Source organism: Eulemur rufifrons, chromosome 14 (assembly GCF_041146395.1).
Source record: "Eulemur rufifrons isolate Redbay chromosome 14, OSU_ERuf_1, whole genome shotgun sequence".
Classification (NCBI taxonomy): Eukaryota; Metazoa; Chordata; class Mammalia; order Primates; family Lemuridae; genus Eulemur; species Eulemur rufifrons.
The window spans coordinates 9,744,567-9,881,185 of NC_090996.1; the positions used below are offsets into that span (position 1 = coordinate 9,744,567).

The window sequence follows — 136,619 nt, forward strand, 5'->3', positions numbered from 1 at the left end:
CGCCTGCCCCGGTCACCTGGGTCAGTGGTGGGGGTCAGTGGTGGGGTCAAGCTGAAATCCAGGTGAGTTGGACTCCAGAGCTGTTGGTCTCTACCCCCTTCCCGCCTCCTCATTCATCGTTAATCTTCCTCGGAGACTCAAATGTCCCAACCCCTAGGTCTCTGAGTGTCTTGGATTGTCCTCCCAACCCTGAGGGGTTGGCTCTGCTCCCCCCATCCTTCCCCACTGCAGGCTGCGTGTGGGCCTGAGTCCATTCTCATCCTCCCTCGCATCTGTCTCTCAGTCACCTTTTCTCCTGTCCCGCTGGTCCATTCCCAGCCCCCATGAGAGCTGAGTCAGAGACAGAGCTTCCCCTTGGCTCCCAATGCCTCCCCGGGGGCCCCTCCTTGGCTGTATCCGTCCGTCACTCCTGGTAAGTCCGCTCCCCCCACCCTCGTGGGGCGGGGAGACGGGGCAGCCCAGAGGCTGGGGGGAGGGGGTGGACTTTTGGCCGTTTCGGTTATTCCCTCCATCTCCTCGTCAACAGCCGCATGCGCTGGGCTCACTCCTGACCTGCTGGGAAGCGGAGAGACCCAGAGAGAGGGAGGGAGGCAGAACCCGGAGACAGACCTGAGCCCGAGGAAGAGGGAGGCAGAAACTGCAGCTGGACTTGCACCCTCCCCCTCCCTCCCTCCCAGCCTGCCTTGGCACCCTCCTGAGCCAAAGCCCCTTCGAGTTCCCCAGGGGCTCTAGCCTCCCGCTCTTTGGGGCACCAGCCCCTCAGGGCCCTGCGTCCCACCATGTCGGTGGCCGTGGAAACCTTTGGCTTCTTCATGGCAGCCCTGGGGCTGCTGATGCTGGGGGTGACCCTTCCAAACAGCTACTGGCGAGTGTCCACCGTGAACGGAAATGTCATCACCACCAACACCATCTTCGAGAACCTCTGGTATAGCTGTGCTACCGACTCCATGGGAGTCTCCAACTGCTGGGAGTTCCCGTCCTTGCTGGCCCTCTCTGGTATGGGGTGGGGAGAGCTTCAGGGTGCAAAGGGGGTGGGAGGTTGGAGAGACGCCAGGGGAGGCTGGGTCAAGCTCTGGGGTCTGGGCGTCTGTACCCAGGAGTGCTGGGGATGGCCCCTATCTGGCATTGGAGTGGAGACCTTGTCACACATGGCCCCCTGCCCTAGTGTGACACTATCTTATGGGCAACAGGTGCGGGCACCGGAGTCAGACTGCCGGGGGCAACTCCTGCCTCTACTGACTCTGTGCCTTGGGCAGGCGGTAAGACAAGCTTCATCTTAACCCGTCTGTAGGATTAGGATGGTAACAGTCCCCATTCACAGGTGGTCAAGAAAGTACAAAACGTTAACATGATGTTAACATACATGCACTCAACACAGTTATATAGCATTTTATTTTGGGGGTGGGCAGAGCGAGGAGGCCCCACCTCGGATTCTTGGTGGTTGATGCACTTCCAGTCTCAGTAGGGTCCCTGGGCATCTGCTGGCTGGGACGTTGGTCTCCACGTCTGCTTAGTTCTAAAGGTCCCTTGTGAAGGCCTGGCTCCAGGGGAATGGAGGTGTCTTGCAGGCCTGAGCGTCTACTACAAGGAGGAGGTGTGTGTATATGCACGTGTGTATGTTTATGCACAGTGTGTTTTTTGGGGTTCCGAGAGTGCTGGAGCCTGTAGCTTTTTGGACCCAGAGCTATCCTCTCTGGTGGCTGCAGCATCTTCCTGCTTCGTGCTCACTCCCTGGGACTAGCCCTCCCCATCATTTTCCCAGGGGAGTCTCTCTTTGGTCTGCCCCATGCCCGGAGACCAAGAGTTGGTGGCTGTGAACCATAGGCAGTACCACTCCCCACCCTCACTGGGTCCTTCGGGGCCAGCCTGCTCTCCTGGCGCCGTGCTGTAGGTACCCCATGGTGGGGAAGGAACTGAAGCCAACACTGCGTATGAGGCGGGGTTCCTTGAAATTGCCCCCTTAAATGTCAGAGATGCTGTAAGCAGGTACGGGTCCGGGTAGGTCTCTTGTGCCCCCACCAGTCCCAGAACCTCCTGAGGCAGTGATGGGGGCTGTATGTTTCATCCATCTCTCCGGGACTAACTGCAGGGCAGGTGCCCCCCAAAATCCTGTAAAGGCTGAGTACAATCTGGGCCAGAAGCCCAGAGTGCTGGGTGGCCAAAAGTGACACTGGAGGCAGCCAGCTCAGCAGTCAGGGCCAGCCCCACTTCACACACCCCTCAACCATACCGTGGTGTCAGGAGGGGACTTTGCTGTGAGCCTGTGCACCCAAGAGGGCCCCTACTTGGAACTGCTGCTCTTGGCCTGAGAGAGGATAGCGGTGTGCATGAAAGACAGAGGCTAGAGCCCCTGAGGGGCAGGGGCAGAGGGTGGCAGATTCCGGGCCTTGTGGTAGGTACTGCCACCCATGTATTTTCCTGATGTCTATAATAGCCCTGCTGTTGGGGGTGGCAGGAAGAGACCTCCTTTTACAGAAGCTGAAAAAACTTGGCAAGGTTAAACAACCTGCCCAGAGTCCCACAGGTGGTAGAGGGGGAGCTGGAATTCAGACTCCATGGCTGGTTGTGGTCCTGAGAGGACCGTCGACTTGTCATCTCCCAGCTGTGCACCCTGACCCCCAGCCACTCAGCCCACGTACTTCAGGCCCTTCAATAATCTCCCTATGACTGCCGGAACTTCCTGGGGATTCAGAGTCGGGGTGAGGGGAAGCCAGAGAGTGGCTGGGAGTAAGGATGTGTTCCCGGAGAACTTTGTCCCTCCTCCCTACCCCTCAACTTGGGGCCACTTCACCTCCTGGTACTGCCCCACCCAGGAAAGGGGTGCAAGGTCCTTGGGAGCACTTGCCAACTATCAGAGTCAGAGAAGGTAGGAGAGGCCCCGAGAGGGAGCCAGCAGCTTCCCTCAGTTTCGAGAAGGGGAAACTGAGGCACTGAAAGATTTATGAGCTAAGCCAGGAGTGGTGGCTCACACCTGCAACCCCAGCGACTCGGGAGGCTGAGGCAGGAGGATCGCTTGAGCCCAGGAGTTCAAGACCAGCCTGGGCCATATAGTGAAACCTCATCTCAGAAAAAGAAAGAAAATGAGCTAGACTGATTTGGATGAATCCTGGGCCCAGGTATCCACCTTCCAGATCAGAAACTGCCCTAGACCCTCTGCCGTAGGCACTGCTGCCCCCTACTGGTTACTCCAGGAAGAAACAGCTCTCTGTGTCCTGCACCGTGCTGGACACTAGGGTGTGAAGAAGGGGCGGGGTGCTCAGGTGCAGTGTCCATAATGCACAAGGGCACGCGACAGCTCTCAACAAGGCGGCCCTGCACTTGGATTGTCACGGCCTGGGGGCGGGGGTTGCTCCTGGCACCCAGCGTGTAGAGGTCAAGGATGCTGCTGAACATCCTACAGTGCACAGGACGGTCCCCCAGAACAAAGAATCATCTGACCCAAAGTGTCTGTAGTGCGGAGGAGAAATCCTACAACAGAGGGACAAGCAAAGTGCTCCTGGTGCGGGGGAGGAGGGCAGGGAGGAGGGGAGCTGGCAAGAGGGGCCGAGATTCATAGGGAGGGACCTGTAAGTCCTCAGCGGGGTAGGCTGGACAGAGCCCAAGGGGAAAGGAGAGGATTTGGGGACTTTTAGGGACAAGAGAGGAGCAAGAAGGTGAGGGGCTGTCAGAGTGGGAGAGGGGAGGAGGATGGAGAGACTGACACTGTGCCCCCTCCCCAGGGTACATCCAGGCCTGCAGAGCGCTCATGATCACCGCCATCCTCCTGGGCTTCCTCGGCCTCTTCCTAAGCATAATGGGGCTGCGCTGCACAAACATTGGGAACGTGGCGCCCTCCAGGAAAGCCAAGCTGGTGGCCACCGCGGGGGCCCTACACATGTTGGCTGGTAACTGGGGAAGGTGATGGGTGGGGGGCTGCACGGCGGTGGGGGTTGGAGTGGCCCGTGGCCACAGACCCCGGGTTCTTTGTCCTCATCTCCAGCCCCCCACTCCTGGCATTGCCTTCCCTTGGCATTGACACCTGCCCTTCCCTCCCTGCTCACCCCACCCTCACCATAGCCCCCAATCCCTTGACTCAAATCAGCCCATGAGCAGTGATTCTTGAGCTCCACTATGAGCCAGGTGTGGGGAGGAGTTCAAAGGTGAGAGTGAGCGTCTGCCTCCCAGAGCTTACATCCTGGCTGGGCGACCAGACTTACACACACACACACACACACACACAGCGCACAGTAACAGTGCCATGGGACTGGCCATCGCTTTGCAACTTATATTTCTGCACACATCTCCTCACAATAAGCCTTTGAAGTAGGATGGGTATTGTTTTCCAGAGGTGAAAGTTCAGGACAAGCTCCCCGCGGGTGGAGTGGTGCCAGCCCAGGGGTCTGCCTGGCTGTGGGCACTCTCTGCGCTCAGTGGCTAAGGCCTGTCACAGGCTGCGAGGGCTTGGAGGGCTTTGGGAGGCGGGAGGACAGGGCAGGTAGGGCACGCAGGGCCCCTTGGGACGCTCCTGAGGTGGCCGGGCTTTCACAGGTGGGTGGGATTTGGATGCGGCACATTCCAAGTGAGGAAATGATGTGATGGAGTGGACTAAGCAGGTATGGGACCAAGAAGGGGGCAAAGAGGCCCGAGTGGCGGGAGGGGAAGAAGGTGGGCTGGAGTTAGGGTCCTGAGTGCTGGACTGGGGAGTTTGCAGTTGACCCCAGGAAGTGGGAAGGTTTATAAACTGGGGCAGAGAGGAAGGCATTGGATGAAATTGCTGCTCTTGGACTTCATGCCCCGCGTTCTACTCCGGGCAGCCCCGGCCTTCCCCTCCCCTAAGCCCCCTCCCCCACAAACCCTGCCCTCTGGACCGCCGTCCTCCTCCCGCCTCCGCAGGTATCTGCGGGATGGTGGCCATCTCCTGGTACGCCTTCAACATCACCCGGGACTTCTTCGACCCGCTGTACGTCGGAACCAAGTGAGTGAGGGGACCCTGCTCTCGGGGCAGCGGGTGGGACTCAGCCCTGTTCCCCAGAGCCGGCGCCTCACCTCCAGCTCCCCCGCCACGCACTGGTCCCAGGTACGAGCTGGGGCCCGCCCTCTACCTGGGCTGGAGCGCCTCCCTGATCTCCATCCTGGGCGGCATCTGCCTCTGCTCCGCGCGCTGCTGCGGCCCTGACGAGGACCCCGCCGCCAGGTGAGGGAGGGGCGAGCGCGCGGGGGTGGGGCCGGGGGAAGCGGGCAGGGGGGAAGCGGGCCGGGGGAAGCGGGCAGGGGGGAAGCGGGCCGGGGGAAGCGGGGCAGGGGGAAGCGGGCCGGGGGAAGCGGGCCGGGGGGAAGCGGGCCGGGGGGAAGCGGGCAGGGGGCGAGGCCGCGCCTCCCTCTGACCCAGGCCCCTCCCGACAGAGCCCGGCTTCCCTACAAGGCGTCCGTGGCGCCCCTCGCCGCGTCGGGTGATGAAGGCGACAGCAGCTTTGGCAAATACGGCAAAAACGCCTATGTGTAGGAGCTGCGGCCTGTGAGCCCCATTTTCCTTCCCACTGCCCCAGACGAGAGGGGTCGCCGCCGGGTCTCACCCTCCCAACAACAGGCTCAGGGGAAGCCACGCCCCAGGCTCCACCCCGTGCCAGCAGGCCACGCCCATCTCTGGGCCCGCCTCTCCGACTGGAGCCACGCCCCAGCCACGCCCCCTTGCCTTGCGCTCCTGGGGCCTTCCAGGCCAAGAACCGCTCTGAGAAGTCCCTTTGGCTGGACCCCTCCTCGTCCATCTTCTGAGCCTGGGCTCTGGGATGTGAAGCGGACGGAGGTGTCCCCGAGTGTGTGTGTGTGTTATATATAAATACATGCATAAATAAATGTATATTGTGACTGTTTAGGGGTTGAAGGTGTCATGAAGTGGCCAGCTAAGCAAGGCGTGTGGGGGTGGCACCAGGGGTCAACTCAGTTCTTGGACCCCAGACTGCCACAGTCCACAACCTTTGGGTTGCCTCCTCCAGCAAAATAGAGAAAGGGCTACAAGTGATTTCAACAGTGGCACATAATTACTGGTAAGAGTCATCGAGGAGCAGATACAGGTGGCTCCAGCTCCAGGAAACTGGAAATAGCAGAGCTGGCCCCAGCCATTCAGGAATAACGAGCCTCTCCTTTTACTCTCCTCAGCTGTACAAGGCGACAGTTGGTCTAGAGCAGAGCTGCTTTACCTGGGCCCAATCGTGGGTATCAGGACTGCCAAGCCCTTTGAAATTCTGTGTCAGATGGACTGGGTCTAGTGCAAGAACGTATCTGGGAAGGGTCAACAGCTTCCAGAAAAGGCTCTGAAAGTCTGCTGGTGTGTGCATGGCTCGACGGTGTCCAGCTCAGACCTGGTCCTGAGTTGTGGGTGGGCTTGGCACCCCCTCCCCTTTTTTCCCTCATCTCATTAACTTGCTGGCATCCACCCTCTCCTGCAGAGAGAGCGCCCACATCCGCATTCTGCAAGGGCCCTCTGGCCCACCTCAGAAGCACACCCACCCCCAGTATATTTTCACCAGGCTGGGCTTCAGGCACATCAAATTCATCACTTTCCACTGAGGCTGCAGCTCCTGTCACTAGTGCTACCAGCCTCACCAACCTGTCTGCTCCCCAGGCCTCAGACACACCTTCCCATCAAGGCTTCCTACTGGGCTCCACACCCAGAAACACTGGTGCTTCCTGGGCGCTCCCTACAGAGGGTCCCATGGCGAACAAGTCCACGAAAGTTCGTATATCCTACCCCTCCACGCTCTGCTTTTCATAAAGTGTGCGTGTGTCCCATAGGCCAAGTCCAGAGTCCACGCGGAAGGGACTGCACAAGAGCCCAGGCACTGGGAATCGTGTGTCATGGGACCCTCAGTGCAACACTCTATTACTGCCAAGTCCATGTGACTCACTTTGTTAGCAGATAGGGGACTTCCCTCTCAAAGATGAAAGATGCCTTAAAAGTGTCTTATCATCCTGAAGGGCCATGAGAGTGCCCCCCGCCCCACGGTGAAGGAGGACAAAAGCCAGTTACAACTTCTGACACCTGCAGGTGCCTCCAACACAAAGTCTCCTCCGTCCCACCCCACCGCTCCTTCCTCCTTTTCTGCATGCCAGCTCTGCTCCTCTCACCCCTTCCCCTCAGGAAAACCAGCCTGAGCCAAGCTTCACAACTGAGCACTGAAGTGTGTGCCTTAATGTGGTCACTAGGTTGAGTCTTGATTTCTCCGTCCATCACAGGCAGTCACGTGGCTACAAAGGGCCATTGACACATTTGCCCTTTTTCACATTAACTGAGCTTCTTTTCTGCTAGGAGCCAGAGTGGGCACCAAGACATGGTCCCTGCCCTCAAAGAACTCACCACCGAGGAGCAAAGAGAAATGTAAACCACCGTGGGCCAGGTGCAAGTCACCTAGACAAGATGTGGGTATAAGAAGCCCTAGTACCGCCCAAGTCACAGCATCCAGGGCCGCTAAGAACAGGAGCCTCTACACCATGAATTCCCCCCTGCTTCCCAGAAACTTTTGGGTTTTCTGTGCAGCTAATAACTTCACGTACTGCAGCCCCTGATAACAAGGGCTTCCTAAGGACAACTGCTCTCTCAGGCTGGTGACACCAAGGATCAAGGCCCAACCTCTCCCATCTGGTTAGGTGCCTGAAGACAGGACAGGATGGCTCCCTGTGCGGTGCATCATCCTGCACCGTCTCCCCGGCCCTCCCACCCGCCGCCTCCCAGCCCTGGAACCAACTACACTTTCACAATATGCAGAGTAACTGGAGAAATAAAAAGCAAACACAAAGTCAATGACCAAAAGAAGATAAAGCAGCAGCCAAGAAGGGCAGAGATGTAGGGGTGAGAGGTGACAAAATCCCTCATGCTCAGGGACACAGAAGGGCAGACAGTGGAAGGGGTGAGTGGCAGGCAGGAGGAAGAGAGATGGGGAAATGAGTAAGAGAGACAGGTGACCCATCACCCTTGCCCCCAAGCACCCCACAACCAAACCGGCAGGCTCCTGGCATGAGGCCTTTTATTACAACAGCACTCAGTGGGCCCGGCCCACCTCCCACCACGGTCTGCAGATGCAAGACTGGTCTTCCCTGGTAGGTAAGACACAGTTTTGTTCAGTGAGTGGCTCCTCCCTCAGTCCAGGGGGAGCCCCCGGCTGGTGATGCCTTTCAGAACCCAGGTTACACACGGACGCCCTGCCTCTGATGCCCAGGCTCACACGGTCCACTTCAGACATCTGCAGACAGAGAAGCAGCCCAGGTTGAGGAGAGAGGCCCGGGGAGGCTGGGGGCCGCGGGAGGAGTGGGTGGAGCGGGTGAGGTCCCAAGCTCACCTGGTCTCCTGGTGGGTGCCCAGGCAGCGCACGGTGCAGTACCGGGCACCACAGCTGACGCAGGTGTACGGGGAGGGGAAGCCGCACACAGCACAGAAGGGGCGCTGGGGCCGCGACGGGGGGCCCGCACAGGCTGTCAGGTAGTTGGGGCCCTCAGCCACACTCAAGTTCTGCAGACAGGGGACAGGCTCTATGACTCCTCTGCACACCCACGCAGCAAACCCCCGCCAGGGACCAGGCTCTCCGCAGGCCCGCCCCTTCCCTGGGGGTCCTCCCAGGCTGGCTTCCATCTCACCTGCTCCTCCAGCAAGGCCTGAAAGTTTTTTCGGAAGCGAAGTTTAAAATGATCACCTCGAGTCTTCTTCTTTTTCTTTCCTAGGGGTCAAGGGCATTAGTTGCTTGACACTTGCCAAGGAAGACGACTCCTTTCTGTGGCTGGTCACTCCCAGTGCCCACATGCCCCCCTGGGCGCTGAGTCTGCCCCTCTCCTCCAGCCTCCGCCCTTCACCCCAATTCTCCAACCCCAGCCGACTGTCACCTCCATACCCCAAACCTCAGAGCTCATCTACTCCATCTTCTCCAGCCTACACACGAGAGGAACCCGAGGCACATAAATGGACCGCAGCTGCTCACAGCCACAGGACCAGTCGCCGGCAGGGCCAGAAGGGGCTCCTGGGTCCTCCACAGCCCTGACCTGGGCAGACTCTTCCCCCTTCCTTCAGCCAGCCTTGTCCCACCGGGCCCGTCCCACCCTCTGCCCTCTACCCGCCTCACCAGTGTCTGCATCGTCATCAAACTGAGGCAGCCTCTTGCCCAGCTGGGGCAGTCCTGCGTGGGGGTCGTCCTGGAAGTTGTCATTCTCCAAGGCCTCGAGCTGTCTGTTGATGCGACGCTGCCGGGCTGCCCGGTCCAGCACCCGCCGCTGCCCAGGGTCCTGGGAGCGGACTAGATGGGGCGGGGCAAGCAGAGTTATGGGGGGCACGGAAAAGAGAGAAGCTGGCAGCCTCGGCATTAGGCGGTGTGTGAAAGATGCCCCGGGGCTGGGGAGCTACAGTTCTCTGATCTCGTCCCGGTCACCAAGCCCACGGCCCCCCAGGTCTTCTCCCAGGAGGGCAGCCCTCTGCCTTCGCTTCCTTCCCAGCAGGCCGAGACCATTTCACTCTCTCATGCCTGCTGTCTAGCCCTTCAGCCCAGCCCTTCCTCCCAATCCCAGACCCAGTCGGTGAGACCCCCCACCCCCGGAGATATCTCGCTGCTGGCAGAAGCAGGAATCACACAACTGTGTGGACTGTGGAGGCCACTATGCGCTCAGGGCTTCCAGGCACTACTGGGACCTTAATGCATGTGGCCCTACTGCTCAGCAATCTCACTGCCTACCCCAAAGGAGTCTGGGTCCATCCAGATGTAAGCACGCCCATCCATGAGCCCACCAGCAACCAGGATTCCAAGTGGAAGCACCCCCTGCCCTAAGCCCCACCACTAAACCCAGCCCTCCATCCAGCTCGAGTTCCTCTCCTCCCTCCGGCACCCTCCCTTCCACAGAAAAGCCTGCTGCACTCTCACGGGTCTTCCCACCCTCACGGCTACTCTCCTTTGAGAGTGGCCGCGTGATGTGTCCTCACCTCCCATCCGCTCCTCCACCCCATCAATCTGACTCCCACCTGACCAGCCGGTGGGGACCACCCACACTCAGGGCGCTGGTGACCTCCGAGGGCCAACTCCAGCGTGCATTTCTAGATGCCTCCTGACTCCGGCTCCCTACACCCTGTGACTGTGCTGACTCCCTTCCCCAGGTTGACAGAGCTCCTTTGTTTGCCTCCTTGACAGGACTTCTGTCCTCTTCCTCCCCCAGGTCTGGCACAGTTTTCCAGTTGGCTGCTCTCCCTGTCTCTGCAGAGGTGGCTGTCCCTCTTCTCCTGTTCAGTCCACACATTCTTTCTGGGATTTCTAATGCAAACACAGGGCTCTGACTATCACCCACGAGCAAATGACTCCAAAATGATTCTCTCGACCCACAACCCTCTCCTCAGCTCTAGAACTGGCCATGCAGCTGCTGCAGGAAACCACCCGATGGCCCCACTGATGCTGCAACTCAATATTAAAAATCTCCCCATCTAAAGTCTGCTTCTCCTCCTGCACACTCTAAGTGAACGGAACCACCTACGCAGATGTCCAGACCAGAAACCTAGGAATTACTTTAAACCTCTTTCCTCGTTACCATATTAGCTGCTCACCAGGTTCTGACACCACTACACAAAATAATCTCTTTCCTCAATAAATATTCATTTCAGTGCCCGTGAACCATAATACTAATAGCAGCAGCACCAGTAGCAAAAACTTGCCGGGCACCTACTATGAGCCAGGTATTAACTAAGAGCTTTGCATAAACTGAACCATTTAACCCTCACAACAATCCCATGAGATAGCTATCATCATTCCCAGTTAAGAAATAGTCCAGAGTTCACACTGCTTGTAAGCGGCATAGCTCAAACCCAGAACTGCCCAGCAATGAAACACATGATCTTGATCACCATACCATATACACACTGTCTTCCTACCACGTGGCAGGTTCCGGGAATGCAAGAGCTTACTGTCTAGCGTGGAACACAAACGAGTCAACAAAGAAACACAGTACACACAGTATACGCTAGGAGAGGGAAGTACAAAGTGCTACAGAACACAAGACAGAAACACCTGACTTGGCCTTAGGGCAGTCAGGGAAGACTTCCCAGAAGAAGGCAAGTCTAGGTTAAGCCCTAACTGATGAATAGCCTGGTTGGGGAAGAGAGCAGAGTGTTTCCACCTCGGTGCCAACTTGAGAGAAGGCCTGGATGGGAGACTGTGGTGACTTCAAAACACTGTTTTGTTCAGTAGGGCTGTTGTATAAAGTGGGAGAGGGGAGAAATACAAAAGAGGCAGATCATTAGGAGTCTTAAGTGCCTAAAGGAATTTGCATTTGGGGCATTTTATGACAAGAGTGATAGAGATCCAGTGAGGGGTTTTAAGAAAACAGTGACATTATTGGATTTACTGAAAGTCAATCTGGCACAGTCCCGACCTCATCTCTTTTTATCTGGACTATTTGATAACTCGAACTGGCTTCCAGCCTCTAGACTTGTGGTATACAATAAGGTAGCCACTAGTCACATGTGGTTATTTAAATTTAAATTTAGACAAATTAAGATCCAATAAGTGTGTGCTTGCTCACTCCTGTAATCCCACAATTATGGGAGGCAGAGGTGGGAGGATTGCTTAAAGCCAGGAGTTCCAGACCAACCTGGGCAACATAGCAAGACCCTGTCTCTTAAAAAAAAAGAAAATTAGGCCAGGCGCGGTGGCTCACGCCTGTAATCCTAGCACTCTGGGAGGCCGAGGTGGGCGGATCGTTTCAGCTCAGGAGTTCGAGACCAGCCTGAGCAAGAGCGAGACCCCACCTCTACTAAAAATAGAAAGAAATTATATGGACAGCTAAAATATATATATAGAAATAATTAGCCGGGCATGGTGGCGCATGCCTGTAGTCCCAGCTACTCGGGAGGCTGAGACAGGAGGATCGCTTGAGCTCAGGAGTTTGAGGTTGCTGTGAGCTAGGCTGACGCCACGGCACTCACTCTAGCCTGGGCAACAGAGTGAGACTCTGTCTCAAAAAAAAAAAAAAAAAAAAAAGAAAATTAGATAAATAAATGAAAAGCTCTCCAGCCTCCAGGTGATTCTCATCTACAACCAAGGCTGCAAACTGTAGTCCTAATTTATCTAAAGTCGGCCCAATTCCAATGTTAGTTTTCCTGCACAGGCTGCTCCTCACTCCAAGAAATTGCTGGAGTTGGAATATTCCCATCGGACAGGAAGGCTAAAATAAAAGTCTGGTCAGCCAAGCTTCTAGGACAGCAGATGATATTGCCCTTTAAAAAAATTAAAATTTAAAATTCCTCAGTTGCACTAGCCACATTTCAAGTACTCAACAGCTACACGTGGCTAATACCCCATACTGACTAAGATCATTCCCATCATCCAGAAAGTTCTGCTGGCTAGTGTTGTTCTAGTTCCTCCAATCCGTCCTCTGCACTGAAGCTGACACTGCCGTTGTAAAAGATATTGCTTAGGTCACTCCCTTGCCTTAAAAGCCTTTGATGCTCTCCGCTGCCTCACCATAAAACTCCTCGGCAGTGCATATAACGCCTTTCAAAACGTAACCTTTTCCCAGTCCTCCGGCCTTTCTTACTTCTCTGCAAGCTCCAAACTGTAAACTTGGCTTCCTAAGCGACTTGCTTTTTCCTTCTTGCCTTTGCACGTACCGTTCCTGCTGCTGGAGAGAGGAGTTCCCGTGCATGTACACCAGGCGAAGTTGTAATTCGACTTTCAAGACTCAATTAAAGCGTTTTCTTTTTCCTTCCGAGCCTTCCCGGTCCCCGCCTTCCCAGAAGCTGGCTTGGGTGCCACTCCTCCCCGCGCCCACGCACTGTGCGGCCTCCCTTTGCCACAGCGCCTATCACTCTGAAATGCAGTGTTAGGTCTGCGTGTCTGTCCCCCATCCCACCCCGCCCCCGCCCCAGAAAGCCAGTTCTCGGATAACTGGGATCTTTCTTCTCTCCATCCCTTGCATCCAGCTTGGAGCAGGCGTCAATAAAACGTGGTTTGGGGGCTGCCCCAATGCCAGAACCCGAGGGTTGGGGAAGGGATTTGAGACGAATAACTAGGTGAGGAAATTCTGGGCCTGGTTTGGACTTGGGAGGAGGACAGAGGCGAACCGCAGGGGGTTCACATACCCGAGGTTTTCTTCTCCACCATTTGCACAACACAGCTGCCGGGAAAGCCTACTGCGCACGCGTACTAAAACCTACGGCTTAGGTGGGGCATCATCACTTCCGGCGGCACGTACTTCTGCGCGTGCGCAGAACGATTCCCCACCCCTTATACTCTTTAACGTAATGTTCCCTTGGAGACAAGAAAGCTTTCCGCCATGTTTTATAGGGGCAAAACTACTTCCGGCTTCAGTGTGGTTGTGTAAATTTTGTGGGTCACTTTAAAGAGGTGGTGCCAGGGGGTCTTTCGAAAAACGTTATTTTCCTTTGGTTCTTCTGAAGATGCCATCATCACAGCGGCAGACCCTGGAGCTTCTCCCGGGGCAGAAGTGGTGGGCCGGACTGTTAAAGAAAGTGGCAGGCTTTAGTGGGCAATCCGAAAGGTCCCTGGTGGCCCTCTGCCAAAAGCTCAATCCTCTGGCTCTCCCGGGCCCCAGTCCCGCCGTAGACTCCGCAGCCTTCTGCCTCCCTGCCGCCCCCCCTCCTCCACTCGTCCCCGCTCCGCGCGCCCCCAGACCCTCGCTCTCCCGGCCTTCCGCCCGGCTATGCCGGGCAGGGCTGTGGCAAGGACCCGCCTCCGCGTCCCGCCAGACCCTCTGCGCGGGGTCACTTCCCCTCTCCGGGTTTCAGTTTCCACATGGGTCAGGTGGGCAGCGGGCCCGGTGGGCAGCGGGCCCGGCTGGCTCGGACCTAAGTCCCGGTCTCCCGCTAGCCGGCCCGAGCCCCCGCACTCCCCCGCCCTCCCCCGCCCCCGGCCGCGCGCCCGGGGACAATCCTCGCCTTGTCTGCGGCGCCAGCATCTCGAGTTTTCTGTAGCCTCCGGATACGCCTTTTTTCCAGGGCGGAGCCCCAGCCCTGCTCCTCCTCGCGGCGGGCCGCACGGCAGCCCGGGTTCCTCCTTCCCCAGAGTTGGGATCCAGACGCACAACCGAGCCCGGTGCGGACCTGTGTGCCGTCCCGGCCCGCTCCCCGCCATGGCCCCGTCGGGCCCGGGATCCCGGCTCCTGCTGCCGTTGCTGCTGCTGCTGCGGCCCCCGCCTCCTGTCGCCTCAGCCTCCGACCGGCCCCGGGGCAGCAGCCCCGTCAACCCAGGTGAGAACCCGGGGAGGGCCGGCCCGGCCGAGTGGACGCCGGCTGACGTGTCTGCCAACCTGGTCCGAGAGGGGGCCAGGGGCTCTGGGGGTGTCCAGCCTCTGCCCCGCCCAGCGCGCTCCTTGAGACTGAATCTCGCGGCCCCTCGGCCACTCCCCACCCTGAACTGGGACTTCCAGCCTCCCCGTGCGAACTGACCCCGACTTCCTTGGTGTCACTCCCACCCTGCTCTCACAGGGGTCGAAGTGACCCGGGGTGGGAAGAGTTTAAGAGGGAATGGGAAAGAAGAGAAAAGCGACGATAGTAGAGTCAGAGGGAGGTGGAGGGCCCCTGCAGAGAGCGAGACACGTGGGGCACGGAGCTGAGGGTGGGTGGGTCCCAAGTGCCAATTCCCTACTGGTGACAGAGAAGCTGCTGGTGATCACCGTGGCCACAGCTGAGACGGAGGGATACCGGCGTTTCCTGCAGTCTGCTGAGTTCTTCAACTACACTGTGCGGGTGAGGAGTGGGGAAAGCCCTCAGGCCCCTGGGAAGGGGTCCCTGCAGGAGGGGTGGGCTGAGGACTGGATGTCTGGGTCTCCACGGTGAGCCTGGTCAGGAGCTCCCCCAATCCTGGCCGGCTGAGCCCTTCCCTGGCATGGCGGGTCTCCCCCACAGACCCTGGGCCTGGGAGAGGAGTGGCGAGGGGGTGATGTGGCCCGAACCGTTGGTGGAGGGCAGAAGGTCAGGTGGCTAAGGAAGGAAATGGAGAAATATGCAGACCGGGAGGATATGGTCATCATGTTTGTGGACAGGTAAAGGGGCTGGGGCTGGTGAAAAAGGAGGGGGAACATGAGGAAGGGTAAGGATGCTGAGGTTCCTAGTGGCCTCCTGCTCATTCTCCCCTTCCATGCCTAGCTACGATGTGATTTTGGCTGGCAGCCCCTCAGAGCTGCTGAAGAAGTTTGTCCAGAGTGGCAGCCGCCTGCTCTTCTCTGCAGAGGGCTTCTGCTGGCCCGAGTGGGGGCTGGCGGAGCAGTACCCTGAGGTGGGCACGGGGAAGCGCTTCCTCAACTCTGGTGGTGAGTGGCAGAGTGCCCGAGGCAGAGGGGCCAAGAGCGGTGGGGCATGGCCGTGTTCCAGGTGCCTGAGGGCTGGAGAGGGTGTGGGGACAGGCCCGTGGGACCCTGGGGGTCTTAGGGTCTTGGGGTCAACACTTCCCCTCCCTACCAGGATTCATCGGCTTCGCCCCCACCATCCACCAGATCGTCCGCCAGTGGAAGTACAAGGATGACGACGACGATCAACTGTTCTACACGCGACTCTACCTGGACCCAGGACTGAGGGTGGGGAGGGGCAGAGGAGTGGTGGCACCCTGCAGCCATGTGGGAGTGGGGGCTGGATGGGAGAGGAGGGATCAAGGGGAGTGGGGAAAGCTGTAAAGAGAAAGAGACAGATGATGTCCTCCTGCCGCCCTTCCATTCACTGTCCCGTCTCATCCATCCCATGCAGGAGAAACTCAGCCTTAATCTGGACCATAAATCCCGGATCTTTCAGAACCTCAATGGGGCTTTAGGTGAGGAGGAAGGCCGTGGGAGGTGGGCGATGAGAGAGTACTGAACCAGGAGGGGCCCCTGGTGGGACTGGGCTGGGTACAGCTCACCTTTATGTTAATGTCATTGAACACCTGGGTGGCCGAGCAGTAGCAGCAGAAGCTTGCCCAGCTGAGGCACAGGCCGGGGCTGTGCTTGTGTGATTTCATTTAACACAGGGAAGGTCCCTGGTTATCTACCTTATACAGAGGAGGAAACTGACTCCCTGAGGCGCTGTGACTTGCCCCAGGTCACACAGGAAGTAGGTGGTGGAGCTCTCCAGGGAAGCAACCTGGTCAGAAGCTGAGGGCTCCTGCCACCACAGAGCCACAGTCCAGGATGACACAGGCGTCTCTTTATCCCCTGGAGAAATTGAGACCCCTGTATTTAGAAGAACCTGTTCTAAACTTTGGCAGTTCCCAGAGAAAGGGAGTCTAAACCCTGGCCTTTTTTCCCCAGATGAAGTAGTTTTAAAATTTGATCGGAATCGTGTGCGAATCCGGAACGTGGCCTACGACACCCTCCCCGTTGTGGTCCATGGAAACGGTCCCACTAAGGTGCTCCCAGTGGCCCCTCCCCTGCCCTTCCCCAACCACTAGACACCTGTAACCTTCTGAGAAGTTGGCCCTCCCCAGCCCCCGCAGCAGAGGAACTGGAAGAGGCTCCCCCTCCCCCTGCTGCTCTGTCCCTACCTGTCCCCTGACCCCTCACCGCTGCCCCTGGACTCCTCTGCCTCAGCCATACATGTCTCTCCCCAACAGCTCCAGCTGAACTACCTGGGAAACTATGTCCCCAATGGCTGGACTCCTCAGGGAGGCTGTGGGTTCTGCAATCGGGACCGGAGGACACTCCCGGGGGGGCAGGTGAGGGGGTGCCAGGGTGGGGCATGAGGGTACTGGAGTCGGGCTGCAGGCAGAGCACGCTGGGCAGGCGTGGGGGCAGAGCTCGTCGGACCCTCACCCCTGGTGGGGGGTTAGGGGACAGAGGGCAGGCTCAGCTCTCCTCTGAGTCCCATCATGTTGTGTCTTCCAGCCTCCCCCCCGGGTGCTTCTGGCCGTGTTTGTGGAACAACCTACCCCGTTTCTGCCCCGCTTCCTGCAGCGGCTGCTGCTCCTGGACTATCCCCCTGACCGGATCACCCTTTTCCTACACAACAACGTGAGACGCCCTCCCTTATAGACCCTCCCGGGGGACCCTTCCCCTGTCCTGATCAGAATCCCCACCCCTGGTCCCAAACTCCCTCTGGTCTCGCCCCCCAACATCCACCTGGCGCCATCTTTCTGCCATCCCCGCCGTCCCCAGGAGGTGTTCCATGAGCCCCATGTCGCAGACTCCTGGCCGCACCTCCAGGACCACTTCTCAGCTGTGAAGCTGGTGGGGCCAGAGGAGGCCCTGACCCCGGGCGAGGCCAGGGACATGGCCATGTAAGTATGTGCTGGGCGGAGAGAGGAGCAGGGAGGAGGGTGGGCTGGGGGCGCTGCCACCCGCTGCGTGGCACTTACCTCACCTGTCACCCAGCCAGCCCCTCCTGGGCCTCTGCACTCTCGCAGCCCCACGCGACTGTCCCCTCCCTTGCGACTAACAGAGGACCTGGGGGTGGGGGCTTTCCTCTCATCCTACTGCCCCTCCCCCTACCTGCTGCCCGTGTCAGCTTCTCTCTGTGGGTCTGTCACCTCCAGGGACAGTTGTCGGCAGGACCCCGAGTGTGAGTTCTACTTCAGCCTGGACGCCGACGCTGTCCTCACCAACCCACAGACCCTGCGTATCCTCATTGAGGAGAACAGGTCGCTTGTCGCCCTCAGCCAGGGCGCCCCATAGTCCCCGGGACCCCACTCCTTCCTGGGCACGGGGCTCCGTGAGGCCTGCTCCCCTCTGCCCAGCCCTCACGCCCACCCGTCCGCAGGAAGGTGATAGCACCGATGCTGTCGCGCCATGGCAAGCTCTGGTCCAACTTCTGGGGAGCGCTGAGCCCGGACGAGTACTATGCGCGCTCTGAGGACTACGTGGAGCTGGTGCAGCGGAAGCGAGTGTGAGTCCGGCCGCAGCCAACCCCCCTCACCCACCGCCGCCAACCTGGGGCCGAGGCAGCCCCCAGCCCCTTGCTGTTAAGGGCCCAGGCCACTCACCGGTAGGATGTGCCACGGCTTGGGGTGGTCATGACCAGTCATGCCCTGACGGGACGTGAGGGGCCCTGGAGGCTCAGGGACTGCGATGTCTCGAGGAAAGGACTTCCTGGGATGAACTGGGCAGAATTTGGGGGCCACCCACCTCACTGACCCTGGCGCTGGTGCCTCCAGGAGCGTGTGGAATGTGCCCTACATATCCCAGGCCTACGTGATCCGTGGGGAGACCCTGCGCAAGGAGCTGCCCCAGAGGGAGGTGTTCTCGGGCAGCGACACTGACCCGGACATGGCCTTCTGTAAGAGCCTGCGGGACAAGGTGAGTGGCTGTCAGGCCCAGGGTGCAGTGCCTGGGGGCCGGGTGCTGGGAGGCAGGGGGCAGTCCTCTGGCGTCTCCCACATCACCCCCACCCTCCCACCCCAGGGCATCTTCCTCCACCTCAGCAATCAGCAGGAATTCGGCCGGCTCCTGGCCACCTCCCGGTACGACACAGACCACCTGCACCCTGACCTCTGGCAGATCTTCGACAACCCCCTTGTGAGTGGGGCCTCACCCGGAGTGTGCGCGTTCCCCACCCCCCGCCCAACACCACCGGGGCTGGGAGTGAAGGGGACACACGTCTGACATGCTCCATCCCCCGCAGGACTGGAGGGAACAGTACATCCATGAGAACTACAGCCGGGCCCTGGAAGGGCAGGAGATTGTGGAGCAGGTGAGCCAGCTCAGGCCCCGCCTGCCCCCTGGCCAGGCCCTCTGCCCCCGCTGCCCCCCCGCCACCGCCTGGATGAGCGATTTTCACCTTGAGCTCCCCGCTCAGGCAAGAGGGCAAGAGGGAGGCAGAGCTGAGCGGTAGGGCTCCAGCCCCACCCCCGGCATTCGACAGAGGGACTCCTCTTGCGGTTGTGGGTGCAGTCACATCTTTAATGAGGGATGCGTTGATGTAAAGAAGTTTGGAAACCACGGTCCCAGCACCCAGGCCTCTGGGACCCTCCTGCCACCTGTGCTGTGCAACCCTCGGCCTGGCCCGTCCCCAGCTGCTCTCATCCCACCTTCCCTCCTCCTCCCTGCTCTGTCCATGTGCCGCCTGTCCCCTTTCCCTGTTCGGCAGTATCACCCTGGCCCTGTTCTTCCCCTGCCCCTGTCCTCAGCCATGCCCAGATGTGTACTGGTTCCCGCTACTGTCAGACCAGATGTGCGACGAGCTGGTGGAGGAAATGGAGCACTACGGCCAGTGGTCAGGAGGCCGGCACGAGGTGGGGGCTGGGCAGAGAGGGAGGGGGCCCCCCAGGAGGAGGGGGATGCGTGGTCTGGTCCAGGAGCAAGGGAGTCAGGAGAGTGGGAACAGAGAGGGGTGCCCCAAGTGGGAGAGGCCCCTGGTGGTACAGCTGCTGTCATTCATTCAAGAAATATCTATTGCGTCCGAGTGTGGTGGCTCACACCTGTAATCCTAGCACTCTGGGAGGCCGAGGTGGGCGGATTGTTTGAGCTCAGGAGTTCGAGACCAGCCTGAGCAAGAGCGAGACCCCGTCTCTATTAAAAATAGAAAGAAATTATATGGACAGCTAAAAATATATATAAAAAAAAAAAAAAATTAGCCGGGCATGGTGGCGCATGCCTGTTGTCCCAGCTACTCGGGAGGCTGAGGCAGGAAGATCACTTGAGCCCAAGAGTTAGAGGTTGCTGTGAGCGCGGCTGATGCCACGGCACTCTAGCCCGGGCAACAAAGTGAGACTCTGTCTCAAAAAAAAAAAGAAAAAACAAAAAGAAATATTTATTGAGTCACTACCGTAGACAGAGCCGTGCAGCGATGACTCGTGCCAGCTGGGCTCTGCCCTCCCGTAGGTAGCAGGGGCCACCCAGCTTCTGAGGCTGTGACGGGCAGCCCAGGTGCTATGGGAGCCACGGGGTGGCCTTGGCCCAGACTTGGGAGGACCAGGGGGCTTCACAGGAAAGGTGACATCTTAGCCAAGACTTGAAGGTCCAGTAGCAGTTAGTCAAGCTGAGAAGTGGCGGAGAAGACTGTTCCAGATGGAGGGAGCACAGGTTTTAAGGCCTGGGGGTGAGAAGGGGGAGGCCACACCCAGAGAGCGTGGGGTGGCTCAGTGCCCACCGGCCACAGGATTCCAGGCTGGCTGGAGGCTACGAGAACGTGCCCACCGTGGACATCCACATGAAGCAAGTGGGCTACGAGGACCAGTGGCTGCAGCTGCTGCGGACGTACGTGGGGCCCATGACCGAGAGCCTGTTCCCGGGCTACCACACTAAGGTGGGCCACCGCTGCCTCCTCCGCCTGCCCACCCAGTCCCAGGCGGGAAGTCTCCCCACAGAGCTTTCAGCCCCTGTAGTGTCTGGGGCTCCGTGGGATCTCCATGGCATCCGGTCCCCAGGCATGACACTGCAGAGGGTGGCCTGGGGAGGGGAGCAGCCAGGCTGAGACCCCGTTAGCAGTGAGGCCCTTCCACACAAGGGCCTCTTCCCCAGATAGGGCTGTCATCTCCCCAGAAGACCCCCTGGATCTCACGGCCATCCCTGCAGCCTCTTCTCTCGTGTCCCCCAGACTCGGGCAGTGATGAACTTTGTGGTCCGCTATCGGCCGGACGAGCAGCCCGCTCTGCGGCCACACCACGACTCGTCCACCTTCACCCTCAACGTTGCCCTCAACCACAAGGGCCTGGACTACGAGGTGCGCCTGCCCCTCCACACATGCACTTGTCCTCGAGCCCCGACATCCCCCCGGAGCCCCTGCATGCTCCCCTCAGCTGCCTCCCTGCCCGTGGCCTGGCCTTTTCCCGTTTCCCAGTTATTTGGTGGGTGTCACCTCCTGAATCCCTTCCCCTGGGTTTCCCTGTCTGCGGATACCCCGGCCCATGCCCGTCCTCCCCACTTGCCTGGCTGCCCCACCCCCTGCTACCTGCCCGCTCCCCAGGCCCCACGTCCGCCTACCCCAATTGTCCCCTTCTCCTCTTCCCAGGGAGGTGGCTGCCGCTTCCTGCGCTATGACTGCGTGGTCTCATCCCCGAGGAAGGGCTGGGGGCTCCTGCACCCTGGCCGCCTCACCCACTACCACGAGGGGCTGCCCACGACCCGGGGCACTCGCTATATCATGGTGTCCTTTGTCGACCCCTGACACTCAACCACTGCCAAACCTTCCCTGCCGTTGTGCCTTCATGGGGGGGACCTGACCCCATCCTTGGAGAGGGGGTCTGTCCATCTCCTCACTTCCTGAGTGTATGTTCTCTGTGCCTGGGACTGAATGTGTCACCTTAGCTCCCAGCACACAGCCCTCTCAGGAAACTCCTGGAGCCCCCGCCCCTCCCCTCTGCCCCCAAGGGTTCAGGCGGACAGGGCTTCTTGGGGCTCCCCGTGTGATAAATTATTAAGGTTCCTCAGTCTCCTTCCCAATAAAGGAGGATTTTTAAATCTTGAGTCCATTTGTCATCTTTCGCCTCCTACCGACTCATCTCCCCTCCTGCCACCCAGAGTAGGGGACCCTGAAATGGGGAGAGAAAAGGAAAAGGGAGGAGCAGGATATTCCCCCGCGGGAGAACCTAGAAGCTTCTTTCCCTTCCTTGCCTGAGCTGGGGAAACGGAGGAAGGCCCAGACCTTCCCAGGCCAGGCTCAGATGAAACACCACCCCCTGCCCAGCCCGAAGGCTTCTCACTGGTCCTCTCATCCCTTGATAGCATGATCTTCCCTGGGTGAAGGGTGAGGTGGCACATCCCTGGGCTGGGGTCCAGGGACAGGCTGGAGGAAGGAAGTCCCCCTGGAAACATGTTTTCTAATGGGGGGGGGGCCTGTCTGCAACCTAAGCTGCTGGTGGGGTGGGCTCAGGAACGGGGTCCCAGGACAGGCATCCCCAGGAAGCTTCCTAGATAGGGGGAGTGACAAGTGGCCTGGAGGAGGAAGGGACAGACCTCCTGAGAGCAGGTTTTGCTTCTGGCCTCTGGGGACCCAGCAAGCCCTCACCCAAGACCCCTTGAGGTGCCCTGGGGGCAGCAAGTCTTGCCACTCTGGCTTGGCCTCCCCAGCCTCACACTGAACTCTGAATTTCTCTCTCAGCTGTCCCCCCAGGCATCTCGCCATCCACTGCTAGAGTCCCCTTCTCCCTCCCTGCCGCCCAGCCTCCAGGGCAAGCCTCCTTTGGGAAGCCTGCCTTGTTGCCTGGCTGGGCTGCCTTTCCATTTGGATGGAGCATCTTTCTGGCCAGACTTAAATCCATACCCCCACCGCCTTTGTCACATGCCCTGTGGATGGCAGTCGCTGAGCAGGGACAGGAGAAAACTCCTCTTGGCAAGGTGTCCTCCCGCAGAGGCCTGAGCTGCTCCCGCAGGCTTGGACCTCGGAGGCCAGGCCCCGGTGACTGAGGGGTTTTCAAGCTTTCTCACTTGTGTGGGGAGCCCTGCCTTTTGTGGTACACCCACTCGCTGGGGCCACCTCCCGCTGTCCCAGACTTCCATTCGCCTGGCCCCTCAGGAGGCCCAGGGCCCTGACCTCCACAAAGTTCAAACACCTTCCCCCAGGCTCCTGGCCACACCCCTGGTTTGGGCCCATTGATCACAGCCCTGTGGACTCAGATTGCCATGAACCCATCCTTCCCAGCTCCCGTGGCTCCAGTGTGCAGGGCAGCAAAGGAGGTAGGAATGGGGGTGGTGCCAGGGCCAAGGGTCAGGGCCAGTGGGGTGGGCCAAAAGAGGGGGTACTTAAAAGCTGGAGGTGTCCTCTGTGTGACTGCCACACACAGTATGATGGCCTCCACCAGCCTCCACCAGGGTCTACAAGTGTCCGCTGTGCTGCAATGGGTCTTCTCCTTCTTGGGGCTTGGTGAGTCCCCAAGCCTGAGGATCCAGGTGGGCCCCAGCACCTGGCGCTCTGCTTCCCCATTACCCCAAGGGAGGAGGTGTTGGGATCTCTGGGGTCCTTGAAGGAATCTAGGAAGCAGGTGGAATGGAAGGACCCAAATGCCATGGAACTAGGGAAGTGGGGAAAGAGGGGAGGCTCGGGCTTAAGCACCCAGGTTCTCGGGCTCATTCCCCATCTTCCAGCCCAGGTGTGCCTGGCAGGCTTGCTCCTTGAATTCCTAAGCCAGGCCTGGACCCTGGTGGTCCTCTACCTGGTCTGGCTCTACCAAGACAGGGACACAGCCAGGGCTGGAGGCCACAGCTCTGCTTGGGTCCACAGCTGGGTGGTGTAGAGACATTTCTGTGACTGCTTCCCCAACTCGGTGAGGGCGCCGGGCACGGGGCACCGTTGGCTGGGTGGGGCTGGGGCTCCTCATCAATCTCACAGGTGGGCCAGGGTGCCTGCCTTCTGCTCCCCAGCTGGTTAAAACCGCAGAGCTGGATTAAACCAGAACTACCTCTTCGGCTTCCACCCTCACGGGGTCCTGTGCTTGGGGGCCTTCAGCAGCTTCTGCACAGAGGCCACAGGCTTCTCCCGCCTCTTCCCGGGTCTGCGGCCGCACCTGCTCATGCTGCCCTGTTGATTCCACCTTCCTCTCTTCCAGGACTATATCATGTCAAGCGGTGAGGAGGAGGTAGCCTCCCACCACACACTCCTGTCTGGGGGCTTCTGGGCCCAGGCTGCAACTTCCCAGTGTCCCCCCACCCCCACCCTGTCTTCTCTCCAAGACCCAGGCATCGGGTCCCCCAGCCTCTGCCCTCTCCCCAGGTTTGGTCTCCTCTGACAAGGCCAGGGCTGCCTATCTGCTGTCCAGGCCTGGGGCGACCAGGTGGCCATCCTGGCCGTGGGAGGGCCCTTGGAGGCGCTGGAGGCAAAACCCGGAGCGCTGAGCTTGCAGATCTGGAATCAGAGGGGTTTCGTGAAACTGGCGCTGGAACACGGGTGAGGCACGGGCGGGTGGCGGGGCGGGGGAGGAGCGCGGCGCCCCCTGGCCAGGAGTCAGCCAGGAGTCAGCCGCGGCTGCTCCCCGGGGGAAACTAGCTCCCCCAGCAGTTCCCGAACCCGCCGGATCGTGGTTGCCGAGGGCGCAGGAAGCGCTGCAGCCGCAGCTGAGCGTGGCGCTGCCGCGGTTCCACGGCCGTCGGGGGCTGCCGCTGCCCTTCTGCTCGCCGGTCCACACCATCGGCGAGCCCGGCCCGCCCCTCACCGTCCCCTGAACTCTGTCCCCAGCGATCGCCGCGGCGGGCGGTGGAGGCCAGAGGCCAGCCCCCGCCCCCGTTCCGCCCGCAGTGAGGGCCGCGATTGCCTTGCGGCGAAGCCCGCGGCCCAGCCGGGCCCAGGTGGACGCGCTGCACGCGCGCTACGTGGAGCGGCTCACGCGGCTGTTCGAGGAGCACAAGGCGCGCTGCGGCGTCCCAGCCAACAGGCACCTCCTGGCTAGGCTCACCGCCACCACCGTGCCCCACCCTGTCCCCTCCGTGGCTGCGGGTGGGAGAGTGAAATTAAAGGCGGGAAACCGACCAGAGGCGTTTGTGTGTTTATGCATGGCGGAGGCGCCTCGGGTGCGCTGTGAGGCCAGGGGCCACATAGCCCCGGTGGGTGGCTCCCAGGTGGCTCTGTCACTCCTGGAGGTCTGCAAACCGGTTGGGCGCACGCTAGACACATTGCAGATGCAACAGTCTCAGCTAGACTCCTGGCCCCAGCGCCTGGAACCCCGTGGAAGTGGACGGGCTGGCTAGCTGCCTTTTGTTCATTCCCTGGGCCGCCCCTTGCAACATTCCCTTCGCCCCCTCCCAGTCCCGCCCATGGCCTGCCCAGACCTATTTACTGACTGAGGAAGTTCAAGGCCAGTCTGAGAAGTAGCCTGGAGACACCTGGGGCTCCAGATCCTGATACTCACAAAGCGGACACTTACCCCCACACGCAGCATTCTGGGAGACCATCTGCCACCCTGCCAGGCCACAGGCGCTGCTCTCTCTGGCCAGAAATCTTCCCAGGCCCTTCCCCACACCCTCACCTTCCTTGTCTGTTCTCTGGAGTCCTGCTGGCAGAGGGGAGGTATTGGAATGGAAGTCTCTGCAGCCTCGCCACCTTCTGTCACCTCGAAAACCCTATGGAAGCAGTGTCTGGAAAGAATAGCTGCCTACCAATTTGTGTTAACTTTCCTCTTCATGGGTGAGAAGGGGAGAGGCGTGGGTGCCTTGGGTCTGCCAGGGGAGAAGGGTCCCAAGGGAGGATGGCTGGGCAGCTGGCCTGGATGCCTGAAGGCCAAGGGACCACCCAAGAGGGCCAGAGGGGATGGAGGGATGGTCAGTGGGGGTGGAAGGGAGGGGAGTGGCTGGGTGGAATGACTGTTTCAGAAGCAAATTCATTCTTTTCTCATCTTTCACTCAGGCCTTTTCTTTTCTCTTCTCATCATCTTTCTCCTCTTCACCTCACTCTGGTCAATCTCTCTTCTCTACCTTGTGTGGCTCTACCTGGACTGGGACACACCTAACCAAGGTGAGCTGTGGACACGGGCCCAGGTAAAGAGAAATGGCAGGTGGCAGGAGGCGGTTACCTCCAGGGATTCTCACACCCTCTGACTTTGCCCGCAGGTGGAAGGTGTTTTGACTGGATGAAGAACTTGACAATTTGGAAGCACCTAAGAGATTATTATCCTATCAAGGTGATGGGTCCTTTGACTGCCTCCGCCCTCCCCTACCTCCCGCACTGCTCTCCCCCTTCTGTGTCCTGGAACCTGAGCACATAAGCTGAGGCAGTGGCCCAGGGGTGGATGGGTCCAAGAGAGGACCGTCCTAGGACCTTGAACTCTGGAGTCTGTTGCGGAGCAGGGCAGCTCTTTTCATCTGGTGTCTTTCCTTCTGTGCCTCCCTCCGCTCATCCTGCCCGACACCCTGAAGCTGGTGAAAACAGCAGAGCTGCCCCCCGACCAGAACTACGTGGTGGGCAGTCACCCACATGGGATCATGGCCACCGGGATTTTCTGCAATTTCTCCACGGAGAGCAATGCCTTCTCCAAGCACTTCCCAGGGCTTCGGTTCCGGCTAACTGGACTAAGTACCCTCTTCTACCTTCCAGTCTACCGAGAGTACATCATGAGCTATGGTGAGCCTCCAGCTGAACGGGGCGATTGTTCCCCCCACTCACTAGGACACCCCCTCTCCACCCCCCAGTACAGGGACCTGGCCTGAACATCAGCCAGGCTCACAGCAGGCATCCGTGCGTGGCTTCACTGTCGGGCTCTGACATGGGGATTGGGTGGGGGTTTGGGAGGAACAGGATGCAGGGTTCACCTGTCCTATGCTAAGGGCGAGGGGCCAGGGGCCTGCGGAGGGGGTGCTGACTGTTTCCCACCTACTCTGGCCCACAGGAATGTGTCCCGTGAACCGCCAGAGCCTGGACTTTATCCTGTCCCAGCCCCAGCTCGGGCAGGCCGTGATCATTGTAATAGGGGGTGCCCACGAGGCCCTGTATTCGGTCCCAGGGCAGCACTGCCTCACGCTCCGGGAACGCAAGGGCTTTGTGCGCCTGGCGCTGAGGCACGGGTGAGTGGGCACGCAGGGCCTGCTGGTGGGAACCCACAGCTCTGCTGGAACTGTCGGTTCTCTGTGGGTCTACACTCTCTCTCCGTCCCTAGACATCTGGGTCCCTGTAGGGGGGACTATGTCCCCAGAGCCAAGCACTGTGTCCTACACCTAGAGGCTCACGGCAGCCCTGAGCATCTCGCTCTGAGCCAAGCACTGTGCCCCTGTTACCCGGGCTCCCTCCCACCCCGAGCGAGGCAGGGGCAGGGCCGTCGTGCCGATGGCAGGGTCCTTGGGCTCAGAAGCCCTGGATTCTCTTTCTGACCTTATTTCAGAGGCAAGACCTTGGACTTGTCTCTTTACCGGTGAAGAGGGCTAATACCAACTAGGCACCGTGTTGTAGTTATAAAAACTGAATGAGAAAGTGAGTATGTGAAGGCCCACTACACAATTGTTTCTCAAGAAATGTGAGTCCCTTCCTCTAGATCTTTCTTTGTAGCCACAGTCATGTGCTTTGAAAGGCCCTGGGACGTGGCCTCATGAGGGCTGGGGAGGGACTCGCAGCCTCGTGCGGTGCCCGCTGTGGGGACAGTCCGGCAGCCCGAGCACCCCTCTTCTCTCTCGCCACCCTTCCCAGGGCCTCCCTGCTGCCCGTGTACTCCTTCGGGGAGAATGACATCTTCAGACTCAAGGCTTTTGCCGAGGACTCCTGGCAGTATCGCTGCCAGGTCATCTTTAAGAAGCTCCTGGGCTTTTCTCCTTGCATCTTCTGGGGCCGCAGTCTCCTGTCCAGCTCCTGGGGGCTGCTGCCCTTCGCTGTGCCCATAACCACCGTGGGTGAGTGCCCACCTGCGGGGGGAGGCCGCCAGCCGCTCTGTGGACAGCGAAGACCCCTCGCTCACCTGTGTCTCCCTCTCTCTGCAGTGGGCCGCCCCATCCCTGTGCCCCGGCGCCTCCACCCCACCACGGACGAAGTTGACCACTATCACGCCATCTACTTGAAGGCTCTGGAGCAGCTGTTTGAGGAGCACAAGGAAAGCTGTGGCATCCCTGCTTCTACTCACCTCACTTTCATCTAGGCCCTGAGCCCCCGACCCAGGGTGCTGAGACCTCCACCTACTGATGTGCTCCATGCCTCCAATAAAAGCAAGTTCCGGAAGCGAGCTAGTCCAGGCCTAATCCACGCCCAGCCTCATGTGCTACAGAGCTTCTGCCTTAGATTAGGTAGAGACTCAGCTCCGCATGTGGCACGACCGTGGACAAGCCTCTCCCCTCTGCCTCTTCTCTGGCTGTAAATAAAGGCATCTGCTTAGCTGAAAGCTGTCGGGCACCAGGACAGAGTTGGGAGGGAGGATTGGTGGAGGGGCAGGCTGTGAAGAGCGAGCAGGATTCAGGGGTAAAAGAAGTTAGAGTAGAGGGCGGATTAGTGAGCAAAAGGGGGGCTCGGTCAAGGGCACATAACAGGAGGGAGGGTGGACAGGTCCTCGGTGGAGAAAAGATAGAGTCAAGGGTACAGCGCACTCTGCACGCCCTCCCCATCCTCTGTGGGTCCCTGGGGCTGAGGGAACTAATGACCAAGGACTTATTTTACCGGAGTTATAACATACTTCAAACCTGGCATTCAGCTCAGCACTGTGGACTGTTGTAAAGATTAAATGAATTAAGACTTAAGGGTTTAGAGGCTGGGCGAGGTGGCTCACACCTGTAATCCTAGCACTCTGGGAGGCTGAGGCAGAAGGATTGCTTGAGGCCAGGAGTTTGAGACCAGCCTGAGCAAGAGTGAAATCCCATGTCTGCTAAAAATAGAAAAATGAACTAGATGTGGTAGCATGCACCTGTAGTCCCAGCTACTCGGGAGGCTGAGGCAGGAGCATTACTTGAGCCCAGGAGTTTGAGATTGCAGTGAGCTATGGTGATGCCTCTGCACCTAGCCCGGGTGACAAAGCAAGACATTGTCTCAAAAAAAAAAAAAAAATATATATATATATATATATATATATTCAGTAGAAGAATTTTCCCTTGTCCTTGGATGAAAACCCGAGCAGTCCCATGACTTATCTCAGGTAATAGGTTCTCCATCAAGTTGGTGCGTAGCATGTTCAGTTCCGGTGGTGATCAACGCTGCAGTCTTTATCCGAGGACAGGAATTTTCCCCTCACTGGCAAGGGTGGGCTACCTACTTGGCCTGGGAGCGGGGGTTGGGGAAGGTAGAGTATGCAAGGGTAGGACTGACCTCTTCCCTACTCCTCCCGCACTAGCTGCTGTTACTAACACTTTGGGCTAGGAGTGTGGGGCAGAGATAGGGGAAGAGTGCCAGAAAGTTCTAGTTAAACAAGGCTGTCACAAGAACGTGGTGTTCTCTGGGACTTCAGATTGCCAAAACTGATCTCTCTTCTTCCTGGGGACATTCACAGATACCTCACGGGTTTCCCTGTAAGGCCCTTTTGGCAGCTTCTGAGCTTTCTCTGCCTCATCCTCCGGCCTTGGGCTCTGCCCATGCTCTCCACACAGGTCTTCTCCGCAGGAATCCCATTATTCTAGGCTCCGAGGGATGGAAAACCCAGCTCCAGCCATGAACCTCCTTGGCCTGGGTGCTCTTGGAGTTCAGGCCCCACCGTGGCCACTTGTCCTTCCTTCTTTCCTGCCGTGGGGGCATCCAGCCAGCCATAGTCGGCCGCTAGATTTCTCTGGTGGACACCTTCCCCAAACACTGGGGAAGCATCAAGCTCTTGTCACTGATCTCGTTGTGAGAAGACTTGCCCTTTGGGGGTGGGGCTCACAGCACTCTGAAAGCCTTTCTGCACACCCTCTCCTCCATGTACAAACTCTGATCCTTGTCATGGGTGAGAGGCTCGAGAGTCACTTCTCAGCCATTCGCCTCGAATGTGCTGCCTGTGGCCCGCTCTGGCCCCCTTTGAGGTGCAAGGCCTATTTATTGCACCTCCGTACCTCAGCTTGGTGTAAATTTCAGTGTTGGCATCGGGAATGTTTTTCTCTGGGTTCCTTCCCTAAGGGGCAGGGGCATCAACTTCAAGTGAGAACTGGCCCCCGAGGGCTGGGGGCTGTGGGGATTAGATCCTGGGGACCTTCCTCCAGGGCCCTGCCCCTCCTCTTCTCCCTGTGAGTAATGGGGCCTTGGCGTGGGACTGGGGGAGGCTGGAAGGGTTTTCATCACCCGTCAGGCCTCCGTCTGAAACCCAAGTCATGGGTGAGGCGCGTGGGGAGGGCTTGGCCCGAGGCGGGAGAGGGGTACTGGGAGCCAGGGTGTTTCCTGGAGGAACGGGCTTGGCCCAGGAGGCAGAGAAATGCTCAAATTAGGTAAAGACGGCTCCGGTCCCTGCAAAGCCAGTTGGGTAAGTTTATCAGGAAAGGGCCAGGTTTGGTGGGAGTTGAGAGAGGAAGAAAGGGAAGGAGGAGTCATCCTTGAGGTAGAAAGACCACTGGGGTGTGGGGAGAGGCCAGGGCAGGAAGCAGAAAGGTGAAGATCAGGCTCCGTCCCCAGGGCAGACTTGGTGTCCCCGTGTGGGAAGCGGGAATGAGATGTGCCAAGGAAAATGGGCTCTGTGACTGCCAAGGATTGGAAAGACTCCGGGGCAGAGGGTGTTGGGAATGACACCCCCGGAGGGCCACAGGTGTGGCTCCCCCAGGCCACCACCCACCAGGGTCCGCTTCAGCCGATGAGCACTACTTCCCTGTTGGTCATGCCAGCTTGGCATCCTTCCTGTCCACTGTGACAGGGTTGTCTGTGGCCTGTCCCCATACTGTTAGCCTTCTTCTGAGAATGCCATCTCTCCAGGAAGCCAGCCCAGGCTGGGAGGAGGCTACAGGTGTCGGGAGCCCTGCCCTGACTCCCCCACCCCCCTGAGCCTCCCCAAGCCTCCCCTGCATCCATGCTCAGATCCCAGCCCAGCCAAGGGTGACAGTCCTCTGGTCCCCATCTCCTCTTGTCATCTGTTTTCCTAGCCCTTCCTTGTCAGGCAGTTGTGTTAGATGGGACTTGGTCTACAGGGCTGGAGCCCAGGTGGAGAAGAATAAAGAGTGAGATGCCAGGTCTATGTCACACAGCTTCCACCAGTCTCCCCCAGCCCCAGGCCACAGTGTCAGCACCAGGGCATACCCTGCTGGGCTGAGATGCCAAACTGAATTGTCAGGAAGGGCTTCTGAGGGGCACAGCAGGAACCAAGTGCACATCACCCAGCCACTGGCTGGCAGCTGCTGTCATCAGGATTCCAACTTGGAACTAAATCCCTCAGGGTGGCAGTCAGCCTGTCCACTGGGCTGAGCCTGGCTCATACATCACTCCAATCTTTGCCTCTGTTAACACGTAGCGTTCCTCCTGTGGTGTCTGTGTCCGGATTTCTCTCTTTCTGGCCTCAAGTAATCTTCCCATCTCGGCTCCCAGCGTGTTGGGATTATAGCTGTCAGCCACCACACCTGGCCCAAATTTCCCTCTTCTTATAGCGCACTGGTCACACTGGATTAGGACCTGCCTTAATTCAACATAACCACATTAACTTGATAATATCTGCAAAGACTCTGCTTCCAAATAACATGACGTTCACAGGTGCTGTGGGTTAGGATGTCAACATATCTTTTGGGGCCACATAAATCAACCCATAACAAGTGTTTTTTCTAATTCACACAAAGGTACTGTTTGCATGTGTAAGGTTTTTGAATGAGCGGCGCCAGAGAAAGAAAGACAAGCAGAGTTGAAAGGGATAAGTAAAGAGGTTTTATTGGAGCGCTCCCGGGTGGGGGTGATGACTCCCAAGAGAGGGACCCGGGCGAGCTTCACAGTCCCACAGAGAGGGACCAGAGAAGTCCCCCTGCCCAGAAGTCTGAGTGGGCTTATATATGTTTTTAGGGCTGGGGGTGGGGGTTTCTTTGGCGGAAAGATTTATGGCGGGGAGAGCAAGGAATTTTCTGTTGCAGTTTTAGGGCAGGTATGGAGAAATAGGAGGGGCTGGTGGTATGGGTGGACTCCAGGGACCGTGACAGACTCCAGGAACCGAGACCCTTGTCATGGTAACCATCCAGGTGTGGTTATTCTTTTAACTCAGTTGGGCCTAGCAGGCATTGTTCTCGGCAGGTCTCGTGGGCTTTTTCTTTTTATCATTAGGGAGGGGAGGGGTGCCCACCACCAGCCTTACAGCATGTACCTGGGGGCTACACCGAGAGGTGCTTTTTGGGTAAATTAGAACAAGAATGCTCCATGTTGCCTGGTAGCAAACGTTCCCCATAGGCTCTTCTCTCCAGGGAAATGCAAGTACCAGGCGTGCAGAAAGCAGGTGGGTCACTAGAGTCTAGACTGTCCCAAAGGGTACTGAGTTTCTAGTCCCAACACTGTGTGATTTCTCCTTGCAGTCTAGAAGAATCAAATTTATAAATACATGAACTAAAGAAGCGTTTGTGAGCTCAGCCGGTCACCTCCTTGCAGGGCTTGTTCTTGCCCTGCCGTCCTCCATGTGGCCGCCAGAGGGCGGTCCCCACTCACAAGGCAAATCCGTCCCTCTCCTGCCTGAAACCTTCCCAGAGCTGGCCGGCCTCTGCCTACACGACAGGTCCAAGGTGGTGCAGCCCCACCCAGTTCAGGCAACCCAGAACTGCTTGTTCTTGCAAAGCAGGATGTTTCTCAGCCCTGAGTTTTGTTCAGGCTGTTTCCTCCTGCCTGAAGGACCCTGTCCCTCTTCATGATCTGGAAGGGAATTTTAAAGACTCAGTTCAACCTGGGTGCAGTGGTTCACACTTGCAATCCCAGCACTTTGGGAGGCCAAGAACAGAGGATCACTTGTAGCCAGGAGTTTGAGACCAGCCCGAGCAATATAGCGAGACCCCATCTCTACAAAAATGACAAAAATTAGCCAGGTGTTGTGGCACCCACCTGTAGTCCCAGCTACTTGGGAGGCTGAGGCAGAAGGATCCCTTAAGCCCAGGAGTTTGAGGTTGCTGTGAGCTAGGATCGTGCTGCTGCACTCTAGCCAGGGTGACAGAGCGAGACCCTGTCTCAAAAAAACAAAAGAAACAAAAAACAGAATGAAACAATAAGAATATCACCATTTTACAACCTGTAGTATCTGGTAAGATTCCAACAAGACAACCAGATTTGGGCCTCTGATGGAAGAACGCAACACCATCTATGAAAATCTTTCCCAAAAAGTGGAAGCTAACTCTTAGCAAGAAATTTAATGTGAACCACATGTATAATTTAAACTTTTCTAGTAACCACTTTCTTTTCTTTTCTTTTCTTTTCTTTTTTTTTTTTTTTTTTTGAGACAGAGTCTCACTCTTGCCCAGGCTAGAGTGCTATGGCATCAGCCTAGCTCACAGCAACCTCAAACTCCTGGGCTCAAGCGATCCTCCTGCCTCAGCCTTCTGAGTAGCTGGGACTACAGGCATGCGCCACCATGCCCGGCTAATTTTTCTATATATATTTTTAGCTGTTCAGATCATTTCTTTCTATTTTTAGTAGAGACAGGGTCTCGCTCTTGCTCAGGCTGGCCTCGATCTCCTGACCTCGAGTGATCCTCCCGCCTCGGCCTCCCATAGTGCTAGGATTACAGGCGTGAGCCACCGCGCCCAGCCCTAACCACTTTTTGAAAAGTAAAAGGAAACACATAGAATTAATTCTAATAATATGCTTTACTTAGCCCAATATATCTAAAATATTTCAACATGTAATAAATATCAAAATAGTAATGAGATATATTACATTCTTTTGGGGGGGGACTAAGTCTTTGAAATCCAGATCATATCTAGCATTGGCAACATATTTCAGTTTAGAGGCTAAATATTCATTGGAAATACTTGATCCATGTCTTCGTTTGTTAAGGCTGATATAACAGAATACCATGAACTGGGTAGCTTACAAACAACAAAATTTATTCCTCACACTTCTGGAATCTTGTAGGTCCAAGATCAAGCACCAGCAGAATCAGTGTCTGATAAGGGCCCCCTTCTTCATAGACAGCCATTGTCTCACTCTAACCTCATATGCAGGGGCTTTGGAGGGCTCCCTCTCAGACTTTGTTTATAAGAACACTGTGATATTATGAAATGTGCATATAAATATGCATATACATATATGTTTTCACCCACAGTTCCTGGCTTATAATTCCTATAACCCTTGTTCTTTCCTAAGTGACTAAAACAACAAACATATCTCTTGCGAATATATTTGGCCTTTTGTCCTTGGTTCCTGAAGCAGCTTCAGAACAGCTTCAGAGCAGTAAAAGTGAAAGGCGGTCTTTTGTGATAACGTTGGGTGGATTCAGGCCTCAGAAGCAGGCTTCAGAAAACAGCATCTCTCTCTCCCTGCCCTTCTCCTGCCCTCCTCTCGCCTGCTCCCTTTGCTCCCCAAGGCAGGCCATAGAAACTAAAAATATACTCTAATCTTCCCCTGCCTTTCTGTCTTGGAGCTGGCTATAAAGAAACTCTCTGACCTACTTTGTCTGATTTTAGGTCATAAGACCCCCATCTCAGAAGGTGTCCTGCCACATACCTGGGAGGAAGGATTGCTGCATCCAGAGGCCAAGAAGAATCTGAACAGACAGGCCTTGCTGGGTCTCCCCACTCGGTCCATTAATACTAGATTATACCCTTTTTGTCTAATCATATTTCGACACGGCTGCCCATGCTTCAGTCATGCCTATCCCATGATGTCTCCATAAAAGGGCCAAGAGGACTGGGTTCGGAGAGCTTCTGGTCGGCTGAACACGTGGAGGTGCCTGGAGGGTGCTGCACCCAAGGAGGGCATGGAAGCTTCGAGCCCCTTGCCATGTGCCTTGCCTTACACGTCTCTTCATCTGTATCCTTTGCAATATCCTTTGTGATAAACTGGTAAATAAATGTGTTTCCCTGAGTTCTGTGAGCCACTCTAGCAAATTAATGGAGCCCAAGCGGGGTAGTGGGACCCTGATTTACAGTTGGTTGCTGAGAAGCACAGTGTAAAACAACCTTGAGCTTGCAATTGGCATTGAAAGTGGGGGGCAGTCTTGTGGGACTGGGCCCTCAACCTGTGGGGTCTGAGGCTATCTCCAGGTAGATAGCCTCAGAATTGAACTGGGTAGGAGGACACCCGGCTGGTGTCCGAAGCAGAACTGATTGCTTGCTTGTTGTATGTGGGAAACCCCCCACGAGTTTCGTAGCAAAAGTCTTCTGTGTTCATTGTGTTGTGGTGTGACAGCAGAGGAAAAACAGTTGTTTTTTCCACAAAGGCACTAATTCCATGATAAGGGCTTTGTCCCCGTGACCTAATCACCTCCCAAAGGCCCCACCTCCCAAATACCATCACCTTGGGAGTAAAGATTTCAACATGAATTTGGGGGTGGGGGCATATGGATGCAGACCACAGCAAGACATATTTATAGTTCATAAAATTCACAGTCGCAAAAAGAGTTTCACAATTGAAAAAGTTGGTCTGCCGGGTGCAGTGGCTCACGCCTGTAATCCTAGCACTCTGGGAGGCCAAGGCGGGTGGATCATTTGAGCTCAGGAGTTCGAGACCAGCCTAAGCAAGAATGAGACCTCGTCTCTACTAAAAGTAGAAAGAAATTATATGGACAGCTAAAAATATATATATAGAAAAATTAGCCGGGCATGGTGGTGCATGCCTGTAGTCCCAGCTACTTGTGAGGCTGAGGCAGAAGGATTGCTTAAGCCCAGGAGTTTGAGGTTGCTGTGAGCTAGGCTGATGCCACGGCACTCTAGCCTGGGCAACAGAGTGAGACTCTGTCACAAAAAATAAATAAATAAATAAATAAGATGGACAACTAAAAAAAATGTAGGAAAAATTAGCCGGGCATGGTGGTGCATGCCTGTAGTCCCAGCTACTTGTGAGGCTGAGGCAGGAGGATCGCTTGAGCCCAGGTGTTTGAGGTTGCTGTGAGCTAGGCTGATGCCATGGCACTCTAGCCTGGGCAACAGAGTGAGACTCTGTCTCAAAAAAGAAAAGAAAAAAGAAAAAGTTGTTCTGAAAATTCTCAAGTTTTCCAATAACTGAATCAATTATCCATGTTTAAAATTTGAATTAATTAAAATTAACTTATGCGGCACAATCCACAATCACAAAGATATGGAATTAGGCCTGGTGCGGTGGCTCACACCTTTAATCCTAACATTTTGGGGCACTGAAGCAGGAGGATTGCTTGAGGCCAGGAGTTCCAGACCAGCCTGAGCAAGAGTGAGACCCTGTCTCTACAAAAAATAAAAAAATTAGTAGGCGTGGTGGTGCACACCTGTAGTCCCAAGGCTGAGGCAGGCAGATCACCTGAGCCCAGGAGTCTGAGGTTGCAGTGAGCTGTGATGACACAACTGCACTGTAGCCCAGGCGACAGAGTGAGATCCTGTCTCAAAAAAAAAGAAAATGGAATCGACCTAAGTCCCCTTCAACTGATGAGTGGATAAAGAAAATGTGATGTGTGTATATATATTAATATATATGTATATACACACACCATGGAATACTACTCATCACTGAGAAAGACTGAAATAATGTGTTTTGCAGCAACTTGAATGGAACTGGAGGCCATTATCCTAAGTGAAGTAACTCAGGAGCAGAAAAACAAATGCTGCATGCTCTTGCCTATAAGTGTGGGCTAAGCTGCACAAGGGCACACAGAGTGGTATAACGGACATCGGAGACTCACCCCGGGGGAGCACGGGAGGGGGTAAGTGTTGAACAGTCACCTGTGGAGTACAATGTACACTGCTCGAGTGATGGGTGCACCAAAAGCCCAGACTTCACCACTGTGTGACATATACCTATAATGGAATTCAACTTGTACCCCCTAAATCTACTAAAATAAAAAAATACAAAAAGAAGAAACATTCCCTTAGATAAAAAATCCATGTCCTCAGTTGTACCAGTCACATTTCTGGTGCTCCATAGCTACGTGTAGCTAATGGTACCACCTCAGGCAGGGTGGATAGATCCAATCACCGGGCCACAGGACAAACAGAAAAGAGAGGAGTGTGTTAAACATCAAGGAGATGTAACCAGCAAAATCCAGATGGCAGGAAAATTTGCAGGGTAAACAATCTCATGTCTTCAACAGGTAAGTTGCAAAAAGAGAGAGAGATGGAGAGGAAACCTCTAGATGAAAACAAACCTAAAATACATGCCAACTGTATCACTTACCTGTTACTGCATAACAAGTTACCCCCAAACCTAGCAGCTTAAAACAAACATTTAGTATCACACAGTTTCCGAAGGTCAAGGATTGGGAGGGGCTTAGCTGGGGATGTTGGCCTCGGTTCTGAGGTTGCATTCAAGCTGTTGACTGGGTTTGCCATTTCTCGGGGCTCAACTCGGGTTGAGGGATCCACTTCACTGGTGTGGTTGTTGGCAGGTCCCAGTTCCTCCTCGTTCTTTGTCTGATGGGTCGCTCCACGGGGCTGAGTTACTCACAATAGGGCATAGAGCCAGAGAGACAGACAGACAGACAGATAGACACAGGGAGGGATGTCTAAACAAAAGCTGCAGTCTTTTGTTTTAGAAGCAACAGAACTTCACATCTCCCTATGCTATTGGTCACACAGACCAACCCTGGTACAACGTGGGAGGGAATAGCACAAGGGTGTGAACACAGGAGGTAGGATGTTGGGCCTTCTTGGAGGCTGGCTACTCACCTCAACCCATCCCAATGTTTAGACTCATTTGGATCCCGATCGAAAGAAACAATTTCTTTAAAATGGCATTTATGAGGTATTTGAACATATGCTTGATAATATTAAGGAATTATCAATTAGTTTAGGCAGGGTAATGATATTGTGGCTATATTTTTTATAGCATTCTTTGCTTTTAGAGATACATACAGAGATATTTACCAGTGAAAATGACAGGATGTCTAAAATTTGTTTTAAAATATCAGGAGAGGTGGGAAGTAGCTTGCTGTATGGATGAAACAGTAATTAGGCAGGAGTTGATCATTGTTGAAGCTGATGATGAGTTCTTGGGGCATCCCAAGATTTAATTAAATTTTTAAAAATTTAATTAATTGATGATCTCAATGGACAGATAAAAATTGCATATATTTATTGTGTACGACTTGATGCTTGGAAATACGTGTTCTCTCTACTTTTTTGTATGTTAAATTTTCTCCACAATAAAATAGTATTTTTTGTGGCTGGCTAGATTGAACTACTTGTGGGCAGAAATGGAATCACCCAGGTCTGTGGAAGATGACACTAATGCTTGCTGAATAAATGAATAAACATTGTAGCCAGTGTTGGTTTGTGTGAACTGGAGAGAGCAACCTATTGATTTGGGGAGAGAAGATGTGAAATTTCAGGTATATTCCAGCCATATAGTCACACTTTACCTGTAGAAATACAGTGTAAAGCTGGGCTGCATATTGGTTTGGGGTCAGGATACCAGGAGTTTGATTTTACCTCTACTCAACCTGAGATAATAACGTCACTGTCCCCAACTGCAGAAATAGATTGGAGGCATTCATTCAACATGCTCATTGAGCACCTACTATGTGCGAAGAACTGAACTAAGTACATAGTTGTACTTAGTTGTACATAATTGTACTGAACTAAGTACATAGTTGTACATAGATGCATAAAGATAACTATGACATCATTCCTGTTCCAAAAGAGGTCATGGTCAAGCTCAATGGTTTTCCATCTTTCTTTCAGCTGATTCCAGAAGGTCCCATGGGTGTTCCTAGAGTTCTGACCATCCTGACTGCAGAATAAACGAGAAGCTTCAGGTATGGCTGAATTCCAATGTACAAACGGTAATGCACCCCACTTGCGAATTACTCCTCCACTTGGCCAGATAATAATTCCTACCATTAACTGAATTTCTGTGCCAGAAATGCTATGCCAGGCACTTGACATACATTATCTTATGCAATCCTCACTGGAAGTTAGGTGTTATGTCCTCTTCGCAGATACGGAAACCATGACTTCATGACCCCCCGGTGGGTGTGTGGCATCTGTGGCACCCGGCCTTCTGGGATGATCCGAATGATTCTTTTAAGTGCTGTAATTCTGAGTAAGCCTCTGAGGCAATCGCTGGCTCTGTGACTTTGGGCCAATTTTTTTAACCCTTTGATCTTTGGTCTTCTTATCTGCAGAATGAGCTGGTTGTGAAGGTTGTAACTCATGAGGCATCCAGCTCAGTTCCTGTAGAGCTTTCACATCTTTTATTTTACTGCTCTCATCCACAGATCGCCGGAGACAGCCTGGAAAGTCAACACTTGATTCATAGATTGGGGAATTGCCCAGATAGACAGGTCACTGGATGGGGACTGATAAAGGGGATGGCAGAAGACTCAGTCATCTCACAGCTGGGGAAGGAAAACAGGAGTTGGAGAGGAAATCATCAAATCCAAAAATCTGGTCACCTGGGATGCAGAGATCTTTGGGACTGTAGGGAGTGGGTGGGCAGTGGGAGAGGAAGTGGGGGGCCGGGAGGGCTTCCTAGGAGAGCGTGGTCCAAACCGAAATGACAGGGACCAGCTATACCAGTAAAGCATACCTGGCCCAGAGAGGGTACAAATAACAGACTTTCCCAAATAAAAGGCCCAAATGAACAATCCATCACCAACACGTGGGGACCCAAAGGTAAGCGTACCAGAGGGCATTCACAAAATTTAGAGCAAGGAAATGACATTATTAGTAGCACTGACACTGGCTTGGTGCTTTACCATCTGCAAAGTGCTTTCACACGGTTTGTCTCATTTGCCCTGTGAGGGGTGAGTGAGCAGTGGGATCTGAGTTTGCAGTGCTAGGACCCCGTGCCAGCTGTGGGAGCTAGCCCATCACCCTCTCACAATGACTTTCCTCATCTGTGAGTGACCAAATAATCCCACCGACCCTACAGTGTTGTCGGGATTAAGCCAAAGTGCTTTGTAAACATTCTGAGTGGTTCTGTGGTTCACAACGCCTCACCGCCAGTAGTGGGCAGAGGTGGCCCTGAAACCCAGGCCTGCCGAGCGGGGGCTCTCCACTTGGCCGGTGTCTCTCCCCCCAACCCCACGGCCACATGTCTCTCCCCCAACCGCCCCCTCCCCGTACCCTGCCCCCAGCCCCGCGGCCTTGGCTGATGTCACAGCACAGTGGCCCGCCTCCCTCCATCCTCCCAGTACGTAGGATGCTGAAACCACTTGTTCTCTCTTGCTGCGAGGGGCAGCCAAGAAGTTAAAGCCACCTTTTAACGCCTCACCGCCACTGTCCCCATCCCCTATCCTCCCGCGGAATCTTGGTGGGAGGGATGTGGGCTATCCTAGATGTCTGAGAATAAGAGATTGGAACAAGGTGGCTTGCGATTGCCCCAGTGAGCCTCCTGGAGGTGGGACTTACGCTGACATGTTGCTTCTGAGTGGCTTGGACGTGAGGAGGATGGGAACTTTGGGAAACCTCCCATTTTGATTGGCTATAGGGACTGGCAATGAGTGAGTGTTAGACCAATCAAAGAGTTTCTGGTGGCAGGAGGTGGGGCTTCTAGTGAAAGGGGCGGGACTAGCATATGATTGCGTCTCCCTTTGGCCACTAGTGACTTTTTCCTTGAAATCTTTAACTTTTTGAAGTGCTTTCCCACAATGGAACATATGCCACCTTAACTGCAGTTTTGTGAGATGCGCAGCGTGTTACCACTTTCAGATATTAGAGATGGGAAGTCCTATAAAAAAAAAAAAAAAAAAGGTTGAATGACTTGTCAGTTACTTTTTGGCCTACCCGGGCCTGGAATTCCGTGTCCTGATTCTCATCCCTTTAATCTTTGGTGTGGCTGTGTGAGCGAGAGTCCAAGAAGGTGATCCCCCATCTTATTCCATTAGCACATCCAATGGGATCAGTTTACCAGGTTACGCATGGAGTTACCATCCTGGAAAGCACAAAAATGAAATAAGATAGGTGAGCGATGAACTTGGGGGCTGGTGGGGGCGAGCATGAGAGCTGGGTCGCCCCTGGAGAGAGGAGGTCCAGCAGACCTCAGGAGACCTTAACATTCCCTGCATCTGAGAGGACTTTGCAGTTACTAAAGGGCTTTGTGCATCACTTTCCCTGCTCCTTACATCGTAGATCTGCAGGTGTTCTTATCTTACTTTATGGGTGGAGCAGGGAGCCCTGCAGGAGTTAAAAGCCTGGGCCACCAGCTTATTAGGGTCAGAGGCAGCGCTGTACCCGCTCGGGTCCCAGGTCCACGCTTCCCTCTTCCTCCCACCCACTTGGGTTAGCAGGGGGTGCAGAACCTAGTGTGTGCATGTGCTCAGGTACACGCGGTGTACTTGGAAGTCTTTCCTGCGTGCTGCCCGGCGGAGGCCTTGATACCTGCCAGCCAGGGACATAACACAGGTGATTGTAGGCTGAGGGGCCCTGGCACTCCGGAGACGAGGCTGCTCAGGGACCCCACGCAATGTTGGGAAGACTGAGACGTCTTCGCCCAGCTCCGCTCCTTTCGGCCTCTCAGCTTCTGTCTCTTGGTGTCTCTTCCAGTCGCCAGACTTCTCAGGTTTCCGATTTCCTCTGTCAGTTTCTCAGACGCAGCTCTGGGGCTCCGAGTCCCATTTCCAGACGTTCTTACTTCTCTAGCGGTAGGAATCGGAGAGAGGGGATTCCGTTGAGGGTGTGGCCCCTGGAGCAGAGGGACTTCGGGGTGGTGGGGACTCCCGGAACGAAAAGAGAGGTGCTGGGGAGGGTGGCGCGATAACTAAACCGGCAACCCCCCCCCTCCCTCCACCAAAACCCGAGACACCCCCACTCCCAGTCCCGCTCCCCAGCCGGACAAGGCGCAGCAGTCTCTTTGGCCACTCAGCTGCTCCCGCCAGCAGGGCCGCGCCGCCTGGGGCACCCCCCTGCCTGGGGCACCCCCCCACCCTCGCCGCCAGCCCCCAGCCGGACTCGAGTCCGCTCCGAATCCGTCCCGGGTTTCTCCCGCGTCGCTGGGGTCTCCGCCCCTCGGAGCCGCCGCCGGGGCCGCGCTGGAGCGACGCCGCGGGAACCGCAAGCGCTGCCCGGCCCGGAATCCGCTGGGCACCCGGGCCCGGGTAGCGAACTGGGCTGCGACGCTGGCCCCAGGCTGGCGTTCGAAGTCCGAGTCGGGACCCGATGGCGCTGCCCGGGCCCCGCGCGTCATCCTCCTTTGACACTCGGGGCTCCTAAGGGACCCCCATCTCGGCACGGCTGGCTGTCTGCGCCGGCTCCGCCTCTCAGCATCCCGGCCTGGCTCCGGCTCCCGCTCCGGCTCCGGCGAGGTAGGGGTAGGAAGCCCCGCAGGGCCCGGGGGCGAGGGGCTGGCATGCTCCTCCGCGGTGCGATGGTGGCAGCAGGAGACCGCCTCCCCCCCCCCCCCCAGCCCCCCGGTAAGAGAGCGGCTGCGCCCCCTGCTGCCCGACCCTTCGTGTCCCTTGACCTAGATAACTGAGACCGAGACTTCACCCCAGGTGTCCAGAGGCGCTTTCCTGTCATCTCTCCCCTCCACCTCTGTCGCCATTTCGCCCGCACCTGTCCCTAGGGTCCGGTGCCCAGGGGCACCCTTGCCAAGTAGACAGCTGCCTTCGGAATCTCCACCCGCCTGCTGCCTCCCAAGCCCCCACTCCAGGAATGGGGCGGAGGGAAGACCCTCACCAGGAAAGACCCTCCAGTAAAGCCCCTCTCTCCACTGTGTGGCCCTCTGGGCCACCCGCCTTCCCCGACCGCTGGGCCATCTTCCTCCCTTCCTGCCTCTGCTCCCGGGGCCTTCCAGCCCGCCCCACTTGGTCTCGTCTCCCCTGTTGCTGTTTTCGAGGTGTTCTCTTCCAGCCTCTTTTCTGACTTTCTCCTCCCCGTGACCCCTTTTCTCCCCCCACCAGGAAAAGGGGGTGTGTCATGCTGCTTTCTATTTATGGTCCCCCTGGGGAGGGGTGCGCTGTAGGATTTTTTTGGCATCTGCTGGGCCCGGAGTCACGAGGTGTCATGTCTGTGATTCGGTGTCTGTGCCTCCACCCTCTCCCCTCGCTCATCTCCTGCGGCCCCGCATCTCCCTGGCGCCTTTGTCTCCTCTCCGCCTCCGTTCCTGTCCCTTTCGCTCTCATCTTCGGGCGCTTTGTGTAGCTGCCTTCTTTGTCTCCGCCTCTCCGCGTCCCTGCTCCCTTCCCTCCCTCTCCTCCCTCTCTTCCCTCCCCCGGTTCAGAGAAGCCTCCGGCCTCAAGGGCGTCAATATTTCAGGTGTGTGGGGTGCGGTGGGAGCGGGGTGGAGGTGGCGGGCTCTCAGCATGCCCAGCTGTGCCTCTGATGACCCCCTCCCCAGAGTGATCATTCATATTTATGAGATTAAAAGAATGGCCCCAAGGATGTGGGGATATGCTGCCCCTCTTGCTGGAGCTTGGGCCATAAGATGCCTGAACTACATCTCCCACAGTGCCCTGGAGGCTCCGGCTGCCTCTACCTCTGCCTAGACACCTTATGGGAGTTATAGTTCCACGGAGCCTGGCTGGAGGGTGCTGTACTGGAGGGTGGGAAATGGCCACAGTGTGGAGCGAGGGTTGGGGGCCAGCCCACAGCTTCGGTTGGCCTGGAACCCCAATCTACTTTGTTCCCACTACTCGCCTCCCCCAAGGCTTAAGAACCTTGGAAGCTTTGTTTGTGACCCCCCAAAAGGAACAGAGTTAGAGGGAGTGCCCAGGAAGAAAAGATGGGGGATGAACTGGAAAATTCTTCCTTCTTCTCTGTGACCCTGGGAACTCCCCAATCCCCCCACACCCCTACTTCCCATCCTCCATCCACAAACAACCTTATCTGAGATGTAGAAATACTATTTGGAAATAGTCTGGCTGTCCTGAAAGCAAGGGAGAGAAACTGGAGCCTAATGGCTTGAATTGGTTCCAGTCTACAGGTTGCTCACACTTTGTCCATCCCCTTTGTGGGCAGTGGGGTGTTCCTAGTCACTACCCAACCACCAGCTTGTATTTTCCCAGGACCCATGAACAGCTGGTTCAGGTTGCCTGGAGATGCAACGGGAGCCAGGAGCTAACCTGCTCATCTCTGGGACCCTTCATCCTCAGGACCTGCTGCAAGGGGTCTGGTGCTTTGCCTGGACTGAGGGTTGGGGTCTGTGTAGGTCTGAGTGTTGACACAGGGATTGCTGAAAGTGTGGGCCCAGCAGTGGGGGTTCCCTAGCAGTCCCATCTCTGGTCCTGTGTCAGCTTAGCCTGGCTAGGACGTTTGGCTCCTATTAAGGACCCAGTAAGTCCTCTTCTTGCTCTACATACTTTGGAGATCCAGCTACACCAAAAAGAGGTCTTCCCCACTGGCCTGGGAGCCAGGAAACAACTTTTAGCCTGGCTGTGTCCAAGCTGAGTCACCTTGGGGAAGGTTTTTAACCTCTCAGAGCCTCAGTTTCCTTACTGTGAAAGGAATGGGTTGAACCTGATGGTGCTAATGGCCCCAGGAGGGGTTTTAAAATCCTCTGAGCCTGGCTTTCCCTCCCCTCTGCTGTTATATCTCACCTGGATTTAGCTGGGAGAGCCTTAGGTGTTGGAATCAGATTAGAAAGAGTCAGAAAAGAAAGAGGGAGATAGAACTCTCGTTTTGAAGCTTTGTTCGTATAGCAGGTATGCTGTATTTATGTAAGCTATGATTATGGCATGGAAGCTGAAACCATTCCCAAACCACCCCTTGGTGCCACTGCTGATCAACCTTCCTCCAAACCTAAGTCATGTTTTTGTGAAACAAAATGAAACAAACAAACAACAACAAGAAAAAACCCTTCAGCCAAGCCCAGTATGACCCTTCACAGAGTAGTTGGTCTGTGTGCCCCTGGGATGTTGGTTAATGAGGCTTAATGTAGGTTATCTGAAATGAGCATTGAAATTGACTGAAATCGAGAGGAATGGGCTGTGATTGGTTCATTTGGTTGGTCTGGCAGAGACAGATCTGGAAATAGGAGTTTTCAGGACTTGGTTAGGGGTTTTTCTCTTTGGTTTTGCTGGAGCTCCAGTGAGCCCTTTTCAAAAATTATCCTGGAGTGGAACCCAAATCTCCCTGTGGGGAAGGCAGGGAATAAACTCCAGCAAGAGGAAGAAAAGGGGGTTTGGATTGGCCTGGGAATAGCTTGACATTTTCTAATGGAGCTGTCCATCTGCTCACTCCCTTTGCTTATATTTGCATATGTATGTCAGGAAGTTGGGGGAAACTGAGGCAGCAATTTGAGGAGATTTGGGGTCTACATCTCACTCCCTTTGCCCCAGGTTGATACCCGGCAGTGGCAGGAAAGCAGGGAGTGGGGAGGGGTGTTGAATTGCCTGCTCTTCCCTGGGGAACCCCTGTAGGCAGAGTGGTGATGGTGAGAAGTGGGAGTTTTTTTCTCATGTTGTCCATGCAGAGATCTTAGAGAGATGATGGGGCCCTTGAAGGAGTTTTCCTCAATTTTTTACCACCCCAAGGGCCTTCTGTCCTTTGGGCGCTGGTTGCTGGCTGGGCATGGAGGAGGTCTGGGACTAATCCCTGGGGAGTTCACTGGGGCGCCTGAGTTTGTGACTGGTGGAGGTAGAGCAGGCAGGTTGGGATTTCTGGGAGCTGGTGGGAAGAGGGTGGAGCTAGGAGCCCTCTACTCCCAGGGTCTGTGTGAAGAGCCGAAAAGAAAGGGTGTTTGTGCAGGGAGGGGCTGTTGGCACTGCTTGTGTGTAGGGAGCCAGATGTGAGAAAAAGGGGCTCTGATCCAGCTGCTGGATTCTCTCTTTTCTGCAGGGTAATGAAGCTGGATGCAGGCTGTGGCGCAGCCACCGCGGAGGTCCCTAAGCCAGAAACGGAGGCTGCACGAGATTCAGAGCCGAGCTCCGAGACCCGGCCAGGAGAGGCAGGGGCCAAGTCCAGAGGGCTTGAGGCTGAGGCTGAGCCTCTGCGGGTCGACTTAGGGCCTGAGGTCAAGGGCGAGTCCTCAGGGGCCAAGCCCAGGTCTGAATCAGGGCCTGAGGCTGAGGCCGAGCCATTGGACTTCGTGGTGGCCACAGAACGGGAGTTTGAGGAGGTGCTGGCCATTTCGGGGGGCATCTACGGTGGCCTCGACTACCTTCCCAGCCGCTACCACAGCTGGCTCCAGGATCCCGACCGCACAGTGGTGCTGGCCAAGCGCAACGGAGGAGTGGTGAGCCGGGGGCGGGCCCAGGTGAAAAGGGGAAAGCCACGTTCGGGTGCGTGGATCTTAGGGAGCCGAGGGGGCGGGCCTCTCCCCAGGCATCGTTCGGCTGCTGAGGAAATAGAGTCTGCTTTGGGACCACAGTGTAGGCGTACAGATCCAGGGGCTAGGTCAGTGAGGGTGAGGTGGGTGACTGCGGACGCGGAGGACCTGGAGGAACTGGTGAGAGCTTCGAAGTCTGAGGATCCATTCGAGGAGTTTCTGGGGGCAAGAGCACAAAAAGAGGGGAGTAGGCAAGAGGGGGTAGGTTAGAGGTGGCAGCAGCTAGGCTAGGACCCGGACCTGGGAACTCGCACCAAGAGGGTCTGGAAGCCGGGAGCAGGGCGAGCGCAGCGTGGGGCTGGGGAGGAACTCAGAGGTAGCGCAGCGGTAGGTGCCAGGGGGCGTGGCAATGTTCTGGGGGTGGGGCCCAAGAAAGGGGCGTGGCGAGCGGTCAGGGACTGTTGCACCAGGAGCTGGAGCATCTCAAGAGATGGAAGAGGCCCCGGCGAATGACTGTTTTGCCGGCTCTGGAATCCGAGCCCCAAGTGCTGAGGAGAGTTCCCGGGGCCGCCGCAGGCCTGGCCTGGCGCCCAGGCGGTGACGACGGAGCGCTCAGCGTGTGGGAAGAGGCAAGCCCCACGAGCCGGCAGCCCTGGCAGGGGCGGAGGCGGGGAGCGGGCCTCCTAACGGCCTCGGTCCGCAGATCGCGCTGGAGTCGGTGAACGTGATCGACGCGGGGGAGACGGCGCTGGTGGAGGGGCTGCGCTTGGCGCCCTGGGAGCGCGGCAAGGGCGTGGCGGGGCTGCTGCAGCGCTTCTGCTCGCAGCTGGTCAAGCGACAGCACCCGGGGGTCAAGGTGGCACGGCTCACCCGGGACGACCAGCTGGGCCCCCGGGAGCTGAAGAAATACCGCCTAATCACCAAGCAGGTGAGAAGGTCAAGGTAGTTCGGAAGGCTAGGCCTCTCCGCCGGGGCATAGACGGGCGGCCCTCCCCATGCCCACCCGAACACGGGCTTGCTTCTCTCCTGGCTCTACGGAGTGGAGCGGCCCGTGAGCCTTGCCCTGGGTCTCCCAGTCATTATCCATACCCTTTTGCCCAGGGAAAGTCACCCCCGACTCCCAGCCTGAAACCCTCCCTCAGTCCTTATATCCCAACTTCTGTGATCCTGCCTCTCCTACGATCCTGCCTCTCTTCGGGGACCCAAGTATCCTAATCTGAGCCATTGTCTTCCCTCTCCCTCGCTTTCACTCCCTCGGAGACCCAGGGACCCACATCCCTTCCCTGGCTACTCCACGCTGATCCCACCTCTCCTTGGGAATCCAGATATTCTGAGTCCTTGTCCTTGGTGCCTCCCTTCTGCGCTCGAAACCCAGACTTTTTCATACCCCACTTGGCCCGGGCCCCTCATTGTCGGTCCTCCCGAGGGGCCAGCCCTCCCGCGCTCGCCCCGCGCTCACTCGTGCCCCCCGCAGGGCATCCTTTTGGTCCGATTCAACGCCTCCGCGCTACTGGCTGGGCTGGGCGCGCGGCTGGCAGCGCTGCGGACCTCCGGCACCTTCTCGCCACTGCCCACCGAGGCTGTGTCCGAGGCAGGCGGCGACGTGGCACGCCTCTTGCTGTCGCCCTCCGTGCAGCGCGACGTGCTTCCGGGTGGGACCATCATTCAGGACTGGCAGCCCTACCGGCCAAGTGAGAGCAACCTGCGCCTGCTGGCGTCCAAGGGCCTGGAGTGGTGCGTGGACAGCCGCGCGCGCCCGCGCGTGCTCACGCTGTGCACGCGCCCCTTCCCTATCCCGCATGGCGGCGACGGCACTTGGCGCTACCTCAACGTCGACGCCTTCGGCAGCGACGGCGCGCAGGTGCAGAGCCAGCTGCTGTGGCACCTGCAGCGCCAGGCCCCGCGCCTAGCCGGCCTCAACGTCATGTGCCAGCTCTTCCTGGCGCCCCAGCTGTGGTCACAGCTGGCTGACTTCTGCCAGGTCGGCCTGGGGCTAGAGCTGGTCAAGGGTTACACTGAACAGTACCTGCTGGAGGCCGACATCTGAGGCCTCAGAGCGGAGAGAGGCAGCACTTTACACCCGCCCTCTCGCGCTGATCCTGTCAGCCCCGCCCCTGCCATTTCGAAGCTCCGCCCCCTTGGAAGTCGGCTCAGATTCCTACCCCTACCCCTACGGGTCCCTCACCTTGCCTTTTCTCTTCACCTCTGCCATCTTGCCTCTAGTGTCCCCAAACGCCCTGACCTGAACCGCTGGATTTGGGGGAGTCCGAGCTGCTGTTATCCACCCTCTCCGCTTTCAAAGAATTGGTCTGTTCGCAGACTGCCGAGTCCTACCCTGTCATTGCCCCGGCCTGGAGTGAACCCTGCCCTTCCTGCCCCCTTGTGGGTGGAAGCGAGCAGAAGTGTGTGCACAGCCCTGGCCCCAAGCGCGGCCCCGAGATCCGTGTGTCTTTCCTTTCTCCCGCCCTTTCTAAAGCCCTCAAAGTCGGCCTTGCGCTCTTCTCACTGTCCCCTCAGCCTCCGGTGCCTCCAGATCGGTGTCCTCTCCCCGCTTCTCTCTGTACCCCTCTCCTCGTCCTCCTCCCCGGAGCTCCCTGACTCAGCTCCTCGGTGCCCATTCTCCTGCCCCTCTGTCCCCCTTCCCCGTGACCTCCTCATCGCTGGCCCAGTGTGCAATGTGGAGACAGACCCCATAAAGAAAATGTATTTATAATGCTCCCCCATTTGGCCCACTGGTTACCTTGGTGAGGCACTCTCCTGAGTCTGCCCCTCTGACTGGGGCTTCCTCCAACTTTGCATGCCCTTGCTATTTGGCAGGGCTCCTCCCCCAGGCCCCCAACTCACCGGGGGGCTCTGGCTGGAGAGTTTGGTGCAGTGGAGGGGCGGTCCCTCGGCCTGGCATGGGGGCTGTCTCCTGGTTCCAACCAGGCTGCCTTCTAGTGCGACTGGAACCCTACCTCTCAGTATTGCTGGACACCGCTCCCTTCTTCTGGATCATTTATGCTTTTTGGACTTTGAGAGTCTTCTATTTAAATGCAAGTAGTAACAGCTGCATTTGCACAGCGCTTTCTCCAACACCAGATCCCCACATCCAAGGCAGAGGGAGGAAATAGGCTCAGAAAGATCAAAGTGACTTCTAAGTCACTCACAGCAGCTGGGAATCTCCCAGGGAGAGAACCCAGGTGGCCCAAGTCCAGAGCATGCCCCAGAACCTCACTCTGTGTAATGGTGTTAGCTTGAACTTTTCGCTGGACAAGGGACAACTGCTAGGAAAATATTGACAGCCAGGGTCTGCTGGGGATGGAATCCAAGCTGTGGGCAGAGGAGGGCCCAGGTGGGCAAAGGGGACAGCTGCTGCTTGACCACTTTCCCCAGCTGTGGTTATTCTGCTGTGCTGCTCTGCCTTGGCTGCCTCCTGCGCCTGGCCATGCTGCCACCCTCCTTGTCACTGCCACCGTGGCTGTAAGGCAATAAAATGGACCTTTGCCCACCCTTTGTGTTAGTTTCACTTCTTCTCAGTGGGGAGGGGTGAGACACATTATCTTCCCCTTTTCCCCAGCAGCCTGTATTAGAGAGGATCTCTAAGCCCTGTGGCAATGGGGCTAATGACTTCCTGGGGGGGTGGTGCTGGGGAGGGCTGTTGGCCCGTTGTGCACCCCCACCCCCACCCCTGCCGAGCAAGGGAAGAAGCGGCTGCTCAGAACCGATGCGAGCAGCAGCGCGGCGCCCTGACTAGCCTCGGCCCTCGCTTTCCCCCGGACCCTGGAGTCAGCTGCCACCCACATTCTGTGGGTTCTTCTCCCAAGTTCCTCTTGGCATCCAGGACCAGCTTCCTTCAGCCCCAGGATCCAGGCATCTAACTCCCAGCTCTCGACTCACCCGCGGCCGGCCGCGCGCCTCGCTTTCCCCATTTCTGGGTGGGCAACGCGTGGTGGGGGGAGAAGGTAGAGAGAGCCTGGGCACCGCCCCCCGGGAGCCGAGCTCTGGAGCGGCGGAGACTGCGATCCCGAAAAGTAACACGCGGGGGCGCCAGGACGTGTGCGGACGCGGGCGAGGCAGCGCAAGGTGGTTTTCGTCCGTGTGAGTGTGTCCGTGGGCGTCTTTGTGTGTCTGCGTCTCTGTACATGTGTGTACGAGTCAGGGAGTGTCTGGGAGGTATGTATTCGGGACAATGTGTCTGATGTACCCCAGAATCAGGTACCCCAAGTGGCTTTTTGATGAGGACGATGCTTGATGTTACTATGTACGTGTGGATGGGGAGGCAGGTGACTTGTGTGTATTGTCGCGTGTGCACAGTGCAGCCTGTGAGTCCCTGAAACCACGTCTTGAATTTCTAAAGTCAAAGGTTTTGACTTTGGAAGGTTAAAGTCTGAGGGTTTTGACCCCTTCCCACTACCCCTAAGAGGAATGAGAACTTTCAATGCAAATCTCCATTGCCCTGGACGCATCTTCAGCATAGATCCTGACTGCTAGGCTAGGTGGGACATTGTGTTTGTGTAAGTGGGTGTGTCTCAGAATCTCAGGGTAACTCTGTATGATAGTGTGTTTGTTGTGTGTGTGACAAGTGGATTTTGGGAGGGGTTGGTTCAGGATTATGGAAGTGCACAATTTCCTTTCTCTTACTAGTTTGTGGATACCACCTTCATGATGTGTGTGTGCGTGTGTGAGAGCGCGCACGTGTGTGTGTGCGCGTGCATGCACATGTGTTTGTGTCTCAGTCTCCAGTGGCTGTCTCTCTTTGTGTCTCTCCCCATCTCTATCTCTCCCTCTCTCTCTCTGCCTTTCTTGGTGACTCATCTCTGCAGCGTTGCCCTCCCCCGGCTCTCTGGGTTTCCCCTCCCCCACTCAGGAGTGGGTGGGGGTCTGAGGGAATGAGACCCCGGACTAAATATCAGGGTGAGCACCCCTTCCCATCACTCATCATTCCAGACCCTCCAGTGTGGCCCCCAACCCTCTTCCGGATCCCTGTCCCAGGACTCCACACCCCTGGGGTGGGTAGCGGGTAGGGCAATGTGTTCTAAATGGGTCCAGTTTCAGGGGGCCTTCAGCCCCTTCCTTCAATTCAAAGTGGGGACCCCTGCCTCTCTCACAAAGTGCCCCCTTCCTGCCTGTCCCCCTATGGCTGACGCAATGAAAGGCTGCAGAGGTGAGTCACTAGTTGGGGGGAGGGGGAGGAGAAGAGGGGGACGGTGAGCTTCAGGGACCCCAAGCCTCTGCCCCTTCTTTCTCTCCCAGACCTCAGGGAAAAGACCCAGTGCTCTGCCTCCTCCCCTGGTTTTCCACACCCTCAGCTGGGATCACTACTCTGCTGGACCCCATCTTCCCCTGCTACCCTCTTGGAGAGCATGGGCGGTTCAGAAACAAAGGCAGAGAGAGATGGATTCATACAAACAACTCAGAGCAAATGCCAGGCATCCCCTCCAGGTCCCCATCTCAGCCCTGCCTCTTCCAGCTCTGTCTCTCCATTTCTCTTTCTTTCCTGCCATCTCCCTCCTCTCCCCATCCCAGGAACCTGTCCATAGTCCAGCCCTTTTCCAGAAGCCCCTAGGGGCAGCAGGGTATGAAGGGCACAGCTCATGCCCGGTGGGTAGGGGTGTGTGTGTGTGTGTGTGTGTGTGTGTGTGTGAATGAGCTGACCCAGGCAGGGAACTGGGATGGAGAGAGGTAGAAAGAGACTGTGCAGACATGAGGGGTCAAGACCCAGACTGTGGAACCCCCAAGCCTATTGCCTTTGGTGCCCCATACTTCCACCTCCCCCGACCCCAACCATAGGATGACCGAGGCTCTTGGGATGTCAATATCTGAGAAGCTCCCCTGGGCTTCTGAGCTTAAATGGAGGGAAGGAGAGATGGGGAGTTGGGGGAAAATGGAAGAATGGGGAACACTCTGAAAACAAGGGGCAGGGACCAAGAACTTGGGGGCTGCAGGTGAGTGGCTTGGACTCTGAGGCTTTACTGCACAGAGATCTAGAAATGAAGGTGAATGGGGGAAGGGCAAGAAAGATCAAAGCACAGGAAAGTCCACATAGCCACCAACGTATACCAACGTATAGGCATGGAAGGATCCAGAGAAATGCACAAAGTCACACACACACACGCACACACATGATTGTGTACCACCAAGCCAGGCACATGTTTCAGACACCAGCAGATGTCCAGAACTAGGTGCACTCAAAGACTCGCAACTGCATAGGTATACAGGCATTCAGAAGAGATCGGAACCCACACACACAGACACCTGGAAACAGGCAAAAACACAGACGCACAGATTGCAAGAGAAGATCACATATTTAAATTGGAAGCACTGCCATGCCCATCCTCTCTCAATCTGATTAAATACACAATTGGTTCCCCCCATTCCCTTTCTTTTTCTCTCCCCCTCCCCCTGCCTGATGTATCTCATTAATCTCTGTACATACAAAAACACACATACACACTCATGTACATGCACACACAGGTGCGTGCACGCGAGTACACACACACACACATACAGGCAAATACACAAAACAATTTCTCTAGGTATCTGTCTCCCCTCATCTTGCACTTGGTCTCTAATCCCCAGCAGCCTCACAGTCAGACCCCCTAGGCTCCCTCTCTCCCTCTTCCTTCTCTCTCGGATGGCTTCCCTTCCCCCTCTCCAGATGTCTGAGCCATCTCTCTCTGATTCATCCTCCTCGCGAAGGTAACGTGACCCCCTCCCCACCCCACTGCTCTCTGTAACCAGGCTGGGAAGATGAAGGGGAGATGGGGAGGGAAAGAGGAAGGAGGGGAGCCCAGAGGGGCACGGGGAGACCCTGGAGAGTTGTATGTGTGTTGGGGGGCGGGTCAGGCACTGCCTCAGGGTCTCCCGTCCCCTCTTCCCTCCTTTCTTTGGAATCTCCAGTCACCTTGGTTCTCGGTGTTTTTTTATCCTTTAGTCTGCTCCTTCTACCTGTTCCAGATTCCTTCTTTCCTTCCCCCTCCCCTGTCCCCATCTCTTCTCTCTTTCCTCTCTCTCCACTCCTCCCCACCTCTTTCCCCGCAGAGCCAGAGCCGATGGGCTTTCTTCTGGGAAAGTCGAGCCACTGATGGAAGCGAGAAACCACTGCTGGTTATAGAGGGAAAGCACGTGAGTGTGTGAGTGTGTGTGTGTGTGTGTGTGTGTGTGGAGGCGGGGTGTTAGAATGAGGGTCAGTGCTAGGAAAAGATGAGGAGGGGGGTGACGATTGTCTCTGAAAGAGTCTTTGAGCCCCTGACAGCCCTGATCCTGCTTTCCAGAGTCTCAGGGCGCGAGTGCCCTGTGTGCGCCCATGGGCACCCCTGTGTCCGCAGTTCTTGTGTGTCTGGCGTGTGTCATTGTCACTCCCCCCTTTCCCTGCCCACGCCCCCGCACCGCTCTCTGCCTGCACTGCAGCCCCCTCCAGCCTCCCTCCTTCCCCCGCTTCATTCCTGCAGTGGCTGCTCCCCGTGCCACCCTCCCTTCTCCCCTGCCCCCTCCCCATTTCCGTCCTCCCCCCTCCCCCGCCCACGGCTGGTCTCCCTTCACCGGACCCGGCTCGCTGATGGATTCTCTTTGCGCAATCTGTGCGTCATCTCCCCCCACCCCCGGAACCTCTAGCTGTCCAAGCCCCCAGCCCCAACCCCTCTGGCAGGAGATACGGTCGAAAGGTCTGGTGGCAGAGAGGGGCTATCTCTGACGTTGCACGGCCCCCCTCGCTTCGCGTTCAAACCTTCCCTTTAAGCGGTGAAGAGGGCTGGACTTGAGTCACCCCCCCCCCACCTGCGCAACCCCCTCCCCACCTGGTCTGGTCTCGCCCTCCAAACGTCCTTGGAGGGTGGGGGAAGCGGGAGGGAAAGAAATTGGAGGAGGGTGGGGAGAGGTGGGCTGAAAAGGGGCACAGCGGGGGCCCCGACATACGCGGCAGTCAGCTGGACAGAAGGACAGACACATCTTTTTCTCCAGACACGCACCGATCGTGAAAAGACACAACCTAGAAGCACACACATCCTCAATCTTTCCCCTTTCTCTTCCGACTCGGACCCTTTCCGACGGGATTGCCAAAATCGCAAGATCCACCCATCTGCCCCGGCTTGGGGCCACCACCCCGCGCCGCAGACCCGCGGACAGCGCCCGCAGGCGTGCAGATCGTTCCCTCTTCTCTCAGGTTCACGTCGTCCTTGGGCGTGTTCCCTACGGACCACGGTCTCGGGGTGGGAGCCCGGCCCACTCCTCGGCTTTCGAATCCTTATCCTGCCCGTCCCCAGCATTGATCTCCTAGTGGTGCCCAGTCAGACGCTGGGGGTGCCCCTATCCTATTCCGTTCAGCAACGCGGGCTCTCGCAGCTGCAAGTTGCTTTGTAACCCACCCTCCCGCCTTCCAGAGCCTCTGCATCCACCCTTCCATTCACTTTCCCATTCATTCATTCATCCTTTTCTCTTCGTCCCTCCTTCATTCATTCATGGCCCCCCGCCCCGCCCGCCTCAGCATTTCATTCATTCCTTCCTTCCTTCATTCATTCATTTCCCGGAGCTCGCCTAGCGCACACCCCTCCAGCCGGAGGCCCCAACGCGCAGGCGCAGGCAGGGAGAGGCAGGCACCCTCCAATCGCTGGGCATCCTCCCTCCTCCGGGCGCCCGCCCGCTTCCCCATGAATGAACATTGACGTCAATGGGGCGGGGCGCGCCCACGTGACCCTGCGCGCTGCTCTTTATAAGGCGGTGGAGGCGCGGGCGCTGTCCAGCGTGCTGAAGCCGGAGCGTGCGAGCCGCTCGGAGCTGCGCCGACCCAGCTGAGCCCAGCCCACTGGACGCCAGACTGCGACCGTCGTTCATATCCCAGCCACCGCTCCGAGGCCAGGCGGACGCGTCCCGATCTTCCCCTGTCCCACCCCGCCCCGACCCTCCTCTCTACCTCCCGCGTCGTGACACCAGCTGGTAAATACTCCGCTGTCCGTCCCTCAAACCCTCGGCAGCCGTGGGCGTGAGGGAGGGTTCTCTCTCCTCCTGGATGGGGGTGTTGAAAACACAGCGGGGAGCCCCCAGTTAGGGTCCCTGGTAAATGGGGGAGTCTCAGCTTTTCTCTTGCTGCTTAAGTCGCCCACGCACCATCCGGGAAGTCCTATGGGGAGGGAGCATAGATTTTTTTCCTTATCCTTGCTGCTTAGTACGTGGGCGATGGCAGTGAGATGGCTCAGGGAAGGGGGCGAGGAGGTACTGGGTGAGCGAGGGTTTCGGGCGTTCTTTCCCCATTTACATGACTCCAGAGATCGGCACAACATCTTCCTCCTGTGCTCCTAAACGTCCCTCTTCTGGGTAAGGTTAGGAGATCAGGGAAGCCCCGGATTTCCTGCTTAAACGTGGGGGAGGGAATGTAGAATTAGAGAGCGGGTAATTCTTACAGAAATCCTCTTTCTTTGGCCCTTTCTCTTTTTCAGTCTGCGGCAGCATCTTGGTCATGAAATCCCTCAGGTTGCCGGCTTCCACCCTCTTCTGCTTCCTTCTACTGATCAAGGGGTTAGGAGCGGCGCCCCCGGGTCGCCTTGAGGCGCAGCCTCCTCCTTTCAGCTCTGAACATAAAGAGCCGGTAGCTGGGGACGCAGTGCCCGGGCAAAAGGATGGCAGCGCCCTAGAGGTCCGAGCTGCTCGAAATTCCGAGCCGCAGGACGAGGGAGAGCTTTTCCAGGGCGTGGATCCCCGGGCGCTGGCCGCGGTGCTACTGCAGGCACTCGACCGCCCAGCCTCGCCCCCCGCGCCAGGAGGCTCCCAGCAGGGGCCAGCGGAAGAAGCAGCCGAAGCTCTGCTGACCGAGACCGTGCGCAGCCAGACCCACAGCCTCCCGGCGCCAGAGACCAAGGAGGCTGCGGCTCCGCCTCGCCCTCAGACTCAGGAGAATGGGCCCGAGGAGGGCGACCCCTCCGATGAGCTCGAGGCGCTAGCGTCCCTGCTCCAGGAACTGCGAGATTTCAGTCCAAGTAGCGCTAAGCGCCAGCAAGAGACAGCGGCAGCAGAGACGGAAACCCGCACGCACACGCTGACCCGAGTCAATCTGGAGAGCCCGGGGCCGGAGCGCGTGTGGCGCGCTTCCTGGGGAGAGTTCCAGGCACGCGTCCCAGAGCGCGCTCCCCTGCCACCCCCGGGCCCCTCGCAATTCCAGGCGCGTATGCCCGAGAGCGGGCCCCTTCCCGAAACCCACCAGTTCGGGGATGGAGTGACCTCCCCCAGAACACACCTAGGCGAGGCATTGGCACCCCTCTCCAAGGTGTACCAAGGCCTGGGTGCCCCCTTCCCCAAGGCACGCCGGCCTGAGAGCTCACTCCTGGGCGGCTCCGAGGCGGGGGAGCGCCTTCTACAGCAAGGGCTGGCGCAGGTAGAGGCCGGGCGGCGGCAGGCGGAGGCCACGCGGCAGGCCGCGGCGCAGGAAGAGCGGCTGGCCGACCTCGCCTCCGACCTGCTGCTCCAGTATTTGCTGCAGGGCGGGGCCCGGCTGCGCGGCCTGGGGGGTCGGGGGCTGCAGGAGGCGACGGAGGAGCGAGAGAGCGAAAGGGAGGAGGAGGAGGCGGAGCAGGAGAGACGCGGCGGGGAGGAGAGGGTGGGGGAAGAGGATGAGGAGGCGGCGGAGGCGGAGGCAGAAGCAGAGGAGGCGGAGAGGGCGCGGCAGAACGCGCTACTGTTCGCGGAGGAGGAGGACGGGGAAGCCGGAGCGGAGGACAAGCGCTCCCAGGAGGAGACGCCGGGCCACCAGCGGAAAGAGGATGAGGGAGCACAGGAGGGCGGGGAGGAGGAGGAGGACGACGACGAGGAGATGGACCCGCAGACGATCGATAGTCTCATCGAGCTGTCCACCAAACTCCACCTGCCCGCTGACGACGTGGTCAGCATCATCGAGGAGGTGGAGGAGAAGCGGAAGCGGAAGAAGAACGCCCCTCCCGAGCCTGCGCCGGCCCCCCGGGCCGCCCCTGCCCCCACCCACGTCCGCTCCCCGCAGCCCCCGCCCCCGGTCCCCGCCCCCGCTCGAGAAGAGCAGCCGGACTGGAACGAGGTGCTCCCGCCCTGGGATCGGGAGGAGGACGAGGTGTTTCCCCCAGGGCCCTACCACCCTTTTCCAAACTATATCCGGCCGCGGACACTGCAGCCGCCCGCGGCCTCTCGCCGCCGCCACTATCACCACGCCTTGCCACCTTCGCGCCACTATCCCGACCGGGAGGCCCAGGCGTGGCGCGCGCAGGAGGAGGCGGAGGCGGAGGAGCGCCGGCTGCAGGAGCAGGAGGAGCTGGAGAATTACATCGAGCACGTGCTGCTCCGGCGCCCGTGAACCGCCCCGGCCCCGCCCCCGCGCGCCCCCGCCGCGCGCGCCACTCCCCCCTCCGTGTCGTCCTCTCCCCTCTCGGTGTTTGCATGCGCCCTGGCCCCGCCCCTCGGCCGCCGCCCGGCCCCGCCTCCGCCCCGCCCCCGAGCTGTGTCGGGACCTGTCGGACCTCTTCCTGTGGCCCGAACTCCCAGAACTCACTCGCGGGTGACCCGGGGCCAGCCCAGGCGGGCGGGCGGTTTGTGCGAGTTCCCTCCCCTCGAGGGACGGGACGTCCCCATCCAAAACCGGAAAAAGCAGTTCCAGTTAATTGTGTGAAGCGTGTGTCTCCAGCCCTTCGGGCCTCCCAGAGGCTCTCCACCCACTCCCAAGTCGCTGTGAATTTACCCTTCTTTCCTTTCTCTGTTGTAAATACCCCTCACGGAGGAAATAGTTTTGCTAAGAAATAAAAGTGACTATTTTATTAGGACTTTGTTCTCGGTTATTCACCCGTCCCCTTGGGCCTGTGTGGTCCTTCCCAAGGGGCGGTGAGGGAAGCGCCAGCCACAACACTCATCCGGGCTCCCTACCCGCAAACCAAAGCCAGGGTTGGTTGGGGAACCACTGAAACCGTATTTCGGGGCAGAGTATGGCTCACACTCATTAGGAATCTCGGAAGTCCACGCCCAGCTTGGGGGTGGTGGTAGTTAAAGGCATTGGTCCCCAGGGCTCCACAGAGAGAGCAGAGTGGAATGTAACAAGAGTCAGTAGTCTGGGATGAGCCCAGCAGGCTTCTGGTTCAAAAGAAAATAACTTTGCACAGAAGGTGCCACAGCTCTGGGCACTTCCGAGGCTCTTCTTTCCTTGATGCCGGAGCTGCTTAGACACCTCTCCCTTAACTGCTCCCTGAATTTCCTGGTCCTAGGTGCTTCACAAGAAATGTGGGGAGCAGGGGGTGGCAGCCACAGAGAAACCCCCATTCTCCCCATTTCTTAACCCTTTTCTAATCCTAGATACCCTTGAACTTCTGGTTATCCTCCCCAAATGAAATTAAGCCAGGCAAATGAAATCTCCTACAAAGAAATCTTAAGAGAAGTAGACCCATGTCCCCAGGAGTTGTTCCTCCCTGGGCAAAGGCATTGAGCATGAAAATCTGTTTGGGGTGAGGTGGCCAGATCACATACTGGACATCTAAATTTGAATTACAGATAAACATCAGATACGTTGTTAGAATTAAATGTGTCCCAAACATTGCTTGGGACACAGTTCCCCCGCTCCCAAAGTTATTTGTTTTTTATCTGAAATTCAAATTTAGCTGAGTGTCATCTATTGTCATAGTTCCTAGTTCAGGGCAAGAGGCGAATGGGCAGTGATGCCAGCAGCCCTGCCTCCCTCCACAGAGCCCAAGGCAAGCAATGTCCAGAAATGCTTTTCCTTTTATTTCAGAAGAAAGGAAATAAAGGCAGACACACACACAACCCCCTCCCCCAGCTCCTGCCTCGCCCAGAACTGGAGTGAAGGACGGACAGGGCCAGCTCCCACCACACCCGCCCCTCCCCCAACCCTTCCTTCCCTCAAAGTGGCAAGGTTAGAAAAAAATTAACTATGTTTTCCTCCCCTGGCACTGGCGGAGGCCCCACTACAGCCAAGGAGGAGGAGTGGGCAGGGGAGGGCAAAGGCCTTCCCTCTCACTACAGGGAAGCCCCCTCCCAGGCAGAGGAGCTGCCCTGGCTGGATGGGGGAGGGTGGAGGTAGGTCACGGGCATGGGGCAGAGAAGAGCCCTGAAAACCTTTTCCCTTTAACCTGACATATTTATATATTTACAGTTAGGGAGGGGAGGACATCTGGGGGAACAATGGTTCTTCAAAGGCAGGGAATGAAAGCCAAATAGCACCCCCGTCTTGGTCACATTTTCCTGTCTCCTAGCTCCTAGAACCTTGGGTGGCAAAGGGGAAACAGGAGGTAGGGGTGGAGGGAGGGAATGTTTCAAGGGCCTGAGCCCACAGCTCACTCCAAAGGAAGGTGAGGCAGCAGAGGAGCAGCCGGGTCCCACGGAGAAAAGGGCCCTGGGCGAGACGAGAAGCAGCCACTCACGCCCTGCTCCCCACCAGCTCCCATCTCCACGCCCGGCCGGGGGGGCGACTGGACTATGCCAGACCCATCTCCTCCAGCACACTGCGTGGCGACTCATCCTCCTGAGGCAGAGACAGACAGAGGGTGACGCAGACACCAGGAGAGGCAGACAGGGTGGGCAAGACGACAGCAATCACGAGGAAGGTGGAGGGGGGAGAGCACACAGAGACACGGGGAGGGGGAGAGAAGCCAACGTGAGCCCAAGGCTGGGGTGCTGCGAGCCCTTCAGGGCAGCTCGCCAGCCCCCTGGGGCCACCCCAGAGCCAGTGAATGAATGGTGGCAGTGGGGTCCAGGCTGAGTCCATCACCACCCAGAGAACCTAAAGCCCCGAGCTTGGGGAGCTCCTCCTCTGTACCTGGGGGCAAAGGCAGTGGAGCCGGGACTGGGAGAATGGAAACCTGCTGCTGGGGGCTGGGGGTGCAGATGGTGAGGTGCTGTTTTTCAGAGTGGGGGGAGGCAGTAGGAGGTTGGCACCAGGTCCCTGAGGGAAGGTGAGCCAGACTGCAGAGATGAGTCATTAGGGCCTGAGCAGAGCACTAGTAACATGGGTGGGTGTGTGTGCCAGGGCACGGGCATGTGTGAGTGTGTGTGTGTGTGTGTGTAGAGGGGAAGCTGGACTGGTGAGGGGGCCAGCTCAGCTCTGCCTCTCTCCTACTGCAGAGAGGGCCCCCCCGCCCCCCATCTCTCCCCCTCCTCAGAGCCAGCTCAGGCCGCTCGCTCATCACTGCAGATTCCGGTGACTCATCTCCCTGCATCAAGGCTCAGCAGTGGCACAGCAGAGAGGGGGCAGGCAGTAATGGGGTGAGGGTGGGGGCGCCGGATTGCAGGGACACTGGATCCAGGTGCCCTTGACCCCAGCCCCCTAATTCCCACAGCCTTTTGTCCTGAGCAGCAGAGGCTTTTGAGTAGGTGTGTGCAAAAAAAAAAAAAAAAGGTGGGGTGGGAGAGGAAATCAGGGAAGAAAAGAATGATCTGCCATGTGCCCCTTCTCTGATTCTCTAAGCAACCCTTAATGCCAAGAGAGGCGTGGGACAAAAGAGGTTCAGTTGGGACAAGACACCTCAGGTCTTGGGAGGAGGACAGAGCTTGGAACAAGGGGAGCACGGGTGGGCTGTCTGCTCCCGTCTCCCGCTCCATGGGATCAGGGCTTGAGGACAAGCTGGAGAGTGGGGCGCCGTGGGGGCCATACGCCACAGGGAGGGGGGCCCCCCTGGCGGCGGGCAGGGTGTCCAGGGGAGGCAGGGCACCCTCTGCCAGGGTACCCTTCCTCCTCCTCACTGTCCCTGGCCCGTACCTCCTGCAGCAGGTCTGCCTGCTCGATGGCCTTCAGCACACTCTTCTTGGAGGTGTCCTGGACATCCCCCCCCATCAAAAACTCATCCAAGATGAAGTAGGCCTTCTCAAAGTTGAAGATGATGTCCAGCTCGCACACCTGGGAGGAAGGGCAGAGGCTGAGTGGAGCTTCAAGGTGCATTCCCAGCCCCCACCTTTCTCACGACCACTCCTCCCACCTTGGTCGTGGGCCCCAGGCCTTGGTACTAGGTTTGGCTTTTTCTTCTCTTCCTTTTGCCTCTTTCTCCCTGATCATGATATATTAGTTGTCCCATTCTACCCTTCTCTGTGGCTCTCCTTGCCTTTCCCCCAAAATCTGTGAAATGTTCCCTCCGAGGCTGGGCTGGCCTCTCTCCTTAGCACTGTGGGCAGGGAGGGAGGAGATGCTGGACCATGGGGTAGAAGACTTGAGTTCTAAGCAGGGCTCTGCCACTAACCAGCTAGCTATACATGTCATTGAATGTCTCTGAGCCTCGGTTTTCTTTTTTTTTTTTTTTTTGAGACAGAGTCTCGCCTTGGGTAGAGGGCAGTGGCATTATCATCATAGCTCATTGCAACCTCTAACTCCTGGGCTCAAGGGATCCTCCTGCCTCAGCCTCCTGAGTAGCTGGGACTACAGGCAAGCACTACCACACCAGGCTAATTTTTCTATTTTTAGTAGAGATGGGGTCTTGCCCTTGCTCAGGCTGGTCTTGAACTCCAGAGCTCAGGCAATCCTCCCACCTCAGCCTCCTAGAGTGCTAGGATGACACCTGTGAGCCACCGCACCTGGCTTGAGCCTCCGTTTTGATATCAATACCTACTTATAGGATGGAATGAGGAACAAACACAAGAACCTGAAACTGAAAGCACTTTGTAAATTAAATGGGATACAAATTATGGAGTTATTACTATTGCCCATCTCAGATCTGAGCTGTCTGCCAATGCCCAGGCTATACTCCAGATAAGTTCATTCAGAATCTCTGGGAATAAGACCTACGAATAGCTATTTTTAAAAACTCTCCAGAAGATTCCAGTGCAAAGCCTAAGTCAGGAACCACTAATAAAATCTGAACTTGGTCTCTGTGTGAGAAGTTCAGGCTGGGCTCTACGTGGAGATTAAGTGCCAGCTTCTGCCCCCACCCTCCCCCCAGCTCAGGGATGATTAAGGGACAAAGCTAATAGGCTTAAAGATTAAAAAGGGAGATTAATTACTGCTCTCACTGCTCCAACTTCACCTCTCCCCTGAGACTTCCAGGGCAGAGACTGGAAGGGCCTCAAAGTTTAGTAGGAAGAGGGGATTTCTGGGTATGGAAACTGGAGCGGGTGGGGAGACTTACGCTGCCAAAGTATTTGTCCAGGAGCTCCACATATCGATGGATCAACTCCAGCGTGATGAGCTCATTGTCCTGGCCCTCGATGGCGCAGCAGAAGTAGAGACTGGCATATCTGAGGAGAGGGGCACATGCGGCATAGCTGGGAGCTTGTTTCAGGACCCAGGCATTCTAGGCTCAAACCTCCAACTGGCCCTGGGGTCTGGGCATAGGTGGGGTGGCCCTAGGGTATGCAAAGAGCAGCTCACTCTACCTCTTACCGCTGTCTTACAAACAGGCAAAGACGCATGCTCTTTCCTTCTTGCCCTCTGACCTGCTCCGTTTGACTCAGCAAAAACCTGAGCCAACTACTTCACCTGCTCATAAGAGAAGGAACCGGAAAGGGTGTGTGTGTGTTGTGTGTGTGTTTTGTGTGTGTCTGTGTGTTGTGAAAAGTGGGGCAGGATTTCTGACTGGTAAATGAGACTGCATGGGACATGTGCAGTGGACAAGATAGGGCCATAGGGACAGAAGTATGTACCTGAGGCAGGTGTCAGCCTTCAGCAAAACCAAGTGGGGAACAAGAATTTCTTCGAGGGGAGTTTGGAAAGTAAAGGAGGCTTTCACCACTGTCCTCCAGATGTCCTCAGCTCCCAGGTCTCCCTGACCTAAGGGACTGCCATTTCTCAGCCCTTTTAACCCGTTGCCAAACTCTAATCCAGCAGGATCTAGGCAGGTCTGAGAGTAGGTGGGGAGTCACCTCTTGTAGACAACCTTGAGGTCCCTCCACTCCAGGAAGCTGCACATCTTGGGCTTGCGAGCCAGAACAACCTGCATCAGCTCCCGAACCATCTTCTTTCGCTCCTTGTCTGAAGTAGCCAGGTACCATTTCTGCAGCCGCAGTTTTCCCTGCCGGCTGAACAGCAGCATGAATCGCATCTAGGGGGCGAGGGTAGAAGTGAGGGTCAGAGATTTGGTTCTCTGAGCCTCTTTCTTCCATAACACATGGACCCAAACTCATCCCGTCTAATTCTTCTGCACTCACAGCTCCTGCTCCTACTATCTTCAAAAATCCAGCCCCTCCACTCTGGGTGTTCCCGCCAGCAGGTGTCTGTCTTGCCCTCTGGGGGAAGCCGGAGCTTCTGAGTCTGTTATTTGGGTTCAAATCCTGGCTCTATTAATTATGTACAGCTTTGGGCAAATTACTTTATGTCTCTTGGCCTCAGTTTCCTTATCTGTAAGATGGAGATGATAAAAGTACCTACCTTACAGAGTTGTTAGGAGGGATTAAATGAATTGATATACACAAGAGTGCCTGGCACATGGCAGGCACTATAACCTCTTAGGTATTATTATTCCCTGACCTATTTCCAAATGTATGTAAAATGCCTAGTACAAGAAGCCCATATCTGGTGCCAAAGAAATGCCTGTTCTCTTCCATGCTCCCTCTATCCACCACCATGCTGAAATTGGGTATGTTATTCCTCAAGAAGCTACCTTAATTCTCCACCCCATCCTAGCCATAAGTCCTTAATGATGTCCCCAACACGCTGGCCTCCAGTGCCAGTCCTGTGCCCAGGGGTATCCTTTTCTGCAATGCGCATGTCTAATGCCACACATGGGACTGGGATGTCCAAATTCCACCCTTCTCTCTTCAGCCAGCCAGCATTTGGCCCCTGACATTCTTCTCTTAACTTTTCTTCCTTTTAAGGAGCCTCCAGGCCAGACACCAGGTGACCAATGTCCCTTTCAATCCCTCAGGGCACGGCACCCAGGGGGCTCCTCTAGGGAATGTTTGTAGAACAAAGAGCAAGCTAGGAGAAGTGGGATGGAGTGCTGAGCCCTCACTACCCCCTGCACCCCAGCTTCCCAGTTCCAGGGGGTCTGGGCCACATCCGGAGTTAGCTCCTTCTCCCAGCAGTCCTCTCCATGGACATTTTCTGGGCTGGAATCCCTGGGTGGATGGAACAGTACTAGCTTAGTAGGCTAAAAATCAGAATTCAGGAGAACTGATTTTTTTTTTTTTTTTTTTTGGTGGTGGGGAAGGAGGGGAACAGAGGGGCGCAAGGGAGCTTTGGGCGGCTAATATAGGGGGGTGGGGAGCGAGCAGGAAGAAGGCAGGCCTGGGTTCCGGAAAGGGAGTAGGATGGGGGGAGGCGGAGAACGAAGAACACCGAACCCAGGATCCCAAAGCTTGGGTCCCTGAGAGCAAGACCTCGAGCCTACTTCGCTTCCGCACCTCGGCCCAGCCTCCAGGCGAGCATGGCCACGAACCCAGGCAGGGCGATCACTCCTTGGATCCGGAAACTGTCCCCTTCCACACCCCGCTCCCTACAGGGGCCCTGCGCTCGGGTCTGGGCTGCTCGGGAAGAGGGTTTCTGTGACCCGCGACCCCGGCTCCCTCCCTCCACGAACAGACCCTCGCACCCTTCTCCCTCGGGCGACTTCCCTGCGGCAGTGGTCTGGCCCCCTTGGACCGAGACCCGGGCGATCCTTCCGGCTCGGGACGGTCCCGCCGTCCCCTCGTCAGCCCTCTCGTCCCACAAATGCGCCCCCTCCCCGCCCCCTCCAGAATGCCATTTCCAGCTCTTCCTTCCAAGGCCGGCTCGCCCACCCGCCCAGGTAAGTGGCCTCCGAGGACCAGAGGGAAGAAACAGCGGCTCAGACCGAGGGCGGCCCCCAAGGACCCCTGCAGGTGCAGCCCACGCCCCTCGCTTCCCCCTCCCCTCCCTCTTCGCACAGCCTACCATCCTGCAGCCTCCGGCTCGGCGCGTCCCACTTCGGCCACCGTAGGCGCCCGCTCCACTCCCTTTCTTATCCTTTCTCCCCGGCCCGCCCTCTCGGTTGAAGCCCCGCCCCGGCCCGCCCAGGCTGAGCCCCTCCGCGCTACGCACTGCGCAGGCGCCAACGCTGCGGGGCGCGCGGGCGGGGCTGGAGGCGGAGAAGCAGAAGCCATGGCAACCAGGTCCTTGACTTCAGCTTTGAGTAGCTCGGTCGTCATGGCAACAAGGATGTCTGGTGGGGGTTGGTTGGAGGATGGGGGAGGAAGACAATGAAGTTCTCGCGCTTTGGAGCCTTGGGGAGAAAAAGGCGGGAAAAGGGGTGCGAACTTAAACGATCAAGATGGGAGGATCCTTGAAGTTCTTGAAAAAGCAGGGAGCTCCAGTGGAAGGGGTGTGGGCAATTAAGAGGGACCAGTGTGGAAATTATGTGTAGCGGAGGAAGAATGACCTGGAAAACAGGAAAAAAAAGGGCAGTGGTGGGGCAGGCATGAGGAAAGTATAGAGCTCAGACTAAACATCTACAGAGAACCTGCTAGACACGACACTCTAATCTTGTTTTTTTGAGGGAGGAGGCGGGGAGTACAGGGTCTCGCTCTGCCGCCCAGGCTGGAGTGCAGTGGCACCATCATAGCTCACTGCAACCTCAAACTCCTGGGCTCAAGCGATCTGGCTATTTTTTTCTATTTTTAGTAGAGATGGGGTCTCCTTCTTGCTCAGGCTGGTCTTGAACTCCTAGCCTGAAGCAATCCTCCCGCCTCCGCGTCCCAGAGTGCTAGGATTACAGGCTTGAGCCACCACACCTGCCTGGCACTCTCATCATAAAGTAAGAGAAATGTGTAGGAAATGAGGGAGATGAGAAATACCAGAGAAAAGGAAGGGCTGATATAAAAGGGGTGTAAAGAAAAGAAAGAGAAACATGAATTAAGGCAAGAGGGGAAGAAATAAAGAGAATCTTACAAGGTTAGTGTTAGTCAAAACTAGAATGAAAATCCACACTAGATGAAATCCAAACCTAAATGTAAAGATAAGGAGGATGTAAATTGTAATATGAGCTTCGTAGCTGAGTGACTGTGTGTGTGTGTGTGTGTGTGTGTGTGTGCTCATGTGGTGGACTAAGGAGGTGTGGATACAAGCGGGAGAGAAAATCTTAAATTTTGTCATGCCGAAGACTTAACATCTATTTTGAGACATTTTTGGCAATGAATGATGCTGTTATTTTTGAGTAGTGCTTGAAGTAATTGTTGGTAAGGCCTTACCTGTCTCTACTCTATGTTCTTTTTTTTTCCTCGTTCTTTGTTATGGAGGCAATATGCTCTAGTGGCAAGAGGGTGGGCCTAGTTCACCTGGGATGGAATGTTGTCTCTAACTCTTACTAAGATGTACAGCCTCAGGCCAGTTACTTAACTGTCCATCTCCTCATTTTAAGTATGAGGACAGCAGTACGTATCTTCCAAGGTGGTTCTGAGGAGTAATATATAGAAAGTATCTAGGACACTTTAAACACTTGATAATGGTAGCTATTATTTCTCCTTCCCAACTTTTCCTTTTTTTTTTTTTTACCTTTTTTTAATTTTTCCTTTCATTTTTGTTTCTTTTTCTCTGCCTACACCTTAGGCTTGCCAATGGTATAGTCTAAAGCATATGATGTTACCAATGGGATATCTTACCAATGGCATACATAGTTGGCTAAACTATCTTGGTGTTATTTATTAGGTCAAGAATAAGATCAATAAAGCAAGTTGTTAGAGTTAGAAAGGGTGTATCATTATGCAGTGAAAAGAAGGAATAGAAGTGTGTAAAAGGCAGAAGACAAAACAAATAAAAAGAAATATGCTCATGGGAGAGAAGAGAAGGTTGTGCATAAGGAAGTATTTAGCGGTGAGGTAAAGACATAAGGCAGAGACCCAGGCAACAGCCTTCGGAAATTTGGAAGCTCTAGAGATGTACACTCCTACACTCCTTGGAAAGCTGACACTTTCTAGAATTCCTTGTTTCAATGTGGTATGCCTAACGGCAGAAACTATAAGATTCATGAGAGAATTGTTAGAAATATGAGTTTTGCTCATGTAGAGTCATAGAATTCAAGTGGTTCAAAGTAGTTAGAAGATGGCAGGCTGAATTTCTTCTTTGTTAGTGAGCAATGAAGGTGGAGAATCTGTGAGTTGGTGGATTCAATACAGCTTGTGCACGGAGATGAGTTTAGATTTGATTCAGTAGGCAGCTGGGAGTCATTATGGTTGTCTGAGCTAGTGAATAACTTGGTGAAAACAGTGTTAGGAAAATAATCTTATAGTAATATGTGGGGCAGTTTGAAAGGACAACTGGAAGGCTTGAAGATCATCCAGGGGGCAGTTTTGGGAATCTAATCACAAGGATGAAATGGAGAGGGACAAATCAGAGAGACCTCTAATGGGCCAATCAACTGAAGTTGATCATTCATCTAAGCAGAAGAAGGGAGAAGAATCAAATATGAGCGTGGAAGATTAGAGGTGCCCTTTGTATTAATACAAGTGGAAAAATGGAAGAGGCGAGATTCTCCTTCATAGGTAGGGATGATGTTTGTTTTGCTCTATAAACCATGCTGATACCTCCCCACAGGATAGAGTTTGGATGTTTGTCCCCTCCAAATCTCATGTTGAAATTTGATCTCTGATGTTGGAGTTGGGGCCAGGCTGAGTGGGAGGTGCTTGGGTCATGGGGGCAGATCCCTCACGAATGGCATGGCGCCCTCCTTGTGGTAATGACTGACTTCTCTCTCATTAGTTCACGTGAGAGCTGGTTGTTTAAAAGAGCGTGAGCACCCCTTCCTCTCTGTCTTGCTCCTTCTCTTGCCATGTTATACCCCTGCTCACACCAGGTGACATGCCTGCTGCCCCTTTGCCTTCCGCCTTGATTGGATGCTTCCTGAGGCCCTCACCAGAAGCAGATGTTGGTACCACACTTCTTGTACAGCCAGCAAAACCATAGATCAAATAAACCTCTTTTCTTTATAAATTACCCAATCTCAGGTATTCCTTTATGCCAACACAAAACAGACTAATGCCCCATGCCGCCATGCTGCGGTTGTAGAGGTGGTTCCTGCGGTGGCTGAGTGAGTGGCCCCCGAGGCTTCTCAATCCTTTCAGCCCTGTAAGTTGATGATCCTCGTTCTTCCTTCATGTGATGCTCTTCGCACCCACTTTTGGCCCATTCTTTAGCTAGTTCTCTTAGTCTATTTGTGCTGCTAGAACAAAATACCTTAGATTGGGTAATTTATAAACGACAGAAATTTATTTCTCACAGTCCTGGAGGCTGGGAAGTCCAAGATCAAGGTGCCAACACGTTTGGTATATGGTGACGGCCATTCTCTGCTTCCAAGATGGCACCTTGCTGCCATGTCCTCTGGAGGAGACAAACACTGTGTCCTCACATGGTGGGAGGGACAGAAGGGGTGAAAAAAGTGGGGAACTCCCTCTGTCAAGCCCTTTTATAAGGGTACCTAATCACTTCCTGAAGGCCATATCCCTTAGTACTGTTGCATTGTGGGTTAAGTTTCACATGAATTTTGGAGGGGACACCATCGTCCAAGCCATAGCAATAATGCATAGTTCTCCGATGGTGTCATTTGCAGTAATTTCTTTTTAAAAAAATTTTTCTTCTTTTTCTTCTTTTTTTTTTTTTTTAATGAGCAATCATGTAGGACCTTATCATATGCTGCCTTTAATAGTCCTGAACATTTGAACGCTTTCTGTGGTCGATGTTTGTCATTCTTTTTACCTCCTCTAAATCCCCTTCTTAGAGTATAGGGATCCTCCATACTCTAGGGGGAGACAGACCAACCTCCCAGTATGGCATTCAGATTTCCAGATATTGACTTTTGTAGCATTCTTTGTGGGCACAGCATGGACACATCTGCTGGGCTCTGCCCATCCATGCACCTGCCGAGAATTTGGTCCAGGAGGGATTTAGGTGGGCATGAGGTGATGGAGGGTAGATAAGACCCTAGCAAAGGGTCAGGGGGTCAAGTTCCTAGGGCAGCAGGGGAATGGCGCCAATGGCAGTAGCACAGGTGTGATGTGGGACATTGTTCCTAGTGTGAGACCTCCCTCCATCCCTGGTTCTCTGGCTGTCCTGGTGGTTCCCTGAGCTCCCCAGTTTCCTATTATGCTTCAGTTAGCCTGAGTTGGCTTCTGTTGCTTGTAACTGAGAACTCTGCCTGGTGAACCGCATTATCGTGGCATATTGTCCACTGGCTGCATATGTGTCTGCCTCGTCTCTTCAGCGGGTTGTAAGCTCCTGCAGGATGGTGTCATCTACACCTGTCATGTCTTCCTGGCACCCAGAGCAGTGCTTGTTGGTTAGCTTCAATTATGATCTGTATAAATGGTTACAAGTATAGACATTTAAATCTTACTTCTTATCCAACATATGCCCAATTCTATTTTCATATTTAATATTATGCCTTTTATATCTATTATTCCTGCTAAATATTATACCTTTTATATCTATTATTCCTGCTACGATAAAACTGTCTTCTTTTGCTGTTTCTGTTGTGCCTAGTGCAGTGCCTGACATACAGCAAGTACCCAATATTTGTTGAATAACTGTATACTGGATCTCCCATTGCAAATTCCATTGTCATCCTAAACTTCACTTGCCAAAAATGAGTTACCTCTTCCTTCTGTTTTCCCCAGAAAGCATCTCATCTCTTGGTTTCCTGTTGTTGTTGACATTGCTATCTTTTTCTACATTTGCAGGCAGTAAGGCTGGGACATAAAGAGTAACAGAAAAGTGTGGGCCGGGCGAGGTGGCTCACGCCTGTAATCCTAGCTCTCTGGGAGGCCGAGGTGGGCGGATCGTTTGAGCTCAGGAGTTCGAGACCAGCCTGAGCAAGAGCGAGACCCCATCTCTACTAAAAATAGAAAGAATTATATGGACAGCTAAAAATATATATATAGAAAAAATTAGCCGGGCATGGTGGTGCATGCCTGTAGTCCCAGCTACTCGGGAGGCTGAGACAGGAGGATCGCTTGAGCCCAGGAGTTTGAGGTTGCTGTGAGCTAGGCTGACGCCACGGCACTCACTCTAGCCCGGGCAACAGAGTGAGACTCTGTCTCAAAAAAAAAAAAAAAAGAAAAGTGTGGCTTATTTAAGGGACTCAGGGGAGACTTGCCCGACTAGATTAGGAGGGCGATGGGAGAGTGGCTGGATTCTCAGAGGAGGGTGTGAGCAGTCTGAAATCAACCTGGCGACTTGGGACTTCACTCTCATGTGTGTCCCTTGAACATGCCTTGCTGTAATTTTTCCTTTGTGATTTTGTTCCTGCTGTTTTCTGGAATGCCCTACCATTCCTTCCCTACAGACCCAAATCCATCTTATTTATCCTCGAGCAGCTGCTCCTCTGATGAGCCTTTTACATTCCAGTCCAGGCTGTGGTGACCATTTCTACAATGTTCCTTTCAATTTTTTTTTTTGAGACAGAGTCTCGCTCTGTTGCCCGGGCTAGAGTGCCATGTCGTCAGCCTAGCTCACAGCAACCTCAAACTCCTGGGCTCAAGCGATCCTCCTGCCTCAGCCTCCTGAGTAGCTGGGACTATAGGCATGCACCACCATGCCCGGCTAATTTTTTCTATATATTTTTAGTTGTCCACATAATTTCTTTCTATTTTTAGTAGAGATGGGCTCTTGCTCTTGCTCAGGCTGGTCTCGAACTCCTGAGCTCAAACAATCCACCCGCCTCGGCCTCCCAGAGTGCTAGGATTACGGGCGTGAGCCACCGCGTCCGGCCCCAATTTTTAAAAAAATTATTTTATTTTTTGAGACAGGGTCTCGCTCTATTGGCCTGGCTAGAATGCAGTAGTATCACCATACCTCACTGCAGCCTCAAACTCCTGGGCTCAAGCAATCCTCCTGCCTTGGCCTCCTGAGTAGCTGGGATTATAGGCACACACCACCATGCCCAGCTAGTTTTTCTATTAATATTTTTTTGTAGAGACAGGGCCTCACTATATTGCCCAGGCTAGTCCTGAACTCCTGGATTCAAGCAATTCTCCTGCCTTGGCTTCCCAAAGTGCTAGGATTACAGGCATTAGCCACCACTCCTGGCCCCTTTTGATTATTTTTGCAGGGACTTGCATAGCTTTTCATTCAGCTTTTTGGTGTCAGTTCTCCTTAGTTACCTGATATTTAGAGGCATCCCTTATACTTTCTTGTTAATGTTTCACAGTACCCAGTACAAAGTTAGGCTTTTAAATAAATGCTTGTTAAATTGGAATGGAATTCCAACTTGGCAAGATTTTGGTTGAAGCCACAGCTGCTTTGCTTCAGAGAGTGTTCCATTGGAGTCAAAGCGACATCTGGTGGCTAGGGGATCAACGACTCTGTTTAGGACGCGGCTGTGGGGCTGGTGAGGCGGCCCTTGGAAACGCAGAAGGTGCAGGTTACTGGCACGGGAGGGCAGCACCTTTGGCCTGACCCCGTCTGAGTCCTTCTTGGTGTTCAGGGAGATTTGTTCCTGCTCACACATGCCGCAGAGAGAGGCGCCACGGTGTAGTGCAGGGAGCAGAGGTGCCCAGCTCCCTGGGGCTGTTGAGTAACAGTAACAATAGCAGCAGGTTTCCTCGTAAGTGTTTGCTACTATTATTAGGACACTTACTTGAGGAACTACCTAAAAAAAAATGCTTTGGAAAACAGATGATGTCTCCCTGACAAATTTCATGCCGATAGAATATTTTTTACCATCGAGGGATTTGGAACACATGTGGGCAGATAATTCCACTGGGGGAGGTTTACAAGAAATCTGCAGCAGCGGTGGCTGGAAGCAGATCCTGTTAGTTTTTCATTTCTGAAGAAAGAGAGAAAGAAAGACAAACTTAGAACAGCTGAGGAAGGGGCCCCAGGCAAAGTCAAACAGAACAGGGAGGCTAGCACAGGCGGTCTTTGTGCTCACAATATCTGCGAAAAGCAGACAGTGCTGGTAAATGGGGCATTTCCTGGAGCAAACTTCCTCTGTGGTGAGGGGCCTTTTGAAGAACTCTTTGCTCTTGCACCTTCTCAGCATGTATGGACAGGTTTTGAACTGGATACTGAAGAACTAGGGCTAACTTGTTCTGCTTTTTGAAGCATTTTGTGCAATATGAGGCTTTTTAGGTTTCTAAGCAAATCTGTTACAGAGGGGTAGCTTGTCAGCCACTGGCCCGGGGCCTGCAATTGGTCGTATTTTCAGGGTATAAAGAGGTTGAAAGATATACCTGGGTCCCAGTGTCCCTGAATTCTTGGACTGTTGCCTTCATGACTCCCGCTGCCCCATGAGCCCAAAGAGGTGTCTGTACAAGAAGAAGAGGCAGAAAGAGGAATACTTTAGTACTAGCTGAAATTTTGGCCACAAATCCCAGGGTAGAGTGATCTTGTGAACCTGATCAGGCTGCATCCGTGTTTGCTGCTCAGGGCTAAGCTAGCTAAAAAAAAAAAAAAAAAAAGCAGGCCAAGTGGTCTCTATTTTCTTTCTCTAGTTCTACAACCATATCTTGGCCCTACAAAGCTTGCCAGGTGCATAGTGAGAACAGGAGAGGGAAGATGAAAAACTCACTGAGGTTAAAAGAGCATCTGTCAGCCGGGCACGGTGGCTCATGCCTGTAATCCTAGCACTCTGGGAAGCCGAGGCGGGAGGATGGCTCGAGATCAGGAGTTCAAGACCAGCCCGAGCAAGAGCAAGACCCTGTCTCTACTAAAAAATAGAAAGAAATTAACTGAACAACTAAAAATATACAGAAAAAGCTAGCCGGGCATGGTGGTGCATGCCTGTAGTCCCAGCGACTCAGGAGGCTGAGGCAGGATTGCCTGAGCCCAGGAGTTTGAGCTTGCTGTGAGCTAGGCTGATGCCACGGCACTTTAGCCCGGGCAACAGAGTGAGACTCTGTCTCAAAAAAAAAAAAAAAAAAAAAAAAAAAAAAAAAAAAAAACAACGCAAAAAACAGAGCTAAAAATAAAATAAAATAAAAAAAGAGCATCTCTCTCTCTCCAAAGCTGAGAGTGGCTTTAATAAGTTACCGATTTCAAGCTTTTTGCCCTAGTTCCCACTGGCTTTCTAAGGAGAGAGGAAGATTCTTCCTTCTGAGCTTGCCAGGACTTTGGGCCCCTCTTACTACATTGGTGTCGTGAGAGAGGAGAAAGGTTGAAGAAGCCAATCTAAAGAGAGGAATCTGTGAGGAGGGGGCATCCAACACTGTGTCCGCTTTGAGACATCACGTTGGAGGCACCCAAGGATGCTCCTGGATTGGCCCTCAGAGGGAACCAGGAATGGGAGGGGCAGACAGAAGGCCTTTTGTCCATGCTGAATGAGTAAGGAGTGAGTAAATGAGTGAGTACCCTTTCTGGACTCACTCTCAAAGGCACTGTGACCAGAATTTGCTCCAAGGAAGTCTAACATCATCTTGGAGAAAAAGATAATGTGGAGGTTCTCTTAGTTCTATCTTTGTTCATGGTAGTGGGCTTATGTAAGAAAATTGTGAAATCTTATTTAAGTTTGAGAAAAGGTAAGCTTCTAACCAGGCAAAACGATCACTTTCAATTGTTTTGTACCATTCGAAAATGTTTGTGTTACCAGAATCACACAATTTCAGGATTGGAAGGTTGCTAATAAAGACACTTAGTCCTGTCCCTTGAAAGTTACCCTAGGAGAACATGAGCACTGGAATAGGTGTGTAAGGATGGCATTGTTGGTAACAACACCACCAATGACAACAGCCATGAAACAGCTGAAGTGTCCATCATCGGTGGTTAAGGAATTACAGTACTTCTATGTATGCACCTGGTAAAAAGAATTAGGGACAGATGTCTAGAATGGCTCATTAGGCAAATAAAGCAAACTGTACAATTCTCTATATAGCTATGTATCTATGTATAATAACTTCATTTGTGTGAAAGGAAAGAGTATTTTAAATATGCTTGTTGAATGCTTAGTGAAGTTCTAAAAGAATACCCAAGAAACTGGGGGCCTATTATGTTTCTACTTTTGAAAGTTTGAAAGTCTTACTGTGAGCATTATTTTTCATAATTTAAAAAAGTCACTTCATCTTATACCCTGATCACTGAAGCATCCCCACCAAACGGTCATCGTGGTTGACCTTGAATACTTTGAGTGACAGAGAACTCACTACCTCTTAACTACCAGACATTGTTTTGACCAAGAACCCCCAGACCATAATTAGTTTCTGTTAAGAAATGAGCTAGGTATCCAGAGGGCTGGCACTGTCGTTGCTATTTTGGGGTTCTGGAATTGGACAGCACACAAATTTGACAGATAGTTATTGGTATTTTTTCAGGTTTTTTTTTTTTTTTTTTGAAACAGGGTCTTGCTCTGTCGCCTAGGCTAGAGTGCAGTGGCGTCAACATAGCTCACTGCAACCTCAAACTCCTAGACTCAAGGGATCTTCCTGCTTCAGCCCCCCAGCAGCTGGGACTATAGGCACACGCCATCACACCTGGCTAACTTTTCTATTTTCTGTAGAGATGCGGTCTTGCTATTGCTCAGGCTGGTCTTGAACTCCTGGCCTCAGCCAGTCCTCCCACCTGGGACTCCCAAAGTGCTAGGATTACAGGCATAGGCTACTTGTGCCCAGCCTATTTTTTCAGTTTAAACACTGATTTTGGAACATATGAACAGAAACTAATTGAGGAAAGTGTGTCCTGTGCCAGGAGCCTTTAAGATACTGGAGGATGAGAATAAAAGACTTTTCAGGATGCCGTATTTGGAAGGATAGTAAGAATATATATCACAGAAGAGTCTTGTTTTTAAGGAAGCTGGTATTTAGATTGGATTGGGAAGGTAAGGCACACCCACAAAGTTAAAGAGCAGACATGAATGCAGGTACTGTCACAGACCAGGGAAAAGAAAAACTGGTAAGTGTCAAGCTGAGAGTGATGACGTTGGCTGGATGCATGGGGACACCCTAGGTGGAGGAAATGGAACTTGATCTGGGTTTGGAGAAATGGGGAGTGGGGGTAGGTGGAGGGTATTTGGTGGTGGGAGGAAATGGCATGAACAGAATTGAGAGTCCACAGGGACGGTGACCATGAGCAAGCCCGACTGGGTGGGGGGATAGTGGTTGGGGGATCCCTTTTTCCTTTGTGAGGGTGATGCTTGGAGGAGAATCAGCACCTGCCCCCACCCCCGCACATGTCCTTGGGGCCTTGTGGCAGAGCCATGGTGACCAGGCTTGTGGACTCACCCACGGCAGGTCAGCATGCCTGCGCCTGTGGGTGTAGGTTTCACAAAGGTCCCTTTCACCCGAGAGGTCAACAAACCAACAATATTTTGATTTCTTGTACTGGAAGGAAAAGGCAGGGACTGTTTTGGCATATTGTTTGTATTTATTTATTTTATTATTTTTAAAATTATTTTTACCTGTTTATATATCAAAAGTGAAAAAGCATATAATTCAACACAATTTCAAGAGCATTTGACCCCACCCTCTGTGGGTACTGTGTGTGGCCATCACTGTCCAGTGCATAATCAAAAAAGAAAAAAAAAAACAAAGTATGAGGATTTTTCAGTGAAGGGCATCATGGATTAGGCTTCTGTTAGAGTACATTCATTTCGGATCTATGTGCAATTCTTCAATAAATTAATCTTTGTGCCATACCCTCTAGCTAGTAGCTTTTCAAAAAGATTATCTAACTAAGGTAGTTGAATCTGAGCTTTCTGTCTCTTTCACCCACCCCCCCCTCACGTGTCCACTGCTCACACACAGCAGCCGGAAATGACACATTGAAGTGAGTCACCAATGCAGTTGTGAGTCACCCTGTAATTGGGGAAAGTTCTGTCCTGGTAGGTCGTGCAGCCCCTTGAATTTCTGTTGCTAAATATATTGAAAAAGTTAGAAGCCACTCTGTCCTCACGCCAGTGTCTCTCACCCACCCCATCCTTTTGGTCCCTAAAGCAGGCTGAAGTTGGCTCCCCTGGGCAGGGGGCCCGGATCCATCAAGCGGAGAAAGGCCAGGCAGCCACAAGGTGGCAGTGTGGGCCCCATCACGCTTGACGCCCGGAGGGGTATGACAGTCAAGTGGCCAAGACTCCTGAGATGCAATGACACAGACCACAAAGGAACAACACTATGAGCAAGTTTAAACAATGGCTTTTCCACCCCTTAATAGTCCTCTTTCTCTCTAACAAGCACACAAGGACAAGGACGTGATAAATATTCGGGCACAGCCCTGGCATCCCACCCTCCCCACCGAGAGACTGGGGGCGAGGAGCCAGGCACACAGCTGACCTTTCTTCCTCTATTCCTGTAAAAGAAACGGAAGCACAAACCTGCTTCTATGAGTAAACAAGTCACCTACACTCCAAAGTAACGTATGTACACTGTTTCTGGGGAGGGGAAGGGCCAGGCCCGGAGGTCTCAGTGCTGAGGGGCGGGCACTGTGCCAGCCCGCGGTGCTCTGCGCTAGGGGCCGGTGGTCAGTGCCAGAATGGACCTTGAGATGAAAGGGTGTTTCTTCTAGTGGCCGCCTTTGGCTTGTCGCCAGCCTCCTCAGCAGTGGCAGGCAGTGCAAGGGTGACGGCGACGTGACTAGAACACAGATCACTACTACCAAGCACACAAAGGCCCCTGTGAGCTGTGTGGCTCTCTCCTGCCAGGGCCCAGCGGGAACCTGGTCTGGAGACCTGAGTGGGCAGAGAGACGGGTGCAAGCAGCTGCGCGGATGGTTCTGTGGGCGTTACGGTCTGGTTTGGCGACATGCAGGGCCTTGTGCTTCAGACCCCTCTCCCGGGGTCCCCATGAGAGACTGGAGAGTTTGACCTGAAGGGCCTCTTTCCAACTCCTGGGAGAGGCTGAGGTCTAGGAGACAGAGTTGAAAGATTTACCATTTTTCAAAAAGGCAAATGTCTTCTATTTCTCCAGAAAGAGTCAGTAAAACTAAAATTCTTTTCTTCCTAGTTTCTTCTTTTCTGATACATTTCCAGTGTTGTTCCAGAGGAAGGCTTCTTTGCCCACGGTCAGGGTTCCATCACTTGGCCCATGAAAAGGACGGCTCCTGAGGGTGGGAGAACGGTGGATTGAGAGTTGGAAGGGACAGGACAGCTCCCCGAGCTCAATGTGGATGGAGGCACTGAGATTTGAGAAGCTGGGAACTGTCTGCAGACGCCACTGCCTAAATGACAGAGCTGGGACTGCAGTCCTGGCGCTGCCTGTCTGGGAGGGAGGACGCCTCCTCCGGGGAGAAGCAGCAGGACAGGGCCCTCGAGGGGTTGGAGCGGTGTCTATGTCTGTCTGCACTGGTGCCTGAGGCAACGGGAATGGCTGGGAGGATGGGGAATGTGGTGGATTCCGGGCTCACCTGTGGGGTTGTGCCGAACCACGAAGAGGAAGGGTCTGTCCATGATGATCTCCAGGGGGGCCATCCGGGCTGAGACTACAATGGCTGGAAGAGAGAGGACAACGTCTTAGAACAGAGGGACGTTGGCACTGGTGCCTGGATTGATCCAAAGTGACCAGGGGACACTAGCCTTCCATCTGATGGCAGTGCTGGGAGGTGATTTTTAGGAGGCTTGTTTGTTCTCCTGAATACAAACCTTAAAAGTTTAGGGACATCCTCTGATACCTGGGTTCCTCCAGGACTTTGGTAGAGATGGATCGGCTATTCGCTCACAAACATACATCTATCTAAATCCTTTTAGGGCAAGTTCCTTAAGTTTAATACCCACTGTGGGGACAGCTCGGGCCTTCCTTTGGGAGATCTCTTCACCTTCAGGGCCTTCAGGAGCCATCAGGTGAGGGAACCAGGACCCAGGGAGAGAGGCCCATGCAGAGCAGGGCCACAGGGTCCATTCTGGGTTCGCAGACTAGTTATCCTAAGGGCGACTGAGGCACCAGGCAGCGGCCCCTCCTGAAGCCTTGGGCTGAGACTCGCGGAGCCTCACCTGGCCCAGACTCACCTGTGGAGGAGGATGCTACCGTGCCACTCTCGTTCACCTCAATCTTCACTTTCTGCAGTGCCTGCGAGACGTGCAGAGGCTCTTGCACTGAAACAGAGGTGGACACAAGGGTGGATCAGCCACCACTCTCAGGGAGAGGCGCCTTTGTCCTCTTTGGGGCTGCACAGTCCACTGGGATAAGAAAATGAGAGGGAAAATCCTCTCACCTGAAAGACTTGAGAAGTCTGCCCGGCCCGGGCTGAACATGTCGGTCATCCCCAAGTTCTCCAGGGGCCTCCTGAGGTCAACTTCACTCTCCAGGGAGAACCTGTGGACAGCAGCAGGAGACAGCTTGAGCTCGGGTCCCCTCTGGCAGTCCCTGCCTCGCCCCTTCCCCTACCAGGTGTCCCCAGGGCAGATGGACAGAAGAGGAACGGATGAGCAAGTTGAAGGAGGAGGCTTGTTTTTTTTCAACTCTGTTTGCAAAGTCTCTCTCCTTGCTGGAGATTTCTAATATTCATGATTATTCTTCTGCAATCTCCCCACCCCCTCGAACTTATGACTAATTACTTTCCTCAAATAAGGCAGTAGTTTCAGCATAATTTTATTCAGTCAAGCTGGGGGGCCAAGGGCAAATTCTTCTGCAAGGATGTTTGAGCAAAAATCTGGTCTGTCGATGGTGTTTCTGAGAGCTAAGCCTGAAGAGCATTCAAGCAGTGAGGCTTTGGGGCACTCTGCTTCTCACCAGGGCGCAGCTAATTACCTCGATTTTTATGGGCCAGAGAGAGAGAGCGCGCGCGTGCAAGTGAGAGCACGCACCAGCAAACAACTAAATTCTCTTTCTCCAAGCCTGGCATTATAGCATCTGGAAATTCAGCATAGGCATGGTGGGAGGCTTCCCTGTAATTCTGGAATTACCCAGCCTCAGCCTTCTCCACTCCCTTTGCTTCTGCAGAAACATTTTATTATAAAAATCTGCTCTGTCAAAACCCCAGCTAGAAGCTGTGGTTTGAGCTACCCCATCTGCAGAAGTGATTCCTTTCGTTTGCGTTGTTTGGATGCTGACTTGGGGGGTGGGGGTGGGAGTGCTGGCGTCACAAGTGGATGTGGACTGATTGAGCCCCCCACCTCCATTCTTTCCCTGGCTCTCCCATTGGCTGGCTGTTAGTGGGTACTCTGGGGGTGGTCTGTGTGTGGCCATGGTCTAGGAAGGCTCTCCCCTGCTCTCCAGCAGAAACAGGAAGAGGGATGATTGGAGGAGTCATAATCAAACCCAGGCCGGAGTGTTTCCTATCAGCCTCCCACGCACCCCCGTCCCTGCCCTGCGAGCATCACAGAGCTGGGAAATTCAACATGGGGGCGGAGATTTCAGGAAGCCAGGAGAGAGGAGGGGGGGAGAGAGCAGGGTCTGGGGCATTGGCGAGTGTGGCAGGAGCAGGGGGGCTTACTTGGGCAGAACCAGGAGGCGGGGCAGTCTGGTCATGTTGCCTTTCCACTGACTGATGAGCTGGGCGTCCAGGATGTTGATGAGGGCAGAGAGGGGCACCTCTTTCTCATAGGGAGCAGCAATGAACATGCTGAGGGTGTCCCCATGGTAGGGCAACTCCAGGATGTCGTAGTAATGGCCGTCAGGGGTGCTGAACTCCGCTGTGAAGACACCAAGATGCTGCATTGGAAATGGCTCCGGCTCTCCTTGGCTCCAACCCAGCACTGGTTTTCACCTAGTTCTCCTGTCTACTCACTCTTTTGGGAACCCAAGCTCTCCATCCTGGCTTTTGGGGTTCCCCCGCCCATTGCTCCCCTGTTCAGTGATTTCATTTCCATTTCCCGTCTCTCCTGCCAATTCAGCATCTTCTGGTTTCTCTGTCTCCTTGGGCCTTCCTCACGTTCACTCCCCTCTCCCCCACTCCCAGCCACCAGTTCATTCCAATCCCCATCCTCTTAACCTCACCCTCCACGTGGCCCTCTCCAGCAGGATTGCTGGCCCCAGGCAATCACAGGAGAACCACTTGAAAATGAGAGACAGGAGTCAAGTGGGCCAGCCTGGGCCTGAGGGAGTTTCTGGATTTTAGCTTCCTCTTGCATGAAATAAAGCTCCTTTCTTCTGTTCCTGTCACCCCTGTGTCTCCCCCTTGGAAAACCTTTGTCAAAGCCCAGGTGTATTCTCGGGTTCCTCCTGCCTTAGAGGGGAACATTCCCTGTGGTCTTCCTCCCTCAGAGGGTGACACTTTGGACGTTGCTTGGGAGACCCCAGGACGAAACGCAGTCGTCACGGGTGTTGGGGAAGGGGGCTCTTGCACTTACTGTAGTTGAACTTGTTCATCTGAGTCATCATGGGCACAGACACGGTGCTGCCGTCGGACTTGTGGAAGAGGCGCTGGTGGGTGCCCTTGGCAGGGAAGGGCGTCTTCCAGTGGCCGTTGAAGTAGAGGGCGTTCACCAGCACCAGGCGCGTCAGCTGGTCCACGATCCCTTCCCCAAGTAAGTCGCTGATCATACCTGTGGGAAAGCCATTGATCAGGAAATTAGATACTTATAAAGACTTTCAGATGGTTCCCTTCAGCTCCTAGTCCCCAAATGGATGTGTGTTGAAGGGATTCCGTCAAAGAGCAGGAAGGGGTTTAAATGAACCGGTCTAGCTGCATTCGACCTGTTCTACCTTCCCAAGAGGCACAGAAAGTCTTCCAGCTCACTGCACTTTCTCTGTCCTGGGATCCTGTCCAAGATCGGAGCTGGAGACTTAACCCCCTCCCCCACCCATGTCGCCCCCGCCCTGCAGTCCTGAAGGCTCATGTGTGCCCCTTGTCCTGGTTATCACTGTTCTTACTAAATTTCACAACACTTTTTAGGGATGCCTGCAGAGTTAGCTCATGAGGAAGCCCGATTGTGACAAACACTAGCTATTACGCTTTGGTTCTTAAAACATTTGGCCGTCTGTCCCCAGAGAGGAGAGGGGAGAGCTTAGGCTATGTGGATTTCCAAATTCCCTTTCTGCTCAGGCCCTTGGGCCAGGCTTCCTTCCCCTGCCACTCACCTTTTGTGTGTGTCTTCACCCAGTCATTGATGATGACTCTGGCTCTGTCCCCCTCTGAGAAGTCCACCTGCTTGACCGTGGTCCGGAACAGCCTGAAGAAGTGGGACATGAAGCCCTTGACCAGCTTCAGATCCCGCTGGACAAAGATGGCGTCGGTGGTGCTGATCTCATCCTTGTTCCAGGGCCCCAGGAGCTCCTTGCGCAGTTGGCGGAGGGCAGAGGCCACGCCCTTCTCTGTACCAAGGCGAGAAGGAAAGGACACATTAGGCCCATGTCGAGCCCAGGGCTCCTTGCCGGGCCGACTTCCCCCATGACAGGCCCGACCCTGCCCACGTGGATGCGGCTCTGCTGCTCTTCCAGGGCTCTCTGGAGGGAGATTTCATTCCAAACCTTAATCTCTTTTCTGCTTCTCCCTTGTTTCCTCAAAACTCTTGGGTCCTAACTCTTTCTTTGGGTTGGAATATTTTTCTCTCCTTAAATTATGAACCCTAACTTTTTTCGTATGATAATGGCGATGCTAAAGATTTTGTGTGCATAATTCTATTTAATCTTTGCAGCTGCCCTAGGTGGTAGGTATTTTTATTATCTCCATTTTGAAGATAAGAAAACTGAGGCTCACAGGGGTTAAGGTCACACAGTTAACAAGTGGTAAATCACTGGCCTGCACACCCTTGGCGGGTCAGGGGCCAAGGGACAGAGGGTGTGGTGGGAAGAAGATGGGGTGGACTCCACAGCACAGCTACACATGGGTTGACTTGGCTGAGCCAGAGTCAGCCTTTCCTCCACTTCTGGTTGGTTCACCCCCTCTTCTGTGACTCCCGCCTCCCTGTCCGCCCCACCTCTCACCCTCAATGTCGAATCCCATTGCCGATTGGATCTGCTGCCGGGTTTTTCCTCCTGTTGGCAGCTGCATCATGGCCAGCACCGAGGCCACCCCATAGGGTGAGAAAATCACATTGCGATCCTTGGAGTCCTGCGCCACCTTCTGAAACACCTTCACCCCAAAGTCTGTGGCCAGGTGGGCCGCCTGGAACTCGGGTTGGTACAGGGCGGACCCTTCACCAAAGATGAGGGCCAGGCTCAGGGTGAGGCAGGCGAGGGCTGGAGACATCTGCATCCTGGAGCAAGAGGAAAAGCAGCTGATGAAGGAATTGTTCTGGAAGAGTGGCAAGCGGGGAGGGCAAGTGGGATCCCAGTCGTGGGCCAGGATCTCCTTGTTTGCAGCTGGCAGGTGGCATTTGAACATAAGACCACGATATGTTTGGGAGACCACGATCAATATGTTTAGACTCAGCCCTTCCTACTCCGTCTCGGACTGAGTGTTACCTGGGTCAGCCCAAGGGAGTCCTAAGCCCATTTTCACCTGTGGGAATCTTGGAAACAGCTCCAGTGTATCTCCCTTCCCCTCCGAGGGACAGAAAGGCTAAGTTATAATGACACTCCTGACTGGCACAATGCTTTTTAGTTCTCTATAATGCTATCCCAATGCCCGTTTCATTCAAGTTAGCAGGCATGAGGTGGGGAAGTGGAGAGGCTTGATGGAGAGGGACGGAGAGTCCTTGTTTCTGGGTGCTGCCCTTGTTGGTGGGGGGTGACCACCCTCCCTGCTCCCCGGTGCTCATTGCCAGGACAGGCTCAGCTCAAGGCTGCAGGTCTCTGGGGGGTCGTAGATAGGGAGATTTTGGGGAGGGATAAGAGGTAGAGGGAGTTTGCTTTTTTCCTACCTGAAGTTCTCAAAGGTGCCTTGTGATTGGCGGTTTGTCCTGCTGCTACTGCTGCTCCCGCCGCGACTGCTGACTTGTGGCCGTCTGGCAGCTAGTGGAGGGGGCGTGGCTCTCTTTCTTGACAGCGCTCTTGGCCCTGCAGCCAGACACAGCTGTGCTTCTCCTGCAGCCGCTGGCTCCCTTTATACCAGATGTGGACAGGAAATAGATTAACTCATGCTCCAGCTCCACCCACTTTCTGGCCCTGGAAGTCTGTCTGAGCAGCCGGCCGGGCCCCCTCGGCACCTCCCTCTCCAGGACTTGCCGAGGCGTGTGTGTGCGTGCTACTCCGAGTGTGTACGTGTGTAAGAGGGCTCGGGAACAATTGTGCAAACCCCGATGGCCTTGGCCCCAGGACCTCCCTTGGCTTTGCTGCCCGGGTCCCGCTCTCTGTGGATGTCCTGCCAGCTTGACCCCTGCGGTGCCAGATGGCCCCAAAGTGCCCAGTGTGCACGATCACCCTCCCTAGTGCTCAGCTTGGAGAAGAACAGCTCGCGTTGACCCCTTTTCCTTTGGAGAAATGGGTAACTGTGGAATAACCAAAGAAGCTAAGGATCCTGCAGACGTTTTTCCACTAGTGCAATCTGCCCCGTGCCCCGCCAACCTCCAGGAAAGCACACCCCTCCCTCCTCTTGGCCTCTGCCCAGCAGCCAGAGGGCATGCAGGGTGCCGTGCCACGTGTTTGTCTGGGTTTTGTCTGTCTAGGACTCGGGCCCAACAGAGGACTCCCGGTCTTTCCCTCGTCCCTGCCATGTGCCCGCCCTGCCGCCTCCGATGATGTGAGGCTGACTCCCCCCACGTGTCCAGACTCTCTTGGTGCCCCGAGGGCTCCCTTTGTGTCAATAGCCCTGTCTGGCTGGGGTTTGAGGTGTGTTGGGTGGGGCGGTGGTGGCTGAAAGGGACCAGGGGTTACCAAGGTAAAGCCTTGGCAAGCAATTAGGAGTCCAATGTGTAAGTTTAATTTTTCTGAGCTGCTGCTGTGACTCGGGAGACCTTATTTATACCTTATCCTTTTCCTCCAGACCCAGACGCTTGGGGGCTGGAAGAGCAGGAGGAGGGGTAGAAGCAGAGTGCCAATTCATAGGGGGTTTGCAGGGTGTGTTCTAGGGCATGGAGGTAAGTGGAGGAAGAGTGGCCGGTGGATTCTATAGAGGGTGGAAATTGGCCAGTGATGGGCGAATGTGTAGGACCAGACTAGCGCCTTTGGGGTCTTGGTAGGGTCAGATGCCTTTGGACGTGTGGTCTGGACATTGTGGATGGAGGGGTCCTGCCGGGAGGCGGGTGTACACTTGACCTTGGGGTCCACACACTGTCATGCTCTGTGTAGGGGTTCAGCTGGGCGTATCCATGGAGACGGCCGATAGCCGAGTCACAGGAAGTTTAAGTGGGTGGTAGTGTCGGGATATTTGTTTTGGATTTTTTCAGTAAACAGATACCAAGGGCAACCACAGCTGAACAGCTCTTCCATTTTTTCCTCCTCAGGCTTTGTTTTCTTGTTCCCAGGAATCAGGTGGAGATGGGGAGTGCCAGGGAAAGAAGGGGGAACCTCGGTTGGAAAGTTCAGCTCACAAACACTGTTTGTAAGCACTGTTCCTGGGAACTGCCTCGTGTTTATGTCTTTTTCCTTTTCTTGGTTGTGGTTTGGAGGCCTTGAGAGCGCCATTAGTGGCGAGGAAGGAGCAACTGCCCCTGACCTCTTGGATGGAGAAGACAGAAGTCCAGCCCAAACCCAGCTCTTGCTCTCAGAAATGCCCCCAAAGCCTTGCAGGACACAGGGATCTGGGGGTCTGGGTTGGGAGTGCCATGTGCCAAGGACCTGGAGAAGCCGTGGGTCTAGACGCAGCTGGAGGTGGCCTCCCGGGTGCCTTCACCTGTCCAGCCGCTGTAGCCACGCCGCCCCCTTCCTCGTCTGTCATTCCAGGGGCCGTTGTCCCACACCCCGCAAGGCCTCAGCTGTAAAAGCCCCTGCTGTTTTCTGCGGACAGTCTGGGGCTTTCGAGGGCAGTCGTCCCTGCTCAGGGACCTGGAGGATGATCCTGATGTGTTCCAGAAAAGACACTCTGCTCTTGGGCACAGGAGCGAGAGCTCTACATCTTGACTGGGGTCGGGGCTGGCGAGCATTTGACTTTGGAAACAGAAATGGCTGACTTACAAATGAATGGGTCTCTTCCCAAACTGGAGGGACCGAGTAGGCACATGGTGGGTGTGTCTTAGAAACTGAGGCAAAACCATACCTGGGCCCCGCCGTGTTTCTGATTTCCCCCTTGCCTCTGAAGACCTGGGGCTGCCTCTGTGCTCTGGGCCCCCGACTCGACCATGGTCCCTGCCGCTCGTCTCCTCACATGTGGCCTTGCCCCCTCCACCCTGCCTGCCCTCGGAGCCCAGGCCTCCCACACGCCCGGGCTCAGCCGCCTGCTGGCGGCCCTGGGTGGGGGTGCTGTTCCCCCGCAGACCTCCCTGAAACGCCCTTCTCAGAACCTTGCCTGACTCAGGGGGTGGTCATTTTCCCCTTTTCCCCTGAACCCCATGCAAACAGCCCTGACCCAGACCTCTCTTTCCAGGCTTAGCTCTTTTGTGAAAGATCAGAGGGACAGAGACCGAAAAGTCCCTGCTGTTGAAATGGGTGGATTTCTGAGTTCCGGAGGGTCAGAGATAAGAGAGTGAGTTACAGGGCTGTGGGTTTCTGGGGGAAAGTTTCGGTTCCAGCCAACTGGGAAAGATGTCTCCATCTGCCCCCCAGCAGGTGTTCGTGACTAGACCAGACTCATACTTTCCGTGACTGTCCGCCCCCAGCCCCAACCCCACCCCAGCCCCCACGGCGGAGCCTCAGCGCCATGATCTTCCGTCACCCCTTTTCACCCCTGCCCCCTGCCCCGCCGCCTGATCTCTGCTTCCTCTTTGCTCTCCCTCCACGTTCTCTTTTTCACTTTCCCTTTCTCTCCCACAGCCTCCCTCTTCCTGGTTTCCTGCAAATCAACCTCCTGCCTCCTGGTCCACCCGGCCTCCTGTCCTCTGCTGTGCAGGTCTCTCCCCGTTTCACACTCTCTCTTTTTCCATCTCTCTGACTCAATCCCTGTTTCCCTCCTACCTTCCAGAATCCCTTTTACAGTCAAATGCTCAGCTCCGGAACCTTCCTGTGGGGAAGGGAGTTACACAGCCTCCCTGGAATGTAGAGCCCGGCCTCCCAATTCTTGGTGATTTCACTGGGAGAGCTGGGGGTGGGAGAAGGCCGAGGCCCTGCTAACTCACAGCACTATTTCTGGCCTGGTCGCTCTCCAAACAACACAACACCAAAAATAGCCTGTGTTTGGGCTCAGCCGTCTCTGCCCCTCTCTAGGAGTGAGCTGAGACAAGTGCTGTGTGTCTCCGCGGCTGTTCGTTTACAATCATGGCCCTGGGACCGCCAGACTCAGGGTGGCCTCGCCTGTCCAGGGCCCCCCACCGACTGGATGCCGGCCTGACGTCCCCTCCTCTGCCTGCAACCCTCTCTCCTTAAACTCCAGTAACGCCCAAACCTGTGCCACCCTGGCCCCCGCGTAGCTCTTGCTCGTCTGAGGTTATTTTTTTTCTTCCAATTATATCAAGAGTTTCAGAGCAACGGGGGCTCTAAGAATCATTTAACCCGGTCCTTTTAACTTTGCTTAAGGCCACACAGCGGCTGCACCATCAATGGGAGAATAGTGGCCCCCCAGTCAGGGATCTGACACTTTCTGACCGTGCCGCTAGACAGAGCTTAACCTTTCTGAGCCTCCGTTTTCTCTCTTTCTTTCTGTTTTAAACTGTGATTGAAAGATCATAGCCTCAGTTTCCTCGTTTGTAAAAGGCAGATAACAGTCCCCATCCTTCGGGGCTGTGGTGAGGATGACGTGCGGTATCGTCTGTCAAACATCCGGCACATTCTAGGCTCTCACTAAGTGGCAGCTGCTCTTGGTGGGCGGCAGAGGCAGGACAGGAGCCCAGACAGTCCGAGCTGTTAATTTTCATGTAACGCAAGCTCCTCGGGGGAGGAATGGGTGACATCTGTTGACCTCTGTATTCTCCGTGTCAGGCATAGTGCTCAGTGTATAATAGGAGCTCAACAAATGTTGAATTAATGAATGAATAAGGCAACACATTAGTGGTAAGTAGAGAACAAAACCTTGAATGCAAGCAAAATGTGAGCCTTCAATTTCAGCTTGGGATGGCCAGCACATTTCATTACGTGTTCACTTTTACTTCTCTCAGCATTTGGTGGCGTGTGGGCACTAAATGCCTTGGAAGCGGACTGGCTGGTTACCCAAGAGGACAGCGGCCAGCCCCTGTCGTCTGTTTCAGACCAGATCCTCCTGCTTTCACTCTGGTCCTGACACACTCACAGCAGCCGGCTCTTGCAGGTTTTAGGTGGCAGGAAGACATTCCTCTCTGGGCTGTGGGGTCACGTGCGGACCCTGCTGACGTCCCACGGGCATCCTGATCCCTCCAGCATGCTGGGGATGAGGGCACTTGTCTTATCAACAGGTGGAGATGGAGCCGAGCCTCACCTGCCCCTCCAGGCCGGGCCCCTTGGCCCATTCTCTGCCACCCACGTGCCCCATCTCCTGTCAATTTCCTATGACACCTTCTGACACTTCAGTGGCTTTAATACATTTTGCACACTCCTTTGTCATTAATGTTCTTAAACTTACGTGGCCATTGATGTGTCCTATTGTCCTTGTTTTCCGGGGGCATGGGTGCTGGGTGTTGGGCTGCAAGGAGCAGGAATGTTCTCACAGCCATCAGGCAAGGAGGGGCCTCCTGGGGCCCAGGGGCAGTTCAAAGGGCAGGGCATGGTGGAGCAGGGATTCCTGGGGTAGATGTGACATGGGGCCGATGGCGTTGGCCAGATGATGGTGCCAGCCCCCAGGGCAGCTCCAGGCCACTGTGGCCTGATTCCAGCCCTCCAGTCACTTCTCTTTCCCCACATCTCTGGCCTGTGAGTCTGATTCACTTTCACTCATCTTTTACCAGAACACGTTCCTCATTCTCCGCATTCCTGGGTCTCCCTTTATGTGTCCCTCTGGACACCTCCTGCTTTCTTTTGCACGGGGCTGTCTGGTGGGCCTTGACTTCCCCCAAATAGCCAAAGATTCACTGACAAGCAGTGCTGGACACAGAGAAATGTAAACTCCCTTCCCCAAAGAAATGTCCACACTTACTGGGGCAGAGGATCGATGTGTGTGAAATAATGAGATAAAAACATGAAATTGTCTGGATGCCAAACTGTAAAAGTCAGGGAGAGCTGGACATCGGTGTGGGCTCGAATATGGAGAGAGGGCTTCCTGGAGGAGGTGAGGCGGTGCTGGAGTTTGAGGCCGGGGCAGGATGGCGTCGGCAGAGGGCAATGTGGATGGGGTGGGCCTGGGAGGCACAAAGCCCCGTAGGGAGGGCAGAACCTATTGCCTCCTCTCGCCACGTGTCCTCTCCTCCAGGGAGCAATCTGCCCGATTCCTTCTTGTTCTCTATGTGAGTTTCATGTTGTAGGTCTCTGCTCTTTCTGCATCTTCCTATTTCCTGGAAATAGATGTTCTTGTTCTAGTCTGGATCCTGGTCTGGACATGACTATTTTACTGAGTTCCCCTGGAGCTTGGCAGACATCCAGACTGATGGTGACCCCAGGTCACTGGGGGCCTGGAGGGGGGTGGAGGTCCCAGGACGACACAGCCTGCATGATACAGCGCAGAAGGAATTTGCCCCGGGGCGCCAGGGACTCCAGAGTCACCATTCCTTTCCCCTCAGCTTCCTTGCTGTAGAGGAGCAGGCCTCTTGCGTGTCTTCATCTGAGTCACCCTGGGCCCCCTCTGCTGTCCTCGCCATTGTAGTGCAGCTGGGCTGCTGGCTGGCTTGGATCTGCCTGGGCCCTGAGCCCTTCCCGCGCCCTCATGTATTAATAGTTTCTCGCCCTCATGTATTAATAGTTTCTCGGCTATAAGTGCTGGGAGAGCAGTGTGACATGTGACGCGTGAAAGGGAGGGAGCAGGGACCTGGCGTGGGAGCCACGGGGTGGCTGCCTCCCCTCTTCCTCCGACACCAGCTGGAGCCTGGAGCAGCGTCTTAGCATCTTTCCTGGGGTGGGTTTCATGGGACCTTCAGAGATGCACGGGGTGAACACTGTCCTTGTCCTCACGGGCTTGCACTGTAGCTGCGTCCTGTCCCCAGCAGCACCCTCCGCCCCTGTGCCGCCGCCCGCCACATGGAAGGACTTTCCCACCTCCACCCTCACCGGCTTCCTTCTGCATTTTCTGTGCCCACTGTCCTGTCCAGAGCACCCAAATCCTCCTTGCTCCTGTCCCCGCCACCTGCATGGCAGCATCCTCCTTGCTACCTGCTTTTCCTGGCCTCAGGCGGCCCACCCTGATTAGGAAAGGCAGCACCAGGAGACCCCCGCCACCACGAGACGACCCTCCCCTCCCACTCTGCAGTCAATCCAACCTGCCGACTGGACCCGCTGCGCTTGCTGTGGGCACGGGACTCTCCTGTGTCCCAGTGATCTCGTGGTCAAGAGCAAGTCATCTACCTCCTACAGCCTCAGTCCCCCCCCCCCCCACAGACATTTAGGGCTGAGCAAGATGCTTCCTGGAGAAAGAGGCAGACATGGCCCACACACAAGCGGGAGCCTCTGGGCCACTCTCTCTGCTCCCTGAGCCTCAATTTTCTCTCCTGCAAAGTGGGGATAATGATGCCACTTCCATCTCAGTGTCGTTAGGACTTCAAATGACGGCGCGGATGAAATGACCAACTCTGTTATCTGTAGAAAGTGGTCAATAGGTGGCAGTTGACTTTAAAAACTTGTAATTTTCTTTTTTTTTAAATGTGTCCTCTTGAGCCCGTTGCCCTCCTGAGGGTAGAGGCTGGAGTCCTGCACTAGAGGGGAGAGGCGGTGGAAACCCCAGCAACTTAGCACATGTGGCTGGGCCAGGCCCCGCTGAGGCAAGGAAGGCCACCAAGGGCTCTGGCCTCCGTCTGGCACCGCATGGAAGGACCCAGCTACCTGCAGAGGATGATGCCCGACTAGGGCATTATTACTTTGTTAAGAACTTCAGTCCAAAGCCAACCCTCCAGGCTGGCAATCTTGCTGTCCCCCCTGACTCCAGGGCCCAAAGCCCCAGCTGAGAATTATAACACACCCTCCTCCTCAGTCCCCTTCCTGGGAAGCCCTGCTGTGTCCCTGCTGTGTCCCCCCAGCCGTGTCAGGAACCCGGCTATGTGAGTAAGGGCTGATGAGGGCAGGACGAGTAACTGTTATTCATGTTGGCCTTGGGGGGACTGGGGGAGGGGGCTGGGGCCATGAGGGGGAGGAGAGCTGAGGTGGCAGATATGAGGCAGCTCAGACAAAGGGCTCGGGCCCCTTGTGCTCCAGGGCTGGGAGGGCAGACTGACCTGGGTGCATTTAACACCCCAGGGATCAGGCTTGCACTCTTTTCTGGAATTGGCACGTGGACTAGGGTCTGGGACAGGAGAGGGGAGGCCTGAGCCAGGCCCCCTGCATCTCCCCTGTCTTCTCCACCTCGTGAAACCCCACAGGAAATGCCACGGGCAGGGGAGTCGGCACAGGTGCTGGGCAGACCCACCTCCGGGCCGTGCTGACATTGGAGGTTGGTCTGGATCGTAGCCTGGAGGCCTGAGCTCGTTGCACCCCTCTGGAGCCAGGACAGTGTTGTGCCAAATTGAGGGAGACACCAATTTGGGAGTATGAAGTCCAAGGTGGACGGGTGTGTCCCCATCTGTGTGGAACCTCCTTATGTGTCCAGCCTAGGCTTGTTCTCTGGGCTCACACTGCAAAGGGGAGGGCCTGCTGCCCACAGAGGACACCCCGCCCATGGTAGAAATGCCACCCATAGTGGATGCTGTCCATAGTGGATACACCACCAATGGTGGACACCCCGCCCACGGTGGACATACCACCCATGGTGGACATACCACCAATAGTGGACAGACACCCTGCCCATAGTGGACATGCCACCCATGGTGGACACACTACCAATGGTGGACATGCTGCCCATGATGGACACACCACCCACAGTGGACACACTGCCCATAGTGGACATGCCACCCATGATGGATACACCACCCACAGTGGACACACCGCCCATAGTGGACATGCCACCCACGATGGACACGCCACCCATGATGGACACACCACCCACAGTGGACATACCACCCATAGTGGACATGCCACCCATGATGGACACACCACCCACAGTGGATATGCCGCCCACGGTGGACACACCACCCACGGTGGACACGCTGCCCATGGTGGACACGCTGCCCATGGTGGGCACGCTGCCTATGGTGGGCGTGCCACAGGCTCCTGCAGAAGAGGCCCTGAGGGCCTGACTGAGGAGGAGCTTCAGCTTCCCTCTTTCTGCTCCAACCCTCTCCTGTCCTCAGCTCCTGTCCTCTCCATGAATGGTCAGGCTCCTGGCTGGTGGCCAGCCCTGTCTGGACAAGAGGAAACCGGGATGTGAGGAGCAGAACACTGAGTCCTCAAGAGCAGAAATTCCACCGGAAGGGAAACAATGTGCAGGGGTCGGAGTCACCCCTGAGGGAGCAAGGGGGCAAGGGCAGGGACAGGGCCTTCCTGCCCCTGCGGGTAAACAACTCCAGGCCGGGGAAGCCCCCACGACCCACTGTCTTCCAGGCAGGGATGCTGGAGTCCCCAGGGCTGGGGCGTTGGGCCAACAGGGAGAAGCGGTGCCCTGCATCCTCTTCTGGCCTTTGAAGGCAGATGAGCTGCTGCGGGGAGAAGCAGGGTCCGCGGCCAAGGCCAAGGGGATCGGGGCAGAACTAAAGGAGCCTCTGGAGAATGACGCCCGGCTGTGGCCGAGGCCGGGATGGCCACAGCCCTGATGGCCAGTCAGCGGCCAGAAACCAAATAAGACGGCTCTAGGCTTTAGGGCAGGGGTTTTCAGGAGAGGGAGCTTGCAGAGCGCTCCACTGGGGGTGAAAGAGGCCAGCCCAGGGCCACCAGCTACGGTGCCAGAGAGGAAACCTTCCTCTTTCGGGGCCCAGACCAGGCTAGCCCTTAGCGGAGCAACGATGAGGCAAACTGCAAAGCTGGAGAAGCCGCCTGCGTCTAGAAGGGACAGAACAACTGCCCCCCAACAAGCTCCAGTGCCCCTGGGATCCTTGTCCCTGCCTCCCACGCCGGCAGAGCTAGAGGAAGGAGGGGTGTCGAGGGGCTGCAGGCTGGTGCCCGCCACAGTCGGATTTGTGGTTGCCCCTGTTTGTTTGTTTAGGGGCCTTCCGATCTGTAAATCCATTCATTTTCAAGGTCTGGGGCGCCGCTTGCCTTTTCTTTCAAGTTTTAGAACTTCCCTTCCCCAAACTGCCACAGTGACAAGGGCTGAGATGTGTGGGGCGGTTGCTCTTTGCATGTTTTTGTGTTTCATTGTCCTACAACTCAAACTGGGTATTGGTCCCACCCCAATCTGCAGACGAGGTCGCTCAGCTCAGAGAGGGGCTGGCTCTGCAGCCCCAGCTCTTAGCCAGACCCCGCCCTGTCTCTCAGGGCCTCAGCTGCCCCCAACCCCCAACCCAGGATGGGCCCGGGGCCCTCACTGTGTGCCCCTCCACCAGTCCTCCGTGTTACACCCAGGCCTCACCGGGTCACACTGGCTTTTGAATCGTGGCCTACTGTGCCTTGGTCCAGTGGTTCTAACCCCAACTGCACGTTAGACTCACCCAGGAGCTTTGGAAAAATCCTGAGTCCCGGGCCCAACTCTGATGATTTGAATCGCAATCCTGGGGTATAGGGGTTTTGGTTTTGGTTTTCGTTTAAGGAGCTCTGCAGGTACCTCCAGGATTGAGATCTTAGCTCATTTGGTAAATGGAAGGAATTTCGGTCACCTGCTCTGCTGGGGCAGTTATCAGAGGCCAGGGTCCTCTTATCACATTGGAAAGAGCCACCTGACTGGCTGAGGGTTGGTCATTCTTCCCCAGAGCCCAAGGCTGGGTCACGGGTGTCAGGGAGCTGTGGGAGGGCCAGAGGCCATTGCCCGATGGGCGGTTTTCTTTCCCGGCCTTTTGCACTATTTGTGCACTTTGGACTAGACTCCAAGGTGGGTGGAGGAGGGACAGGGACGCTGAGAAGCTGGTGTGGGGACTGGAGGGTCTCTTCACCCTCAGGGCTGAAGGCCAGGGCATGCTTCAAATGACCTGAAAGAGCTACCAGCAACATGCTCAGGAGGGACCCTGCGGGAGACAGGCCTTGAAGAATGAGGGTCACTGTTGTCATCTGTGAGCAGCTGTGGAGAGCGTGCTTTCAGGCACCCAGGGGCACAGAAAGATGTTGGGGCTGGAGATGTGGCTCTTGCCCTGGAGGGACTTAGGTTCCTGTGTGGCAGAAAGACAGGCATTTACTACGCAGATAAGAATGTTCCAAGATTTATGCCAAAGGCCTCCTGAGTGACAAGTGAGATTGGGACCCCAGCCGAGGGGATGTGTGAGCCTTGGGGCAGGTCAGGAGAGTCCACAGGCCTTGGCACAGAGCAGAGGAGTGTCCGGGGGTGGTGGCGGTGCCTGAGGACGTCTCAGAGGAGGAGCAGAGTGGTGCAGGAACTGGGTAGAAGGGCCTGGAAGTGAGGACCCTACAGAGCAGGCCATTTGCTCCGTGTGTGGGAACCTGGAGGAGCCGCCCTGTTCCCTGCTCGAATCCGCCCGCCTGGACCTGCTGTCTTAGTCACATCTGTGCCAGGTGCTCCCTCCCCTGCAGCTCTGGGGCAGCGATGAGGCCTCCGTTATTCACAGCCTGGACCGACAGCCGACAGCCGGCTCCCCGGGGCACACTCCCAGGGTGCAGCCCGGGCTGCCAGCTCACTGCCCTGTGAGGCCGCCCCAGACCCAGACAGGCCCTGCGGGCACAGCCCTCTCCTCCTCCTGGGCCCTGCAGCCCTGGGCTGGCCAGGCTTGTGCAAGGATGTGGCATCTCAGGCAGCGGAGGGGCAGTTGTGTTTCCCTGGCCTACCTCCTTCAGAGGGACACCAGTGGAATCACAGGGAAACCAACACAGGGCTTTGTGGACTAGGAAACTTGGGAGCTCCCCCTCTCATTCTGAGTGCCTGCCTTAGACTGGAGCGAACAGAAGCCATTCTGCTTTGGATGTACCAAGCGTCTTGTCCCTGAACCTAACGCCCAGAACTGGGCTCAAGGGACCTCGGTCTCAGCTCCTCATTCTCTCAGGAAATGGTGGGCCAGCCGCACTTGCCCTTGTCTGCCTTTGGCAGTGGCACCCTTGGGGAAATGGGGGTGGAGGCAGGAGGCCAGAGCTGAGCCCCAGTGGAAAGCCCCAGACTCGGGAACTCCCTGCTAGCAATTCTGAGAATCCCGAGGGGCGAGCAGGTGAGAGGTCGTGTTGTGTCTAGAACCCCGGGGCTGGCTTTCCGGACTGAATCAGGGACATGGTCAGAGCCCTGCAGCAGGTGGAAGGCGCAGGGTGTCCTTCCTGGCCCGGGGGGAGTCCCCACCCCCTCTCTCTGGCAGGGCTTTCCTGCCCGGTGGACCGTTAGCTCTGCAGCTGGATGAATGGGCGTGTGTGTGTGCGTGTGTGTGTGTGTGTGTGTGTGTGTGTGTGTAACGGGCATTTGCCAGGCCCATGTTGTTGCAGGCCCTCCGCAGGCTTCCCTGAGTTTCCGAACAAGCCCGTGCTTCCTCTGGGAAGCTCCTGGGGGGGGGGGGTGCGAGGGACAGCAAACTGGGAAGGCCTCCATAAACGAGGGGAGATCTCGACTCGCCACATCTGCCCCCCGTCCCGTTCCACCATCTGAGTTTTCCCATCCATGTCTTGCAGTTGGGCAAGTTCACCCGCTGTCTCCTTCTTGCACTTCTCCTTCTGGGGGTCCTCTCAGCCACTCCCCCTCTACACACACTCACCCCTGGAAACTTCCATCCCCTCTGCTTTTCCTGTGTAAATCTGCTGTCCACCGCAGGGGTGGGGGAGGCCTCCCAAGGCCCAGCCGCTTAGCTCCCATCCTTTCCCCAAAGCCACCCCCAGCTGTCTCTCTTTTGAACTTGATACTTCTCGCAATGGGACCCACCTGGGCAGACACGCCGTTCAGCACCAGCTTGTTCTACGGCTGTATCGCGTGTGTTCATTTTGTTTTCCCTACTGGCTTGTAAGCAGTTTGGGGTAGGAACTGTTTGGGTCTGCACTTCCCTCCTGGGCCTCTGAACACTGCACGACGTGGGCGGTGCTCGGGCCCTCGAAGTTGCCTTCAGAGAATTCAATTAGGAAGAAACTCAGTTTAGGAGAGGATATTAGCCCTCTAGAAATTACCTAGGAGACTGTCTGTCTGTGAATATCCCAAATCCAATTAAGTAGACCTGGGTGAAGCCTCAGAGTAGCTGATAAGATTGCGATTGCCACTCGGCGTAGGAGCAACTGCGTCGTCCTCCCGTCTGGAGGAAAATGCCAGCCGAGGAGGAAGTTCTGCAGGGCTTGGAAACAGGGGATCCAGAGAGACCAAACTGGGTGCTCCGTCTCCAGACTGGCCAGGAGTGTTGGCGCCCTGTCCCCAAAACATCCGTGGTCAGGCACGGGAGAGGTGTGTCCCGAGGTGGGGTGGATGTCTCAGGCTGTCACCGGTGGACAACAACAGCCATTAGGACCATCCAATGCCCTGCCCTGGCCTTGTTCCGATTCCATACTCAGTAGTTCTCCTGAGGCCCCTGGGGAGAGATGTGTCTGTCTGGGACCCTGGGGACTGTGGCTCTGCCCCTAAGTAAATAAGCTGACATTCTGGTTCCTGTTTGTTGGCTCCTGTGGTATGCACATGTCAGCTGAGGCCCAGGTGCTGGACCGTGATGAAATCAGCGCAATAAAGCCACCTCGTCTGGGTGACCAGCCACCCCCACCCCGACCAGCTGGCCATGTCTTCCCCCAACAGTTTTGCACTTGCTGTTTGCATTGGTTACTTAGAGGCAGGCCCTAACACATACTTTCTGCATGGTAGACTGGTTGATGCATGAGGTGGAAGGGAGACAGCCCAGCCCAGGTGTTTTGTCTCCGAAAGGTACAGGGAGAAGGCACAGGGTACCCAGGGGCCCATCCTGAGGGGATGAATAAGTAGATGTTGGCTGAATATCTCCTGTGTGCAAGGTACTGCCTGAGTGTGTTTACGTTCTTAATCTCATTTATTTATCCCAGGAGCTCTGTGGTGTATCTTACTGTGTTCACTTTACAGATGAAGAGCAGAGGTTCAGAGTGGTTAAGTCACCTGGTTGGTAAGGGGTGGAGCTGGGGTTAAGTGCAGCTCTTCTCGCCCCAAACCCCTTCTTGGAGAGAAGGGAGGAAGGACCCCAGAGGGGGAGCATGTGCCTTCTGTATTGGGATAGTGGCTTCTGGAAGGAAGGCTGGACAGGGCATGGAGGTGTTCATGGAGGGTGCTGCTCCTTGCCCACGCCCAGCATTTGCCCTTGGGAGAGACTTGGCAGCTGTGGTCCTCGGCTGAGAATTAAATGGTAGGAAATGAGCTTTGGGGAAATTCCAGTCTTGATGCTTTGATGAGGCGAGAGCCGGCATGATGCCCCGCCTGGGAACACCCTGACAGACCACAGAGAGACACCCCCTTCTGTCATCGGAACGCCAGCGAGGATACCCTTCCCCAGCCACGCGCCGCAGCCCAGATCTGAGGCGCTACGGGCCTTTCTCCCGCGCCTGGACGCGGGCTGTCCTGTGTCTGGAGACGTGGACATGTGCGCCCCGGGCCTGCATGCTTCTCCCTGTCGCTGGTGGTCTTGGGTCTCTGTTCTGCTCCCCAGGGATCACGCAGGAGCAGGTAGCTGGGCAGAGCCAAGCCCGTGCCGCCCGCCTGGGCCGACATTTTACCAGCCCTGGAGAGGGCTGCACAAGAGGCCTCCGGGAAAGCCACACCTACTTCATCTGTTCTGGCCAATATTTTTCTCTATCTTCCTCCCCATCAACCTCCCACGTGACCCCCTCGCACCCCCAGAATATATCTGTGGCCCGAGGTGCAGCTTCCCCTCGGCTGAGATTTTCTTCCTGATGGAGGAACTGGAGTTGTCGGAGGCGTGGGGCAGAGCGGGGACTGGGGGACCAGGTGGGAGGTGGGGGGCCTGGGTTCAAGCTGGCCCGAGGCTCTGGGGCTGGGCTCTCTCTGCCCTCCACCTGCAGAGCTGGGGTAACACCTCCTTCCTGCACCCCCAGACTGTATGGGAGGCTCCCAGGACCAAGCCCAGGGAACGGACACTCCCCAGCCCCCTTCTCGGCAGGCTCCTGCTGCCTGGGGCTGAGCTCCAGCCTAGGGACGGCCCTGCCTGCCCCAGCACCCCAGCATCAGGGACAGAGCTCCCCTCAGGGCCAGCTCTGCAGGTCTAGGGCACAGGACCCAGCCCTGGAGCCTTGGGCCAGCTCGAACCCAGGCCCTGCCCTCCTCCCGCCTGCCCCACGCCTCCCACAACTCCCGTTCCCCCACCAGGAAGGAAATCTCAGCCGAGGGGAAGCTGCACCTCGGGCCACAGATATATTCTGGGGGTGCGAGGGGGTCACGTGGGAGGTTGGTGGGGAGGAAGATAGAGAAAAATATTGGCCAGAACAGATGAAGTGGGGTGTGGCTCCCCAAGAAGGCCTCGTGTGCAGCCCTCACCAGGGTGCCGTGAAGAGTCGCCTGGCCAGCTTCACAGGCGTGGCCTCTGCCCAGCTACTTGCCCAGCGACTGGTGACCCTGCACATGTTGTATAGTCTCTCTAGCCTCACCTTCCTCATCTTTATTTTTTTTAATTAATTAATTTATTTTTTTGAGACAGAGTCCCACTCTGTTGCCCGAGCTGGAGTGCCGTGGCGTCAGCCTGGCTCACTGCAACCTCAAACTCCTGGGCTCAAGGGATCCTCCTGCCTCAGCCTCCCGAGTGGCTGGGACTACAGGCATGCACCACCACGCCCAGCTAATTTTTTCTATATATATTTTTTTTAGTTGGCCAGATAATTTCTTTCTATTTTTTAGTAGAGACAGGGTCTCGCTCTTGCTCAGGCTGGTCTCGAACTCCTGACCTCGAGTGACTCTCCCACCTCGGCCTCCCAGAATGCTAAGATTACAGGCGTGAGCCACTGCGCCCGGCCCTTCCTCATCTTTAAAACAAGGATGAGAGTGATACCTCCCTCGCAGAACTGTTGAGAATCCATGTAGTGTGCACACAGCCGGCAGAAAGGGCTTTGGCTCAGAGAGTAAATGCTCAATAGCTCCCATCTACGTGCGCACGAGTTCATTCACTCATTTGGTACCCGCTATAGCCCAGCCGCTGTTCTAAGGGCTTAGGATCAAAGTCCCTGTCCCCATGGGCTTGCGTTCGACCAGGGGTGAAAACTGTGGGCAGAGGAGACACAAATAAACACTAAGCAGAATAAATAATGAAATGATAGAACATGATAGAAGGTCAACGCACTATGGAAAAATGAAAAAGCTCGGCAAGGTGAGGTTACCTGCTGTTTACAGACTTTGGATATCTGCTCTTTCTTTTGTTTTTTTTTTTTTGAGACAGAGTCTCACTCTGTTGCCCAGGCTAGAGTGCCGTGGCATCAGCCTAGCTCACAGCAATCTCAACTCCTGGGCTCAAGCGATCCTCCTGCCTCAGCCTCCCGAGTAGCTGGGACTACAGGCATGTGCCACCATGCCTGGCTAATTTTTTCTATATATTTTTAGTTGTCCAGCTAATTTCTTTCTATTTTTAGTAGAGACTGGGTCTCGCTTTTGCTCAGGCTGGTCTCGAACTCCTGAGCTCGAGCCATCCTCCCGCCTTGGCCTCCCAGAGTGCTAGAATTACAGGTGTGAGCCACCTCGCCAGGCCGGTATCTGCTCTTTCACTCATGCCTTCCTTCTAGGAACAGGGACAAACCTCTTTTGCTTCAAGGCCTCGCCCCATAGTAGATAGAGTTGCCAGCTTGTTCCAAGGTTATATGCAACTTGCATGAAGGTGACTTGGTTTTAGGATAAATTCATCCATTTGTTCTTTCAACCGACAGATATCTACAGAATGCCTGATTGCAGAGAGCCCAGTGTGAATCGGGAGCCCTTGTCCTGCGGGGTTTTGTAGGTGGGGAAAGAGCCACGTGTGGACAATCTAAGTGACACTGATTGGGCACCGGGAGAGTCTGCGTGTGCCCTTCCTGCCCTGGGCCCCTCTCTGGATTCGGGGGGGGCGCCTCCCTCCTTGGCTTGCTTTGGCTGTTTTCTTCTATAAGTTGGACCATCCCTCGATTGCTGTTGGGAGAGAGAAAATAGATACTACTATTTGTGAATGTGAAGAGATGGTTTCCGAGCCCGCTCCTGGGCAAAATCAAGACCCAGCAGAGCTGTTCCCCACCCCCAGGAGCAGGGAGGGAGGCTGCGGGTCCATGTCCAGCCTGTGCCCTGCTCCTTCCCAGCCCTACGACGACGTGGCCTCTGTTTTGTTTTTTCTTTTTCTTTCTTTTTCTTTTTTTTTGAGACAGAGTCGCTCTCTTGCCCGGGCTAGAGTACCATGGCGTCAGCCTAGCTCACAGCAACCTCCAACTCCTGGGCTCAAGCGATCCTCCTCAGCCTCCTGAGTAGCTGGGACTACAGGCATGTGCCACCATGCCCGGCTAATTTTTTCTATTTTTAGTAGAGATGGGGTCCCGCTCTTGCTCAGGCTGGTCTCGAACTCCTGAGCTCAAACGATCCACCCACCTTGGCCTCCCAGAGTGCTATAGGATTACAGGCGTGAGCCACCACACCCGGACTCGACGTGGCCTCTGTTGCTATCTTGGGAGGCGGACCTGTCCAGGGAAACAGTGCAGGGGAGAGGGCTGAAGACTCTGTGTCCACAACCTCTTGCCAGGGCTGCGGGGGAACAGAGGTGGCCCCTGCACCTCTGGGGACGTGACTGCTGCAGTGGAGGGGAGGAGAGATGAGGCCCGAGGGAGGAGGCTTGGCCACATGGCTGGGAACCCGAGGCCCGTGTGTGTCTGACCACAGCGGCAGATGCTCCGCCTTGGGGTTTGGAGCTAGGAACAGACCGTTCTCCCCACAGTCACCGCTCACATGGACCACAGCAGTCTCTCCTGCCACCGGCCCCCTCAGCTGCTGAGTCACGCTCCCTGGGGTTGGCAGAGGCGCCAGTCCAAAGCCGGGGCTGACTCATTAGATGATGAATTGCAGAATTCTTATTCAGGCTGTCACCCAGGCACTGGAGGGCCCTGCTCCTCTGCCAAGCCATTCAAAGCATTGCCTGCTCACTTGTCATTCCTTCTCCATCTCGGGGGCCCTGGCAGTGAGGACAAGACAGCAGCGGGGTGCATGGGGGTGTCCCTGAGCACCCTCCCCATGTCAGGACTCCACACCTCCTCTAACAGGGACGGGGGCCTCGTCTGTTTGCGCAGGGAAGAATCTCAGGTCTCATTTCACAAAGGAGGAAACGACACTTGGGTGACTCGGCCGGGATTCAGAGCTACTCGGGAAGGCAGAGGACCGGCTGTCAAGTGCTGGGAGAGTCAGCTTTGGAGTCAGACAATCCTCAGTCTGAATCTAAATCTGTTTATCGTGAGCAAGCCTCGCCGAGCCTTGGTTTCCTTGTCTGTGATATCATGTGCGTGCTTCCGGGAGCCGGTGGCTGTGATGCGCGCACAGGCAGCCTCTCAGTCACTGCCACTCGACGGGGCGGCCAGAGGCTGAGGTCTTGCTGCATCCTGCTCACGCAAACTTGGAGGGGAGAGGAAGGAGGCTCCCTGAGGGGGGTCTTGGAGACTAGATCAGGGGAGTGGGTTTGGCCAATGAGCAGATGTTCCTTGAGCCTAGATGCCCCAGCCCTGCAGGGAGGCTCACAGATGCAGCATGCTAGAAGGTACCCAAACCAGAAAACAGGCAAAGCCTAATGTGGTGGGCACAGCCCCCCTGACCTGGGCCCCCTCGTCCACCTCCTACACATCACGCCTCCACGTGGTCATACCCCGACTGCATGCACAGGGGCGGCCCCGCATGGGCCAGATCACCTGCCGGCTCCTACCTGGCGTTAGCCTGGAAGGCGCCCATCTCTGCCCAGACCCCCCTGTCCTGCAGGAGGGAGTGGGCTGGGAGGAGGGTGGGCTCACAGATGGTGCCTGTGCCAGTCACTCCTGCTCCTGTGGTGTCCCCGAGGAATCTGTGTGGGCCTCCTGGGAGCTCCTGGGGGATGGCCTTGCTGATGTGATGCCCTTTGCTGCCTGGGCCTGGCTGGGGAAGGCTCCCCATCCTCATGAACTCATCTGAGAGAACGTTTGGCTTTTTCAAAAGAACTTTATTAAGAAATAGGAAAGATAGAAAACACACAACCAAAGGAATGGAAGAGTTTACAGCACATGTGCTTTATCCCACGAAAGCCCCACCTGGGCTGGGCCGGCACAGCGACTGGGCACTGACCCCCGATTTCTCGTCTTCAACCCCGTCTCTCTTGGCCGCTAAGGCAGCCAGTTCCAGCTTTCTCTGCAGACAAGTCAGGCTGCCTCCCATACCTTCCTAATGTCCTCAGCATGCCCAGGCCCTCCTCTGCCTGGTCCCTGACATTCCTTGCCCAGCACCCCAGGGGAGGTCTCATCTGGCTATAGCTTCCCTACCCCTCCAATCACAGGAGTCTGTGGTCCCTAGAAGACCTATTTTTGCTCCTGTCCTGATCCATTTAATTAAACTATATTCACGTTCTGCTACCTTCAATCAAGACACCTATGTTCCTAAGCCTGCATCTGAACTTGGTCTTCCTCCTGCTAAGAGCACTTTCCTGAGCGCTCTCTCTGGCAGCCTCTGCCCCAGCTCGTCCAAGACGGCTCTCTCCCCAGCCCGGCCCAGTCTCCCACTTCGTTTACGGGCAGCTCTGGTTCTCAGCTTGCCTGCTAGGGAGAGACGGTCAAACACCAGGATCTTGGCACCCACCTGGCAAACCCTGCTCAGGTCACCAACCTCACCAATTTCCTCAGCAAACTTTTGACTTCTCTGTTGGACTTCTGTCCTTTGGAATTTTCTCTCTGCAGATTTAGAATATAACATTGCTTTATAGATACATTAACAGTAAGACTACAGGGGAAGAAGAACTCTTCCCCTCCCCCACCCCCAGTTTCTATTTTCTCTAAACTGTCAAAAGATTCGGCCGCTCTTCCCATTTTTAACTTTTTCTAAATGTCTACGGTTATGGGTCCTTAATTAGTGCAGTCTACTTCTCAGCTGGCATATAGGAATGGCATCGAAGCTGGCCAACGGTCCCTTCCACCCCTGCAGTCACTGTTGTGTCTTCAAATATGGCTTCTTCAAGTAACTGCCGGAAAGCAAAACAAAACAGTCTCCTCCAAAGATGTTCTTGAGCTTTTACAATCCAACACGTGCACGTAACATCCCCATACAAGCTTATACTGATGGAGGAGTATTTGCTCAGTACAAGTCAGGCAAACTTTTCCCTAACCAATACCTTGGATTTGAACTTCATGGTGTTCAAAATACTCCTCTATGCTTCTCATCCAATCCTCACAGCAACCCTGATGTACTCCGAGAGGCTCCGAGAGGTTAAGGAACCAGACCAAGTCTACACCGCTATTTAGTGGAAAAGCCAGCGCTCAACACAAGCCTCCCCTGTCTCATTCTGTTCCTGTTTTTCGGTACAAGGAATACAAGAGGTTTTTCGCTTCCCTCCTCCCTACCAGAATGCAATTCTCCTTTCCCCAGCCTGTGCACAGCCTGGGCAGTTCCAAACAGAAAGAGGAGCAATTTATGAAGTTAATCGTCATAATCCCCAGGTGGGGCCAGGGCAGGGCATGTTGTTGTATCTTTCGTGATGTTCCCGATTTCTTTGCCCCTGGAGTTTAACTGAGAACCCTTCCCTGCACGCCTAGTGCTTTCTGTGGGATTCACAAGGATTCCCAGGTCACTCAGTTAAGGTGTTGAGAATTTTACCTCCACATCATGCTGATGCTACACTTCCCATCCCTCTTTCACACTTTGCCAGTGTCCCGTGCCTTCTCACCCCTGCCTCCTTATGAAGAAAATCTAGTATTTTCCTTTGCCTTCCAATACCCACTTCCCAGGATTCATAGCTTCCTAGAGCACCTACGGGATTCTCTTTTTGCAGCCGGGTGACTCTTCATGTCTGGAGGTCTCTGTTCCTGCTTTGCCCCCTGGGTGGGCCACATGGCTAGAGCCATTTCCCCAGCCGGGACCTCTGCCCCTTGCTGCCAGGCAACTCTGGAAAGTGCACAGTCCCCTGCGGTCCACACACACAGAAGCAGGAATAGAAACCCAATCTCTTCCCTTTTTCTGCCGGGGAGCCCAGCCTTGGGAGGCACATGGTGGACTGTCCCCACAGCGCCCCCTACTGGAGATTTCCCACAAGCCAAGGTTTTAGACAAGAGGTGGGAAATCTCTGTAGAGTCACACCACTGTCCTGTCTCATCCCTTTCTAGGTATTAATTCACTTCACAGATACTTATTGAGCATCTACTAAGAGCTGTCAATATGCCAGCTCCACAGTCAGAGCTGCAACGAAGACAGGCAGCGTCCGTGCCCTCGTGCAACCCATCCTATACTAGTTGGTTCTGTAGAACGTGGTTTCCAGTGGGTCCGAGTTATTTGGTGACATCAATGACACTTCCCTTGCCTTGCAGACACTCCACAATAATCCGATCACCTGAGGGGAACCCCTGACCTCTGCAGACCCTTCCAGAGCGGTTCCTTGGTCTGTGGCCCTGCCCAGACAGGCCCCTGCTCCGAGAGCCCTGAGCGGCTGGGATCCCCCCCCTCGCTCCTGCCTCTTCTCCTGTCGGACAATCTCATTTGTTCTGACACATTTGCTCTCAGATCCAGTAGTTATTCTGGAATATCATTTGCACAGGTATATATCCTTGAAGTAAATATTCAAGCATATATGTTATGTAATGGACAATAACTGAAGTAGAAATGTGCATATATGAATAATAGCACAAAATAACTCCCAAATCACTATTTACAAATTCTGAACCTATATTTCCACTCGGTAACGATTCAGACTGACTTTACCCTTGTTGCTGTCACTATGTGATCATAATTCCAGATTCTCCATTTTTTCTTGGATTATGATTGTATCACACAACTATTTCTTCCCAATACTTTTCATCCTTGTCACATAGGAAGGCAACAGCTCATTTCTTTAACAGACCACAGTCTACTCAGCTATCACCCCATAGTTGAGCAGTTTCCAGTTAATGACTCTAATATATAGGGCAGCCACAAATGTCTCTATGCAAATATTTTTTCTTTGAAACTATTTTCCCAGAACGTATTCCCCAAAGTGAGATAACATATTCTTACAATCATTTTTTCCCCCTCTTGTCAAATATTGCCAAACTTGTTCTCCAGAAAGCCACATTTTAGAGTGCCAGGAGTCTATTTCTCCACAATATATTTTTAAAAATTTATTTTTAACGAATGCAAGTGGTTTTGTTTTTTGGTTTTTCATGTTACTAGTCCTTGCCTGTGTGCATTTCCTCCGGGGTGCACGGCCTATTGGGGTCTTTGAGCGAATAGACTCAGTCACTGCCTATATCTATATTTAGCTTTTTCTGTATCAAATCAATTCTACGTCGTTCTGTTATCTTCTTGGTTTTCTTATAATCTTCATTATTCTTTGCTATGCATACATCTTTAGTTTTTATATAACCTGTCCAAACGGACTTTGACGATTTCCCACATTGTTTCGACAAACAAGAAAGGACCTACACATCCCATCTGGACTTGTCCGAAATCCCTCTGGTTCCCATGAACGTGCCATCGTCCATGACCCCTGCCTGAAGATCCCCTTCCATGGTCTCTCAACCAGCCCCTGGCTAAATATGTCCTCGCAACCTACTCAGCCACCTCACTTCCACCGCTGCCACCACCCGGAAAAAGGACCAGTGGTCCGTCCCAGCCCCGCTGCCATCTCAGGTTTTCCTTGGCACCCGAAATCCACATCGGGCCTCTGGAGTTCACTGGCTTCCCCCAGCAACACTGGCCCTACAGAAGGACAAATTCCTTCACCCCTTCGTTTGGCCAAGTGAAGGCCAACATTTCTCAAAATGAATTTCACTGGCAAACTAATTGAGAACAAAAAATAGACTCCCAGAAATGGAAAGACATCAAAACAGCAGTGTGGCCTCGTGGAGATCTGGCATCCCACAGTGGTCTCGCTGCAGACTGGCTCAGTCGGGGGGCGGGGGGTGGCGCGGAGGGCTCCCCAGCTCCGATACTCAGAACCTGGTATTCCAGACACCAACGCTGCCATTCCCTTCACAGCTGTTGAGGCTGACACCTCTGGGCCCCGGCTGATGTCTGCATTTGGTCCCCATGAAGCTCACCCTGTACTTCCCTAGGGGCTGCCATTATCCTAGGAGCTTCCCTGGCTGTGACAGGCAGAGGTCATTTGTTGCCATTTTGAAATCTCAGGCCTCTTGTGACCCCACGTGACACTGTGCCAGTCTGAGGGGAGCCGGGTTCCCAGCTCCCTTCCAGCATGCGCGTCTGACCCACCCTGGGCTACGTTTGCCCACCCCTCCCCCCAAAACTCCCCCCTGGCTACCCGACAAGGAATGGTTTTGAAGAACGCACAGCAGGACAAGTTCACACCTGTCAGCAACCTAAACTCTATAGCAGCAGTGACAGCAGCGGCAGCCACCCACGGGCAGAAAGCAAGAGGCTCCCAGCACCCCTCCCACCCCTCTCCTCTGCTTCTGCAGTCATGGCCACGCCTCCACCCTTGGTCCCCACCCCTGCACACCACAGGAGGGGTTAGCAGTTTGGTACTTCACATTGAAAAGTCGTCAACCCCTGCCCTTCAGGAAAATGTCCTTAGCTGCCACATCCCACGGGCAGCTCTGCCTCTCTCCTGCCCTCCTCCCTGCCCCGGCCCCCTCCCCAGTCCTGGCCCCTTTAGCTGTCAGGGGAGCGGACCCGAAAGACGTGGATGGTCCCATTACTGAGGGACACGACCAGGTACCTGCCATCCACCATGGTGGTCACCCGGGGCTTTTCCAGGCCGTGGTAGGCCGTTAGGAAGTCTCCAATAAGTGACCCCTTTGGGTCCAGGATCACCACCTTGTTGACCTCTCGAAGGGTCAGAAAGATGTAGCCCTTCTTGTCCACGGACACGGAGCCCGGCTGGCAGCCGTGCAAGCCTGGGCCCCTGTATTCTCCAATCACCTGGCCCAGCCCGTCACAGACCACCACGCTATTCTGCTGCCAATCCGACCCCACGAAATTGCCCTGGGGGCTGGTGGTCAGGAACACCAATGCCCGCAGGCCCCGGTTGGCCTTGCCCCCAGGGATGAACCGGGTGGCCAAGCTGCCTTCCATGTTGTACACTTCCACGTGGCCTGCCACACTGACGGCCACACGGTCCCCACTCGGCAGTGCAGCCACGGCATGGCTGGCCTGGGAGAGGCTGAGGGCCCGGCGCCACTGCACTTCGCCATTAGGGCTGATGAGGTAGAGCCTTGCGCCAGCCGAGAAGGCCACGGCGCCCTGCAGAGCGGCCACACTGCAGGGGGAACAGCCCTCAGGGACTGGCACAGTGCCCTTGTAGTCACCGTTGAGGGAGAAGCGTTTTAGCGCCCGGTTCTGCTCATCCGCCACCAGGATCTCCCGCGGGCCGAAGGGACAGAGTCCAGTGATCCGGGGGGACCGCTTGTCTCCAGGCATCCGCGTGGGGAAGCTGCAGGAAAAGATGGGCCTGGGCAGGAGGCCAGAGCCCTCCAGGTTCGGCCCGGGTGCTGGGCTGGGCTCCCGGGAAATTGACTTGAACCTGCCTTTGAACTTTCTCTTCTTGTTGGACATGCCGCCCTTCTGGTGCTGGGCTCCTCCTTCCTCTTGGGGCATCTGGGCTCTGTCCTTTTCCGGAGTCTGGGCTCCATCTTCTCGGGGCGTCTGGGCCCTGTCCTCTTTGGGGGTCTGCGCTCCATCCCTGCCCTGGGGCTGGACTCCATTCTGTCTCTCTGCCTTGGCCACACCCTCTGTCTGGCTCTGCACTTCACTGCCCCCCGGGGCACCAGCTCCATCTTTCCCACTGTCAACCTGGGACTGCTGCGCCTCAAAGGAGAGCCAAAGCAGGTGGCAGCTCTTGTCCAGGAGCCCGGGATGGAGCTCCAGCTGGGGCAGCAGGCAGGGGGCTGGCCCCGGCGTCCAGGGGCAGCCCTGCAGCTGCCGGAGCCTCTGGGCAATCGCCCCCTCCAGGGAGAGGATCTCGGCCTCTCGACCCAGGCTGAGCACCCGGTGGGCGAAGGCGGCTGCCGCCCTGGCCACCTGTTCATGGCCTTCGAGCTCTGCCAGCCTCTCCCGAGCAGCCTCCTCGGCAGCCTCCACGTGGGCCCGTAGCTGCCCCAGTACCTCCTGCTTCTGGGCCAGCAGGGTGCGGAGGACCCGCTCAGCCGCCTCCTCCACCTGTGTCCCCACCCGGGCTGCCTGCTCCCGCAGCCGGGCCAGCGCTTCCTTCTCCACCATCCGGGCAGCCTCCAGCTCCACCAGGTTGCTGTCCACACCCGCCAGCAGCTCCTCAAGGCCAGGCCTCCGGGCACGCACGGCCTCGGCCAGGGGCAGGCAGGGGTGGTCCAGGTGGGGGCCCAGGCGGCACTCCCGGCACAGCAGCTGGGAGCAGGGCTGGCACAGGAAGCGCAGCGCCTCCCCGGGGTGCTGGGGGCACTGGGCTGCCTGGCGCTCCCGGGCCTCCTCATCGTACCACCCTGCCCTGTAGCCCACCAGGTCCACCACCCGGTGGGTGTGGGTCTGGCGGGTGCAGCGGTGCCCGTCGGCACAGGCCTGGCACAAGTCGTCGGCGCAGTCCAGGCACCGGGCGGTGGCTGGCCCCCCAGCACTGGTGCCCCCCACCAGGGGACACAGGGCACAGGCTGGCTTCCCCGCACGCAGGTCTCCGCAGGCCCGGGCCTTCACCAGGTCCAGCAGCCCGTTGACAAAGAAGTTGGTCTTGAAGGCGGCCACGCCGGCGGGCGGCACGGGCACGGTCTCGCGGCACTCGGGGCAGCGGACGTGGCCGCCCTCGGCCAGCTGGGCCAGGCAGTCCTGGCAGTAGGTGTGCAGACAGGGCAGCGTCTTGGGCGTCCGCAGCTGCTCCAGGCAGATCTTACAGGCCAGGAAGTCGCTGCTCAGGGCCTCCAGCAGGGAGGGCGAGGATCCCTGGGAAACCATCCTGCAGGCAGGGGGTCAGGGCCAGAGGTCAGAGGGCACCCCCACAGTGCCTCCAGCCCGCCCTCCCACCTCTGCCCCCGGGTCTCACCTGAATGGCCAAGAGCTTCTTCTGGTCTCCTGGGGCCTCGGGCTACTTGCTCTTGAGCTAGGGAGCCGACCCCCGCCTCCTCCTGGTGTACATTCAGCAAATGTGGAAATGTCAGTGCTGCTTATAGTGTCAGGCCTGTGAGAAAGGACAAGACCAGAAGTCCACAGGCCTCATGGCAAGTGCGGTCCAAGCCCTCTTGCGTGCACAGGTCCTCGGGCCCTGCTACGGGGGCTGCCATGCGAGGGGCAGGCGGGAAGGACGCAGAAGGGGGTCTAGCTGGGCAGCCCACCTTGATCCTGGCAGCTGGGGTGGAGTTTTGCATCACAAGGGGCCCTAATGCCCCCAGCCCCACATACCTGTCTTCTGCTAGACCCTGGGGCAGCATGGTGGCTGTGGACACCCCACTTCCTGCCCTCGCTTCTCCTGCAATGGACTGTGGAGAAGGCAGAAAGAAGCCTGAGGGGAAGGGCTGCTCTCCTTCCAGCTGCTCGACCTCGGGGGTGGCCTTGGACTTGGCTCAACTCCTGGAGTGCTTTTCTCTTAGCCTTCCCTGCTGAATGCCTTCCAGAAACCTCTGGAGGGGAGGAGTCGGGAGCCCCAGCACAGTGGCTGAGAAGTACTTGATAAGGAGACTTGGTGAAGTGTCCCCTTTCCGGGGGCTGGCAGAAGAGCTCGGCGAGTGGGTGGGGGTCTTTCTGGGGAAAGCCCCAGGCCTTTGGCTTCAGAGGGGGGAGGGGCTGCTGCTTCCCGCCTGCCCTTGCCTCCTGCCGCCTCCTGCCTTCCGGGTCCCTCTGTCCCCTCTCCCTCCTCTCCTCCCGCGCTCTCCACTCCCTCCCTTTGCCTGCCTGCCCTCCCCCCACTCCCTGCAGGTCAGCCCTTACCTAGCCAGAGCTGACCTTGGCCTTCAGGACTGCAAGGGGGCCGGGGTCTGGACGCCGCTATTGCTGGGCTCCTCGAAGAGAAACAAAACTGAAACTAATCGTACTTGTGGTGCAACTTCCGTCCGGGCCGGGGACGCAGACTGGCACAGGCTCAGGCCCCGCCTTCTTCCCCACCCCAGCGGGGACCTCTCCCTCGGAGGCCCCCACTCCAGCGGCCAGGTGTTCCTGTCCCTCCAGCCTCAGGAAACTGCCTGAAGACCTGCTCTCAGAGAGTTTGCGTGGAGGGTCAGAGAGTTTATTTGTGGGAAGCAATTAGAGCTCCTCGGTGACTCAGAGACTAGGGTAAGGCCACGTCCTCAGGCCAGGTCTGCAGTGCTAACACCCCAGGCAGACATTTCTCTGTAATTCTAGCCCTGGGTGAGGCTCTTCATTCTGCAAAGCCTTGCTGAGCTGCAGGAGAGGCTGTGGGGGCCAGATAGGGAGGCTGGGTCTGAGAGATTAGGGAAGGCTTCCTGGAGGAGGGACCAGTTGAGATATGTTTGAAGACGCCACAGAGGTTTGGGGTTCGCTAGGGAGAAATTAGGGTAGAGCTTTCTGGGAATTGGGAGCAACAAGTGTTGGGTGCAGAGGAATGCACTGCCCGAGTGGCTTCAGGTATAATAATTTAGGATGGTGTGTGTGAAGGGGATGTGGGCGTGGTGGCAAGATGAGGTTACCCAGGGAGGCTGCAGCTGGATCATAAAGGGCCTTATGTTCTATGTGCGGGGTCTGCATTTTATCAAAAAAGCCCAGGCAGGGTGCGGTGGCTCATACCTGTAATCCTAGCACTCTGGGAGGCCGAGGCAGGAGGATTGCTTGAGCTCAGGAGTTCGAGACCAGCCTGAGCAAGAGTGAGACCCCGTCTCTACTAAAAATAGAAAGAAATTAGCCAAACAACTAAAAATAGAAAAAATTACCCGGGCATGGTGGCACATGCCTGTAGTCCCAGCTACCTGAGAGGCTGAGGCAGGAGGATCGCTTGAGCCCAGGAGTTTGAGGTTGCTGTGAGCTAGGCTGACGCCACGGCACTCTAGCCCAGGCAACAGAGACTCTGTCTCAAAAAAAAAAAAAAAAAAAAAAAGCCCAAAGAACCACTGAAGGATATTTTCCCCAACATTTCATGAAAAATTTGAAGAACAGAGTAGTTGAAGGCATTGAATGTTTATAAACCCACCACTTAGATTCTACAATGATCGTTTTTCTGTAGTTGATTCATCACGTATCTGTCCCTGTATGTATCCCTTTGTCCACACGATGGAATTTAAGCAGGAAACTGAACTACCAAGAACTCACTCTGGCAACAGCCTGGAGAGCGGAGGGGAGCCTGACCCCAGGGTCCAGGTGAAAAGTCAAAGGGCTAAGACAGATGACAGAGAGGTAGGTGGCAATGTAGGGAGAGATGGTCGCAGAAGCCACGGAGAATGCTGCACTTCCAGAAGGAGGAGGGGTCATCGCTGTTGAATGCCCCACACCAGACAGTCAACCAAGATGAGGACAGAAAAGTGTGTCCGTAAGTCTATGCGTGCACCTCCCTGTGCATGCCACGCCCGTGGCCTCACTGTGTGCTTGCGTGTGCACCTTTGAGGAAGATTGTTGAAGGCCTACTGCCGCCAGAGAGCATGCTATGTACTGTAGAATACGCAAAGATAAACAAGATACGCTCCCTGTCCACGGGGAGTTTCTAATCTAACAGGAGAGGTGCAACAGGAGGCAGGAAAACAAAGGCCAGGTAAAGGTGTCAAAATAATCATCCCAATGGCGTACTTTTATTGGATACTTACCATGTTCTTGGCGTGGGGTATTGTAAGCATAACCCAATTTAATCTTCACAATAGCCTGGCCAGATAGGGATTACTATTGCCTTGTTTTACAGATGAGGAAACTGTGTTGTAGAGAAATAAGTAAGTCACTCAAGCTCACATAATGTGCTATGGGAACGTGGAAGTAGGTGAGAGTTTGATTTCTCCTAGGAATGGTGATGGCGTGGGAATCAGGAAGGCTTCATGGAAGAGGCGGAATTATGATGGTTGCCCTCCACCCCCTAACACTGAACAATTGCTTAAAGCGCCTACAGTGTGTGCCAGGCCCCCGAGGTCCCCCACCCTCAGGAGAACACTCTTAGGTTCTCAACTACAGCCTGGGAATAAGTGCTACCATGGAGACTCTAGACAGAGGGTGCTCAAAGTCCCGGGAGAGGAGGAGCTTGGTGCTGCTGGGAGGTGGGGATGGAGGGGAATCTTGCTGATGCTGGGGGTACCTGGGGTGAGTGGGGGGAGGGCTTCTCAGCAGGGACCACAGGTGGCCAGTCTGCTAGAAACTGGAGTGCGGGTGGGTGCAGGGAAGTGGCTTTGACATTTCCTGTTGAGAATCCTATAAGGCCTTAAGGTCATGGGGCGCCATTATAGGATTTTCATCAGGCAAGTGTGGGCTTTGTTCTCTATTAGGGGTGGCCATCAGAGGTTTGTCATCTTAAATTATAAAACTAATGAGAATAATTTAAAATAAGATTCAAAACACTGATATCATCATTGTAACACAGTAACTATTTCTTTCCTTTGGTCTCTGTCCGTATGAATATATTTTACATAATTGTCTTTATAGTGTACATATACTTTTTGTCTAGAAACATAATATTGTATCAGCTGTTAAGCAAAGTTGGGGGAGGCTGTTGCTTTGGCCTGAGCCCTGCACTGGGGCCCAATAGACCAGCCCAAACCAAAATGGAGTCACTCACGCCAAATGCCACGTAATCAAACGGAAACTTTCAGGAAGCAGATAGATCCCCAAACACACCAGTTTTTCTTTAAAACAGGAGATTCCAGTCTACCTGAGTCACCTTGATAAGGAAGTTCCCTCTGCTCTAACCTTACAAAAAAGTAACCTGAAGTAACTTGATATTAACCAACTAATTTTTTTTTCTATTGTTTCCTTGTTCCTACCTTACAAAACCCACTGTTGTGCTATTTTGTAGAATGGCAGGCTGCCCCATTCATGAATAACGAATAAAAACCAATTACATCTATAACTAAATTTGTCCTAATTGTGTCTTTTGACACATTTTGTATGTTTCTATGAGTACATATTCTTCACAGTTATTGGTGTTAATGGTGGCATAAATTATACACCTTAATTGATTTAACTATTTAGTAATATGCTGGTAAACTAACCACCCGCCCAAAAAAAAACCCTGATTTGTAGCTTTTGCCAATTTCTGTAACGTAAACATGGTGTAAATACTCCCAGCATGGTTGGTTTCCTGCCACCAGTGATTGGACAATCAGCCTGCAAAATGCCCAAAATTTAACAATGAGCTCTCCAGAGCCAGTACTCTTCGGAAGTTTTCAGAATGTTCTCTTTGATCTCAGGGTTCTGAATTTCACAGTGAGAACATTCTGCTGGGCATTTGGTGGCTGTTTTCAGTCTTCCGTGCCCTTGAGGTCTGGGACGTTCTGGAGTGTTTTGATGTTGTCCTCCCGCCTGTTTCTCTGTTTCCTCCCCTGGGACCCCCCTCATTCAGCTGTTGCGCCTCCTGGCTGGCTCCTCTAATTTGATGTTTTATTTTCCATTTCTTTCACTTTTTGTACTGCTTACTCGGAGATTCTCTCACGACTTAAGCCTTCCATCCTTCTATTGTGTTTTTTAAATCTGCTGTCACGGTTTTAATTCATGAGTTCCTTTTCTTCTTTTTTTATAGTATATTTTTACTTCGAGAAATCAATATCTTACTTCTCTGAGGATTAATGGTAGCGCTGTGTGTATGTGCTAGTTTTCTTCTCCTTACATAGCTTCCATTTCCTATAAATTATTGTTTCCTTCCTCCCTTCCTCCCTCGCACATATATATTGCTTTATAGACAGCGTCTCGCTCTGTCGCCCAGGCTGGAGCGCAGTGGCATGATCACAACTCACTGCAAGCTCAGACTCTCTGGCTCAAGCCATCCTCTTGCCCCAGCTAGTATTTTATATTTTAAAATTAGCTTTAAGGCCAGGGTGCGGTGGCTCACGCTGTAATCCTAGTACTCTGGGAGGCTGTGTCAGGAGGATCATTTGAGCTTAGGAGCTTCAGACCAGCCTGAGCAAGAGCAAGATTGAAAAGAAAAGAAAAAAGAGAGAGAAGAAAAGGGAAGAAAAGAAATTAGCTGGGCATGGTGGTACGCGCCTGTAGTCCCAGTTACTTGGAGGCTGAGTCAGGAGGATAGCTGAGCCCAGGAGTTTGAAGTTGCAGTGAGCTATGATGAAGCCATTGCACTTCAGCCTGGGCGACAGAGCGAGACCCTGTCTCAAAAACAAAAACAATATACAATAAAGTTAGCTTTAGGCTGGGTGTAGTAACTTAGACCTGTAATCCCACCACTTTGGGAGTCCAAGGAAAGAGAATCACTTGAGGCCAGGAGTTTAACACCAGCCTGGACAACATAGGGAGACCCTGTTTTTACAAAAAAAAATTATTTTTAAAATAGCTTTATGTGAATATAATTTATATATAATAAAAATCATCAGTTTAAGTATACAGTTCAATGAGTTTTGACAAATGTATATAGTCAAGCTATTACCAACGCAATCATGATACAGTGCAATATAAAAATAAGGAAATTGACATCAGCACCGTGCCATTAACTAGACTACAGACGTTATTCACATTTCCCCAGTTTTTGCATGCACTTTTGTGGGAGGGGTGTGGAGGGGCTGTTTTGTATGTATGTGTAGTTGTATGCAATTTTATCACAGACATAGATTTCCATAACCATCACCATAATCAAAATACAGAACTGTCTCATTGACATAAAAATACTCCCTTCCCCCATCCCTACCCCTGGCAGCCACTGATCTGTTCTCTATCTCTGTGCTTTTGTCATCTCAAGAATGTTATGTAAATAAAAGCATAAAGTATGAAACATTTGGAAATTGGCTTTTTTCACGTAGCATAGTGCCCTCAAGATCCTTAAGTTGTTGCATATGTATCAAAAGTTTGGTTTTCTTTTAAATTGCTGAGTGATTTGGATGTACCACGGTTTGTTTATCCGTTGGCCTATTGGAAGACATTTGGATTGTTTCCAGTTTTTGGTCATTACAAATATAGCTACTATGACCAGGCGTATACAGGTTTTTGTGTGAACGTGTATTCACTTCTTTGGAATAAATGCTCAGGAGCGTGATTGCTGGGTTGTATGCTAAATGTATATTTAGTTTTATAAAAAACTACCAAACATTTTTTCCAGAGTGGCTGTACCATTTGACCTTTCCTCCTGTCATGGATGAGAAATCCAGTTTCTCCACATCATCACTGCATTTAGTATTGTCAGTATTTTTATTCATTTTTAATTTTTTATCCACATATCCTCTTTGGTAAACTATCTGCTATTCCTTTGCTGACTTTTTAAATTGGATTTTTAAAATTACAGCTGAGTTTGAACAGCTGTATATCCTGGATATAAGCTGGATATAAGTAATTTGTCAGATATGTGATCTGCAAATATTTTCTCCAAGTCTGTAGCTTATGTTTTCATCCTATTAACAATGATTTTTGTAGGGCAAAGTTTTTAATTTTGATGAAGTCCAATTTATCAATTTACTCTTTTATGGTTCATGCTTTTGGTGTCATGTCTAAGAAATCTTTGCCTAAAGGTCACAACGATTTTCTCCTGTGTTTTCTTACAGAAGATTTATGGCTTTAACACTTACAGTTAGGGCCAGGCATGGTGGCTCATGCCTATAATCCTACCACTCTGGGAGGCCACGGTGGGAGGATTGCTTGAGCTCAGGAGTTCAAGACCAGCCTGGGCATAAGTGAGACCCCCTCTCTACTAAAAATAGAAAAACTAGCCTGGCGTCATGGCACATGCCTGTAGTCCCAGCTGCTCGGGAGGCTGAGGCAGGAGGATTGCTTGAGCCCAGGAGTTTGAGCTCACAATGAGCTATGACTTTGTCTAAAAAAAACAAACAAAGAAACTCACTTACAGTTAGGTCTTGGATCCCTTTTGAGTTAATTTTTGTATATGTTTTGAAGTAAGAGTTTTTTTGCTTTTTGTTTTTTGCATATGAATGTCCCATTCTTCCAGCAGAATTTGTTTAAAAAAACCATTTTTCACCTTTGAATTTTCTTAGCACTTTTGTCAAAAATCATTTGACCATAACTTTAAGTGTTAATTTCTGGACTTCCTATTCTATTCCATTGTTCTACATGTCTGTACTTATGCCAATACTGTCATGATTACTGTAGCTTCATAGTAAGCTTTGAAATCAGAGTGCGTCCTCAAACTCTGTACTTCTGTTTCAAAAGTATTTTGGTTATTTTGAGTCCTTTGCATTTCCATATAAATTTTAGGATTAGCTTGTTAATTACTAAAGAAAAGCTTTCTGGGATTTTGATAGGGATTTTATTGAATCTATAGATCAATTTGGAAACAATCACCATCTTAATACTATTGTCTTCTAATCCATGAACATAGTGTATCACTTCATTTATTTAGTTCTTCTTTAAATCTCTCAACAATGTGTTATAGTTTTTGGCATGCAAAATTTAGCATTTCCTTTGCTAAATTTTGTTGGTTTTTTTTTTTTTTTTTTTTTTTGGAGACAGAGTCTCACTCTGTTGCCCAGGCTAGAGTGCTGTGGCATAAGCCCAGCTCACAGCAACCTCAAACTCCTGGGCTCAAGCAATCCTCCTGCCCCAGCCTCTCGAGTAGCTGGGACTACAGGCATGTGCCACCATGCCCAGCTATTTTCTTTCTATATATTTTAAGTTGTCCATCTAATTTCTTTCTATTTTTTTTTTCAGTAGACACAGGGTCTCGCTCCTGTTTCTTTGCCTGTTTTTATAGTTTTTGGTGCCAAGAGTTGTGTTGCTGTTGCTGTTGTTGTTTAACAACTTGATGCTATGGTTTGAATGTGTCCTCCCAATTTCATATGTTGATTGTAGACAGGGCCTTTGGGAGATAATTAGAATTAGATAAGGTCATCACGGTGGGTTCCCCATGATGGGACTGGTGGCTTTATAATAAGGGGCAGAGAGACCTGAGCAGACCTGCACGCGCTTGCCCTTGTGCCACGTGATGCCCTGTGCCATGTTATGATGCAGCAAGAAGGCGCTCACCAGAGCTGGCACCATGCTCTTGAACTTCCCAGCCCCCAGAACCATGAGCTACATAAACCTTTATTCTTTATAAATTACCAAGTCTGTGGTATTCACTTCTAGAAAGAGAAAACAGACTAAGACACCTGACTTAAACTGTGAATTTTGCCTCTCCAGTGGTATGTGGTCACTGCTTTCTCTGCTTGCTCTTTCTATTTTTACTTTTACTTTTTTAGTCTGACTTTGGGCTGTCCGCTGTGTCTACATAGCTACGGCGTCAGTCAGTGACTTGGGCAGAGGTCATGCTCGAGCCCCTGAAGCCCTTAGGGCTTCGGTCCTCTGCCAGGTGCCCTGTGCGTGGGCTGGAGGGCACACTTGGAGTTCAGCGTGTACTCTCTCGGTTTCTTTTACTTTTCACCCAGCTCCCTCGGGTTTTCCCTGCACATGCAGCTCTAGCAGGATACTTAGCAAAATATGCATCCCAGACAAATATCACTGAAAGGAAGCACGATCTGAAGGTAGTTATACTACAAAATAGCTTAGAAAGAAATGATTCTATCATACTCATTTAAAAGTAAAATTGTAGTCCTAAGCCCAGCCCTCATTGCCCAGTGCCAAGGCCCAGTGGTGGCAAAACCTGTGTGACCGGCCATGTTGACAGTGGCCTCTTTTTGCCCTTTACGCTGCTCAACCTCCCTGACATTTGAAACGGTGATCACTCCTTTCTCAAAGCTCTCTTCTCTCCGGGACTACGCCCTCCTCCTCCTCTGCTTTGACCATTCCCCTCTCTGGGCACACCTGCTGCCCAGATGCCACAGCACTGTCGCTCTGAGCTGTCTTTGCCACCCGGGCCCACCAGAGGGAGCGCTGTCCCCTGCTAAAGCCGCCTGCCTGCTCTGGGAGCTGGCCAATTACCCAGTCACCCGTAAAAACCACCTCTCCTCCTCTCTAAACATCAGGCAGGTCCTCGGTTCTGCCCCTGCGCTGGGATTTGCAGCCTTTCATCCATCAAGACAGAACGTTGCCACGGCAACTATTGCCTTCCTTGTTTTTCCCTCCTTAGCCAGTTCTGTGGCTAATTCTAGAATGGTTCTCCTGTTGTGGGGCTCCTGTGTGGTCACTCTCCCCATCAGTGCCCATGGTGGCACTTACAAGACCCCAGGACAACCCCGAGTCCTCACATGTTCAACAGCTAGAGAAGGGTGGGGATGGCGCACAGGCCAGAAGACCAGAGCCCGGCGGCGGCGAGGTCCCCATCAGCCTGTGGCTGTTCCTGGCAGTCATCAGAGCATCTGTGTCTCCTCTGGGCTGCCAGACCCAGGGCCCCGCCCTCCACCTCCCTTTTGTACCAGGAAGTCTCGCTCAGAGCTTGCATTTCCTCCTTGCACGCTCCTTCCACCCGAACCTCAGCTATCAAACCTAAAGGAGCACCCAAAATGTCACGAGTCAACATACCTTTTCATGCCTATGTTAATCACGAGCATTTGAATGCAATATTTGAAAAAATCAAAATGACTGCACAAAATCCATAATAAATGTAATATCACCCTTCTAAGTAAAGACAGGCTCAGTGCGGCTGAGCTGTCTGTTGCCTCTGCCGGGCACTGCGGGTTTCACCTTCCACCACTCATTCAAGGACCTGTCCTCTGTGTGTCTCTCCTGCAACGTCACCCTTCCTCTCTCCACTGAGCCTCCCCTTGGCAGATTTCCCATCTCAAAACGCAAGCAAACCGGTACCCTGCTTTACCTTGTCTGTCCCCCTCCCCCGTAACTGGCGTTCCTGCCTTTGTTCAGGTTCTTGCTGCCATGGCCAAGGTCACCGATGACCTGCCCCTTATCTCCGCTCTCCTTATTCGACCATAGCTGCTTTTGACAGAGGAGGTCACTCCCTCCTCAAAGCTCTTTTCTCTTGGCCACCTGGTGTCTCATCTCTCTGGGTTCTCTTCCTGCCTCGCTGGCCACTCTTTCTCTGGTTTTCTATCATCCTGGTCCTAAGTGTCAGCGTGGGTCAGACCTCCTCTGTGTCCACACTCCCTCCCTGAATGATCTCACCCAGTCCTGTGGCTGTAAATGCTGTTACATCCCTTACAGAACGGTAACTCCCAACCACGTATCTCCAGACCAGACCTCTGCCCTGACCTCTGGACTCATTCCCACGTGTAGGCCTAACAGGCATCCTGTTCTTAACATGCCCCCAAATGGAGCTCCAGCCACCCCTTCCCAACCTGCTCTCTCCCCTCCCCCAGACACCGCCCACTCTGAGAGGCAGCTCCTCCCCTCTACTAGCTCTGGCCACACCTCTTCTTCCCTTGCACGGTGGATCCAGTCCATTAGCAAACTGGTCAGCTCTGCCTTCAAAAATGCATCCGGAATCCAGCCTCCCCTCCTTCCTCCACTGACCTCACGCTGGAAGAAGCCATGAACCACAGTGACCTCCTCACTGGCCTTTGGGTGTTTTCATTCTTGCCTTCCTTTGAGATTTACTGCGACGTGCTTTGTGGGCAAATATGAGGACTTATAAATGTCTCATATATGCTTGAGAAAAATGTATGTTCTTCAAATTTCTGGGACGAAAACTTTACGTACGTTCATTAGCTCAACCTTATAACTGTCCTATTTGACTCTTCTGTGTTCTTAATACAAAATTTTTTTCTGTTTGATATTAACTGCTAATCCATGTAAATATCTCACTAAGCCTATGAATGTGTCCATTTCTTTTAGTAATTTTACCAGTTTGTGCTTTATCTATTTTAAGCTATTTTAAATTTATACATGCTGGAATTGTTACATTTTTCCAGTAAATTGAACATTTTCTTTTACCATGATGCTAATATCATATGTTAACATCAATCAGTCTTTTATATCATTATAATGCTTTTTGCCTTAAAGTCTTTTTGGTCCTCAAGATCTCCATTTCCCTTCCATATCTTTCTCCTAAGGAAATCTTTATCTTCAGCTTAATCAGGAAATGGAATATTTGAATGAACTACTGATAAACATGAATTAATGACAGTTATACACATTTTGAGGGGAGTGTTTTTCTGCTCAAGAAACAGAGACTACCTAAACGTCAAGCGCCTACACGGGCCATTCGCAGACCACGTACCGGGTTACAGGGAATCACAGTAAGTTCCAGAACACTTGCCTGATTCAGATAATGGTCTCTCAAACTGCCATGAACAACTTTAGAAATCTATAGCAAAAGGCTAAAAACACATCCCAGAGGCTAACTCCCCAAAGGCCAAGACCTAAATGTGAAAAATAAAACAATGAAACAAACAGAAAACAATGTCGGAGAATCCCTTTGAGACTTTTGTATAGGGACAGGCTTTTTGAGCCAAACACAAACTATATGGAAAAAACAGTTTTCTGTTCAACGAGGGGCACTGCAGAGACGGTTAAGATGTGGGTGTCCAGCTGGGAAAGACCCTGCAATGGCTGACATTGACAAGGGATTACTCTCCAATAAGCTCCCGTTAATCTATAAGAAAACAACAGGCAACCCAGAGAAAAGTAGGCAAAGATTATGAGACCTAATGGCTAACGAGCATTTTAGGAGGTGTCCAATCTCACCGGTAATTGGTAGTTTTACCCCTATCCAGTGGCAGAACAACTCTGGAGACGTGGTAGGAGTGTGGATGGGCACAGCCACAGGGCAGCATCTGGCAATGTAGGGACACTAAGTTACGTGTCAGCCCGATGTCCCAGCAATGCAACTCCTAGAGAAACCCTCGTGTGGCTAGCTCTTAAAACCCCAAAAGAGTAGAAACAGAGGCTTGGCGCGGTAGTTCATGCCTGTAATCCCAGCACTTTGGGAGGCCGAGGCGGGAGGAGATCGTTGGAGGCCAGGAGTTGGAGACCAGCCTGGGCAACATAGCAAGACCCTGTCCCTACAAAACTGAAAAAAAAAATTATCAAGGCATGGTGGTGTGTACCTGTGGTCCCCGCTACTCGGGAGGCTGGAGGATCAGGAGTTTGAGGCTGCAGTGAGCTGTGATTGCATCCTTGCACTCCAGCCTGGGTGACAGAGCAAGACCCTGTCTCTAAAATTTAAAAAAAAAAAAGAAAACCCAGAAAAGAGAAGATCCCCAAAACGCATTCATGGACATAAATCTAAGACACTTGCATAGATAAAACAGCACAATATAACTTTCAAGACTACATAAATATACTTAAGTATAATTATGTATAATGTGTAATTAACATATGTTCTGCACATGGGTGTGGGCACCGACAGAAGAGCGGGGGGGCACAGGAATGAAGGGGAAGTCACACGAGAGATGAGCCTTGTCCAGGTTGTGGACGATGGGGTGAGCTGAGCGTGTAGCCAGCCCGGCCCTCTGCACTGAGGTCTGATCGCTCCTCCTCTGGGAGAGCGGTGCTCACACCGGCTGGCATCCAAACCCCCCGGGCCCCATCCAGTGTCCACGAGCTTGGGCCTCCAGGGTCTTTGTTAGCGCTCAGGTGATTCCAATCCCCACCAAAGTGCGAGAACCGCTGCGTAGGAAAAGACGGGTGCTGGGGTTGCATTACGTCTCCTCCAAACTCCTGTGCTGAAGTTCTAACCTGCAGTACCTCAGATCGCCATCTTATTTGGAAAGAGGGTTGCTGCAGATGTAACTTGTTAAGATGAGGTCGTACTGGAGTAGGGTTGGCCCCTGATCGACTAGGACTGGTGTCCTTATAAAAAGGAGAAATTTAAACACAGAGACATGCACGCAGGGGAGGCCATGTGAAGATGAGGGCAGAGATTGGGCGATGTTGCCACAAGCCAGAGAGTGCCGGCAAACCACCAGGAGCTGCAGGGGAGAGGCCTGGAGTGGATTCTCCCACGGCCTTTAGAAGGGATCCATCCTGTTGACACCTTGATCTTGGACTTCCGGCCTCCGGAACTGGGAGAGAATGAATTTCTGTTGTTTAAGCCACTGAGTTTGTGGTACTTTGTCACGGCAGCCCTAGGAAACTAATATAACTGAGCCCCTCTCCGGGGGGGGGGGCGGTGAGGTCTTGATCGGTGTCTGGGGCATGGCCAGGCTCCCCCATCCCCCGGCGCAGCTGCCTCCACGTTTAAGCAGCAAAGCCACAGTAAACCCGTGGCTGTTCTAGCATCAAATCAGGGTGGCGACGCTCCTGGGTGTCTCGGACTTACTGGACCAAATCCCAGGCCTGGATATTATCAGCGTGGGTGTCTGCAGTGCCGACAGCCCATTCCAGTAAGGGAGGAAGAGGAGGAAACGCTAAGTGCATGAGCCTCCTTAGGAAGATTCTAGCTCAGCCCCGGCATGAGAGTGCACTGGACATTGTCCCTCTGTCCCCATCTGGTCTACCTCTGCAGCAGAGAAAGAAATATTTCCAATACTGTTGACAGAGGCCACCTACCCCGGGCAGAGAACCCCATCCTCTTGTGTGTCGGGAGAAAGCTGGCTCTGCTCTCTCTCTGCAGGAGTGACCAGGGGTGGGGCCGGTACTGGGGAGGGCAGTCTGCCCACTGAGCTTGTTCTCACGGTGGCCTTTGGGATCAAACACGCCCAGGGCAAGTCTATTCCTTCCTAGCTGGGCCACCCCAGGGAAGCCACTTAACTCCGAGTTTCCTCATCTGTGTAAAGATGATAAACAGACTTGCCGCACGAAGGTCATATAAAATAATGCTGTGCTCACAGCCCTCTTGCATGCCCCGCCCGTGCGCACAGTGATTGCATCCGTAAGGCGGGAGACCACAGGTTCCCGGGGCTGGGGCTCTGCTCCGTGGCCCCAGGGCTGGGGGCTCCCTCTCCCTGCACACCTGTTACCCTTTTGGGGCACGCTGGCTTCAGGCCCCCCGGGCTGGGCAGCTCTGAATTAATGCATGTGCGTTGCTCGGACCAGGCCTGGTGTATTCCGAGAGCTTGCAGATGGCTGAGTGATTACTGCAATCAGGACAATTTTGGAAGCCTGGAGATGTCTCCACCTGGCAGGGCTGGCAGTGGCCTGTATCGCTTGTGGAGAACAAGGCCACTCAGTCTTTGCCTGGCATTATGGGCCCTCTTTTCCCAAAGATTCAAATTTCAGATCCTATATAAATGGAGTGCCGGGATCAGCAGGCTGCAGTTTGGTCTCTTAAGCCAGAGCTCCAGGGCTTCCTGCAGACGCCCTGCAGGAACCTCGAGGCAGAGGCCAGGGCTCCTGGGGACCAGGGGAGGAGGTTGCTGAAGGCAGACCTTGAGCCTTTCAGCTGGTCAGCGCCTGCCCTTGAGCCCGCCCTCAGCGAGGAGGTGCTACGGCCCCCCCTGCCCCCCCCCAGTTCAGCCCACGCTCTTCCCCACAACTCACGCCTGCATTTCCCAGCCTCTAGCCTGCTCTCCGCCCTGGACCCACCCTCACTCCCAGGACTGGCTGTCAGGGTCTTTCCTCCGGGTTTGGGGTTTGCTGCTCTGCGCACTTCTCTGGGCCCCGGCTGCTCTTGACCTCAGCAGACCCCAGCTCCTGGGACTCCACCGGTGCCAGCCGACCTGGCTCCCCGCCCCCCTCTCCGCGCTGCCTCCGCGCCCTTGGCTCCCTCCAGGAGGCACTGAGCTAATCAGGCTGATGATGGCCCAGGTTCAATTCCACTTTCCCTGGCTACGCCACGCAGTAAATTTCCTCAGCTGCCCAGCCCCCCTGTGAGTCCTGCCTCTCGCCAGGCAGCCCGGCTTAGGAAGCCGCCAGCTCCCCGCCTGCTGTATCATCACAGATGCATCAGGCCCGCCCGACTTGGGGGTGTGATTTAAACACCGACCACACAGGCACTTCGCCCTGGCAGCAAAACACAGTGGGTCACGTCTTCCCAGGTCTAGCACGATCCCCGGGGTTCTAAATGCCACGGCCCTTGCTGTCATCTGTGAGGACATACTCTAGTCTGCCCGCCAGAGACCTGAATTTGACAAGATGCTCTGGAAAAAGGTTCCTTCATCCCCATACATTTTGGGGGTGGACTGGTGGCATCAGCCTTAGTCTATGTCAGCAGATGGTCCTTGAACTTCCAGGCTCATCGCATTGCTGCCCCACCCCCAGGGTGTCTGGCGACTCGGGGTGACCTGAAAAGACTCAAAGAAGGAGAAAGATCCGGATGCTGTGTCTGTTCTCAAACCGAGGCGCCCCAGGGATGGAGAAAGCGCTCTGCTGGCCGTTCCTTTTGTCTTGATCCCTTCCAGAAAGGCAGAGGCTTGGCCGTGGTTCAGGAGAAAGAGGAGCCCAGGGTGCGCGCGTGCCCGCAGCTTGCACAGCCTGAGCTAGAGTCTGCGGCCCACCGGGGACAGCACTTTCCATAGGACTGTGGAGAAGCACGCAGGAAGCAATTAGAGCACAAATAAGAATTTGATTATGTCCTGTTGATACAAGCCCGAAAGGAGCACCAGAAGGACAGGGTGAACGTGACAGGAGGCGTTTTTTAAGACTTTGTGGAGATGAATTTTGATTTAACGGTTAGCGTTCATAGCATCTTCTGTGCACCAGGCACAGAGGGGAGCAGAGCCTCACCCTCACCCTCGAGTGGACAAAGGGAAATGGTGAATGGGATGAGAGAAATAGACAAGGGTCGTATCAGGGAGGGCTTCCTGGAGGAAGTAGAATTGGAGTTGCAGGATGGGTCAGGTTCTAGAGAGGAAGATGTAGGAGGATGAGGTTAAAGAAGCTGCCCGGGAGAGGGAGTGGCAGTTCAGCAATCTGCACGGTGGAGCGTGGGTGGAAGGAGAGATGGAACCCGGAGAGGAGACAAGCTCCGGTTCCAGGGACTTTGAAAACCATGCTGAGGAGTGGATTTTGCTTTAATCACAGGGCAGGGGTGTGAGTGTTTTGAGCAGGTGAACAGCACAGTAGGGAAGGAGACGGTGGGCTGCAGGAGGAAGCAGTGATTAGCACCAGGACAGGCCATAGGGAGAGCAGCCTTGAGGCTGGTGGACACCACGGGCTGGGCCCGAGGTGAAGCCATGAGCAGACCTGTGGGTCCGGGCAGGAGCAGCACTGAAGGGCAAGCAGTGGCACGGGGACCTTCGTGACTGTGCGGGACGGCACAGGTGGTCAGTGTGAGCCCAGAGCGGTGGTCCCTAAGTTCCTTTTTGCCTTTAAGCCCCCACGGGACCCTCCTCCCTGTGACTTGGTGGATCTGCCTCCTACCGTCTTTTGGCATCTCTGTGCATTTGGATTTCCCTGTTTCTGCAAAGTGACTCGCCCCGAGTCCAACCATCACCCTTCCATGTTGGAGGAGGAGGGGGAAGAAGGGACTTAAGAACGAAGGTCTGGGCGCTCAGGAGTCTGAGGTCGTAGTGAGCTATGATGACGCCACTGCACTCTAGCCCGGGCAACAGAGCCAGAGGCTATCTCAAAAAAAAAAAAAAAAAAAAATTTATATTTGTTCATTAAACTATTGCTACCTTGCTCTCAGCTTTGCATTATATCTCTTATATTTTAGAGTAGAGGATTTTTCTGTCTTGATGGCAAAGAATTACCTGATAGTGTGAGATATCTCTAAACTTGAATTAGGGTTTTGTTTTGCCTTTAACTTGGATCTGAGAACAAACGTAATTTAACGTTTTTTTTTTTTTTTTTGTTGAGACAGAGTCTCACTTTGTTGCCCAGGCTAGAGTGAGTGCCGTGGCGTCAGCTTAGCTCACAGCAACCTCAGACTCCTCGGCTTAAGCGATCCTACTGCCTCAGCCTCCCGAGTAGCTGGGACTACAGGCATGCGCCACTATGCCCGGCTAATTTTTTCTATATAGATTTTTAGTTGTCCATATAATGTCTTTCTATTTTTAGTAGAGACGGGGTCTCGCTCAGGCTGGTCTCGAACTCCTGACCTTGAGCAATCCACCCGCCTCGGCCTCCCAGAGTGCTAGGATTACAGGCGTGAGCCACCGCGCCCGGCCCGTAATTTAACGTTTTGGGCAGAAGGCTGGGTGGCACACCGATGGGATTTTAGCTGAGGAAGTTAAAAGGCCAGCATTCCCTGTAACTTCTATAAGAGGGTCTGAAACCTGCCCTGCTTTTAGCACAGATCTTCAGGCTGGTGGATCACCTAAGGTCCCATCCCTTCCCAAACTCTCCTAACTTTTAAATCAAGTCTTCTCAGCTCCTTATCTCCCGAGGCTTAGGAGCAAACTTGTTTTCTGGCCTGACTGATACGAATTTGGTTGGTATTTGAGCTTTTATCGCGCAGTGATTCTGGAAGGTAGCCCAGTACGGTTTTGCGTAAGGGAAAGAGGACTGGGATTTGTAAACCTTAGACCTGAGTTCATATTCTGGCCCTGCCATTTTATTCTCTTTGTGATCTTGAGCGAACTACTTAACTTTTCTCACCTGTTTTCTTATCTTTGGATTGTCTCTAGTTTTTGGCTATTACAAATAAAGCAGCCATGAACAAAAAAAAAAAAAAAAAATGGAAAGAACGAGGGGCTGCAAAGAGAGAGTTGTGAAGAAGGCGGCTGATGCAACAGTAGCTAATGTTCTGTCTCCCTCCGACGCTCTTTCTTTCTTTCAGAACTTTCTATGTGCCTGAACCTTGTTCCAAGAATTTAACATGAATTAACCCAGTTTATCCCGAGAGCGACCCCACAGGGAGGGTGTATAACTGATGGCCCAAACCACAGGATTGACCACCAGACTCCCGGCTTCTAACCCCAGCTTCATACCCGCCGGCTGCCCGATCTTGGGCAAGTTACTGGATGTCTCTTTGCCTCAGTTTCCCTCATTTGTAGACCGGGAATGATGAACAGTGCTTGGCACGTGGTAAATGGCCACTGGGCTCTTACAGATGGGAGAGCACAGGTTCAGAAGGAAGAAGTTACTTTCCTAAGCTCACCCAGGCAGTCGATGGCTTGCCAAGAGCTGGGGCTGCGCGTGGGCCTGCGCAGCCCCTGCGTTTGGCCGCCCTGTCCTGCCTCTGCATTGTGAGGATGGAGGGAGGGGGCAGGAAGGTGCGAGGTGGATAACAGAGTTTTCCAGACAGGAGGTGGGATCTGCAGCCCTGTGACACGGCCCCTCCCATGGCCACAGATGCCTGGGCCTGTGGGAGGCAGGACGCAGGTCTGAAAGTGAAGGCATATGGATTCAGGCTGTTTTAGAAGCTGAGGATTTTGCGGGCAAATAAGGGAATGAATCAATTGTAGCTGAAGATTCCTGGTGGGGGAGGCCAGGAGGGAATGGCTGGAGGCCGACAGCTGCCTGCAGATGCTCAGAGCGTCCACGAGGGGGCAGCAGAGTCTAGGCTCTGTCTTGGGTTAAGCTTTCCTGGGGGTCCCTTGGGAAAGACCTTCCAGAACAAAATGAATCCTGAGCGGCATGGCCAGAATCATAACAATGTGTCCTAAAAATGTTAAGAATGACAGCGATGAAGGGGACTTTGGAAACAACCTAGCCCTTATTTGGCAAAGGGCAAGACTGAAACCCAATGGTCAAATGAGTTTTCCCAAATTTAACACGGAGTTCATGAGAGAGCTGGAAATAGAGCCCAGGTCTCCCTTTCTTTAGGTCTATAGCAAGAAACATCTGCCAATTTCCAGAAGGCGAACTTGGAGAACTTGGTAGAAAGTGAGTCCCTGCTTCGTGTGAGTGGGCGTGTGGGTCCTGCCTCCACTCCTGGCGTCCTCTGGGCCAGCAAGTGTTGCTGGTGACACTTGGGAATGGGCCCCCTCCCGGCTGCAGATCACCCTCTTGCCATCTTGAGGCTGAAACGCATCAGACTCTACGTTCTGGGGGAGAGAGAGCCTGGCAGGTTAGAAATAGGCACTGGTATAGGAAAGCAACTGGGGACCATGAAAATTGTAAAGAAATTGATTTTATTGTTTTTAGTGTTTATAAATACATATTATTATATTTCCCAAGGAAAAATCAGAACCCATAAAAATAAGAACTATAAAAATACTCATAATATTACGTACTTTATATACTTATATATATATATATAAATATATGTTTCCATGAAAATGGGATGCACTAATTCCTAAAAGACTTTTTTGTAAAACATACAGTGCAGTCCAGTGTTGATGGGGGTCATGGTTGTAAACAAGCTGGTGAGGTACTGTCCTTGGTGCTGAACCTGGGCAGGCATGAGGAGAAACCTCTCTGGAAACAAGCAGGAAGGCATAGCCTGGTATCATGACAAGCCCATTGGAGCTTCCATGGTGTTTCTATTTGAGAGTTTCCCAGCACTGTTGTCTTTCTTCTCTCTCTCCTTGGTAAGTCTAGGGGTTGCTTCTCATCAAGTCCCCTTGGAATGTTCTCAATGGGGAAATGTTCCACCAAGCTTTGCTCTCTCCAGGACTCCAGAGCTCTACGTGAAACTGCCTGTGTCTTTAAATGCTATCTTCCTCACCTGGGGCCTCTGAATGTGGACCTGAAAAGAGAGATAAGACTAGGTGAGCGCTGGGAGCATGAGGAACCTGGGTTTTGGAAGCTGGTCCTGTTACCTGGAGTCTAGCACAAACCAATTGTTTCTTCCTCTTCCCACCAGCTAGGTTTACAGGCGTCCTGGCTGGCGATTTCATCTTTGCCCCAAGGCTTCTTTCTAGGGGGTAGTGCACCTGAAGCCAATCACACTTGGTATTTCTTCTACTCTCAAATACCCATCCAGTTGAAATAGCATTAAGGTGGTAATCAAGAGGTGGTCCCCCTTACCCAAGTGACCAGTCTTGGCCTACTTCATAGCAGGACCACCCAATGTTATATACTTACTCAGGTGATGTAATGACATTATCTATGGCACAACAAAAGTATTTAATCTGATTCTAATCAACCCTCTGGACATGACCTCCAGTGTATAGGAAATACAGACAATTGAGGGACAAGTTAAATGACACCATGAGGAAATAATCAGACAAATCAAGAGTATGGGGCATTCCTCAAGACAATCATCCTAGATTCTTGTTTAAAAAAATCAACATATTTTAGAAGGTAGGAGGCCGTTCTAGATTAAAAAACCAAACAGACATAATGAAAATCAGTGAGTAAAATTTGTTGCATCCACATCCAAAAAAACTAGTAATAAATGATGGACTAATTGGAAAATTAGATATTGGATAATATTGTGAAATTATCATCAATTTATTTGGTGTGATAACGGTATTTGGAAATGTGTGCTGAAGTGTTTAGGGATCAAGTGTCACAGTGTTTGTGACTAAATTCCAAATGATTTAGCTAATGTTAGTGAATAAATAGATGTGAAGAAAGAAAACATGGCAACATGTTAAACATTGTTAAGCTCTTTGCACTACTATTTTCACTTTTATGTGTGTTTAAAAATTAAAATCACTAAATAAGTTGGCCATCAGAGACATGCTTAGAGTAGAGAAGGAAACCTCAGAGCTTGAAGTCCCAGGGAGCTAGAGAAGGGGGCCCACCTTGCCACTGGCTCTTATTCTCACACTGAGATATGCCTCTCTCCCGGCAGTGCGGGTCAGGGCGGTCACCTGGACCAACAAACCGTAAACATGAGTTTGCCTTCCTGAAGGTCCTACCGTGTCGGGGGGAGCCGGGGTTTCAGGGTGAGGAGAGACGAGCATCTCGTCTAGGCACTTCTTACCTTTGTTTCAGTGTCTACGTGGTTCAGCGAGGGCTGGAAGTTACTATAGATGGAGTCCAGGTAGACGGAATCATCTTTTTCTGGAGGGGTAGAAAGCCCCACGGAAACAGGTGGTTAGAAAGACAAGCTCTCTTCTCCCACTTCCCCCCCCACCCACCGCCAATCACACCTAATGGAGGATGATGGAGTCTGTCCCCACTCCCAGGAAACTGAAAACCACTGAAAATGTGACAGAATACCTAAATTATCTGACCTCAGCGGCCCCATAACACAAGCATTTTAAGGCTATCCATTTCCTTCTGAATTTTGAACGTGGGATGCAGTTGTGGCTGCAACCTGCAGGTTTTGAGAGCAAGCATTTCCACTGGCACTCAGATCCAAATATTTTCTAACTTCCATTATGATTTCTTGTTTGCTCCATGAGTTATTTAGAAACTTTTCAAAAAATTTTTCCAAAGATATGGGATTTTTGTTTTTCAGAAACATTTTTATTATTGATTTCTAACTTACTTGCACTGTGGTCAGATAATACAGTCTGACTTAAATATATTTTTTGGAAATTTGTTGAGACTTTTTTATGGCCTGTGTATGGCCACCCTTACAGGTTTTCTGTGGACTCTCATAATGAATGTGTACTCTCCGGTCATTGAATGTGGTGTTCCATATTGTATTAAGACTGTACATTATTTTGTGTAAAAGTTCTATAATCCTTGATGACTTTTGTTTCTTTGATCAATCAATTATTTAATACTAGGAAGAGTGTTTTAAAAATCTCCCACCATGTTGGTAGATTTGTCAATATTTCCTTGTAGTTTTGTCAATTTTTGCTTTGTATATTTTGAAGTTGCACTAATAAGGTACACAAGTTAGAGGAAGCTATTTCCCAATCTTTTTTTTTTTTTTTTGAGACAGAGTCTCACTCTGTTGCCGGGGCTAGAGTGAGTGCCGTGGCGTCAGTCTAGCTCACAGCAACCTCAAACTCCTGGGCTTAAGCGATCCTCCTGTCTCAGCCTCCCGAGTAGCTGGGACTACAGACATGCACCACCATGCCCGGCTAATTTTTTGTATATATATATTTTAGTTGTCCATATAATTTCTTTCTATTTTTAGTAGAGACGGGGTCTCACTCTTGCTCAGGCTGGTCTCGAACTCCTGACCTCGAGCGATCCACCCGCCTCGGCCTCCCAGAGTGCTAGGATTACAGGCGTGAGCCACCGTGCCCGGCCTATTTCCCAATCTTAATCGTTTTTATCTCTAGTAATTCTTTTTGCTTTAAAGTGAATTTGCCGTGATGAATATAGCTATATACAAGAATTTCTCTGTTTTGTCTTTTCCCTTACTTTTGATTTTAAAATCCACTCTTTTAACCTACGTGTTTAATCCACTCCCCTTATGATTACTGATAAACTTGGATTACTTTCTACCATCTTGTTTTGTGCTCTCTGTCCTAACTGTTTCTTTCTCTCCCTTTCATGCCTTTCTGTGGATTGACTGGACTTTTCCTTTATTCCAATCTTTCCCTTCTTTAGAATTTAAAGACCATTTCTAGAAATTTTCTCATTCCATGTCTTTCCTTCTTTAGAATTTAAAGACTCTATTTTTAGAAATTTTAACATGTGCATTTAACCCAACTAAATCTAATGTTAACCTCTTTACTGAGATATAACTCACCTGTTAATGTGCTCCCCTACTCCTGGGTACTCATGTAGGTCCACAGGGGCACAGTTTTGTGTTCTAGAGAAATCTACCACCGTCAAGGACCCAGTGATTTAGTTACGCTGGGCTCCATTCAGTGTCTGGCTGGAGCCAGCAATGGAAATAGGGTTTTGAATGTGGAGCCAGACATTTTGGAGACGGAAAATACTTTCCCCCTTTGCTCCTTTAAGTCCCAGCGTCTTCCCACCTGCCTCCCACGTGTGTGTTTGCACACTCTGAGCCACTCCGAGTGCACTGAGGATCGCCGATACCTTGGTAGATGTCAAAGCCAATGTTTCGGAAGGTCCCGTGGCTTGATCCACCATCCTCTTCATGCCAGTCGTACAACTGAGACACTCTGTACTTTGACCTATTGGCAGAAACACCAGGGACCCCATTATGATTGGAGAACGGGGACAAAGACCCAGGGGGCAAGCTATGTCCCTGCCTTTGGCTGCCCCACTGTCCACCTTGAGGAAGAAGCAATTGAAGATAGAAGGATGGAAGAGGGGCCGGCGGTGGCTCACCTTTTCGCTTGTCTCCTGAAGTGGAATGTGAGCACCAGGAGGCCAACAAGGATGGCCAGCACCACCGTGGCCCCCGCCCCTAGGAGCCCATACACCAGGCTCTTCAGGATGCCTGTGTCGCAGTACTCCCCGATGTACCAGTGAGTTTCTGTGATCAGGCAGCTGGGAAGGGAGAGAAGAGAATCAGCGCCAGCCTCAGAACCCGGCCCTGCAGAGGACAAGGTGATGGAGGGATGGCCAGCGTGCAGGACAAGGAGCCCCGAGGGGATGGGTGGAGACAAAGGCCACCGTGCACAGGGCCGGTCCCTAAATGGGCCCACCACCCACTCTGGGCCCTTAGGTTTTGCCTCCAGTAGCAGCCCAGGACCCAGGACAGTTGGCCCAGCCCCAGGGCTTCCCTGGGCTGCACCCGCAGGGACTTGAGGACTCTGCAGTCACCCTTCCACCCACCCATCTACCATCCTCATTTCCAGCCCTCCTCTCTGCCCAGAAAAGCCACACCTGTCCCTGATCCAGGGCCCCTGTTCCACCCCTGAAGCTCTTGCCCCCACCCCCCAGAGACGCTCCGAGCCCTGGTCCTTCCCTCCACGTGCCGGCTTGTGACCCCTCTTCCCAGAACAACTACTCAGTCCTTCACACACCGGGGCTCCTTCCCCACACCTGCTGCTCCAGCGGTCTCTGTCCCTTTGGTTCGGTTTCAGGGGGCAATGCCTTTCCTGGCCTGCCTCCCTCTGTGACTGGCTTTATAGGTTGTCCCCCCTGCCCAGTGGGTGTGTGGCCCTCTTTCTCTATTGTGCCATCAGGGGATGTTGTTCTCTCCCCGGAGGCCAGGCCCCTGTCCTCCCTATGGGACTGGGAGCTTCCCCAGCTTCCTTGGAGCTTGTCACCATCCTCAGCCTTGCTCAGCACAGGGAGGACCCCGGGAAGGGCAGCCACTGGGCTGGAGCATGCGTGTCCCCCGACCCAATTCCTATGGCCAGACACAGTCAGGAGGCCTGGCACCCGGCCCCACAGCCTTGGCCTCCCGGCGGTGTTCTGGGTGGCGGCCCGAGGGGAGGGGTGAGGAGGACGGCTGGGCTGGGCTGGCGGAGGGGCGGACACTCACTAGCACTTGGGGCCACTGAGCTTCAGCTTGCACTCGCCATAGTTACAGTCTATGGAGGTGTTGAAGCCGGACTCGCAGGGGCTGACGCAGTACGGTTTCCCGTCCTTGTACTGCACTGTGAAGTAGTCGCTGTACTCCCCGGCGCTTTTGCGGCATTCCTCTGAGGGGCACAGGGAGCAGCGGTCAGGGGCTGGGGGTGCCACCCGGCCCCCCTGGGCTCCCACCTCCCCAGGCTCCCCTCGTGTCACCTACCTTCAGGGTCGTACTCGGACACTGTAACGTTCTGCACCTGGGTGGCAGTCTCGTTGAAACACAGCGAGGCTGCGAAGAAGACACGTAAAGCCCCTCACAGTGTGCTCGAGGGGCGGGGGGGGGGGGTATGTGGGGGAGGGGAGCGGGGAACAGCCCCTGCAGTGGGGGTCGCCAGCCTCACGTCCAACCCTCCAGAATGGTGACCCTGCAAGTGTCATGTGCCTCCCCGTGTCCTTGTGTCCCATGTGCCCTCTGCCACAGTCCGCACACGGAAGAATCTGCGGCACGGGTGACAAGAGTCCTCGTTTTCCAGCAGACCGTCCTGGCCTGTGCCCCTCGGGACGTAGGCTGCGGCGTGCGCGCCTGGCCCCGCGGACACCTCCAAGGCTGTCCTGGAGTCTGCCAGTCTGAGCAACAGGCTGTGGGACCGATTCGGGCACCTCGCTGTTCTGCTCTCTTTGTCAGCCTCTCTCCCCTGCCCCACCCCACGGACAAAATGGGCTGGAGGATGACAAAGGTTAGGATTCTCTGAGGACACCCCGCTCCTCCCCCTGGAGGCCTGGGAGCTCACCTGGGCAGGAATCATTACTCATTACTTGCTCTTTGGTCACTTCCTCGATTATTTCTTTCACTTTCTCGGCGGCCTCCTCCAATACTTCCTTGTACTCCACGGTGTACTCGGTCTCCAGGATGACGTCATGCTCCACCACCACACTGCCGGCACTGGGGGCGGGGGGGAGAGGTCCTTGGGTCAGAACTGGTGCTCACCGCCCGACCCCTCCCCCAGGCAGGCTGCGCCCCCTCTGCTGTGCAGGGGAGGCAGAGCTGGGGGCAGGACGGTTAAGAGGGTGGCCGCCCAGCTCTGTCACACTCATGCCTCTCCAGGGACAGGTCTGTGAGCCTCTCAAGACTGTAAAAATGTGAAGTACATGTGTGCAGTTTTTCTAAGCACACACATTTTCGTCAGTTCTAAAAGGGTCTCTGACACCCCGAAGGTTAAAGTCCCAGGCAGAAGTCTCTCCCAAGATTTAGAAGCCAGGGCCGCTCCTGTCAAGACAGCCCGGCTTCAGGATCCGCGTGGCTCCTGCTGGGTGGCTAACTTTCCTCCTCCCCAACTCCAAGCCCAGTTACAGTGGCCCAGCCCCGTGTGTGCAAAAGAGAACTAGGAATGCCTTTATGTCAGCAGGCTCGTATTCCAAAATGCAAATTCCTTCCCTCTGAAGAGTGCAGGCTTTTATTTGCTCCCCAGCAACAAGTACTTTCTGGGTTTAAAAACACAGTTAAAGTCCAGCCTTCCGATGCTCACAATTCAAGATTCCTAAATACTGGAAGTCCAAGCACACCCTTTCCCTTTCTTTCTCCTTAATGCTATATTCCAAGGCTTAAATACAAACAGCAGATTTGGAGGGAATACTAACAGGAGAAAATTATAACTCGGATAACACAATGTAACATTACATATGACATATAGAATAATAGAATTATAGAATGACTTTTGTTCTTTTGGGTAGATGCCCAACAATGGGATTGCTGGATCGAATGGTAGGTCTACTTGAATCTGTTTAAGGTATCTCCATATTGCTTTCCACAGGGGTTGCACTGGTTTGCAGTCCCACCAGCAGTGTATGAGTGTTCCTGTCTCTCTGCATCCATGCCAACATGTATTGTTTTGGGACTTTTTGATAAAGGCCATTCTCATTGGGAGGGGTCTGGGAACCCCACCTGGACCCCACCTGGGGTAGCCTCTCTTGTTAGGGAGAGAAGGTTTCATATTAGAATTGAGGGAGACAGAGACTGAATCACATTGTTTTTCTGTGTTTTTTGTGCTGTTCTGTTTCCTACCATTGTAAGTTCCGTATGAAAATTATGAATCTTGACTTTGAGAAGCCCTTAGAAGTATTTCCCTCACCATCCAGGGGTGGTTGAGGGGGGACCCCTGCAAGCCCCCTTGGCCAGCACCAGTTAGGGTTTCATGAAGTTGGGGTCAATAATAGGGGAGAGGTTCTACGGAACAGAATCCCACGGCAGCGGAAGTGGGAGCGAATAGGAGACAACCATGGACTTGGAGATCCTTCTCCCTGGGGGTTCCCCTTCCCAGGCTGAAATATTTGTCTTCACCTCTGAAGAATAAGCTATCGCTCCCAGGTTTTCTGGTTTGTCAGTCTGTCCCTGACATAACAGGACTTCCATTTGTATCCTGACCCTACCACTGTATAACCCACGCCTCGGGCAAGTCATTGCAGCTCTCTGAGCCTCGGTGTTCTCATCTGCACAATGGGGACAGTCCACTGGCCTCTTTCACAGGGTGGTCATAAGCTGTCAGTGGAAAAATGTTTGTAAAATCATCATTGTTGGGGGTACTATGGGCTGAATTATGCCTCACCCCATTCATGTGTTGAAGACCAAACTCCCAGGACCTCAGAATGTGACTGTTTTTAGAGACAGGGTCTTTAAACAAGTAATTAAGTTAAAATGAGGCCATCAGGATGGGCTCTAATCCAATCTGACCAGTGTCCATATAAGAAGAGGAAATTCGGACATGAAGAGACGGCAGGATTCCTTGAAAGTCACTACTTTCTGTCACAGAAGCCCCTCTCTTGCCTATGGCTCTGGCTCCCAGACATTCTGCTGCAGGCATCTGTCACTCTGGCCAAGTCCTGCCCTAACCCAGCTCTCCGTGGCTTATAGCCCAGAAGCCCATAGTGTGCTTTTTCCACCACCCCCAGGAAAACTCTGCTCTTTATTGCTTTGTGTTTGCCTACATTTTTTTACCCTTCATTTTATTTTTTATTCTTTTTGTGCTATTTTGTTGTAGTTGATGTCTTGCAAACATGTGGTCAGGTTTTTAAAAAAACAAATCCAAGCATTTTTTTCTTTAATTCAGGAATTTAACTTATGCATATTTAATGTGATCTTTAATGTTTACCATATATAGTTAAGTGTAATTTTGTGACTATGTAATACACGTATGATCTAATTGTGTAGAATGTTATGTATTCTACTATATATTAATAAAATGGATACATCCACCAAAAAAAAAAAAAAAAGAGAGACGGCAGGGATGTGTGTGCGCAGAGGAAAGACCATGTGAAGACACTGGGGGAAGGCTGCCGTCTGCAAGCCAAGGAGGGAGGCCTCCCTAGAAACCTAACCCGCTGACACCTTAGTCTCTGACTTCCAGCCTCCAGAACTGTGCGAAATACATTTCTGTTGTTTAAGCCAGTGGGTCTGTGGCATTCTGCGATGGCAGCCCAAGCAGAGGAACACAGGGGCGCGGCTATAATTGCCTTCATAATCATGACTTCCCCTTCCACGCCACAGACTCTCCTGCTGCAGATACTCACCTCAGCCTTGTGATGTTGACTCCTGCATACTCAGAGATTCCAGAATAAATGATGTCCATCTGAAAGGAAAGGGGCCACCATGTCATCCCTGAGGACCCACCCTGGGGCCTGCCAGGGCTTTCTGTGGGACAGCGGGAGGGCAGAGATTGACTGTCCTGTCCCTCAGCACATCCTGGTCTGCGTCCCAAGCTGGCCACGGCACACTTGCCAAATGGAGTCACCCCTTCCCAGAGACCTGCCCCAGGGACCCCTGCAGCCCCCAGTGAAACCTGGCTTCATCCTCCCCCTCCCTCCCTGGCAAGCGCTGAGGACACAGGAGAGCTGAGAAACTTGCGCACATCTGACAATAGAAGGGCCCTCAGCTGCTTTCTTAACCCCTACAGGCTCCTCCCTGGGCGAGCTGAGTGGCCATGGGGCCTTGTTCTCCCAGGCTCACCTGCTCTGTGAATGTCTTATTGAAATTCTGGAATTCCACGGAAGATGGGTCTTGGAACTCTTCGATGAACTCATAATTGGTCACTGTCACAGTCACTTCCACTCTGGCCAAGACTGGCTCTGAGGGGGGCAGACAACGGCAGCACTGACTGAGCAAAGCGTCCCCTCAGCCACCTACCCGGGAGACCCGCACACCAGCAGCTGTGACCTGGGTGGAAAGAGTGACCCGAGCCTTCCCAGCCTCCCTGTCCTGGCCCTCTCTGTCTCGCCAGAGCGCCCCTGGAGGGAGGGGCACTATGTTTTGCCTCCTGCTCCATCCCATGCTCATTTATTTTAAGTGTGTTTTATGGTAACATGTGCCACGTTTGTATTTTGTTCCAAAATGTATCTTTCTTTTCTTATGCATTTTTTAATGTTTTAACTTTCTTACCACTGGGTAAAAAAAATACAGCCCAGAAGAGGCCCTATTCCCAGCCACGCGCCCAGGGGGGCAGGGACAGGGGCCTGCGTGGAGGCTGGGCCTGGGGTTGCGGGTGGGGGCCCCAGGGCTCATGCTCACCCAGGTCGAGGTTGTTGTCCACGTTCTCACACTTCTCCCCGTAATACGGGCTGTTGCACAGGCACTTGATGCCATCCCAGGTGCCTTCGTTCTGGCAGTTGCCCGCAGCGGCAGTTGTGGTGGGGGTGGTTGTCACTCTAGTGGTGGGAGTGGTTCTCACTGTAGCAGTAGTGGACCTGGTGGGGACAGTAGGGGTCGACACCGTGGACCTGGGCATAGTCGCTGTGCTGGGTTTTGACCTGGTTGTCGTGGTGGTGACAATGGCAGGGGCCACAGGGGTGGAGGAGGCAGAAGTTGTTGAAGGTCTGCTGGAGTGAGCAGGAGGAACCACGGAAGAGGTGGTGGGAGATGCAATGGTGGATGACACGCTGGATGCTGCTGGGGAGGTCCCAGGACTGGTGCTGACAGAGGTGGAGGTGGCAGGAGTACTGGATGCAGGGGGAGTTGAAGCAGAGCTGGTGGAGCCACTGCTGGTGGTGGCGGGTGTGCTGGGTGCAGTAGACGTGGACACAGATGTGGGGCTGTCACCAAGAGTCGTTGCACGGGTTGTGACTTCCCTAGCAGTTGAAAAAGATGTGGTGGAACCACTATTACTGGTTGATGGTGTGGTGACTTCGGTGAAAGTTGTCACAGGGGAAGATCCAGCAACACTTGTTGCATCGGTGACAACAACAATAGAAGTGGTCACAGGTGGGTTGCTAACAAAACTTGTTGTCCTAGGCGTGATTACCTCTGTAAGAGTTGACACAGGTATACTGGTGCCTCCAACAGGTGTATGAGAAGAGCTGGTGTCAGGAGATGTTGCTAAGGGTGTGGTGCTGTCCACATGGGTTGAGGCTGTGCTACTCCCAGCAGGACTGCTCCCAGGTGTGGCGGTGACAAGGGTGCTTGTATATGGAGTGCCCCATTCACTAGTAGTTGACATAGGCATGGTGGTACTTTTAACAGGGGCAGGAGAGAAACTTGCTTCAGAAGAGGTGGGAAAAGAGGTGGCAGCATCAACTGAAGGT

General features: G+C 54.2%; 10 protein-coding genes across 10 annotated transcripts; 6 read left to right on the forward strand and 4 right to left on the reverse strand.

Moving 5' to 3' along the window:
- The first annotated feature begins 533 nt into the window (after positions 1 to 533).
- Positions 534 to 5,677, forward strand: CLDN15 (claudin 15). The gene is made up of 5 exons (XM_069486097.1): positions 534 to 996; positions 3,720 to 3,884; positions 4,873 to 4,954; positions 5,057 to 5,173; positions 5,383 to 5,677. The coding sequence occupies exons 1-5, from the start codon at positions 780 to 782 to the stop codon at positions 5,480 to 5,482; spliced, it is 681 nt and encodes a 226-aa protein (XP_069342198.1). The 5' UTR covers positions 534 to 779; the 3' UTR covers positions 5,483 to 5,677.
- A 2,309-nt stretch (positions 5,678 to 7,986) lies between these two features.
- Positions 7,987 to 13,158, reverse strand: ZNHIT1 (zinc finger HIT-type containing 1). Its single transcript, XM_069485739.1, has 5 exons — positions 13,079 to 13,158; positions 9,087 to 9,257; positions 8,608 to 8,687; positions 8,313 to 8,482; positions 7,987 to 8,216 (listed from the first exon to the last, which is right to left on the reverse strand). Exons 1-5 carry the CDS (start codon positions 13,098 to 13,100, stop codon positions 8,195 to 8,197), a joined length of 465 nt encoding a protein of 154 aa, XP_069341840.1. The 5' UTR covers positions 13,101 to 13,158; the 3' UTR covers positions 7,987 to 8,194.
- Positions 13,159 to 13,790: 632 nt separating this feature from the next.
- On the forward strand, positions 13,791 to 21,317 carry PLOD3 (procollagen-lysine,2-oxoglutarate 5-dioxygenase 3). Its single transcript, XM_069485740.1, has 19 exons — positions 13,791 to 14,206; positions 14,613 to 14,704; positions 14,864 to 15,000; positions 15,104 to 15,267; positions 15,419 to 15,531; positions 15,698 to 15,761; positions 16,237 to 16,334; positions 16,539 to 16,640; positions 16,810 to 16,935; positions 17,080 to 17,201; positions 17,457 to 17,561; positions 17,681 to 17,806; positions 18,075 to 18,216; positions 18,322 to 18,435; positions 18,542 to 18,610; positions 19,047 to 19,151; positions 20,018 to 20,164; positions 20,456 to 20,581; positions 20,870 to 21,317. The coding sequence occupies exons 1-19, from the start codon at positions 14,089 to 14,091 to the stop codon at positions 21,023 to 21,025; spliced, it is 2,226 nt and encodes a 741-aa protein (XP_069341841.1). The 5' UTR covers positions 13,791 to 14,088; the 3' UTR covers positions 21,026 to 21,317.
- A 1,327-nt stretch (positions 21,318 to 22,644) lies between these two features.
- Positions 22,645 to 24,537, forward strand: LOC138394597 (putative diacylglycerol O-acyltransferase 2-like protein DGAT2L7P). The gene is given in 7 exon segments (XM_069486751.1): positions 22,645 to 22,720; positions 22,942 to 23,086; positions 23,234 to 23,421; positions 23,549 to 23,635; positions 23,638 to 23,751; positions 23,840 to 23,983; positions 24,089 to 24,537. Coding segments are annotated over 7 exon segments (1,203 nt in total).
- Positions 24,538 to 24,864: 327 nt separating this feature from the next.
- MOGAT3 (monoacylglycerol O-acyltransferase 3) lies at positions 24,865 to 27,404 on the forward strand. Its single transcript, XM_069486753.1, has 7 exons — positions 24,865 to 24,973; positions 25,193 to 25,300; positions 25,396 to 25,466; positions 25,702 to 25,906; positions 26,172 to 26,346; positions 26,963 to 27,162; positions 27,250 to 27,404. The coding sequence occupies exons 1-7, from the start codon at positions 24,865 to 24,867 to the stop codon at positions 27,402 to 27,404; spliced, it is 1,023 nt and encodes a 340-aa protein (XP_069342854.1).
- Positions 27,405 to 45,004: 17,600 nt separating this feature from the next.
- On the forward strand, positions 45,005 to 47,477 carry NAT16 (N-acetyltransferase 16 (putative)). The gene is made up of 4 exons (XM_069487030.1): positions 45,005 to 45,142; positions 45,203 to 45,397; positions 46,134 to 46,358; positions 46,905 to 47,477. The coding sequence occupies exons 1-4, from the start codon at positions 45,005 to 45,007 to the stop codon at positions 47,475 to 47,477; spliced, it is 1,131 nt and encodes a 376-aa protein (XP_069343131.1).
- A 6,671-nt stretch (positions 47,478 to 54,148) lies between these two features.
- Positions 54,149 to 57,183, forward strand: VGF (VGF nerve growth factor inducible). Its single transcript, XM_069487003.1, has 2 exons — positions 54,149 to 54,343; positions 54,844 to 57,183. The coding sequence occupies exon 2, from the start codon at positions 54,864 to 54,866 to the stop codon at positions 56,718 to 56,720; it is 1,857 nt and encodes a 618-aa protein (XP_069343104.1). The 5' UTR covers positions 54,149 to 54,343; positions 54,844 to 54,863; the 3' UTR covers positions 56,721 to 57,183.
- A 936-nt stretch (positions 57,184 to 58,119) lies between these two features.
- On the reverse strand, positions 58,120 to 64,245 carry AP1S1 (adaptor related protein complex 1 subunit sigma 1). The gene is made up of 5 exons (XM_069485829.1): positions 64,200 to 64,245; positions 62,213 to 62,391; positions 61,480 to 61,588; positions 60,123 to 60,260; positions 58,120 to 58,889 (listed from the first exon to the last, which is right to left on the reverse strand). The coding sequence occupies exons 1-5, from the start codon at positions 64,200 to 64,202 to the stop codon at positions 58,842 to 58,844; spliced, it is 477 nt and encodes a 158-aa protein (XP_069341930.1). The 5' UTR covers positions 64,203 to 64,245; the 3' UTR covers positions 58,120 to 58,841.
- Positions 64,246 to 75,811: 11,566 nt separating this feature from the next.
- Positions 75,812 to 82,013, reverse strand: SERPINE1 (serpin family E member 1). The gene is made up of 9 exons (XM_069485742.1): positions 81,892 to 82,013; positions 81,014 to 81,285; positions 80,168 to 80,401; positions 79,438 to 79,632; positions 78,582 to 78,780; positions 77,361 to 77,461; positions 77,155 to 77,241; positions 76,557 to 76,640; positions 75,812 to 76,253 (listed from the first exon to the last, which is right to left on the reverse strand). The coding sequence occupies exons 2-9, from the start codon at positions 81,282 to 81,284 to the stop codon at positions 76,216 to 76,218; spliced, it is 1,209 nt and encodes a 402-aa protein (XP_069341843.1). The 5' UTR covers position 81,285; positions 81,892 to 82,013; the 3' UTR covers positions 75,812 to 76,215.
- Positions 82,014 to 102,289: 20,276 nt separating this feature from the next.
- TRIM56 (tripartite motif containing 56) lies at positions 102,290 to 107,639 on the reverse strand. Its single transcript, XM_069486415.1, has 3 exons — positions 107,529 to 107,639; positions 107,173 to 107,307; positions 102,290 to 107,085 (listed from the first exon to the last, which is right to left on the reverse strand). Exons 1-3 carry the CDS (start codon positions 107,555 to 107,557, stop codon positions 104,817 to 104,819), a joined length of 2,433 nt encoding a protein of 810 aa, XP_069342516.1. The 5' UTR covers positions 107,558 to 107,639; the 3' UTR covers positions 102,290 to 104,816.
- Positions 107,640 to 136,619: the final 28,980 nt, after the last annotated feature.

Coding starts and splice junctions, on each gene's coding strand:
- TRIM56 (XM_069486415.1), bottom strand. CDS start 107,557: ATGCTGCCCCAGGGTCTAGCAGAAGACAG. Junction 107,308..107,528: donor CAGGGTCTAGCAGAAGACAG/GTATGTGGGGCT, acceptor CCTTTCTCACAG/GCCTGACACTATAAGCAGCA. Junction 107,086..107,172: donor AGAAGCTCTTGGCCATTCAG/GTGAGACCCGGG, acceptor CCCTGCCTGCAG/GATGGTTTCCCAGGGATCCT.
- PLOD3 (XM_069485740.1), top strand. CDS start 14,089: ATGGCCCCGTCGGGCCCGGGATCCCGGCTCCTGCTGCCGTTGCTGCTG. Junction 14,705..14,863: donor TCTTCAACTACACTGTGCGG/GTGAGGAGTGGG, acceptor TCTCCCCCACAG/ACCCTGGGCCTGGGAGAGGA. Junction 17,807..18,074: donor CTGGTGCAGCGGAAGCGAGT/GTGAGTCCGGCC, acceptor TGGTGCCTCCAG/GAGCGTGTGGAATGTGCCCT.
- MOGAT3 (XM_069486753.1), top strand. CDS start 24,865: ATGGAAGTCTCTGCAGCCTCGCCACCTTCTGTCACCTCGAAAACCCTA. Junction 26,347..26,962: donor CGCCTGGCGCTGAGGCACGG/GTGAGTGGGCAC, acceptor CACCCTTCCCAG/GGCCTCCCTGCTGCCCGTGT. Junction 27,163..27,249: donor TGTGCCCATAACCACCGTGG/GTGAGTGCCCAC, acceptor CTCTCTCTGCAG/TGGGCCGCCCCATCCCTGTG.
- CLDN15 (XM_069486097.1), top strand. CDS start 780: ATGTCGGTGGCCGTGGAAACCTTTGGCTTCTTCATGGCAGCCCTGGGG. Junction 997..3,719: donor GTCCTTGCTGGCCCTCTCTG/GTATGGGGTGGG, acceptor CCCCCTCCCCAG/GGTACATCCAGGCCTGCAGA. Junction 3,885..4,872: donor GGCCCTACACATGTTGGCTG/GTAACTGGGGAA, acceptor CCGCCTCCGCAG/GTATCTGCGGGATGGTGGCC.
- AP1S1 (XM_069485829.1), bottom strand. Junction 61,589..62,212: donor CTCAAGGTTGTCTACAAGAG/GTGACTCCCCAC, acceptor CCCTCTCCTCAG/ATATGCCAGTCTCTACTTCT. Junction 60,261..61,479: donor TGGACAAATACTTTGGCAGC/GTAAGTCTCCCC, acceptor CCTTCCTCCCAG/GTGTGCGAGCTGGACATCAT.
- VGF (XM_069487003.1), top strand. CDS start 54,864: ATGAAATCCCTCAGGTTGCCGGCTTCCACCCTCTTCTGCTTCCTTCTA.
- ZNHIT1 (XM_069485739.1), bottom strand. CDS start 13,100: ATGGTGGAGAAGAAAACCTCGG. Junction 8,688..9,086: donor TGATGACGATGCAGACACTG/GTGAGGCGGGTA, acceptor CTTGACCCCTAG/GAAAGAAAAAGAAGAAGACT. Junction 8,217..8,312: donor GGCACCCACCAGGAGACCAG/GTGAGCTTGGGA, acceptor CTCTGTCTGCAG/ATGTCTGAAGTGGACCGTGT.
- NAT16 (XM_069487030.1), top strand. CDS start 45,005: ATGAAGCTGGATGCAGGCTGTGGCGCAGCCACCGCGGAGGTCCCTAAG. Junction 45,143..45,202: donor CCAGAGGGCTTGAGGCTGAG/GCTGAGCCTCTG, acceptor TCAGGGGCCAAG/CCCAGGTCTGAATCAGGGCC. Junction 46,359..46,904: donor ACCGCCTAATCACCAAGCAG/GTGAGAAGGTCA, acceptor TGCCCCCCGCAG/GGCATCCTTTTGGTCCGATT.
- SERPINE1 (XM_069485742.1), bottom strand. CDS start 81,284: ATGCAGATGTCTCCAGCCCTCGCCTGCCTCACCCTGAGCCTGGCCCTC. Junction 80,402..81,013: donor AATGGGATTCGACATTGAGG/GTGAGAGGTGGG, acceptor GCCTTGGTACAG/AGAAGGGCGTGGCCTCTGCC. Junction 76,641..77,154: donor GGTAGCATCCTCCTCCACAG/GTGAGTCTGGGC, acceptor TCTCTCTTCCAG/CCATTGTAGTCTCAGCCCGG.